Source organism: Lepisma saccharinum, chromosome 10 (assembly GCF_977018435.1).
Source record: "Lepisma saccharinum chromosome 10, izLepSacc3.1, whole genome shotgun sequence".
Lineage (NCBI taxonomy): Eukaryota > Metazoa > Arthropoda > Insecta > Zygentoma > Lepismatidae > Lepisma > Lepisma saccharinum.
Genome location: NC_139238.1, coordinates 43,999,370 through 44,137,155, shown reverse-complemented (window position 1 = coordinate 44,137,155; position 137,786 = coordinate 43,999,370). Strand labels below are relative to the sequence as shown.

The 137,786-nt window shown below is 39.2% G+C and overlaps 2 protein-coding genes across 3 annotated transcripts; one reads left to right on the top strand and one right to left on the bottom strand.

Moving 5' to 3' along the window:
* Nucleotides 1-29,813: 29,813 nt before the first annotated feature.
* On the bottom strand, nucleotides 29,814-77,637 carry bys (Bystin). The gene is made up of 7 exons (XM_083129773.1): nucleotides 77,400-77,637; nucleotides 62,872-63,066; nucleotides 58,885-59,026; nucleotides 55,455-55,604; nucleotides 48,724-48,950; nucleotides 43,219-43,427; nucleotides 29,814-30,096 (listed from the first exon to the last, which is right to left on the bottom strand). Exons 1-7 carry the CDS (start codon nucleotides 77,526-77,528, stop codon nucleotides 29,877-29,879), a joined length of 1,272 nt encoding a protein of 423 aa, XP_082985899.1. The 5' UTR covers nucleotides 77,529-77,637; the 3' UTR covers nucleotides 29,814-29,876.
* A 515-nt stretch (nucleotides 77,638-78,152) lies between these two features.
* On the top strand, nucleotides 78,153-100,652 carry LOC145994340 (succinate dehydrogenase assembly factor 2, mitochondrial-like). 2 transcript variants are annotated; one of them, XM_083130457.1, is made up of 2 exons: nucleotides 78,153-78,940; nucleotides 99,876-100,652. In XM_083130457.1, exon 1 carries the CDS (start codon nucleotides 78,478-78,480, stop codon nucleotides 78,916-78,918), a length of 441 nt encoding a protein of 146 aa, XP_082986583.1. In that variant the 5' UTR covers nucleotides 78,153-78,477; the 3' UTR covers nucleotides 78,919-78,940; nucleotides 99,876-100,652. The 2 variants fall into 2 exon arrangements, with proteins under 2 accessions (XP_082986583.1, XP_082986582.1); XM_083130456.1 differs by having other exon boundaries at nucleotides 78,156-78,944.
* Nucleotides 100,653-137,786: the final 37,134 nt, after the last annotated feature.

Below are 137,786 nucleotides of genomic sequence, written 5' to 3'. Positions count from 1 at the left end.
AAGGTTATTGCAAGATAATATATCTTGAAGTTGATTAGGTACATTTTAGTTTGAAATTCTTATACAATTAACAATTTTTGTAGATTACTATATCCCGTAACATTTGTGACTTGTGTTTGTAGATTTATTTTGAGTTTGATTATGTACCTTCGAGATATATTATCTTGCAATAACCTTTACTCTGCAAAGGACACTAAATAAATGTGATTATCAATGTGGATTTAAATGTAACAGATCAACTACAGATCAAATTTTTCACATCAGACAGACACTTGAAAAAAAGTGGGAATATAATCAAAATGTCCATCAGCTATTCATTGATTTCAAAAAAGCATATGATTCGGTCAAAAGAGATAAATTATATAATATATTAGTAGAGTTTGGAATACCTAAGAAGCTTGTTAGTATGATAAAAATATGCACCAGTGAAACAGTAAAATTCGTGTGGGTATTAATGTGTCTGACAAATTTACAATTCATGATGGGTTAAACAAGGAGATGCTTTATCTCCACTGCTCTTTAATTTTGCCTTAGAATATGCTGTTACGAAGGTAACTAAAGAAGGACTAAAATTAAATGGTGTGACTCAGTTGTTAGCATATGCAGATGATGTAGACTTATTAGGGGATGATGTAAATACAATTAAGAATAATGCTAAAATATTTTTCAAAACTGCTAAAGAGATAGGTTTGGAAGTTAACAAAGAGAAAATTAAATATATGCTTACATGCCGAAACCAAGTGTTAGGTAAAAATCAAAATCTAATTATTGATAACAACTCGTTTGAACCAGTTTCCAAATTCAAATACTTAGGAGTAATATTAACAAATGAAAATTATATGAAAGAGGAAATAAAAAGTAGGCTTAATTCAGGAAATGCATGTTACTTCTCTCTTCATAAACTTTTGTCTTCTCGTTTAATATCTAAGACAAAACAGTAATTTTGCCTGTAGCATTATTATATATGGGTGTGAAACTTGGTCCCTTACATTGAAAGAGGAACATAAATTGAGAGTATTTGAAAATAAGATCCTTATGAAAATCTTTGGACCTAAAAGGGATGAGGAGACAGGTGAGTGGAGAAGGTTACATAATTTAGAACTACATAATTTGTATTCATGTCCAGATATTATTAGATTAATTAAATCAAGAAGACTTAGGTGGGCAGGCCATGTGGCACGAATGGGAGAGGATAGAGGAGTTTATAGGATTCTTGTTGGGAAACTTGATGGTAAGAGACCTGTAGGAAGGCCAAGACAAAGATGGAGGGACAACGTTGAGATGGACCTAAAGGAAATCGGTAGGGATGGAAAAGAGTATATAGATCTTGCTCAAGATAGGAACAGATGGAAGACCTGTGTTGCTGCAGCCATGAACCTTCGGGTTTAAGAAGGCTAGAGAGTTAGTTAGTTAGTTTCAATTAAATATTTTAAATACTCTTATATACAGTTTAATTGAATTGAATTAGAAATTTTGGATACATTGAAATCTCACAGATCCTTTATATTGTTAATATATGTGTGTGGGTTTTGGTGGGTGGGTGGTGAGATTCAGTAATATGTAATGTTGAAATAGGGAAAACTTCTGCTTGTACCCTTGAATTTTTTGAAAGTTCACCTTGAAAACCAGGATTTATACTTGAATTTTATCATGGTCCTAAAGTAGCCACCCTGCGTAACGATATTGTCTTTTGGTCAATGTTTTCTACAAGCCTGGGTTCGATTCCCAGTATAGGCCACGCATCCTGAGGAAAAGTATAGTAGTGGGCTAAAGTTTCGAAAGCACGTGGAGGAAAGCCGCATGTAGCAGCAGAGAAGGGGGGAAATCGAGTGGGCAGAGCGAAGCAGTACACACTGCTGTTAAGGCTGGTAACGACAGTCGCTTTCCCCCCTCTATGCAATCCCGTTCCTCCCATGTGTTCATTGATGGTGCCGTCTTGCGACACTACTTGCGCAGGGACTTGTTTTTGTTTGCTTGCTCCAGAGATAACCAGGACAGAGTATAGTTGTTCGGATCCCACTTTAAACTAAAGGTCCAGTTCTGATTAGTTTATTGGTGCATAAAGTGGACTTAAAACAAACTTAATTGATGACATATCAAGGTGCTTTCAACTTTTCTAAGTTCATCTGTACCATTGTTAGAGTGGTTTGACACACTGATGAATACAAAAGACTGTACATTATTAGTTCTCTTCTCATTTGGGCAGCACACAAATGGAAAATCAGGTGAGTCGTTGGCTGCTAGTACAATGTTCTGAAAGCAGTTTATAGCCTGATGTTCTATTGTATGTGGGCATTCCATCACGATTTTCCTCATATTGTACGCTGCTCATAGAGGAAGTAAGTGTTCACTGAAGACCATTGTGTCGCTGACTGGGGGAAGGTAATGTGTTGTATATCTATATACATTGGAATATTACTGTTCATACGAGGTGTATTCGGAAAGTAAGTACCGAAAGGGTGTAAAAAATAAAGTATAATAGTTTCGCATCTTTTTTATTTGCATTGCATTCTACAGACCTTAAACTACTTTTCTACGTAGTTTCCACCATTGTTCAAGCATTTGTCGTAGCGTGGCACTAGTTTTTTGTATCCCATCATCATAGAATGTTCATGCCTGTGACGAAAGCCATTCATGCACTGCTGCTTCGACGTCGTCATCCTCGTTTAAATGCTGACCAGCAAGAAACTTCTTCTTAAGATGAAGAAAGAGATGGTAGTCACTTGGTGCCAACTTAGGGCTGTTGGCAGATGAATAATTGTTCCCAGCCAAATGACGTGATGAAATGTTGAGTTTGTTGGGCCGTATGCGGATGAGCATTGTCGTGAAGCAACAAAATGCCTTCGCTAAGCATTCTGCGTCTATTGTTTTGAATTGCACGACGCAGTCGGATTATTGTGTCACAGCAAAAAAATAAAGCCTTTTCACTTTAAAGTAAAATTATATATTAATTAACCAAAGACAGTTTATTCCTCGTTCAACCATTCATTCTAGCCCCCAATTAAAAGACTAATGATTATGCTACCTTCGCATTATTGCATCTTTCTTGGTGGTCTGTCCTCTAGGCAAGAATTCAACCATTCTTGCATTGAGAAAACAAATCACAAACCTGACTTCACAGTCAGCGGGCCAATTTATTTTCTTGAACATTTCCAACCTTCAGAAAACTACGAAGAAAAAGCATGACCTGCTCCAACGTGTGCCTGGGGCTAACGGATGAATGGCGTCAGCGAGAACTCACACGGTCGCGACTGCATCGCTACAGCGGCAATATTTGCAAACTGTACTTACTTTACGAATAGATTTATAATTATTAGGACCTCTCTGTTAACTATCGTGATGTATATAATTATAGTGTTTGTTCAAAGATCTTATGTTGTAGATCCAACTAATCACTTCAAGAGGTGTTCAGAATGTTACGACTAATTGATATGATTTGGTTTATTTTCCTTCACTCTACCACTTTTCGCTAATTGCGAAGATAGAATGTTATGAGTGTTGTGCGATGCAAATACATACATTAACTAGATAAATTGCATTTATTAAGAAACTCGAAACAACTTAACACTTTACATTATAACGAAATTATGTTTTACATCCCATCTTTTTTGCACAGACTATTCCATAGCAACAGTAGTTTGCTTCTTCTTCCTCTAGGAGGCAGCACTACATTCCTCCCAGAGTTACAAAAAATAAAGAATTAACAAAGGTAACCTTGATCAACCTACCAGGCACATGGGGAGTCAATGTGGATCTTGGTCGCGGAGCAGCGGCAGCATCTTGGGTCTAATGTCCACCGACGTCTGGTTATGGGGTAGTAGTTTTGGAGTCCGAATTTCGATCTCCGCAGCACCTTCATGTCAGGGTTGACTATCATCATAGGCTTCTGGACTGTTTTGTTGTCAGTATGTTCTATCAACTATCCAACGTGAATGTACCACTCGTTGAGTTCCATCGGTAAAGCACACTTTGTAAATGTGAGTTCCAATCAACCTTTCTACAATCTCTGCCTGCTTGAAGTTAGGCGACAAGCACTTTGGCGATTAAACCTATACGGTTTCGGCAGGTGAAAATGTCCTGTAATGTTTCCTGTTTTCTCCTAGGTTTCAAGACAGAAGGAGCCTCTGTTCCTCAAAAACAGCAGCTACTCTGCTAACTTGGCATCGAACTGTAAAGAAGTCAGATGTGGATATTTGTGCAAACCCTTCAACATGCCAGTCTTAACCGTGCATACGTATCTCTCTGCAAGTCCGTTGCTAGGACTATGGTACAACGGTATTGTGATGTGTTCAATCCCGAACTGCTGGCAAAAGGAATGGAACGTGAGGCTGCTGAATGCTGGACCATTGTCTGAAACTATTGTCTGTGGAATTCAGTGTCGAGCATGACTGAAGAAGTCAACGTATGGTCTCCGGTGTATCTAAGGACGATACTGGCCAGACATCTACCCAGTGACTGTAAGCATCCACAAGCAATAGGAACTTCCTCCCAGCCAAGAAGAAATGGTCCCCGTGTATTCTTTGGCAAATCTCGCTTTCGAAATCCTATTATCTGGACCTTTCTTGACCTTCGGACTTGAGGATTGACAACTTTCCTCATCAACAGGTCTTTCCTTGTTAAATGGTAATCCGGAAAGCGTATGCGTCGCAGGTGCAGTATCTTCACTTGACAGCACGTGCATGTTGTTCTGTATCCGCTTCGATACATCAGCACCAGCAGGGTTGGAATGTTTTAAACAAAAGTGTTTTAAACATTTAAATCACATGGCTTTGTTTTTTTCACAAATGTTTAAAACACATTTTGATGTTTGATAGTTTGTGGTTATTTGCATGTTTTGTAACTTTGCCTTTTCATTCAAGCCATGTCATTTTGTTTATTGTGCATAGAAATCTGTCAGTGGCTGAAAATGTACATTGAATTAACAAAGAAACGCATCGTGATGAATAACCTTGGGCCACGTTTAAAACACCTGGCTGTTTTTTTTTTTACAAGTGTTTAAAATATTTTTAAAATTGCATACTATGTGGATGGAAGTTTTGTTTCTCACTTAACATACTGCACATAGTTGTTAAATGTTAATATTTTGTTGCATTCACGATAAAATGTATTAAAAAAAAAAACAATTAGCTACCACGTGGAATGAGTGCAGCCTGGCACTATGGATTAGTTGAAGCTTCTCGAACAGCCTACATGCAAGATTTAAGACCAACATAAATATGTATTTTAAGAAGTTAAAATAGGAACACAGTCCATCCTTGGATGATTAACAGATTCCTAATTAATCATTATTTTTAGAAAATAATTCATATTTAGTGCTTGTGCGACTTACTCACGTTGAATAAGGTAGTATACAATAAAATGTAGATACTTAAAGGTACTTAAATGACAGTGAGTATTGAGTATACTTTTAGAAAATAAGTCATCTTGGCATTATGTTTTAAACATTTTATTTGTTTGACATTTTTTTCTTGTTTAAAACATTAAAAACATGTTTAAAACAAAAAAGAACTGTTTGTTTTGTTTCTTTAAAAGAAATGCCAAGCTGGGCCACCAGTGCTAGAAGGAAGAGGTAAAGATTTGTTCAGATTTCAACACAGAGTGTTGAAGTTGCTCAGTCTCTGTAGGTATTACTACCATAGAACTTGCTGACTCTGAGTGTAACAATAACGTCCTCCAATCTGGAGTAACAACCAGGAGTGGATAATTTATATGTTCCTTGTACAAAATGACAGGAAGTGAGTAAATCGATCCAGTGTGTGTAAGTTCCAGTTCAGCCTGTCCTTCAACTGAAAGAGCATGTTTCCCTACACCATATATTTTGATTTTGGAGCGGTTTATATGTTGGGTTAATAGAAGAACTACAGTTTATTCCAAGAAGTTTATTGTGCTTCTCACTCGAATGAACACAAGTGCTACAAAAAAATATTAGAGAACCAAAACAGTTGAACATCGATAATGCAGCTTCGCACAGACTACAACCCATGTAGTGTATCAAGTCTTGATCTCTCGTTTATACACTTTACATGTTTATTGACAAAAACACCCTACATATAACCCCCTTTTTTCAATGAATAATAAAGTGTATATCATCATAATTACTCACTCATCATATTCATTAAGTTACAATTCCTTGTTAACTTTATACCTGTTTGTGGTTTTGTTAATGTATCTGCAATCATGTCTTCTGGATCACAGTACTTAAATGGTACTTCACCCACGTACAAAATTATATTTTACATCAATATGTTTAGTTCTTAAATTAACCCTTTCATTTTTAATTAATTTGATACAACTTTGATTATCTTCATTTATGATAATTGGATAATCACATTTTTTATCCATATCATTTAACACATATTTTATCCATTTTGCTTCCTTACTTGCTTCTGCAATTGCCACATACTCAGCTTCAGTGGAAGATAATGAAACATAACATTGTTTTCTACAAGCACAGCTTATCATACCTCCCTTATACATAAATACATAACCACTGTTTGATTTTCTAGTTGATACATCACGAGCCCAATCAGCATCTGTGTAACCTAACAAATAATCATTTTCAAATTCAAATTTGTTTCCTAATTTAAACTTATATGATTGAGTTCCCTTTAAATAATGAAAAATTCTTTTTACTTCAATCCAATCAGCTTTAGTAGAACAACGGACCTTCTGACTCAAAATTGACACACTTGCCGATATGTCTGGTCTAGTATTTATACTTATGTACAATAATGCTCCAATAGCTTGTCTGTGTTGCTCATTACTTGATAATGGTTCAGAAGTTTCTGCATATTTAATGTATCCAGGATCCATTGGAATTTTTGATGATTTTGCATCTTCCAATCCAAATTGTTTGATTAACTTCCCTATGTAATTACTTTGATGAAGAGCAAAAATTCCATCCTTACTTCTCTCAACTTGAATTCCCAGATAACAACTAATATCACCAAGACAATTAATCTGAAATTTCTTTGACATTAACATTGCTATATCATTAATCAAATCAACATTTGCACATGCAATCACAAGATCATCTACATACATTAGAATACAGATCATATTCCCATCAACTGATTTTGTATAAAGACATGGATCTGCCTCACCTCTTTTGAAATTATTGTTAACCAAAAAATCATCAATTTTATTATACCATGATCTTGCGGCTTGTTTTAACCCATATATGCTTTTCTTCAATCTGCATACATATTATTCTTTCCCAGGTTGATGATATCCCTCTGGTTGTTTCATGTAGTATATTTCTTCATCTTAATCAGCATACAAAAATGCTCTTTTTACATCAAAATGCTTGACTGCCATATTCATTTGTCCTGCAACTGTTAAAAGAACTCTGAATGTTGCTTGTTTTACAAATGGTGCAAACACTTGATCGTAATCATCACCATAGATTTGTGAATATCCTTGAGCAACTAGTCTGGCTTTGTAACAAGTAACTTTTCCTTGTGCATCTTCTTTAATGGTATACACCCATTTACTACCAATTACATTTCTTCCATTTACTGGTTGAACTAGTTCCCAAGTTTTATTTTCTTTTAATGAGTTCATTTCTTCATTCATTGCTGTCTCCCATTTATCATTATCAGGTCCTCTAACTGTCTCTTGAAAAGATGTTGGTAACTTTCTTTTCCACAATGACCTTTTGTAGGTATCTAGCTGGTAATTGTCCTTTTGTTGTACGAACAGATTTTCTGATAACTTCTGGTGTCCTTTTATTTACTTTGATATCTGTATGTTCATCAGTTTTTGAATCAAATTTGTTCTGAATCACACTTAAATTCCTTTTTACCAAAATGCGAGTGCATTTCTAGTTCCTCTTCAAGAATGTCCATGGATAATTCACAATCAGTATTTTGATTAGAATTCCCACAGTCATCAGATTTTTGGATAGGTTTCAAAGTTGAAATTACACGACTTGAGTTTTCAATAAATTTACAGTCTCTGCTTATGTAAATCTTATCTGATGTCATATCTAGTAACCTATATCCTTCATATCCAACTAAGACAAGTTTCTTTCCTTTAATGAACATCTTGTGTCGATGACTTACAATCGTAGCATATGCAACACTGCCAAACACTTTCACATGACCCATGTATGGTTGCTTTCCGTACCATTTTTCATATGGATTAGTCTCCAATATATTTGTGGGTAACTTGTTCGGTACGTAATTTGCTGTATTTATAGCTTCACCCCAATACTTCTTGTGCATGCCAGCATCAATTATCATGCAACGAGCCATTTCAACTGAACTTCTGTTCTTCCTTTCTGCAACGTCGTTCTGTTGTGGGGTATATGGTACTGTAGTTTGATGTTCTATTCCTTCCCTTTTGAAGAAATCTTTCAATTGTAATGACATATACTCTCCTCCATTATCAGTTCTGATTACTTTAGGTTTTCTTTTAAATTTGTTTTTCACATACTGTACAAATTCCTGTAACTTATCTTCAAGTTCACTCCTTTCTTTGGGTCATTGGGAACCAATTCCTGAATGAAACTGCTTGGAATAGAGTTACGGTAGATCCTGTGTCAAGATCTCATTTTATAAACTTGCCATTAAAAAGTAAATGATTTAACATTGGATTAGCCTATTTGACAAAGGGTAATTAGATGTAGGTGACCTGGTTTTAGAAGCAATATCAGGCAGAGCGTGTCCTTGGTGACCGGCCAATGGCAGGAGTGCAAAGTTGTACAGTTAGGAAACTGTGGCGCGCAAGTTAAACGCAGTGTTCTATATTTTTTTTGCGCACAAGAAGTCTTCATAAAACTCGCCACTTTAAGGTTCATCATAAGATGGGGCACAACATTTTGAACCTGACTGTCCAAGTCCCATGAATTTCCGTCACCTACAGCCTGAGTTTTCGTTTCTAGAAAAAAACATTGGAAACAACACGTCTCTACACACATGCAATAACCCTTTAGTTTTCCATCTGTGTTCAGTCTGTTTTTTTCTTTTTCATTGCCACTGTGTTGACCCACTGAGTTGTGTCTTGGTAAAGCTATGGGTGTTTTGTAACAAGGTTGGTGCAAGATAATTTTGCTCGTACGACACGAAGAACAGTTGTGAGAGGATTCAATGCAGCCCTTATTGATTTGATTTATTTTACTTCACTTTTCTGCCACTTATGGCTAATCGCAAAGATGAGGATGGGTGATGATATGATGAAGTTGATGAAGGGACACTTACAAATGCCTATACCCGGGCCAGGATTCGAAAACCCGGGACCCCTGGCATCGTAGCACGCTGTGCAATACAGCCCATATGTTTGATAGTTGTGCAATAGTGTGTGTCCCACGAGTGTTATTTAATAATGTTGCACCGGCCCCCATGGTGGAGTGATTAGCATATCACGCTACGAAGGCCTGGGCATGGATGTTTATGAATGTTCATTCATCAATTTCATTATATCATCACTCATTCCCATCTTCGCAATTAGCCAAAAGTGACAGGTGCCAAAACTAGGGGGGCAAAGACAGTATATTTTCCTTTGTAGATTTAGCATAGTGTAGGGCCAAAAGTGGCGAAAATGGGGGGGGGGGGCATCTGCCCCCCTAATCGCTGCCACTGGTTAGGACAACTGTAAGCATCATATTTCATTCTGTGACTCCTCGGAGTAGACAAACTATAAATATGTTGTTGTGGTTGTTTGTCCCCTTGCACTGTTCATCTTTGGAAATTGGGTCAAGGAGCGTGAAACTGTTGACTCTTGCTTTACATTTTCTGATTGTATTAACAATCTGGTTTCTTTCTGTTAAAATTTAATTTTGTAATGTCAGTTCTTTACATCACTGAAAGTCCAGTGAATGTTCTGAAAGCAACTTCCTTCTAGTAACTTCAGATCGAAAACCTAACACAATCTTTTCAACCAAAGCATCGTCCAGATTATTGCCGTAGTTACATTTTGTGGCTTGTTGCTTCAGCCTTATGAAATAATCAGAAACTGTTTCACCCTCCTCTTACACACAACGTCGAAACTTAAAATGTTCAAGAAACTTGTTAATTACAGGTTTATAGTGTGACAAAAGGTTATCCTTTTTGCGAGAATATGATAGATTCTGCACAAGATCTGGTGCGACAACATTCTTCAAGACTTTAAATGCCCTTGCACCTATGAAAGCGATGAGTATAGGAACTCTTTGATCATCAGTGACTTTTTTTGAGCAATGCTCAACTGCTCGAAACAACAAATAATCAGTGGTCAGAAGTAGCGAGCTACTTGTAGCGTCGCTACTGTAGCTAGCTACAAAATTTGTAGCTGTAGCTGTAGCGACGCTACATTTTGAAAATTGTAGTTGTAGCGGTAGCGAAGCTACAAAATTCCTGTAGTTGTAGCAAAAATTTCGCTACAGCTACATTTTTTCTCGGCATTTTGAGGTGAATTTTGAATGTGGCAACAGCGTCAGAAAAAATTGACAATAACCCTTAATTTTGCAGGAGGTTCATAAAGACAGTCTATTACATGGAGATACAGATTATCTAGATTGTAGATTATAGATATCTGCGTAATTTATTTAATTAGTATCTGAATTCTTCAGATATCCAGATAACTAACTAACATATATGAATATATTCCTGCTAAGAGCTACATTTTTTTAGCTGCATCGCTATTTTGCCTCGTTTGCTGCACCACTGGAAAAGTGCCTCGTTTGCGTCACCCCCGGAACAAATCCTGTGGATATTCATGGTGTAAGAGACACCACAACGTCATTAATTGCTGTGTAAGACACAACTTGCAGTGCAAAAACGAGCAATGGAATATCCACTGCACTGATAAGGGAATAGTGCCAGCAATAAATGGCTCAGTACGTTAACAGCATTGATCATCGTCAGTATATAGGATCTCACCAGCAAGAAATTATTGTTACAAGAATGATAGAGTTTCTGGAATTATAATTATTTTCGCGATAGTATTTGTTCACAAATTTTAAAATTAAAATACGTTTAGAACACTCTGGTTTATACGACAGTTTCCTCAATAATTTTATCATATTGCAAAAAGTATGTACGAGTTATTGACTTTCCTGCAGAAACGACAATCTTCTTTAGTTAATATACATAGTTTTCAAATTTATGTATTTCTCCTACTTTTGCGTCACTTTTCTGTAACTTTTGCTAATCATGACATCATCATCCTTCGCTGTTTCCTGCCTCTGGCTGGGTCGGCATAGAAGTCGAGCGCCTCCATTTTTTCCTGGTCTTTCACAACTCCTCTCTTTCCAAGGTGTTCCAATCTTGTCTCCTAACACACTTCACTATCTGCTCTTTCCACCGACATCTTGGTCTCCCTCTTGGCCTTATTCCCACTCCTTGTGCATTGTAAGCTCTTACTGGTAGTCTTTCTGCATCCATCCTCTTCATGTGTCCGAACCATCTCATCTGTGCCTGATCTATTCTGTCCTGAAGCTTCACTACACCAACTGTCTGTCGGATCTCCTCATTTATTATTCTATTACTTCTAGTCTTCCTCAAAATACTCCTTAGAAATTTAATCTCCACTGCCTGCATCTTTTCTTTGTCTCTCTATGTCATTGTCCAAGTCTCTGCTCCATACGTAATTATTGGCACATAGTATGTTACATATTACCTTCTTGCATTTCATAGGTACTTCCCTATTCCATATTATTCTTTGAACGCTTTGATATAGTCCACCACCATTCATTTGTCCTCTTCTGTTTACCTCCTCATCTATTCTTCCACTTCTCTCAATCATGACAACGAGGATGAATGGTTTATTTAGTTATTCTCTTATCTATAGTCGCTTTCTGCCACTTTCGGCTAATTGTGAGAACGAGGAAGAATGATGAATGATGAGCAGTGTGGGGAATGGAGGAGCAGGAGGATCTCATCCTCCCAACTTGGCATCTTTCCTACTTTTTGTTCTGAGTCCATTTTAAGCAGGATCGAGACTGGATCCTAACCACTATGTGCCTCTGCTGCATCAAACCTGGGTCCCTTTTGTAGTCAACGGGCTCCAGGTACTTTTCATTCAAAATGCTGACTTCATATCAGTCTATAAAAAATGAAATATTTATTCTGAAGAAAAATATGTTGTTGTGAACATAAATATGTAATCCTAACAAATTTTATTTGTGTATAGTTGTAATAATTAATTTGGGTAACACCCTAATTGCAATATTCATATATCAAATTTGAATTGATATGCCACTTGCATAGGTATGGTATTCTCAAAAACTATTGTAAAAATAAGTAACTGAAGTAACATTGCTATCAAAATTATCGAATGACTGAAATCATGATAATAAATAACAGAATCTATTTACCAGTAGTAGGGGATTTTTTTAATACCCATATCGTTGTTTTCATTTTTTTTTATGCAGAAGTAGCGCAAAAAGTAGCGAAGTAGCGAGTAGCGAACAGGAGTAGCGTAGCGAGCTACTTTTTGGTAAATGTAGCTGTAGCTGTAGCGAAGCTACATTTTGGAAGAGTAGCTGTAGCTGTAGCGAAGCTACTTTTAAAATGTAGCGTTCCGAACACTGCAAATAATCCTCAATATCTTCCGAATCTTCATCGAAAGCAGAAAATGTCATGTTTGTAAACATATTTATGATTGTAGAACAAAACTTGGAGCCTAATAACTATGGAAAGTAAGTGTGCACTTCTAATTATGCTTGATCTGCATCGGATCAAAATGTATTCATGAACGTATCAAATCCTTTGTACGTCGTGCGACCATAACTTGTTCACATTAAAAGAAATCTTGATAGATATATATATACCCACCACACTATTTTGAAAGACTATACAATGTAGACGGTTAATCCTTTCTGTGTTATGTCAAATTGTGTGAAACCGACACATTTATCACGATTACAACAGCCTGTTGAATGATAGGGACAGGCAGAATATGCTTTCAGGAGCTTTCAGACCAAAGCGGCAAACAACTTTTATTCGGACCCTTACACATACAAATATTCAGCCTCCAAGAGACATATTAGTCAGAGGATGAAGCCATGTAAGGATGTATGCTGAAGCCGTGTGAGGCTGATGCCAAGTTGGAGTTCGGAGTCTGAGGCCCTGGGAGGCTGAGGCTGAGGCCGTGTGAGGCCAAGGCCAAGTTTGAGTTTGGAGGCCGAGGCCCTGAGAAGCCAGAGGCCAACCTTGAGCTTGGAGGCTGAGGCCATGCGAGGCCAAGGCTGAGATTGAGTTCAGAGGCTGAGGCCCTGTGAGGCTGAAGGCAGAGTTAGAAGTCAAGAGACTGAAGCTGGAGGCCGAAGTCAAATGGCCATGATACATATTTCCCCCCTCCTGTTCTCTAAGTACAGGCAGGAAGTTAGTCGCCATGGCAACCCGAGGAGATACAGTTCAAGCTGAGAGAGCCGCATTCAAAGGATTTGATATCATCGCATTAGTGGGCTTCGATCTTGGCGGAGTCCATGCAGGAAGGTGGAGGTTTTTTCTTTCTCTCTTTAAGGTACTCGATCTTATAGTTTGCCTTGGCTGGAAGAAAGCATCATGAGTTAAATTTGAGAAGCATGCTAACCGAAGTGAGCTATAACACACTGATATCCCTAAACCCTAAGTTTTTCGATGTAGCAACATAAATTCTCTATCCATTCCTATTCCTTCAGGTCCATCTTCATCTTCGCCTCATATCATTGAAGAAGCAGAGGGAAAAGTTTCAAATAGTTCGACTGTGTAATTATATAGGCCATAGGTCCAACCATTAGTTTCCTAGGCTTAGATCACAGATGTAGTTCTCAAGAGCTGTCTAGTGGACACAATGGTTTGATGTAAGCCCATTTATACCTAGATAAACTGGGTCTACAGTTCAAAGTGAGATGCAAATTATGCAATTGGCAGGCAGGGTGGTTAGCACAGCACACTGTGACACCAGGGGCCCCAGGTTCGAATCCCAGCCTGGGCATGGATGTTCTTTGTGGGTTCATCATATCATCACTCATCCTAATCTTCAAGATTAGCCAAAAGTGGCAGAAAAGAGAAGTAAAATAAATTAGATCAACCAATCAGTCAATCATCTTGGCCACCTACCATTGAATAATAATAATAATTATTATTATTATTATTGAAGTAGGGTTACAATTAAGCTTACAATTTTCTTTACATTGATTCTGAACTACAAAAACAGCTTTTTGCCCTACATGAATTAATATACAGTTATGCTATTTGTTTATAAGTATACATAAAATGGAATATTATAAATGTATATAATTGAAAAATATAAGAAATAGAATAAACATTTTTGCAGCTACGTTATATGAAGGAGGCAATGCGGTAGATGAGGCACAGTGTCAGTATTCATAGATTAATGTCCTAATCTCTTGTTTAAATTTGGCCAAATTTCTCTCCTTTCTGCAATTTAGAGGCAGTTGATTCCACGCTTTACTTGCCAGAGATGACAGGGATTTTGATACTTATCTTGCCTTGTTACATTTTGGTACTCGGATACTATTGGTGTTGTTGGATCGCAGATTGGGATAATGTATGTTACTAGATATCATTACTTTGTCCTTTAATAAGTGGTGGGGCATGTTAATTGCCTGGTGAATTTTTAGTAGAAATGCATATTTTCGTCTGGATTCCAGAGTGGGTAATTGGAGCTCTTCTCTGCTTGCACGTGAGGTTGTGTGTGCTGTATTTCTTATGCTACGAATAGCCCAATTTTGCATTTTCTCTAGTTTCGTGGTGTTATTTCTATTAATCCCATAAAGTACGGAGGAACAGTATTCAAGTAACGGCCTAATAAATGCTTTGTAGAACGCTAATTTGTGGGAAAGGTGTACATATTTGCAGACACATTTAAACTGCTTGATTCTAGGTGCTGCGCAGGCTCACATTTTTTTACATGTTGTGAAAAGGATAAACTCTTATCTAGGTGCATACCGAGATATTTTAGAGATTCACATGGTTTTATATTGGAATTTCCTATTTTAATCTTGTCAATTATCGTATTGTTATTGTTTTCACTGGATAGTATTAATACTTGCGTCTTAGACTCGTTCACTTTCAACATGTTAGATTGATACCACTCAAGAACTTCGGGCATATATTTCTCAATATTTGCAATTACTTTTTCTAATTTGCTTGACGCGCAGTACAGGAGACAGTCATCTGCATACAAATATAATTCAAACCCAAATTCCCTGTCTGCGATGTCATTCACAAACATGTTAAACAGTTTAGGACCTAGAATAGATCCCTGTGGTACACCGAGAGATACATTTAAACTGTTTGAAATCGAGTTGCCTACTTTTGTATCGATACTCCTATTCCATAAATAACTTTCGATCCAGTTGCATGCAAGGGCAGAGAAATTAAATTGCTGATGTAATTTCTGTATTAATAAATTTGTTTGAATACTGTCGAATGCTTTACTGATGTCTAGAGAAATAATGCCAATGTATTGCTTTCCTCTACGATCTAATATATTTTGCCAGTTATGTAACAGTTCATGCACGAGTAATTCTGTTGAGCGATTTTTTCTAAAAGCAAACTGTCTGTCTGTCAGTAGATTGTTAGAATGTAAGTATTGTTCTAATTAAATTGTTCAGGGGATGACCTTAGAATGTACCCAAACGTTAACATTCCATTCACTAATACACCCGGTAACTGCTTCTTGCAGGACAACGAGGCTCTGATGCCTGGACCCACAGCCACTATAATCTGTTGTCTAGTGTTTGTCCTTACGTGTGCTGAGTGCCTTCTTACAGCTTTAGCTCTTAACTACGGTGTGGAGATGTTTTCCTCAAAGACAGCATAGTTTTAGTTGGTGTTAGTAGCCTGTGGCAGTATTAGTCTTCTTCCTCTTCCAGGACTACAAAAATTGATGATTCCATCGGTGGTATGGTCTTCCATTTACCTTTTGGCCTGTAATTTAATAATTTTCGAGGCAAAGAGCTATCTGACATCCTCAGAACATGTTGATTCCACTTTAACTGATATTTAAAATTTCTTCCACCATTGCTTCACCTTCTATTTGTTTCAGGTTTCTTCACTTCTGTTTTTGTCTTGTAAGGTTATTGCACTCAAAGACTGCAAAAATTTTATTTGTGAAAAGTGTATTCTAGTTTTATCATGTTGACGAAGAGTCCAACATTCCCTATCATATACTACAGTCTTGGTTTCAGCAATTAATTTAGAAAGTTTCTAGGGCTTTCCCGATGGCGTAGTGGTAATGGTGTCACCTTGTAATCAAGGGGTTCCGGGTTTGATAGCCGGTGGAGGCTCATAGTGGTTTGGATCCCACTTTAAACTGTAGGTCCAGTCCCAATTAGCCTTACTGTGCATAAAGTGGACTTAAAACACCAACTCAACCAACCAACCAACCTTCTTAGTCAAGCACCGTATTTTGTCTTCTGACGTCAAGCTTAATACTTTTGTAGGCCAAATGCAATGCTGAGAGATTTAAACCTAACAAGCCTAACCAATCACGAAATCATTCCGTGCTTATGTCAGAAGATGAAATACGGTGCTTGACCAAGTAGGCTTGAGTCGAGTGCAATGGGTGATACCCTTACAGGGGCTGTAAGTCCAGTCAGCAGTTTGTTTGATCACAGACAAGAACTCACTCGACAAAGATTTTTAAGCCCAGTTTATGACCAGATAAGCTCATCTGTACTTAACGTACAATTTAAAGAGATTGATGTGGTTTACATCATTTTTCTGCCACTTTTGGCTATTTGTGACGATAAATATGGTGAAATTGATAAAGGGACACTCACAAAGAATGCCCAGGGTGGGATTCGAACCAGCAACCCCTGGCGACAATTTCAAGTGAGACCAAATGTGTCTCCACCGGAGATTAAACCCGAGACCCCTTGGTTACTCGCCCTATCAGTGGCGTCTCGTCCTTTGGGGCTTCCGGGGCTTAGCCCCTAAAGAAAAACGGACGTATTGATGTAATTTTCAATCACCATAATACATAACTATCACACAATCTTTTAAAAGGCGATTTTTACCGACGTAAGTTCATCGTCAGCTGCAATGGATACGACAGCGCTCCTATCGGCATTGATATCAGTTATCATCTCGGGGCTCGTCACAGAGGAAGGCGTGGTCTACGCTACATGCTACAGTGAAGGTCAGGTGCTAGCAGAGAGCGAAGGGGGAGGCAGTGATTTATCCACACACCCCCCCAAGCAGAAAAGTGGAACACCCCCCCTACAGGGGGGGGGTGTAAATATGGATGTTTATATCAACAATAGAATGACAATACTTCAACATTAACAGAAAGGAATCATTTGTAGCTGAAGAAGCGTAGTCCAATGGACCTTTCGATTAACTAAAACCGAAGTATCAAGGAAGGAGGGTGGAATGTGCAGCATGGCCATTTCCTGGAAACACTAGCTCCCTTGACAAGGCTTCGGTCAGCTCTAGGGAAGCAAAATGTCAAACTGACCTCTCGCCCTCCTTCCAGGGATCACATTCCGCGCACAGTGTTGACAGTTCAGCGTTTGAATACCTTATATATTTCTTAAATACGTTACAGATTTGTAAATTCAATTATTCAACCCCTGAGTCAATGAAATTGACATTTTGTTGCATTTTCCTTTCGATTCTTGCATGTGAAAAATGTACAATAAAAGTAAGGGAAGAAATTCAAAGATACAGGTTCAACTCCTTGTAGTGAATTCTGTTACTATGGTTAGCAACACTATTTTCTGTAACTTGGCGAGATGAATGATTTTGGAGTGGTACAGAAAAGAACAGTCAAATGCCTTTGGCCTTAGGTCAGTCTCATGGTCTCAGTGTAGCATCTCCGTTCGTGTGTTGTCATTCTGTTTAGTGTATAACAATGTCTGAAACTTTACTGCAAAACTGTCTGAAGAAGATAGAGAAAATGAAAAACCAGACAGAAAGAAACCGAAAGTGCAGTGGCGGCTGCTTAATACGTGCTGCCGTGCTATAGCACATTGCTAAATTTGTTAAAAAAAAAGCAAATCTCACAGATGAAAGAAGTTTAATGAAGCCCTAAAGTGAAATGAAACTTCTCATGTTAAGAGCCTCAACATTTACCAGCAGCGCCATATATTTCCCTCGTGCTGTTGGGGCTATAAGGAATACCGTACCGTGCTAGAATCTCAACAGCACATTTTCGCCCCTTTTCCATCACTCCACGCATGAATACTGTACACCCCCACTCCTTGATTCGTACGGGGGATAGGGTCTCGGCTCGAGAAAAATCGTCTGCTAGCGTGCTACAGGAAGACACAGCACGGTAAGTGTGCCATCTCAGGATAAGAAGAAAGTCTACAACAACCTATTGCCTCTGTCAGAACAACGTTTTTTAATGTCATTTTCAAACGTTCTGTACGTTATCAGTGTAGACTTATGTAATGTTTGTAACATGTCGTATACATTAGCAGCACCTGCAAAAAGTTGGAACGCGAATTGACACTACCCCTTAGCCTTTTATCTATTTCGGTGGTAAGTTGTAAGGCTTGCAACTCTGAAACTATAGTCCGTGCCTTTCTTGCTTCCGAAAGTGGATTCAGCTATGTAATTTATGTTTAGGAAATTTTAATTTTATATTTTATCTAAATTACCTGTTTTTAAATGCTAGAAATATATTTCCTTCTGTTTATGTAGCACTTCAATCATCAAGAAACAAACTTACAGAGTACCGTCATTTTTCCCCGGCTTCCAGACCCGAAAATTTTCCACGCGGTTCATTGTGTTAAAATCGCGTGCTGTGTGAAGTGGTGGTCATTGTTGTGAAGGATTAGCTTTTTGTTGTTGTTAGAAGTGAAAGTGAGTGTGTGTTAGTGTACCATGAATTCGGTGGATTCTTTGTTGCAGCGACCTTTTTCTTCAACAACACTTGAAGAAAAGTTGGAAATAAAAGCGCTAGGATGGCCGTTGCCAGATTTGGATCTATCGCAAAATGCAAAGGGAGGTAAGAACGCTACATATAGAAGGCGATTTAATAGAAAACTGTACGATAGTGAACTATGGCTTTGTGGGTGTCAAATTCGAAATGCATTATTCTGTTTTCCTTGCATACTTTTTCGAAGTAATGATTCGTGGTCTAAAGGAGGGGTAAAAGATCTATGACATTTAAGTGAATATATGAGAAAGCATAGTGAAAGCAAAAAGCACATGAATAATGAGTTAAATTTTATCTCTCTCGGAACTGTCAACATAGCAACGCAGTTAAGCCACGCTTATCTAGAATCGCATAATGAACAAGTTGAAAAAAATCGCTACGTCTTGTCAAAAATCATAGACTGCATCAAGTTCTGTGAAGCTTTTGAGTTCGCTCTGCGTGGCCACGATGAAACAGATTCCTCCGCAAACCCTGGGGCATTTTTATGGCTCGTTAATTTTGTCAGTAGTTTAGACAACGCTGTTAAAGAACATCTTGACAACAGCACTGTATTTAAAAGCACTCGATCTCGCCATCGAAGTTCCGGGTTGGAGTCTTGGCCTGGGTATGGGTATTCTTTGTAATATTGTACTTTGTAATAATGAAATTAATGAAGGAGCATTCACAAAGAATACCCATACCTGGGCCGAGACACCAAACCGGAACTTTGATGGCGAGATGGAAAGTCGACCACTTAACATTCGTGGGTGGGGGTGGGGAGGGGGGTAGGGGTAATTATAAGTACATGAAAAACAGCATCAGTTGTAGCATGCATCTTTGAAAAGTCACGAGCCGCTGCTGCGAAAGTGGTGAGTAGAAAATCAGTGACACTATATGTAGGTATAATTTCTTCCAACCGTTATTCATAAACTACCAATATAAAATTTACTGACAGAGTATTCGATATAAAATGGCAAGTATTTCATGAAGAACCTAAGTGATTCATTCACGTCTATAGTTGACGACCATTTTTGTGGCTCCAAGAGTTTTTACCTTTGTAAAAGAAATTATATACTATTAGAAAGAGAGTTGTAAAATGGGGAGGGTCCACGTGTGGTGCTTGCCTGGGCGCTAAGTACAAATGGGGTGCCGAACAAGCAAAACAGGTAAAAATAGAAAAGCATTAACGTCTTGGTGCCCTGTGAAATTAATGGCACCGTATTAAATTAAAGTTATTGTCAGTTTGCAAAGATATAGCTTTAGTAAAAAATGTCTTTCTCTTTGTATCTAGTCGGTTCCCTAACATAATGACCTGTTTAATTTTATTTAACTTTTCAGAGGAAGCAAAGGAAGTGTAAGCCCATAGCTAGAGGGTGCAGGGGGCAACTGCCCCCTTGAGAGCCTGCTTTGCCCCCCTGTGAAAAATACAGAACACCTGGAATTCTCACTAATCTTTACAATTACTCTAGCAACATACCAAAGACACTTATTGATTTTGTGATTTATGAAGGTGTGGGGGGATTCAGTATAATGTCGTATCAGGATTGGGGGGGGGGGGGCAAAAATTTCCTTTTTAGTAATAGTGATTCATGTGGTAGAGGGAGTGGATATTTGATTTTTGTTACTTAGCGTTGCTTTTCTGCCACTTATAGCTAATCGCAACAATGAATGATGACGTGAAATTGATGAAGAGACACTCATAATCAGTGCCGCAACCACAGGGTGGCAGGGGGCATTGTCCCCCCCCCCCCCTACCATCCCGACCAGTCCATTCTAGGGGAAGCAAACATTGAAATAAAAAAAAAACAAGACTAGGAGAATCTAAGAAAAGTAGGACAATTGGATACTCATGATGGAATTAGTTTTTACGAGTTCCTTGCATTTTTCTTCGATACGGCCAAGGGCACTTGCAAGGGGCAATTGCCCCCCTTTCGATTTCAAATTTTATACAAATAAAAATACATTTCGTAAAATTTTCTTGCTCGCTTCGCTCGCAATACCTTCTATTCCAAGTTGAGAGCCATAGCTATGGGGCGGTGGGAGTCGGCCCTGAGAGCCAAACGATTTATGTGGAAAAAAAAAAATAAACAGAATGCCATGGCGCCCCATAAAATTATTTGCAACCTATTAAAACAATTTCTTTCTATGAAACTTAATATGAAATATTAATGATGACATTGTAATCCAAGAAGTCATTGTACAATAAAGGTATTCCTATTTGTTTGGCAGGTTTGATTGATTGATTCATTTGGTGTTTTAAGTCCACTTTATGCACAGTAAGGCTAATTGGGACTGGACCTACAGTTTATAGTTGGATCCGAACCACTATGTGCCTCCACCGGGTATTGAACCCGGGACCCCTTGATTACAAGGCGACGACGCTACCACTGCGCCATCAGGGAGGTCCTATTGTTTGGCAGGTGTCAAAACATGTATTCAACTATAATATAATACAATTCACACAATATTTTGCAAAATCATAACCAGTAGGCAAACATTGTCTGTAGTGATGCAAGAGTCTCCCCTTTGAAGGAAATAGAGTCCGTGGTGGACTAAGGGACCCATGTTTTAGCAAGTACAAAAAAAATGTATTACAATTTTTTACACAATTCATCAAAGTGTAGATAATATGTAACCATTATTATTTAATTAATTCAATTTTTCTTGCATAACACAACACAATGGTGTTGTTGGATTCTCGTTAGATTCCTTTGTGCGGAAAAATCTTGCATACTGGAAACTAGAGGAAATCATTATGAAGCATGATTTATAAAGGGCTCCCTTAATCAGTTCTGCAGAGAGGCCCATTAATCGTCTATTAACATTATCAACCTGTAAATATCAAGTAGATACAGTCCCTATTAGCCTATTTATGTTAAACGTTATATTCTTCGGCAATCTGGAAAGGTCATTATCGAAAAAATGCCATTTGATGTTGCTCGAAGTTGTTTTTTTGTCCGTTACAGTTTCAAGATATCATCCCATTTCTGTTACTTATCTCTTTTAGGGGAGGGGTCAAGTACCTCTGTGTACCCTGCTATATCTGCCAATGCAACACAATATATTAAAAATTTGCCCCCTCTAGGATTGACTTTGCCCCGACCCCCTACAAAGAATTCCTGGCTACAGGCCTGAGTGCAAGGAATTAAATATAAAATAAATGTAATTTACATTAAGTCCCAAATTTATATCTGACCATATAGGTGCACCAGTGAGGGCATGACGGCACTTGCATTAATACAAAAAGACAAATCACAATCACACTCTTTCAATCCAGACTGGTACAACATAAAACCGTGGTTGACAGCTAGCGAGATCAAGAAAACTCTCTTTTGTTTTAATTGCCTTTTGTTTGGTGGTGATGCTTCATGGAAAGTTCATGGTATAAGTGATCTCAAACATCTTTCTGAAAGAATTAAGTCACATGAAACTAGTTCTTCGCACATTGGAAACTCGTTAAAATTGAGTTTGTTTGGAAAGGTTGATGTTTGAACACAAATCGATGAAGGATATAGACTGTCAATTACGAGGCACAATGAATTAGTCCGGAAAAATAGGCATATGTTAAATAGAATTATCGATTGCTTAAAATTCTGTGGTCGACATGAACTTGCTCTACGAGGACATAACGAAAGAGAACAATCTTTAAACAGAGGCATCTTCCTAGATTTAGTAAATGAGATTGCAAAGCTAGATAACAGTTTGCATGAACATTTAGAGGAATCCAAAGTAAATAAATACCTATCAGCCATGATACAAAATGAGTTGTTAGACTGTATGTACCAGGTTTACAGTGAGGCCCTCCAGGAGGATGTAAACAAAGCTATGTTTGTGTCTGTACAAGCTGATGAAACCAGCGACATTTCCAATAAGACACAATTGGTTATTGTGATTCGTTTTCAGTGCTTGCAAGTAGTAGAGCATTTTCATGGTTTCGTGCAACTGACGGACAGATCTACATCAGGGATATCCCAATGTATATTAGATGCATTAGAGCAGTACAAACTAAAAGATAAATTAGTTTCTCAAACGTATGATGGTGGATCTGCATTCCGAGGGGTACGGCTTGGAGTCCAGAAACTTGTAAGAGATGTTTAGCCGTGTGCTTATTTTGTGCATTGTTATGCACAACAAATCAATCTCATAATGCAACAAGTATGCTCTACCATCACAGCTATCAGAATTTTCTTTGCCAATTTATCTGCATTTTCTTCGTTCTTCTCTTCATTTAGTAAGAGAACAGATTTACTGCAGGAGGTATGTCATCGACTGTTACCGCGAACATGCCAAACAAGATGGAATTTCCCGAGTAGGGTAGTGTCGTCTGTTTTCCAGTGCAAGGAAGCCCTGATAGTGTGTTTGGAAATTATTCAGCAAGATGGCTCATGGGATTGTGTCAATTAGGGAAGCAACTGGACTAATACATTTCCTCGAAGACGAGGAATTCATTTTTTTCTTGGGTGTCTAACAGGATAATGCCCTTCGTCGAAATATTTTACAATATTTTACAGAAGAAAATTACAACAATGGTACATGTAAAGAAACATCTTCGCAAATTTGTTGCTGACATCAGTGATATTAGGAATGAACTGGCTAACTCTTCAGATGATAGTTCTGTTCCGTGTAACATCTCGAAGAAAATAGAAATCAGTGTTAACAAAAGAGCATGCGCTATTGAGTGCTGCGATATAATTATTCATCAAGGCGAAGAGAGATTTGGGGCAACTGAACATTTGGAGTGTTTCAATTTAGTTGACCCTGCAAAATTCAATGACTGGAGGAAGTCTGATTTTCTCGATGATTCGTGCAAGAATTGTACCAAATATTATCCCTTCATAGAAGAGGGAAAACTAAAGAGTGAACTTCGTGTTCATTATTGTAGTGAAGAGTTAAAAAACCTAAACTCTATCAGTACATTGCATTCGTTTTTCATTGAAAATGATTTAGAGGATACCTTTTCAGAAACAGTAAAAATGACAAACAGAGTTTTAATAACTCCTGTGGCAACCGCTGAATCTGAACGATGTTTCAGCACATTGAAGCGTATTAAAACCTGCTTAAGAAATGCAATAGGACAAGACAGACTCAATGCCTTGGCAGTGCTTACAATAGAGAAAGAATACATTGCAAACATAGAGGGCTTCAATGAAAAAATAATTACAAAATTTGCTGAGCAGAAGAACAGGAGAGGACAGTTCTTGTTTAAATGAGAAAGGTCGGTAACGCGTCTGACTACCATGCTAAAGGTCCCGGGTTCAATCCCCGGCCGGTTCAAATCCGGGAACTTTTCTAACGATGGAAGCGGCCCCGGCGCCCACCCAGCGTCGAATAACATGGGTACCTGGGGGAAACCCTGGGGGGTTAAGGCGGTCAGGGGCGTGATGCTGATCACATCAACCCCATTTACGACCGGATCAAGAAAGTGTGGGGCGTTACCCCCACACCACCTATACGCCTTCATGGCGTGGTGCTAAGCACAGGGGAGCACTTTACCTTTACCTTTATGTTTCACAGCAATACCTGTTTCTTTTGTAATTCATGTGAATTGTCATTATATTTTAAATTCTTTAAAAAATAAGCCCCGGCCAAATTTGAGGCCACAAGATGCCACTGCGCCTTATAGTTCAGTGGTTTTGACACTTGGTTATGTATTGGTAAGACCCTTGCTAGCCACCATCCCTCAGTTGAAGAAAAGAGACTTGTTGAAATGGAAGCACGGAATACATTCACAGAGGTAGCTGAAAGACGAGCGCACCGGAAGTTGAGTACTTTTCAATCAAGATCATTTCCTGTTTTCGGCATCGTCTGTGCATCATTTCTCTTCGCTGAAGCTAGTCACAAAAATAGCTCTGGCATTTTCATTCTTTGCATACGCTCTCCGCCACATCCTGCACTATTGTCTTTTATTTTGTCTCTCTTCCTGAACATCCATCTCTTCCTGGTTCACCAGTCTCATACACAGGCCGAAATCTCAGGAGCCTACACACGTCCCATAGCCGGAGCCCAAAGCATGACCGCACAGCCACAGTGGGGGACAAATGATTAAATTATCTAAAATACTATCTTCTGAAAAATTTGACCTACAGTTTGATTCTACTCTTGCTGGATGGCGTAACAGTTAATATATCTATGATCAGTTCCCAGGGTTGTGCATTACAATACTATACTAATACTTGATAGCTGTGGTGGTTTAGTCAACCTCTGCGGTGGAGTGGTTAGCACAGCATGCTGTAATGCCAGGGGTCCTGGGTTCAAATCCTGGTTCGGACGTGGATGTTTGTTCCAATGATAATGCAGAGAAAATAGAGGAAAAGGGGGATACTACTGCTTAGGGGTATTACTTTTATTACAAATGTAAAAAAAAAGTAGACATTCTGGCTGACTGCCATGCAGAAGATCCGGATTCGAATCTTGGGGTGGGTGATCTACGGTCGGAATTTTTCTGGTCTTATCCCTGCATAAAGCAGCTCTGTAACTCACCCAGCCTAAAAATAAATGGGTCCTGGGGGGTAAAGGCAGCCGGAGTTTAGTTGTGATCACATCACCTCCAATCCAAAGCGGCCAAGATCAAGAATATGTTGGGCCCTACCCCCATATCCCCTGAATGTGCCTTCATGGCCCGGTGCTATATGCATGGGGAACTTTACCTACTATACAACATACGGTAGCTGCAAACACACACACACACACACTTTTAAATCTGCTTCAATAAAGTTTGTTCATAGTTGTGTTTTCCCATCATTATTGTGGATGTTTCAAGTTTAAATATCCTCCATGTATTAACCTTTTGGCACCCAAGGCCATTTTCACATGTAAGCCTCTCGGTACCGAGCCGATTTTGAGCAAAATGCAGAGTTTTAATTAAATGAGTGTAGATCGGAGACTAATTGCCCTAGAGAGATGAGTGATATACCGTTGTACGCGGAATGAACCAGAGATTCAGACTATATGAAATTTATGCAAATTCGGCATATATGTGGCAGTGGGAAGGGGGCTAACTCTCAAAATTCCAAAATTTCAGGGAAAAAAAATTGGTTCCCCCACCCTCCCCCCAAGGAAAAAGTACATGACAGTGTCAACATGCACATGGAAATGATCGCTGACATGGAAGGAACACAAAAATATTTGCATTATTATCATATGACCAATGTAACTTGAGTTGTACCCCCAAAAGGAATGGTCGGCATGCCACTGATTCAAGCTTCAAAATGCAGCGGTACCTTGAAATGACTTTAGCTCAGAGACTATTTGCCCTGGAGATATGAACGATATACCGTTGTACGCAGAATGAATCACAGATTCAGACGATATATAATTTATGCACATTCGGCGTATATATAGAGGGGGAAAGGGGGGAAATCCCCTGAAAATACTTTTTCTTTTAAAAAATGGGGTTTCGCCCCTCCCCCCGAAAAAAAGGATATGAAAAGTTCAAAATGCACATTGAAATTATCGCTGGAATGTAAGAAGCAGAACAAAATTTGCATCATTGTCGTATGACCAATGTAACTTGAGTTGTACCCCCAAACGGAATGGTGAGCACGCCACTGATTCAAGCTTCAAAATGGAGCGGTACCTTGAAATGACTATAGCTCAGAAAGTAAATGCCCTAGAGATATGAAAGATATACCGTTGTACGCAGAATGAATCACAGATTCAGACGTTATATAATTTATGCATATTCGGCGTATATATGGAGGGGGAAAGGGGGGAAATCCCCAAAAAAAAAGGTCAAAATGCACAAAATGCAAAATTTATGCAAATTTGGCGTATATATGGAGGGGGAAGGGAGAAAACCCCCAAAAATTATTTTAAAAAATTGTCACTTCACCCAAAAAATGTCCTCACACTTGGGCACAAAACGACACCTACGCACAACATTCATGGACGAAAAGCTAGAACGCAGTGAAAAATGAGCGGCGATTTTTGCAGCTGCTTGAATTTCTATTTTTAGACAATGCAGGGTAACCCTTGTTGCAACTTGTGCTAAAAAAAAAAGTTTCCTTCAGTGTGCTTCGAAATTCCATTCTCACAACACAGATTCAACAACCAGTCTTCCCCCTGCGTGCACCCTCACGGAAAACTTTCATTTTGACATCGGATACTGATAAACAAGTTTGCTTCGAATGCAGTTAACAGACGGGAGTGAAAAGCATTGCTTTAGAACAACAAAGCCCATCTTCCTTTATCGGCAAAAATTTGACGTTGAAAAGAGCCGCAAAAGAGAAGTACCTTTTCCCACCTTTTCCACTCCATTTTCATGAAGACAAAAAAAAATGCAAAAAACCATTTCTGTTAAATACATGTGAACAATATAAAAAAATAAAATCGAAATTCTAGCCAAAAATAGAAAAGTTAAAACGTAAAAACTACGACCTTGACACAGCATCTCGATCGAGACACTTGGGACAGTGAGGGTTACATTTGGGTATCTCGTTCGAGATGCTTGGGCAGCAAAAGGTTAACCATGCCAAAATTATAAGGCTGATATATTTAATTGTCTTGACTGATTTCATCCAAATGGAATACCGTATCAATCCTCCAAAATATCTGGTTGCTATGAAACTTACAGTTCCCATGGACAAAAGATCAGTGGCCCCCATTTGGATCCCAACATACATATTGATCTGTGGTTTGTATGCTCAGCTGGAAAATAAAAATATATATGTAAAAGTGTGGATATTTGTAAATGCTCCGCCCTAGGTTACTTTTTGGCCGGTAGCCGGGGTAGCCAACGGTTGTTTTCCCTCAACAGCATTTCTGTTTGAAAAGTAACAATAGGGCCTTGCCACGGTGGTTGGGGGCGGGCAGTTTGTTGGAGGTATATAATATACTGTGTTCCAACTTGTTAGGTGCTCTCAGATGCTCCGACACAGGGCCAGATGGATACACAGAGAGTGAGCACCACATGTATATAGGGACCTCTGCATGATAAACTGCAAGGGCAGGTTAGCACTATGCTAAATAAAGTGCTCGTAGCTCAGATAAGATTAATGAGAGGATGGCGTAGGGACTCTTGCGCTATAAACTGTGAGAGCAAGTTAGCGCTATGCTACATAGTGTGCTCGTAGAGTGAAGTCCTGTTACGTGCATTTCTCTGTTTTGGGGCAAAAGGCAACCGAGAGCAGTTGTTAATGGATTGTAATGTAAATATGTATATACATAGTAGGGGAGGTATGTAAAATAAATTGTGTACATAACAGAGATCTGCCGTGAGACATTATTCTTTACAAGAATATGCACTATATTGTTAAAAAAAAATAATTTTAAGCCACAGCTTAAGAAATGCCCTAAAATATTTAAGTCTCTTTTCATAATGTACAAAAATATAGTTAAGACAGATATTTGAAAGTGGCATCAGAATTTGGAGCTACCTCAGTATACAAAAAATCAATTTTTCATCCACCATCTTGAAATGCGTTCTTGACTTAATTCCTGTTGTTCCCTGTGGAACATAGGACATCAACAAAGCATCTCCACCTGGTCCTACTGACGGCAATTCTATTCACTGCATTCCAGCTCTTTCCTTCCTCCAAGTCCTCAGCGTGAACAGATCTTCGCCACGTCTGTCTAGGCCACCCTCTTTTCCTTCTTCCCTGCGGGTTCCAGTCTAGTGCCTCTCTCTCAACAGCCTCATTTTCCTTCCTCAACGTATGCCCTATCCAATTCCATTTTTGCCGCTTTATTTGTATGGACACCTCGGTTTCTCCGAAGTTCTTGGTTTTGAATCTCTTCTGACCAAAAGATATTCAAAATTTTTCTCAGACAGCAATTGATGAAGGTATGTAGTTCAGAGGTGATCGTTTTTGTTATCTTCCATGTCTCAGACCCACATAACAATACAGACTTAACATTACTTCGAAAAATACGAAGTTTGGTCTTCATAGATATCTTCTTGTTTTTCCATTTGGTGAAATGCTTTCAACAAATGCAAATGCAAAATAAAATCATTCCCTGGGTGTATCTATTCAAGACATGAATTTCAGCTTAAAAACTCTAAATTTGCTACAGATATCGTGGTCTCAAAATTGGTGACTTTCCTCCACCCTTCCTAATTCACACATTATATTACAGAGTTTTTATTAAAAACTTAGAGCTCTAGTAATATCCTAACGTAGCCGAGACTTTGTTTTCTTAATCTACGAAAATCGAACCTCAAATATTTGCATAACTTAAAGCTCTTGCAAGGCATGTTAAATCAGTCTGTCGTCCACCATCTTTAAACATGGTGACAATTTTTTCTCAAATACAATATGACACCAATCCTTTAAGTTATCTTGTATCTCTTAAGAATTGCAACTCAAAAGCTTTACATTTATGGCAAAATGTATGTTTGCGATTTTACCACCACTCACTCCTCTTCTAAACTACGAAATATAATTTTAAAAATTTTACTGCAAAATTGCAGACAAACGAATTATTATCTACAATGACTGAATCTAATTCCTTATACTTCAAAAATGCATTGCCAACAGTTTTGGGGAAAAGGAGAGCAATGGTATTTCACTCACATGTAATACCATTGCAGGCTGTCAAGTTTTCTAGATGCAGAAACATGTTATGATGGTCACTAAATAGATGACTTGTCTTTCTTTGCCCCACCCATGCTCCTCCTAAATCGTTCATTATGTTTCGATAATTTTATTGTGAATTTACAGTGCAGGTTTTTTTGGGATATCAACCAGGTGATTTCCGGAGAGGCTTCTGGGCTTTCGAGAGTTGTCACTCTCATCGTCAGGGATTGAAGTGCAGACGTTGGAGAGACTACACCTGATTGGCCCGCCACCTACACTGGACTCCTCCCCCATTAAATACATAAAAACTTACTTCCGACATGCACTTCAATCCCTGATGAGAGTGACATTAGCTCTCAGAAACCTACCCGTAAATCACCTGGTTCATATCCTGAGAAAACCTCTTCATCAAACTTTTTATTCGTTTTTGTAATGCAGGTTTTATCAATCATTAGCTTCAGTTCACATACTATAGGGCAACATGAAAATTATACTCAAACACCTGGTAACAATTTTTGTTTTATTTTTACATTTGTATACATTATAAAAAAATTCAAATACACCTTACTCTGCCATTGGTTCCTGTGCCACCTCGATATCCCGACACTTAGCATGCTGGAGTTCTCGCCTTATATCTGGAGTGACCTTCGGGTGACCCTGGTACCTCAAAAGTTCAAGCAATGCTTCCTTTTGTTCTGAGCTGACATCCTGCTTGTAACGCTGCACAAAGGTGAGGAGTGCTTGGTGCCACAGCACTGGCAACTCTCTCTGGTCCCTTTTAAACCTGAAAATTAATGGTTTTTCAATATAACAATATAATGAAAATGGGACAGATAAATCTGTACTCTCAGTATCAGCCAATATAGGCATATCGGTTTCATTAAAATTGCTGATAATTTTATACAATTCATATACATTGGTTTTCTAAAGTAACACCTACTGCAGTCGCTTGATCAAGTAACAACGTACCAAGTTCATTTCTTCATAGAACATTGTATACAGTTTTATATAGGATCAGTAGTATTTTGGTATTGGCAGAAATTTAGTGTGTCTGCATACTATTTTACCATTGAAGATGCACTTAGCTCAAGAGGACAACTCGAAACTCGAAAGAGAAGTAGGGTGAAAACAAGTGTGAAACTATGGTGTTGGTTGTAGAAGGCATTTCACTTTTGTGTGTTGCAGTTTCTTATTATTGCTTGCTTTTTTGTTTGTGATTTCTGTTACAACTCGTAAGAACAGGGTGGCTATTCTAGGACCATGATAAAGTTCAAGTATAATTCCCAGTTTTCAAGGTGAACTTTCCCAAAATTCAAGGGTAAAAACATATGTTTTCTCTATTTCAACCTTATATATTACCGCCTCTAATCACTCACACACAGACACACAAATATTTTAACAATATAAAGGGTCTGTGCGATTCTAATGTATCCAACCTTCTAATTCAATTAAACGGTATATATATTTAAAATATTTTATTTAAGATGAAGAGCTTACCTTTGCCATTTCACATACTCAGGCTCGAATACATCAACAAACACAAGTCACAAATGTTAAGGAATATACTAATCTACAAAAAAATGTTAATTGTATGAGAATTTCAAACTCAAATTTAACTAAACAACTTCAAGATATATTTCAAAAATCTTCCGCCTGTCGGTTAGATTGTTCTGCAAAGGACATTAACAAAGTAAACGGACTGAGAGAATTCTGTTTTATTTTCCATGCAATTTCTTTTCCTTTCTCGATAAAAATAAAAATAAAAGCTAAACTGAAAAACTTGCCTTGGGGCATTTATAAATATGTATAAATTCTTTGGGATTTGTATTAAGAAAAGTTGCATTTTTTCACATCTATGGAGAAAAATTCACGCAGAATTCCCGGTGAGTAGCCACCCTGAAGAAGCACTTTTGGAGGGGGTATGAAAATAATTGGAAAAACAAAAGATGAAGAAAGTAATTAATGAAAGTCCAAAATGGGCAGAATTTTAAAACTTGGTACTGCCACACAGGAAACCCATGTCCTTGAATGAATCACCTCAGGGGTCACCCAGCCTCTAATCAATGGATAACTGCAGAGCGGTGTAAAGGTGGGAGGAGTGTGGTGCTGATCACACCCTCCACTATGATCTGACATAGACAATGCATGGGGCCCTTATGTGCCTACATGGCACAGGTACCTTTTCTTACATAATTCAATTTTTGCTCTGAAAGAAAAAAGTTGTAATCACGCGACTTACATTTTTATTATACATAAATTATGTTTGTAAACATAAAATGCCTGTAATTACACACTCAATCAGCGAAAACTTAGATGACAGAATTTCATGCAGTAATTTATAATGTAAAATTTGCTAAATGTGTACATTGCTCACCAATATAGATACACTATGAAGAAATGAAAATGTACTTGCACCATGGAGCTCCTCCACTGTGCCAATATTTCAAACACAAGGCATGAACAATGTTGTTTGGTCACACACAAATCTTGCAATATGTGGTTAAACAATGCCCAATGTGCATTGAAAAAAAGGCATGGTTTTTCAAAATTCTGGTGAAGAGCTCCCAATTGCAAATAATATATATATTCTTAGTACAACTCCAAGCTCTGAGGGAGATTTTATATCAAGTTGACACATGTTGTGTGCCCTGCTATGTCGCTATAGTGTGAAATCTTGCTATGAGCTCCAACTACAAATCATGTAACAAAAATAATAATAGTTGATATTATTATTGTAAGATTAAACCATTCCTGAGTAGGGATGGACAATATCGGAAATTTGATATCATGACACATCGTCAAAAAAATATCAGATGATACGATATGATATTTTTTTCCATATTGTGATATCGGCGATATATTATCTCCATGATATATATATACCACCAAATATCATGACAATATATTGCCGACACGATATATATTGTCAAATATTGTGACGATATGTATATACATTGTTGTTTTAAACTCGTGCATTGGAAGTTACACTGGGAAAACACGTTCTGCAGAGAACAGATGTATAAAAGCAGTTAAATATTCTTTTTAAATAGTATGACAATGTAACTATGTATTGCCAAAATATTGTGACAATATATCAACTAAAATTAAAACGTCATAAAAGAGAGTTTTTCTTGCGAGCAATATAATTCATTTCTGTAATGCATTGTAAATTACCAGAGAGAGAAGTAATACCAACTATGTATTTCAGACTGTTAGTGCTAAGCAGTTTAGTCTTAAATGCATGAACAATTGTTTGGATGAAAAGAAGTATGCACAATTGAGAGATTGATATCACTTTTGCTGTTGGTTTGTTATGAGAGATGAATTGATTATGTAATGCATTTAAATAATATATTATATATATGTGTATTAAAGAAACTTTGAATACATACACAATTTAGTGTTAACATGTTGCATATGTATTTTCTAATTTTTTACGTCACTCCATGTTGCATATGTGTAAAACATATGTTGTACCTGAAAGTTATACATGTCATATGTACTAAAATAATTATGTTCGTCATGCATTTTCTGTATTTCAAAAATACAGTTTGTATGCTTCTAATGTGAAATTGAATGTGTTGAAATATATTTAAAATAATTTGTTTAACACAAATGCTTTAGCACCAACTTCTCCTCATTTTGCATGATTTACAAGCATAATAACGTAGTAATAAATAAAAGTTGTTCAAAACATTGATCAAGATTAGTGTGTAAGAATTCCGCTTCAATTATACAGGGTCCGTTCTGAAAGTATCCGAACTGTCCGCAGCGTGGCGAGAGAATCGGTCGAGGGTTCGGGTAAGCTGCGCCAGGTGGCAGTGGGGACCTTAACCTTCAAAACAAGGCCTCCCTCAGTTGCCTGCGAGCAGTGGTTGAGGTGCAATTGCTCGTGTTGTGTACACGGAAAAAATGTCGCGTTGAGAATTTGCAGTTGGTGGAAATGGAGCGCACTTTGGAACAGCGCTACGCTGTGAAATTTTGTGTTAAATTGAAAAAAAAAAAAAACTTTATGGATACTTTAACCATGCTACGGGAGGCAAGTATGACCCCAAAAGCAAGAGACAAAGTTCAGAATGGCACACCCCCATGTCCCCTCGTCAAAAGAAGGCCTGAATGTCAAAATCAAAGGTGAAGACAATGCTATTTGTCTTTTTCGATGCGAAGGGGGTCGTGCACAAAGAGTTTGTACCTGCTGGGACCACCGTGAATGAAGCTTACTACAAAACAGTGCTTCAGCATCTCTGACAGAGTGTCCAGCGCGTCCGGTCTGACATCGCCGACAGGTGGGTGCTTCACCACGACAACGTGCCGGCTCACACAGCGCTGTTGGTAGGTGAGTTTTTGGCCAACGTACGCGTGGCAGTGCTGCCTCATCCCCCTTACTGCCTGGACTTGGCACCGGCTGACTTCTTTTTGTTTCCCAAGGTCAAAAGGGTGCTCAAGGGGAAGCGTTTTGCGTCAATTGAAGAGGTTCAAGCTGCCATGACTGCAGCATTAAAGAGGGTGTCAGTCAAGGACTTCCAGGACTGCTGTGAACAGTGGAAAAGTCGCTATACTCGCTGTATTGAGGCTGAAGGTGCCTACATTGAAGAATATTGACAGCAGTTGTAATTGTCATCAATAAATTGTTTGCAAATAAATAAGTTCGGATACTTTCAGAACGGACCCTGTATGCATCAATTTACCAAGAGTTTTGCTTTCAAATATTCAAAATTACATAAGAATTATAAAATACCTATTATGTAATGACAAAACTCAGTTTTGACACAAAATAAAAATAAACTTTGAATTCTTCAGAATTTCCAGCATAATTAGACTCTGTTAAAGTATAGCATGGTGTTTTTGCAGAATCCGTGAAAGACCAAAACACTAGAAAGCGGTATATAAATAAACTGATGCTTTCTGATGCTACTGGTATCGGCAAATACTGGCACATTGGCATTACTTTCAGCTCAGAAAAAAAAAAAAAAAACACGTGTTGGATGGGGGAAATGCACTGTGTAGAACAGCCACAAGCAACACATACTGACAATCTGTCATTCAGATGATGGCATGATATTGCTGCTCAGAAGCGATCCAATGTCCTGAAGGAGAAGAAACTTAACCATTTCTTTAAACTATTAAGTTCAATACTGGTTAACTTTATTTTCCTATCATCGTTACTACTGTAATGAGCACTGTAAGAGGAATGGCCAAAAATATCCGGATTCTGGAAAACAGAAAATTCAGATTCGGAAACTTTACTACTGTATCCGTATTTCAGAGGCCAGATTTAGGATTTCTTTTTGTCTGCACAAACACTAACCATTATCTTTGAAAGCTGACACTTTGTTAGAGTAATTTAAGTCTAGAGACTTGTGAATACTCTCCTGTGCTTATGAGCAATATTTGGAGGAGTTTGGCACAACATCGTCCATTGTTCAATTATTACGCAAGCTCTTGTGGGATGATGGAGGAGAGGTGGTTTCTACTCTCACTACTCGCAATACAATATGAGGTGGAAAGTTGGGGGAGGGGGAGCATCAAAAATCCACCTCGATCGGGGAATTATTTAACAAGCTTAAAAATGAAAGTTTAATTACATTTACTTTTATTTCGGCAGCTGCTTTATGGCATTTGGCCTGAAGAAATGTTGCTACATGGAATTTTATTTAGTATATGTATTATTGTGCAAAAAAATTAGAGAGCTTACTTCTCTGATATATGTAGTGACAACACTAGTAAAAATAGCAGAAACCAAGTGTGGAAAAACTAGAGGGAAGAATTTCTTTTGGAGAGGCACGGATTAGTTACTATAAAACTATATCATTCACTTTCTTTTCTAGTCTATTTGGGGCTAGGACTTGCTAACAGCAGGATGTCCATCCCTCTGGTGTTACCACACAGCTCATAAACATCACAGTATTCTCGATTAAATTTAAAGAGTACCAATTTTACCTGCGTGTGGGAAAGGCAGGCAAGGGGGGGGGGGGGGCACCAAATTGCTATTAACAAATGTCCTAGTGAAATGGAAATTGGTTGAATCACATGTACGCAAGTCGTCCTCCCCCAATGTTGGAGGGGTTAACGCTGCCACGTTTATAATCATGTTCAAGTTCAATTCTCTGTGAAAAAAATATGATTTCTCGTACTCGTATATTTAATATATTCAACAGTAGGTACGGTCCGGTAATAAAGCAGACTTGAAACAAAGATACATACATAGCTATAAGCAAGAATTAAACACACATTTAGGAGGAAAATAAATATTCAATATTATGGAATAAGACAATGAGAAACAGTACACAGTTGTAATGAATCATGCCTTCAGATAAATCCCAACAAAATCATTTTTTTCCCTTTCAACCTCTACAAGTTTTCACTTCAGCCTATTTTATGTCATTTCTGTTTTAATAATTCATTATATAATCACATATAATCTTAATGTTTGTACATATGACATATGAGAGCGTTTATCGCTGTTGTTTAAAAATCACTCCATAAAATGCTGAAAAAAACTTTAAATATTATAGTGTATATTGTATATTAAATTTGTATGTTTGCCATTCGGTTATCGCCGTGCAGTCGATAGTGAATTTACCAACAATTGTGTGCGACAAACTCAACGCTATTTTCTCTTGATAGACTATGAAATATGCTAGTACGTAGCAATAAAATTCTAAATATGCCTTATCCTGCAAAGTTTAAGAAATATGCATGCACAACAAAATTCACTCAAAATATGCACTTACATATGCGCTATCATATGCATCTCAAAAGACTCTTTGCAAATTCGTCGGAAAGAAAAAAGTATTTTCCGTAAGTTTTTGCATGCTACATGAAACACGCATTTCACATATAAATCCGGGCTCTACTGATGAGGAATCAAAAGCAACATCAAACAATGTGGGCATGTTTGGCTGAAACAAAGAACAGCTGTAGCTTCACAATGCTGTTGTCACAACACTAAATCTCATTGCTTTTCAGTTACCTAACACTAAATCTCATTGCTTTTCAGTTACCTAACTGCTACTCTTTTTTCAGTATGGAAATGGACTTGGCTGCGAACACATCAAGGAGATTTAACTTGAAATCCAGATTTCAAACATCCAGATTTGGCCATCCCTGGTAAGTACAATATTCATAGCAATACTGTATAAATTATTTTCCACATACTATAGATTCTTCTAAAATGTATATATATATTTTTTTAATTTTCTCATGGCATGTAATCAATTTTTTTTTTTTTTATAGCTAGTTTCAGGCCCTGGTCACCTCGAATTATCGAGACTACTGTAATATATACCGTGCGTCCATTTCGATCTTCAGCCGAGAGATCGGGAGAAGCATGGTGGGCGGCGCTGACGGAGATGCCGACATTTGCATCCTGTAATGACCGCTCATTTTTATGGACATATGCATACATTCATATAAATATTGCAAAACGAGCGCTAACCTGTGTTATAATTCATCATCTGTAATTCATCCAAGTTCTGCCCTTATATACACAAAAAAATACGCTTTAGAAATGATGTTAAGAGCCACAGATAATAAAACATTTTAATCATAGTTTTGACCAGTAACATCCTGCTTAAGTTTATATCCTTGAAAGAGTTTTGTGTCGATCGTTTGGAGGTTTCGAATGTGCAACACTGTATCAAGATTATGCTGCAGACAAAACCGTTAAAAGTCAATGGTTTTCGTGAGCTTCCTTCCAATCCGAAATCTCCGAGCTCAAGTTTTTTGTTCCTTCGTGACTAGACAGAGCTGTGAATATAGTGGCGAGCAGATGTAAACCAAGAGCGTGTTAATTTCGTACTGTGCGCAAGAGTGATATCCTTGGTTACTTGCCGTTACTTGTTTGTGTTATTGCAGTGTGTATGTGTGTTGTGTCAGTGAGATGATTAGAATGCCAGCCGCAAGGTTCACGTTAGAACAAAGAATTCTTATGTATGACACTTACGTGAAAACAGACTCGTGTCGAGACGTGTGTAGGCAATTTGTACAGAAATTCCTAGGCGTTTCACCTCCACATACAGATACGGTTAGACATCTTGTCCTTAAATTACGAGAAACTGGATCGTTAAATTTTAAAACACCTAAGCAAAAACGACGGATTCTAACCGAAGCAAAACTCGATGAAATTGGTGCAGCGTTAGAATGTTCTCCAAACAAACCTCTACGCCGTGAAATGGACGTGTCAAAATCATCAGCACATACAGCTACTAAGCTACTAAAATTAAAATCATACCCTTATAACACAGGTTAGTGCTCGTTTTGCAATATTTATACGAATGTATGCATATGTCCATAAAAATAAGCGGGCATTACAGGCTGCAAATGTCGGCATCTCCGTCAGCGCCACCCGCCACGTTTCTCCCGATCTCTCGGCTGAAGATCGAAATGAACGCACAGTATGTGTATATATATATATATATATATATATATATATATATATATATATATATATATATATATATATATATATATATATATATATATATATATATATATATATATATATATATATAATGGATAAAAGCAAGGAGGGCCAAAAGGGCTAAGTAAAAATCAAATAAGGTAAAAGGAAACACTCACCGGACAGTAAGAAAATTCAAAATTTTCGCTAATTTATAGCATCATCGGTGTGAGAAGAAACAGAAGACGGAACCGGAAGTTGGGGTCCTGCAGAGTTGCCAGGTCCCCATTGAAGAAGAAGCGGTGCGTAGAACGAAAAAAACACTGTTTCGTCACCAGGCTCGTCGTAAACTGTGAGTGTGTAGGATGAGTCGGGAGGGTGGGTGAGGGTTGGGCATTACTGGGTGGCCTTCTTCAGGCCAGGTGGAGTGGTTGCACTCATGGCCGATATATAGGCCCTCTCCCATCTTTTGCGAACAGAGGTGTTGGCTGGTTGGGGTAGGAGGTGGATGATCGCTACCCGGAAGCAGTCGTTGAAACTGATGTTGTGGTGGTTGGTGTGGACGGCGACAGTGAAGTCCAGGTTGTGGGTGGAGGAGCGGTGGTTATTGATGCGGAGGTTGAGGGCCGTTGATGTTTCCCCCAGGTAAAAATCACCACAGATGTTGCAGGTGAGGATGTAGATAAGGTTTGAGGCATGGCAGGTCCCTTTGGGATGGAGGGTAAATTTGCCAGTGGCCGTGTGCACCTGGAGGGTGTGAGAAGTGACGAGGATGGGACAGGTCTTGCACCTGGGTCGGTTGCATTTATGGGCAGGGGGGTGTTGGATGTGTGGTGAAGGAGTGTTGTGGGCCAGGATGTTTTGGAGGTTAGGGGGGCGTTTGAAAACCACCCTGGGTTTGTCGGGAAATATGTTTTTGGTTTCGGGATCACTGTGGGGGATTGGGAGAAGAGAGTGCAGTGTGTGCCTGATTTTGTTGAGGTGGGGATGATATTGGGTGATGAGTGCAGGTGGGTTGGTGGCAGCAGGTTTCTTGGTGGTAGTGGTATGTGAGGCAGCTCGTGATATTTGCTTGGTGACCAGGATGGAGGGATATCCACGGTTAACCAGGGCCTGGTGTAGGCGGAGGTTAAAATTCTGGCGGGAGGTGGGTGAAGTGTTCAGGCGCTGTCCCCTGAGGGCCAGAGAGAATGGAATTGCTTTTTTGGTGTGGAACGGGTGGGAGCTGGAGAAGTGTAGGTATTGCATGTGGTTGGTGGGTTTTATGTGGATGGAGGTAGTCAGGTGTCCTCCCTCGATGTGCACGTCCACATCCAGGAAGGTGATCTGGTTGGGGGAGTGTGTCCAGGTGAATTTTAGGGAACGGAAGTGGTTAAGTTGGTCCAGGAAGGCTGACAATGATGGTTCTCCATGTGTCCAGAGCATGAAGATGTCGTCGATGAAGCGGAGCCAGAGGAGGGGTTGGAGGGGTTGGGTAGCCAAAAACTCTTGCTCAAGTTGGCCCATGAAGAGGTTTGCATAGGATGGGGCCATTCTGGTACCCATGGCTGTACCTCGGATCTGTAGGAAATTTTGGTTTTCAAAGGTGAAGTTGTTACAAGTGAGGACAAGGTGGGCTAGGTGGGTCAGGAAGTTGGTGCTGGGGTTGTGAGGTTTTGGTCTGCTATTGAGATAGAATTCTATGGAGCGGAGGCCATGGGAGTGAGGTATGTTGGTGTAGAGGGAAGTGACATCAATGGTGGCAAGGATGGTATTTGGGGGCAATGGTGGGAGGGTGCTGATTTTCTGGAGGAAGTGGTTGGTGTCACGGAGGTAGGAGGGCAGAGCTTTCACAAGAGGCTGGAGATGGGAGTCAACAAAGGCTGAGATTCGTTCTGTAGGTGAGTTATAGCTGGACACAATGGGTCTGCCAGGGTTGCCAGGTTTGTGGATTTTGGGCAATAGATAGAAGGTGGGGGTGCGGGGATTGTCGGGTATTAACATGGCGGTGGTACGAGCTGTTAGGCCTTCAGGTGGGCCGCGGGTGTGGATGAAGTCCCGGATTTTGGTGAGGTGTTCGGCGGATAGGTCAACTGTGGTGGGTTTGTAGGTGGAGGGGTCAGCCAGCTGGCGGTTGGCTTCCGCCAGGTAGTCTTGAGAGTTCAAGACCACCGTGGTGGACCCCTTGTCAGCTGGGAGGATTTTGATGTTGTGGTTGTTGCGGAGGTCTCTGAGAGCTTTCTGTTGGGGGGGATTGAGGTTAGGTTGGTTGTGAAAGTTATTTAAGAATGAGCTGTCAGAGGTGGTGGAAATGACGGCAGTGATGTATCTTTCCAAGGGGTGGTTGGTGGGCAGGGGGGAGTGGATCTTGGGAGGAGGGGGGGCTAAATTGAAGGAGGCTCGGGTGGGTTTCACTGGTAGTAGTTTGGAGTGAGGGATTTTTGGCCCAGAAATGTTGCCATCGGAGGCTGCGAGCAAATGTGTGTATGTCAAAAAGTAGGCGGAATTGGTTGGGGGGAGTTGTGGGGGAGAAGGTGAGGCCTTTGGATAAAACAGCTATTTCATCAGTGCTCAGTTTATGGCTGGATAAATTGAGTACAGTCTGGTTGTTTTTGAGTGGGTTAGGGTCATTGGTGGTCATGGATCTGGTAGGGGTGGGTTTGTCCGTGGACTGGTTGTTTCCCAAGGTGCGATGTATGGGAGTGCAGTTTTGGTTTTCAGGGGGGGTCTGTGGTGGTGTGGGAGGGGTGGGCAATGGTAGAGGGGGGTCGGGTAATAGCGGGCATGTTGGTGTGGGACTGAAATTGGGCGGCAGTGGAAGGGGAAGGGTGCAGCCAGTCTGAAAAGCTTGACGGCAGAGATTGGAGAGTTTTTGGAGGTGTTTAGTGTTAAGATCACTGGCAATGGAATGGGCGGTGTGCCAGAAGGAGTCTATTTTGTGATGGTGGTTACCTGGGGTCAGCAACAGGATTTTGGTAAGGGATTGAATAGAAATGGACAGTTCTCGGGCGCGATTTAGCTGGGATCGGTACATGGCGTGGGTCAGTTCAATAGCGAAATTTCTCGCTAGTGGGAAAATCGTGGGTTTTATGCTTGGGGGCATGGCGGAAAACGGCAGTTTGGGTGTGAGGCTTTTGGGTGTTAGGCCTAATATCAAACATGAGTGCAGGAAGCGTGCATGGGACGTAGTTTTGGTGTAGGAAACAATAAGAGATCGCAGGCGGTTCAGTTGATAGGAGTTATACGTGAAAGGATTCATACCAAAAGTGGATAATAATGGATAAAAGCAAGGAGGGCCAAAAGGGCTAAATAAAAATCAAATAAGGTAAAAGGAAACACTCACCGGACAGTAAGAAAATTCAAAATTTTCGCTAATTTATAGCATCATCGGTGTGAGAAGAAACCGAAGACGGAACCGGAAGTTGGGGTCCTGCAGAGTTGCCAGGTCCCCATTGAAGAAGAAGCGGTGCGTAGAACGAAAAAAACACTGTTTCGTCACCAGGCTCGTCGTAAACTGTGAGTGTGTAGGATGAGTTGGGAGGGAGGGAGGGAGGGCGGGAGGGTGGGTGAGGGTTGGGCATTACTGGGTGGCCTTCTTCAGGCCAGGTGGAGTGGTTGCACTCATGGCCGATATATAGGCCCTCTCCCATCTTTTGCGAACAGAGGTGTTGGCTGGTTGGGGTAGGAGGTGGATGATCGCTACCCGGAAGCAGTCGTTGAAACTGATGTTGTGGTGGTTGGTGTGGACGGCGACAGTGAAGTCCAGGTTGTGGGTGGAGGAGCGGTGGTTATTGATGCGGAGGTTGAGGGCCGTTGATGTTTCCCCCAGGTAAAAATCACCACAGATGTTGCAGGTGAGGATGTAGATAAGGTTTGAGGCATGGCAGGTCCCTTTGGGATGGAGGGTAAATTTGCCAGTGGCCGTGTGCACCTGGAGGGTGTGAGAAGTGATGAGGATGGGACAGGTCTTGCACCTGGGTCGGTTGCATTTATGGGCAGGGGGGTGTTGGATGTGTGGTGAAGGAGTGTTGTGGACCAGGATGTTTTGGAGGTTAAGGGGGCGTTTGAAAACCACCCTGGGTTTGTCGGGAAATATGTTTTTGGTTTCGGGATCACTGTGGAGGATTGGGAGAAGAGAGTGCAGTGTGTGCCTGATTTTGTTGAGGTGGGGTTGATATTGGGTGATGAGTGCAGGTGGGTTGGTGGCAGCAGGTTTCTTGGTGGTAGTGGTATGTGAGGCAGATCACCTTCCTGGATGTGGACGTGCACATCGAGGGAGGACACCTGACTACCTCCATCCACATAAAACCCACCAACCACATGCAATACCTACACTTCTCCAGCTCCCACCCGTTCCACACCAAAAAAGCAATTCCATTCTCTCTGGCCCTCAGGGGACAGCGCCTGAACACTTCACCCACCTCCCGCCAGAATTATAACCTCCGCCTACACCAGGCCCTGGTTAACCGTGGATATCCCTCCATCCTGGTCACCAAGCAAATATCACGAGCTGCCTCACATACCACTACCACCAAGAAACCTGCTGCCACCAACCCACCTGCACTCATCACCCAATATCATCCCCACCTCAACAAAATCAGGCACACACTGCACTCTCTTCTCCCAATCCTCCACAGTGATCCCGAAACCAAAAACATATTTCCCGACAAACCCAGGGTGGTTTTCAAACGCCCCCCTAACCTCCAAAACATCCTGGCCCACAACACTCCTTCACCACACATCCAACACCCCCCTGCCCATAAATGCAACCGACCCAGGTGCAAGACCTGTCCCATCCTCGTCACTTCTCACACCCTCCAGGTGCACACGGCCACTGGCAAATTTACCCTCCATCCCAAAGGGACCTGCCATGCCTCAAACCTTATCTACATCCTCACCTGCAACATCTGTGGTGATTTTTACCTGGGGGAAACATCAACGGCCCTCAACCTCCGCATCAATAACCACCGCTCCTCCACCCACAACCTGGACTTCACTGTCGCCGTCCACACCAACCACCACAACATCAGTTTCAACGACTGCTTCCGGGTAGCGATCATCCACCTCCTACCCCAACCAGCCAACACCTCTGTTCGCAAAAGATGGGAGAGGGCCTATATATCGGCCATGAGTGCAACCACTCCACCTGGCCTGAACAAGGCCACCCAGTAATGCCCAACCCTCACCCACCCTCCCGACTCATCCTACACACTCACAGTTTACGACGAGCCTGGTGACGAAACAGTGTTTTTTTCGTTCTACGCACCGCTTCTTCTTCAATGGGGACCTGGCAACTCTGCAGGACCCCAACTTCCGGTTCCGTCTTCTGTTTCTTCTCACACCGATGATGCTATAAATTAGCGAAAATTTTGAATTTTCTTACTGTCCGGTGAGTGTTTCCTTTTACCTTATTTGATTTTTATATATATATATATATATATATATATATATATATATATATATATATATACACACACACACACACTTTGTGCATAGAAACTAAAATTATTATATTTGCTTACTTACCTCAAAAAGTGATGAACCACTGCATCAACTACTCTGTATGGCAAGGCATACTTCTTGTCGAAGAATATCCTGAGGAAAATAGAATTGGCTCCTGTGTATTCCATCTCTGCTATTTTCAGCAGAGCAGCTGAGGAGTGGAGGACAGGGATTGAGGTTTTCGCAATCACAGATCCGATGATCACTGCTTCCCTTAATGTACACGTTCCACTCTGTGTGCGATAAAAACATGAATATAATCAGACAAAATATTACAACTTACCAAAACATTACTTAAGTGACATTTTGAAATTTTCTTATTTCCACGTTGCAATTTAATGGTTGAATCCTATTAATTTCAAAGACTCCCTTCATTCTCTAAGGGTACGGCATCTAGAGAGCAGATAGTACTGCGTCACTGCTTTGATTGTTCCTGGGTGGCGGTAGTTGAAATTTTTTCCATTTGGTGGAGCTGGCATGTGTATCCTGGTTTACATCGTCTGCTTCCTGTTGTCAGGTGGTGCTGCCGGGTGGTGGTTGGGGGACTGGGACGTGCTGCTCAATGCGGTGCAATTCCTGTTCCCTGCGTGGCTTGAGGGGGGTCAGGTATGCGCACCGCATCTTTTCTTTTTCTGGTCAGGGATCTTTTTGAGGATGGGGTGCTAAGTTGGGAGTCCTTGTCCATTGTCCAGGTTAAGTGATTGATACATACACCAGCTCCGCGAATGGGAGAAATTGCAACTACCGCCACCAGGGAACAAACAAAGCAGTGACGCAGTACCCTATCTGCTCCAGACGCTGTACCCTTAGTGAATGGAGACTAAGGGTCTTCTAACCATTAAATTGCAATGCGGAAATACGAAATTTCAAAATTTCACGTGTCATTTTAAACTGTGTTTACTGCATACATCATGAACTACCAAACCATTCTATGAAAAATTGTGATTCAACCGTGGATGAAACCTGGATATTGGACATTCTTCTACCTAAGCTAGCAAGCCAACTTCAGCACCATTCTCACAACTTATATTTTAAGTAAGCCTGTTTTTCCTTTTCATCACTTTCCCTATGCTTTGGTTCTATCCTAAGAAGATGTAAGTGTATATTTAGATATATATATTATGCAACACAACCATAAATGATATATGCATTATTAATAAAAAAAATATGGCAATACATCAAAAATACTGATTTTACTCTAACATAATTTTATATACACTAAAAACTAGCAAAAAAAATGGTGTAAAAACCAGGGGTTTAAGTTTTCGCAATCAACAGGCATTAACCTAAACTAATTACTACACTGAGAATTTATATTCACTACAACCCAGCAAAAATGCTGCAGAAAGCTTAAAAATATGCAAAATAAAAATGAACACAGAACTTCATATCACACTAATATCAAATGCAATTCTACAGGTACTGTACTGTTATCCTCAGAAAGGTAAAAAGGTAAAGTGCTCCCCTGTGCTTAGCACCATGCCATGAAGGCGTATAGGAGGTGTGTGGGGTAACGACCCACACTTTCTTGTTCCGGTCGTGAGTTGGGGTGATGTGATCAGCATCACGCCCCTGACCTCTTTTACCCCCCAGGGTTCCCCCCCCCCCGTACCCATGTCATTCGACACTGGGTGGGTGCCGGGGCCACTTCCAACGTTAGAAAAGTTCCCGGATTTGAAATGGCCGGGGATCGAACTGAGCTCTGAGCTATCCTTAGAAAAGGTAAAACAATATGCAAAGTTGTCTATTTTTAGTGAAAACATTGCATCAAAGGCAATAATTCATATTGAAATATTTAACAGCTTTCACCCCAAACTTACAATTAGTCTATCAGCTCAGATAGATCACTTTAGATACTGTATACGTTATTATATTTTCGTGTGTGCTGTGTTTTATCTTGCTTTTTGGCAGGCAAGATGAAAATTCATGACCAAAATCACCAAAATATGATAAATAAAAGTACTTTCATTAACTTACATTTTTGTCAAAAAGCCCCCCTTGACCACCATATTTAATGGTATGTGATATAGTGGATCTTATTAATAGACTTTTAAACTGCAACTTGCATAGAAATAAGATGTCATGAATGATAAATAACTAATGAAGCAACATGGTTCAGGAATAGGAATACTCGTCATGGCCACCATTATGATGACTTCATTACTGACTAATGAGAGCTTAAAAAATTGGGGTCTTGGGTTTTACATTCAGAAATTAATGTACGATGCCCTCCTCAAAGGGTATGTTCTCCGCCAGAAGTGAAATAAGCTACCACTTTACCTTTAATTTCAACTGTACAGAGGTTGTTCCGCCTACGTTTGGCCAATTTCGTTCCTCCCACCCTGCACTCAGAATGAACTCACCCAACCTTGGTCAGGCATGTTTGTCAGTGTAGTGTGTGAGCTGTAAAAGTGTGGTTGTGTTTTCTCACTGGGCCAAAAATCCCGCCAAAACTGAGCCGCTTTTTGGGAGGAGTGCGTTGTATAACTTTCCAAGTGTTTGCATTTTCTCGCTTGGCCGAAAATGCTGCCAAAACAGTTGCTTTTGGGAAGGTTTTGTTGTAGCCTTTTATGACGCAAAGTTCAGTGTGTCGAGGTTCAGGAAGTAGTGTAAGAGCAAGAATTGTGACGTTAGTTTGACTTTATTCAAGAATGTGATCGGCAAGTATAAGGATTGCATGGCCCCAGCGTTCGGTTCTCCAGCAAAGGGGACGAGAACACGGCCGTGCACACAAGCAAACCACCAGTATGCAGGCGAAACTTCGCAGAATGGGCATGCAAGAGAATCCACCGACCCAAAGACAGATGGAAAATCATCTAAATATGTCTTTGGAAACTGTTAACAGCACCTTGCACTTGCATACTGGTTGTGGCTTGTGTGCACGGCCGTGTTCTCGTCCCCTTTGTTGGAGAACCGAACGCTGGGGCCATGCAATCCTTATACTTGCCGATCACATTCTTGAATAAAGTCAAACTAACATCACAATTCTTGCTCTTACACTACTTCCTGATCATTGACACACTGAACTTTGCGTCATAAAAGGCTACAACATAACCTTCCCAAAAGCAACTGTTTTGGCAACATTTTCGGCCAAGCGAGAAAATGCAAACACTTGGAAAGTTATACAACGCACTCCTCCCAAAAAGCGGCTCAGTTTTGGCTGTATTTTTGGCCCAGTGACAAAACACAACCACTCTTTTACAGCTCACACACTACACTGACAAACATGCCTGACCAAGGTTGGGTGAGTTCATTCTGAGTGCAGGGGGGGAGGAACGAAATTGGCCAAACGTAGACGGAACAACCTCTGTATTAGTAGGATTATTTTCCTGTAGTTTACGGTTATTACAAGCATAAGAAAACAGTTTTTCCTTATGATGTTTCAGGAGAACACACGCTCCCTTCATCAGACATTTATTTTCATTTTAACTAAAGATACAGTTATAACAACAGTTAGTAATTTTTTAAACAAAAAGAATCCGTTATATAATGGATGTTGCCAATGTTACATTGTTGTAATAGCAACTTAACTGTGAAAAGAAGCAGTCTGTTTTATTTTTATTTCAGATAAAAAAAACATTCTTTTTTATTTAAAATTATGAATCCCAAATATCATCAGGCAATTCAAAGTCATCATTGTTTTCACAAAGTCTCTTGATGTTTTCTGTTATATTAAATTTTAATGATGGTGGCTTACTCCATTTGTGAAAAAGAAAACTCCATACTGGATCTATGTTACCATTTTCTTTATTTAATTTATTCCAGTGTTCTTCTGCAATGAACGAAGCTTCCCATACATTCAACTCTATGTTTCCCGTCAATCTTTTTAAAATCCTTCTCTTTTTAATGAAATGCTTCTCTTCGATGATGTGAGCTGCCAAACCTTTTCTTAGGTTTAGATTTATAATGTCCAAATCATGTTCGTGCCATTTTCCTTGGTGTTTGTCCTACATAATCATTTGGACAGGAACAACTTATATTATATATTCCTGTGGTTTCCACATCTGGTAGAGTGTTTCTCATTTTGAATTCATTAAATGTACATTCCAAACTTCTTGGTGATCTAAAAACAATTTTGAAATTAAATCTTCTAAAAATTTTGGCAATTTTATGCGAGAATCCCTTGTGGAATGGAATGCACACAAATTTATTTTCAACAGATTTTTCATCTTTGTCTGTATTTCTCTTTTCCTTTAGTTTTCTTGCGAGTTGTCTTTTGATTTGGTTTATTCTGTTAGTGTGAAAGCCATTTTCTTTTGCTATATTAAAAAACTTTCTTCTTCATTTTTGATATCCTTATTATTAGAACATAAGTCTTTGTGCTCTCAGGAAAAAAAATTAAAAATATATTATCCATTGTTGTAGGTGAATGTTCTGAATTGGCATGGATGTATTTTTCCCCTGCTAATTTTTTCCTGTGGACTGATCTTTGAATTGTTGTGTCAGTTGTCTTAATTTGCAGATCAAGGAAAGAAATTACATCGTTATTCATGGGTTCGCAAGTGAATTTCATGCGACGATGTGATTCATTTAACAATTTAAATACGTCCGTGATGGTGATCTCATTTTTAGCAATAATAAGCACATCATCTACATATCTGATGTAGAGAATGATATCCGCACCTATCTCATTAAGAATTAAAAAATAATTCTACCATGCAAGCAATGCGTACTATTGTACTAGTAGGGCTGTATATCAGCTAGCAAACAAACATTACATTAAATCAAATAACTTCCTTATGGTTAATGGTAGAGAAAAGATCCAGGTGTCTCTGGACAACACTCTACAATTATAAAGTCAAAACGTTTAATAGTATGTTATAATTATTAAGTAATTTACGCTTAAACATTAAAACAGGCAATGAAAAATCTAATTTTATCGTTTTTGTTAATATATTTCAGAAAACCAGTTGAGTACGTATAACATATTTTATTCTGTAAATTTTCCAATTGATTTCCTTTAATTTGGTGCAAAAATCAAGGTTATATTTCTAATCTGTGAGAAGTTATACACATTTAAAGATTCCACTACAAATTCTGACGGCAGCCATATTGATGATGTCATTCCTCCGAAACTCGGAATGGGATTCTTTGGGACTTTTTGTGACAAATACAACACAAGTAGTAGTACATATTCCAGTAAGTTTTGTTTAATTTATTTGAATGTTCAGGTTAAACTCTAATTTGACTGGACAATAGTATGAGACAACCACATGTTCCATGCGAGTTACACCACAAAGGAATGGAAAGAGACTTTCAGTATTTTTTTATTTGAAAGCCAAGCCAAGGCACAGATACTAGAAAAGAGAAAAAAGAACCATCAAAAATAACCTATGACCAGCATACTCTACATCAAACATCCATTTCATTACACAACCTGCCAAAGATAGTTTGAATCAGATGAAATATTGTGTAAAAGACCAAAATAGCAATAAAAAAAATTAAAATGTTTATATTATTTATCATAAATCAATGTTGCACAAGGCATCTGCCATATCTTAAAAAAGAATTAGTAATTTTACAACATACCTCGCACAAAGGCAAAAGAATGCCTTTCATAAATGCTCCTGGTTTGTAGAGGGCCTTCTTCAATGCTCTGTACAGATAGAAATTCAGTTGCTTATATTCAGCAATGTTATCTCGCACACATGGATAGAGAACTAAAAAGTAGAAGCGCTGGGCCATTTTCTCTTTCATGTTACTGGCAAATATCCGAGTCGCCTGGTACATTGCAGCCGAAGACCATGAAGGTGGATCTATATAAATAACAAGTTATTACTTGCCTATATGGTACATTTCATTCATGGACATAAGAATAGCATGCATGGTTGTTGTTGATTTTTTAAGTCAACTTTATACACAGAAAGGATAATCGGGACCTACAGCTTAAAGTGGGATCTAAACCACCATGTGCCTCCACTGGGCATCGAACACGAGACTCCTTGATTACAAGGTGGTGATGTATGTTACCACTATGCCATTGGGGAGGTGACAATAGCATATATTGTAATGAACCTAAGAAAACTGGGCCATTATCTGCTCTATATTTTATCATCATTCACTTTTAATTTCTAAAAAAGCACATTGACTCTCTCTCTACCAGGTATATTTTAAAAAACTTCTCGCTTGCACAATCAGTGTCAATGGAGTTGTCCACCCATGTTGTGGACTACAGTTTGCTGAATCAGTTCCAAGATGGTTGACAAAACACAAGATCTCATAGTTGCCAAGTCTTGCTTTCATTTTATATTTTTTTCATTTATCACTGTCTTATTTGTGTGTTTTCTTGACTGTTGGAACCAATGTGAAAAAGTTACCTGATTCATTATTTAAATTATTTCTTATTTTTATAATTCTAATGCATTCTCAACCATTTCTTTCAAAGTTATTATTAGCACTTCCAATTAGTTTTTAGCTTGGTTTCTATTACATAGAAACATGTCATGTAAAACCTGACTTCTCTCCTTTCAAAATACTCTATGTGATCAAAAGTATACTGACACACTGCAAAACGTTTTATGCGTTTATCATAGAGGGCAACACAGTACTGCCATCTACCGCATAGAACACATAGTCAGCGAACTCAGTAGTCTGTAGACAGTGTGAGACAGCAGTATGGGATGGTCTGAGGAACTCAAGACTTTCAACGTGATCAGTTGGTTGGGTGCCACTTGTGTAGGAAGTCTGTGTGTGAGATTTTCACCCTCTTAACCCTTAGTTTGCCGCCGTAACACATATGTTACAAAAAAAGTATGTCCCTTGTAACCGCTGTAAAACACATGTTACAAACAGCTTTAGATACAATTATCGAGGGTTTGCCACACTTATATTTGTAAATTGAGGTTGAAACACTGACAGTTCGTTCGGGAACATGTTTTGCAATCATGTTTCGAAAATTCCAAATCCCCCCACCCCCTCCTTTCTCGGAATATGTCACGTGTTTGGGCTCACCCAAACACGTGTTCGCTCTTCAGTTGACAGACACAATAAATGCTTGGTATTTACGATGCTGTTTTCCTCCAAGCATCCAACGCTGTGATTTAGTACTGATAAGGCACACATTCTTCTTTGTGTTTAGACCTGGTGATCGAGCTGAAGTAGTGGCGGGGATTAGGGGATAGGGGAAGGAGAGAGGGGATTGGATGAGGTTTGGCATTGTCAGCTTTCTGTCGCCTCTATGTTAGAAATGCAATGAAGCTTGACGATAGCCAGAGGCCAAAAGCATGAGTCTAAAGCGTGCGTCTATCCAGAAGTATAGACAAAAGAAAGGATTGCAAAGGCTCCGTCCCTCCTCTGTTAGGACTAACAAACGCCTCACCATAAACACTTCGTATCATATAACAGCTCATCGATTTCCCTAACGCACAAACGTTTCCTTCCGGACATATTTCCACAAAGAGCCGAGTCAAAAGGGAGAAATAGATTCACAGTAGCTACACAAGATGCAAGTGCGAACGAAAAAAGCAAAAGTTCGGGTTTTCTCCCCAAAGCAGCTGGAGAAGAGGGGGCAAACTCCACATTTTTATGATTTTTTCATTGAAATTGGGGGGATGCAGCCCCCGCCCGTAACCCCCCCCAACGGTTGGGGCATCCAAATTTTACATGGTTGCATGCACTGATGTTCTGCCTGCAAAACAAAAGTTATCCGAAGTAGATTGGTCCCATTGTGTCAATTATAACAATTTTATGAATAATATGCAAATTGGCTAAATTTCGCTAGAGTTTTACGTTTTGCCTTATTATTCAAATTGTATTGCACCCACGAACATGAATCAAGTTTCATTCTGTTGTGGAAGGTCCATTCTTTTTAAAAAAAAGCAAAAGTTCCGGTTTTCTCCCCAAAATAGCTGGAGAAGAGGGGGCAAACTCCATATTTTTATGATTTTTTCATTGAAATTGGGGGGATGCAGCCCCCGCCCGTAAGCCCCCCACGGTTGGGGCATCCAAATTTTACATGGTTGCATGCACTGATGTTCTGCCTGCAAAACAAAAGTTATCCAAAGTAGATTGGTCCCATAGTGTCAGTTATAACAATTTTATGAATAATATGCAAATTGGCTAAAGTCGCTAGAGTTTTACATTTTGCCTTATTATTCAAATTGTATTGCACCCACGAACATGAATCAAGTTTCATTCTGTTGCGGAAGGTCCATTCTTTGAAAAAAAAGCAAAAGTTCCGGTTTTCTCCCCAAAGTAGCTGGAGAAGAGGGGGCAAACTCCAAATTTTTATTTTTTTTTCATTGAAATTCGGGGGATGCAGCCCCCGCCCGTAACCCCCCCACGGTTGGGGCATCCAAATTTTACATGGTTGCATGCACCGATGTATTGCCTGCAAAACAAAAGTTATCCGAAGTAGATTGGTCCCATAGTGCCAGAGTTGTTACGATTTTTCTCCATTATGTATACGAATTCAAATTTCCCGCTCAAAGCCTCGGCGACACTGGGCTTACTTTCGTCAGACCGTGCGGCGTACTAAGGGTTAAACATCCCTGTGTCCACCGTTTCTGATGTTATAGTGAAGGGATGGATGTGTACAACCCAAAAATCGTGCAGGCCAACCTCCAATGTTGACCTCCAGAGACCATCGAGTGTTGAAGAGGGTCGTACAGCATTATCTTCAATCATCCATCGCCACCATCACACAGGAATTCCGAACTGCATGAGGATCTACTCCAAGCACGATTACTGTTTGGTGCAAGGTGCTGCAACTTGGTTTCCATGGCCGAGCAGCTGCCCATAAGTCAAACATCACACAGACAAATGCCAAACGCCGCCTCGTGTGGCGCAAGGAGCGTCGAAACTGGACCATAGAACAGTGGAAAACCGTTGTGTGGAGTGATGAATCACAGTACACAATGTGGCGATCCGATGGTAGGGTGTGGGTGTGGCGAATGCCTGGTGAACGACATTTACCAACCTGTGTAGTCCCGACAGTGAAATTCGGAGGTGGTGGGGTTACAATGTGGTCATGTTTCTCCTGGAGGGGGCTTGGCCCCCTTGTTGCTTTACATGGCAATGTCATGGCACAAGCTTACGTTGACATTTTAACAGCTTTCATGCTGCCTACTGTCGAAGACCAGTTCGGAGATGACCATTGTGTCTTTCAACACGACCGAGCACCCGTCCATACTGCAGGGCTTGTGGGGGAGTGGTTTGACAACAAGAACGTCCTACTAATAGACTGGCCTGCACAGAGTCCTGATTTGAATCCTATAGAACATCTCTGGGAATTTTTGGAATGCCGACTTCATGCTAGACCACACCGATCCACATCAATACCACTTCTCATTTTGGCACTCTGCAAGGAATCGGCTGCCATTCCTCAGGAAACCTTCCAGCACCTGATTGAAAGTATGCCTGTGAGAGTGAACGCTGTCATCAAGGCTAAGGGTGGGCCAACATTGTATTGACTGCCAGTGTTCCCGATGGAGGGTTGCCCAAACTTGTACTTCTGATCACATAGAGTATACCTAAAATGTTCCAAAGTTCTTTCTTTTAGTTTGAATTTACACCTACATTCTAAACTATATATTTTTGAACTGAATAAAAAATATATATTTTTTTTTTAATATTTTGAGATGGCATTCATAATTTTTCTTCCAAGTTTGGGTCTCTTTCATTTCTTTTTTATACATTATTCTCGCAATATCTTTCAGAAATCTCTTATAACTTTTTCTGAATTGAATTCCTTTTCTTTACTTAAAAAAAATTCCTGCATCTATGAGATCTTGGGATTTGTCAACAACAAACAATTAAGCAATTCAGCAAACTATGAGACGATTCGGACACATGAAGAGGAAGGATGCAGAAAGACTACCAGTAAGAGCTTACAGTGCACAAGGAGTGAGAATAAGGCCAAAGGGGAGACCAAGATGTCGGTGGAAAGAGCAGATAGCGGAGAGTTTTAGGAGAAGAGGACAAGATTGGAACACCTTGGAGAGAGAGGAGTGCTGGCAGACCAGGAAAACATGGAGAGGCTTGACTTCTATGCCTACCCAGCCAGAGGCAGGAAACAGCAAAGGATGATGATGATGAAATCCACAACACAACCCACATCTATTGGGTCTGATGTTGCAAAAGAGAAGGTGGTGAAACATTACCTCTTACAAAATAATATGATGTGCTGTCTTGAAATTAAATAGTTGAAAATAATGCATTTTCCAGTACAAGGCATAGTCAGCAAATGCAAGAAACACAGATTTCATCAGGACTCTTAACCTGGTCTATGGTATACCATTGCTCTACTGATTACATTCATCAATTTATCACAGTTTTTCTTCAAAATATTCAAGAATTCCATTGGTATAATGTAGCTGTTGTGGTCCAACTGGAAGGGCATCTGATTGTCATGTGAGGGACCTGAGTTTGATTCCCGGAGTGGATCATCAAGGTCGGAATTTTTCCAATCTTGTTCAAGCATAAAGCTGCACTGGGGATTCACCCAGCCTCTAATAAATATGTAAGGGGGGGGGGGGGGGTAAAGACAGCCGGAACATGGTGCATATACAACACATACCTTACAGAGGAGAATGTAAAAAATAAATGGAGTAGGAAATAAAGTGACTGCTCCTGGGGGCATTCGATCAGCAATCCAGCCAATAGGCAGCGCTGCTGCAGTCATGTGAGACTGCTCATTTCCCATCATCCATAGTGGTAGTGTGACTGCACTTGAGATCAGCTGAGCTTCAGGCCTGCTTCCGCTGTGCTCAGAACTGAAACGTCTAGATTTTCTTTAAAAATGCCTGATCATCTTATTCCAGTTATTCTTTACCTTATTCTCTGTAAGCTGTGTGTGATATGTAGACGTATTCTCCAAAATGGATGTACTACACACATCACAATTTTGTTTCATAACTGCTGTCACAACCATTTAAGTTACCCCTTGCAATGGAAAATGCAATGTCACCGAATAGGTCAAAACAAAGTGACTATTTGTTTGGACTCAATACTGCTAAGTTGTATGCTGTTTGACATCACCACTAATGTTGTCCATTTAACCTTTAGACGGTCGAGCAGGTTTACAAAAGCAACCCCGTTCTGGTCCAGGCTTCTCGGTGGGAATTTTAAATTCGAACAATCTTTGGAAGAAAATTGTTATAACTCTGGCACTATGGGAGCAATCTACTTCGGATAACTTTTGTTTTTCAGCTAAAACATCAGTGCATCCAACCGTGTACAATTCACAATGCCCGACCGAGGAAGGGGGACTTGGGGGGTACAACCCCCGAATTTCAATGGAAAAAACATAAAAATCTGGAGTTTGCGCCCTTTTTTTCCTGCTATTTTGGGGAGAGGGTGCGAACTTTAGTATTATTTTCAAAGAATGGACATTTCCAAAGAGAATAAAACATGCTACATGTTCCTGGGTGCCATACAAGCTGAATAATAAGCCAAAATGTGAAACTCTGTTTTTTACGAAAAATATGTAGTTTGCATATTGCTTAGAAAATTGTTATAACTCGGGCACTATGGGAGCAGCAACCGTGTACAATTCAGAATGCCTGGAGTTTGCCCCCTCTTCCCCTGCTATTTTGGAGAGAAGGCACAAACCTTAGTATTCTTTTCAAAGAATGGACATTTCTCAAGAGAATGAAACATGTTTCATGTTCCTGGGTGCCATACAAGTTGAATAATGAGCCAAAATGTGAAACTGTTCGGAAATGTGGCATGGATATGTTGCGGAGAGGGGGAAGGGGGAGAATGTGAATTTCCCAGGCTTGCTCCAGACCTGTGTCAGAGTTTCCACCCAAACATAAGAGTATGAAGGTCCAAAAAGCACATCCATTTCGTAATCAGCACCATGATACCATATGGTATCATCGGGCCAGTACGACCTTACTTTTGATGATACCATATGATATCATCGGGCCAGTAAAGGTTAAGCACAATACTGGTGCAAAAGTAATGAAAAATTGATTTGCTTTGCTTTATTTTACTTTGCATTTCTGCCACTTTTGACTAATTGCGAAGATGAGGATGAGTGATATGTAATTGATGAAGGGACATTCACAAAGAACACTCATGCCAGGATTCGAATCAGGGACGTCTGGCATCGTAGCTTGCTGTGCGATGAAAAGATAGAAGAGAAGTATCACCTCTTGAACACAATGTATGAATAACATCACTTTATGTACACTTTTGCATCGTCAGTGTAGGAGAAAATGAAAAAAAAGCATGCAAAATGGCAGTGCAGACAGATCAAGAGCATTAAACAAAATAAACACACACAATACCTGCAGCAAAATGTACAATATGCTCACCTGTTACATACAAAATCTGCTCCCAGTTTCTCAAATTAGGAACTATCTTGAAAGCCTTAGGGATTTTTCCACTTCTGTATTTAGACAGAACCTGTCGGACTCCTTCATACATTTCCTTGACACGAGGATCCAATTCCTGTATTTGCAGACCTGATGGGAGAAGATGGCATTGAGAGATTCTGGCACAGATTAACAAGTTAATAAAGAAAATATTACAATCAAGCCATTACTTGTACTAATATACTAAATGAAATAATGTACGGCTTACTTGCAATCCTATTAAGGTAATAAATAATGTGCTAATTAAGGATAAGCACCCAGATACATTATCCTCAAAAAAATTGGAACTGCAAACACGTCATGTTGGTGAATGGATAAAAGTTTACTGTAGTGAATGTATCGAATTAATGTGACTATTTAACAAAATAACAAAATTTGAAGGTGTCACAACTTGTGGCCATGCTCTATCATTCATGCATTAACACACATACCATTAGCCCCATCTAGTTCGCTGCACTTTTTGACACTCGGTGTAGTGCATTGTATTCCAATGTCAGGGTGGTGCAAGGAAATGACGTTCAACCAAGTAGACGGAAAGCGATGTTCAAGTTCAGAAGATTCAACAAACGCAAGTCTGCTGCTTTAAACGTTCATTTGATTAGTTAGCACGCACCATGTGTTCATACACCACACATACACCGACCCAGAACATAGTGCAAACAGTGTAGCACCATGTAACCAAGTAGATACTTTGGTGCAAAGAAAGAAAAGGTCTATCGCAACAGGCCATGGACTATCATGGAATTCCAACACAGCATTCAGCGGGCAATTGACTCTGATTCCTGATGTGTTGGTGGCTATCTTGTGTAACATGAAGAGGCCTGTGCAGGTATGCATTGATGCTAAAGGGGACCACTTCCAACACTCGCTCTGAATTCACCATTCTCATACACCAAGGTATATCCGTAACAAATTTCATTACATTATGACTAATAGTCCAGGGCCAAAAGTGAGTGAAACACTCTGTACATGAAAATAATATTAAAATGTAAGATGTCGGTGGAACATTGTCAACAGTATGTTCTTGCTATAACAGTTTCCCTCCTTTGTTCAGAACACAAAGTCAGTATGTCCATATACACCATCGAATGTGAACTACTGCTTTTAGCTGAGCTCTTTTACATGTAATAATGAAAACAAAAATTATTTTCCCAATGTGCTTCAATTAGAGGGTCCTATAGAAAACACCTAATTTTCAAAATTTTCAGATTATGGAAACAATTTCTGGAATTTCAATAGTAACAATGTAATTTGAATATGTCATACTTTTATATGTATACTAATGAACAAAAAAAGGCAGAACTGAAATTTCGTGTGTAGTTTTCAAGCGACACATAAATTGCTGCCAAATGGTGCTACGATATATGAGGGGTTCAGAGCACAGGTGGCATAACTCCATTGAAGGCAGTTTTGAAAAAAAAAAAGGTGCATCCTCAGGTAGTTGGGGTTTTTGCTCATTTCGTTACAGCATCTCAGTAGCAAACTGTTCGCATCATGGTATGTCTTATGGTTGGAGCACCTAAACAATTTGCACTTTGTATGTACAGATGAAGACCATTATGCAACACCTTGTTAACTGTTGAGCATGGGATGTTCAGCTCTTGTGATGCTCTGCAAACTGACTTTGATGGGCTTCTCTTGAGGGCCTCCCTGATCACCTCCACAGTTTCATCAGATGTGCGTTTTCTGCCAGAACCTGACTGTCAGTTAACACTTCCAGTGGCTAGGAACTTGTCATGCCAAACCTTAATTGTCTTTACGTCTGGTGGCTTTCGTTCAAACGCATGTCTCAAATGTCTTTAGACTGAAACTGGCTTTTTTGGTTGCTTTACAGCCACACATCATGTCCAGTAGTTTCCTCACAATTGTAATTTGAAATCAGGGAGGTTTCATGTGGACACCCTGTATATAAAACATGTCATTCTTCTTGGCTGTTGTTGCAAAGTCTTTCTTGTAGAGTTTCTCGTCTCACTGATGTTAGATTTTCACAAAGTCTACCTGGACTGTGCATATGAAATTCATTTCATGAAGTGCTGTTCTTTTGCATCAATATGACATACTTTTAAGAAGGAGTAGATGATGCATACTCAGCCTTTTGCCTTCACACCCTTCTCTTATACTTATGATATACACAGATATTATGTTTTTCACTTTTGTCTCTGTATATCCTGCTAAGTGTGTATACAGTGCTGCCATTAGGAAATGCAAGGCTTGGAAAGTGAAAATATGGAACCTTTGGTCATTGGTATGTAATGATTATCGATATTTTATCTTAAAAGCCCTGTTTCAAGTTCTGCAGAATGTTATACTTCCAAGGAATTAATTGATATTGATTTATGAAGTATGTTTATTAATGGTGGGACAATGAATCAACACAGACAACATACTTTCATCTGGTTGATATTTTGAACAAGAACTACTGGTGTCCTAAATGTACTTTCACACTCAAAGGTGTATATGGACATACTGACTTTGTGCTCTGAACAAAGGAGGGACGCTGTTATAGCAAGAACATAATGTTGTCAATGTTCCACCGACATCTTGCATTTTAGTATTATTTTCATGTACAGAGTGTTTCACTCACTCTTGGCCCTGGACTATTAGTCATAATGTAATGAAATTTGCTAGGGATATACCTTGGTGTATGAGAAGCATGGTGACGTCAGAGTGAGTGTTGGAAGTGGTTGTCTTTAGCATCAATGCATGCCTGCACAGGCCTCTTCATGTTACAGAAGATAGCCACCAACACATCAGGAGTCACAGCGTCAATTTCTTGCTGAATGCCGTCTTGCAGTTTCTTGATAGTCCGTGACTTGTTGCGATAGACCTTTCCTTTCAGCATGCCCTATAGGCAGAACTCCGGTGGGGGTAAGATCTGACACGATGTTCAAAGAACAACACAATTTCTGGCATGCGGCATTGGAAGTGTGGAAAGTGGCACCATCCTGCTGATAATAGCCATTATGAAGTTCCTCGTCATCCAACTGGCGAAGAACTCAGACTGAAAGCACACGTCCATATGATTGGCATTTAATGGCAGAATCACCCAGATGCATGTGGATGCCCACACAAGGACTAGAGAGACTGTGGCACCATCTCCAATGAAGTAACAATGCTTCTCACACACCAAGGTATGTCATTAGCAAATTTCATTACATTATGACCAATAGTTTGATTATTATAAACAAAAATCAGGGACCGAGAGCAAGTGAAACACCCTGTATAATGGTTGTGATAACATGATTAATATTTATTTATTACTATATTCATTACTTAATCAAGCTTGACCTGATTAAAAAAAAAATGTGAAAGTCACTAATCTCGAAACAGTAACTGCAAGAGTGTAACAGTCTACAACCAGTGTACTTACTTCCAGCATCTGAAAATTGTGTGTGCAGTTCAGTCTGCTTTTCTGTAATCTTTTCCATGATAATGTCTGCCAAGGTACGTTGTGGTACTGGATTTTTGGACATAAACATTTCCAATGCTCTTGCCTCCTCTTCATTAACATCCTTAAATAAAGAACAACAACAACATACCATAAGTGGGGGTCACAATGAACACAAATTACCCTTTGTAATTGAAGCAAAATATATGGTGTGGTATGGGATCAATGTTTTGTCTACTGAGTATTAAGACTGAGGGACTTGAAAGAGAAATGTTTACTCAAATATGAGAAAATGTAAAAGGTGGTCAAAATATACGGTATTCACAATTGTGTGGCACTATGTAAAACTTCATGTTTAGCGACTGTCAATGAAAAATATTTATTCCCAATCGCTTTAATATTTATTCTAGGGATGGGACAGATTAATCGGTACTTTATTTGTAAAATTACCGATTATTTTACCAATCTAATGTATCTAAAAACATCTTATAATTAGTGCAGAATTCTGCCATGGATACATGCCATACTTCGTTAAAAAAAAGTAAATGTCTAAATAATCAACATCTTTTTCACTGGAGTCACCTAGAAACACACATTTATTAAGGAGGGCAATGAACCATTCAGGACTTCCAGGAACATTTGGAATTTTATATCAGATTGGTAGAATATCAGTTATCGGTAAATTTTATAACAGTACTTCATCTGTATCGGCCAAAATTTCATACCTGCCCATCGCAAATTTATTCTAGATCATATTTTTCTAATTGTGCACATTGCTTATTACATCGTATCTAAAGATATCTGTTTGGCAGTTGCATGAAGAGAAATAGATCATTTTTATTATGTAAACATCTAAAGATGCAATCAGGTTTCTACATGTACATTTACGTGACATTTCCCCAAAATGTGATGAAATTGACCATACACAAAAACTGCACAGAAAAATGAACTGTAAGTTGATTAGAATGAACTACATTGCTTGTTGTATTTATACTTCAATACAGTGTGCTACTCATGTATGGGGAATAAAAGATACAGTTGATAATAATTAGATGTAAATATTGTAAATGTTCACTCAATGAGTTCCTAAGCAGATGGTGACAGAGCCCACTGAAAATAATAGAATCTATATGAGTAAGTTTCGCAGAAAAAGTAACTCGCTTACGTCTAATTACAATAGGTTACATTAAAATTTTTGGTAACAAAATGAGTACGAAAGCTGATTTTACATTATACAGGGTTGAGCAAAATTCATAATAGGATATAATTCACATAATATGGCAGTGCTGTATGTGCTTAGGTGGGAAATCAACATGAGTTACATTGACGTAACAAAGGTAAAGCTGCCACACATTCACTCTTGGCCATATGTGGAGGTGATGTGCCACCATCTGATGACATCTGCATTTATTGCACCCCCCCCCCCCCTATGGTACTCATATATTGGAGGCTGGGTGAACCCCAGAGCATCTCAACGTAGGGGCATTACTGGAACAAATACCCTCTGAAATCACCGACGTGGCAATCAGATGAGCACACTCGACCACCATGACTCTATATATTGAGGAAATTGTGATATTAGCATCATGGACAGAGGAGCATCACATATTTGACATAGAAACTTAATTTTAAAATAATGAGTCACTCCATTGCCATTTTGGGTTAAAACATCACAGAAAGTCTGCAACCACTGGATGATCATAAGATGGAGGGAACAGGTCTGTGATATTGTATCGAACGTATGACAGTTGTTAAGTTTCCTCCAGAAGACCAGAACCAGCGCACATCCCATTGTTGAAGCCCAAAACTTGCACTTTAAAACCGCACGGCCACCGTGCAGGGCATTTCAAGAACACATATGATTTTATTGTGTTGAAGTATTGTGAAGTACGGTTTCTGCGAGTTTTCAGGGTTTTTTTTGTTATAAGTTTGCATTTGCATGTATTTAAATTTCGATTAACGTAAAAGGTCTGCCATCACAGTGGTGGCATTTACATGCCCCTGTAGCCAGGGGAAGTGTATAATTCAGTAGAACCTCACTCTATACCATGCACTGAAGCTTCAATATGCTTATTTGCCCCTTATTATTAATTGTGATCTATAAACAAACAAACAAAAAAAAAGGTCGGATCAGCCATCTGCAAACTACATATAACAACATTCCATATTGTACTTACACTTTATTTTTTTTGCACTCGCACAGAATAGTTACACCTCAGTAGATATGTCCAACTTCTCAATGTAGCCTCCCTTCAGCTATATAACTTGCTCCAGCGGTGTGGCAACTTCTCCAGGCCCTCCTGGAACCACTTTCTTGGAGTATGTCACACCCACATCCAGACAGCAGCTTGGAAGTCGTCGACGTCTGCCAAATGATGTTCAATGGCTCCCTTTATGCTTCCACTGCATGGATTAGGCCTTGGTCTCCAGTTCATAGAAATGGAGCCAAGTGTCATCGCCACTCACAAGTTTGGACACGAGACCTTCTGGATCCTGGTGGTGACATTGCAGGAGATCATGACTCACATCCTCACGCTGTCGTCTCTGTGCTGCACTTAGAGCTTTGGGAACCACCTGGCAGACACCGTCCCCAGTTTAAGGTGTTTGTGCACATTGCGATGCAGGGTGATTCTGACGAGTCCCGTAGCTGCTTCCATTTCCGAGAATGTTATGCCCCCCTTCTCCTGAATAGCCGTTCCACTTCTGAGATGGTCACTGGCGTCATCACTGTCAGTGTCCTTGTGGAACTGGTTCCCTTCTCTGTTGTGCGGCCCTGTTTCCAGCCATCCACCTAGTTCTACACAATTTTTCGTGACAGTGCATGCTCTCCACACACTGCTATCAATTATTTCTCTTGTAGTCTACGGTTATTACAAGTATAAAAACACAGTTTTTCGTTGTGACGTTTCAGGAGAACACATGCTCCCTTCATCAGACATTTATTTTTAGTTTGACTAAAGATACAGTTACGGTGTCTGTCAGGTGGTTTCCCAAAGCTCTAAATGCAGCACAAAGACGACGGCGTGAGGATGCGAGTCGCGATCTCCTGCAACGTCACAACCAGGATCCAGAAGATCTCGTGTACAACGAAAAACTGTGTTTCTATGCTTGTATAACCGTAGACTACAACAGAAATAATTCTAGAATGCAAGCAATACGTGCATACAAGAAAAACTGCTATCAATTGCCTGTGAATCTCTGCTGTGGCTACACCCTCCTTCCACAGAAACCCCGTCATCCAGCACTGTTGCTGCTGATCGCTCTCCATGCTGTCCCCACATTGTACTAACAGCTGTTGGCGAAATACGCTGTGGCTCACAGGTATTACACCCCTCTACCTTGTGCTGACACCTGGGAGCAGACCTATGTACTACCCATTAGCGACCATTATGACAAGTCAAATGGTGGACTGTGGATAGTGGGAATTTGGAAAGTGTAAATCAATATGGAATGCCACTCGTAGAAGAAGATAGTCCCTGAAGCCTTGACTTCTATGTAGTCAAAACATGTGAAATATATGCATAAATCTACACTATGAATAATTTCCTGCATTTCCAAACATTATATTTGTTCAAGTGGATATTTTGGAAATTTTGTCAGGCCCAACGTGAACTGCTGATCCAGAATCAGCAGGTATCATTTGCAAAATATAGTGATAGTCAATGGTCCCATGACTTCTGTAGTGTGATTTTCATGACTTAAAACAAGTGAAAGCAAGATGACGGGCCTGCACAAACGGATAAAAATTACCAAATAATTACAGAAACCAAACTTTGAATATTTGCCACATAAAATATATCTGCATTAATCAATGAAAACTAGAAACATGGTTTAAAACATGTACTCTGAACAGAAAATATATGGAGGAAATCCTTGCTTGGCTACATATAAAGGAAAAAATACACAATCCCATAAAAATCTTGAGTTCTACTCAATAAGAAACACACTGATAAAAATATTACAACTTACAACATCTTCATAGTAAGCTTCTTCTGTGTCATCTTCAGATTTCTCCTCTTCATCTGAGTCTATGGACAGGCCACCCAATTTAGGGGCCTGCAGATTGGGAGGTTTCTTACCCTGCACCCCAACATCTTCTTCCAATTCCTGTTGCTGCTCATGCGCCTGACGCAAAATTTGCTGTGACAACCGAGCATCTACAAACTGAAAAGAAGAAAGAAAATACAATAAATATGCCATGTATAAATTAAAATTCATACATGCTCAAAAAATTTTAAACTTTATACATTAATATACATCCTTGAAATCAAATATTAATAAATAAATTATGGAATTTGGCAGTGGTTCCCAAAGCATGCACTGTGCCACCCTGGTTGGTTTTCAGGGGCACCGCGAAATGTTCCAATATTTTCAGTGAAATGATATGATTGACCCAAATATGTGCTTATTTAGTACTTTTTACACACAAAAAGTTTCTGAATTTGACATATGTGTTTATTTTTTAACTTCAGGCAAGCATCACTAACTGAGCGTTGCACGTGTTAGATAGTCCTACATTCTGACTTGGGCATCGTGGAAATGTCTTGCAACACTAAGGGTGCCGTGAAATGAAAAAGTTTGGGAAACCCTGGTTATATCATTCAATAAAAAAAAACTGCTATCTTTCAACAATAGTAATCGCAAGTAAAAGCTACTTTGGGATCTAAATTTATCTTGTAGTAGCATACTGCTTTTAAGCATTAAAGGGGAGTATATATATGCATCTTGTTCTGAATATATATTATGAATAGTGAAATTTTTAATTATATTGAAACATATAATAGTTTAATATTAACATTTGTTTCATTTTTTGTGACATCAACGGCGCAAACTTGTTTTAAATTCATTTTATGCTCAGATAGTCTCCGAATCTTTACGTCTAGGGTTACCAGATATCCGGTTCTTGCCAGACATGTCCTGCATTTTAGCTTTATGTGTGGCATGCATGAGGAATTTGAAAAATATCATAAATGTCCTGCATTTTGAATGTCACATAATATTAATTAGGAAAATACATGTTTCAGTTAAATAAATGGAAATCATGCAAGTTACAAGTCTATGGACTGCACTCCCAAACTCAATAGTGAAATTTATATGATTCTGTCATTGTCCACAAAGAAAATAAAGGTTGTTGCTAGAACATTAAGGCCACAGGTGATGATGTCACTGTTCAGTTCCTCAGTGGATTTTTTTGCCTTAGGGTTTATACTGATGGAACAAAGTGTTTCCCATTCTTATTCAATATTTTGCTTGGAAAGCAGGGGGTACAGAGATCAAATGAATTAGAAACTACCCTGGATGAAACTTCTGAAACCATTTCAAGTGACGGTAATTGCTGAATATTTATTTGCTACTCCAGGTCATAATGAGAGAGTACTTTCATGACCATTAACACAACGGAGCCAAGGGAGAAATATTTTTTTTAAAAAGTCTGTAAAAATTTTGGTACTGGTGTTCAGTATAATTTCAAAGAGTTTGACTGTTCAGTCTCTCGTAAATATATTTTGACTAAACATGAAATTTTGATAAAAATTGGCTCTTCTGAGAAGTATAAATTAAAACATGTAGTAAGAAATTCATTGTTTATAGAGAAACCACAAGCAAAAAAAAAAAACCTGTGGAGACCCACGACTCCTGTGCACCACATGGACGGTGGGGGGGGGGGGGAGAGTGGAGCATGCTTCCTTATGGCCGGAGTTGCACGGAAGAAGGGGGAGGTGCTGTGACCGATTACTGTGGGCCACGTATAACAAGTTGCACGTAAGACGAAAGGATGTTTGTTTTGATAAGAGTTTGATATCAAGGAACAGAAATTGTGCGTAGGAAGAGTGTTTGGTTTCAGTGAGCATGTTTAGTTACATGTGCTGAGCCATGATCCTAGCAAAGCAAAACAACTAGGACAATGGATTGCATAGTGTCGAAATAGGAGCTGTAGCCAGACGGGTAAGAAACTGAATGCCATTGGAGAACATTGCATGGCATGATTATGTTAAGACCAATCACAGTCTTCGAGTTGTAATGGGGCGAGTGGTGAAAAAATTGCACTAATAAGTTCATTAGTCATCCGAAAAAACGTAAGAAGATACATTGTTATGTGTAATTCATGTTGTAAAATTTGTGTCACTTATTTACTTAGGAGAGGCATGTTGTGCATGAGAACACGGAGAAATCATATGCACTGAACTCCAACTGCATGTGCTACTTTTTACAGCCTGGATAAAGTGATGACCTAAACACTAGAGAAATGGTTATCAACCTTCGGGATACGTGCCTTGGTAAATTCTTTATTCAAAAGTCAATGACTGGATCCCAAGAATTTTCCTCGAAATACCTTTCCAGTATTTAACATTTTATACATGAATTAACATGTACCCTTGAAACTAAATACTGATAAATGAATTCTGGCATGACAACAAAATTAATACATTGTCATAACAACATTTGAAAATGGTTAGGCTAAGTTCAGAGTTCCACATATGTGCAATAGTTATAATAATTTAATCATATGATTGCTCAAAATTTATTCATATAATGCAATTAAATGACTGAAATTACTATTTAAACTAATTTTATTAAATATGATGTTTAAAAAAGCCAATTTGCATATCATGACAAAATTATCAAATTGTGCAATATTTTGAATTCATATTCATAACAGTTATTTTTGACTGACAAAATGAAAAAGAAATATCTTCTATCATATGTGTTCTTTCAGACAAGCAAGATAAGTTACATTCAAATTTATAATTAAATTTATTGAACTTGTGTACTGTGTGGCTGCCTTAGCCGAGACCATGGACGGAAGTGCGCATGTGCCAACCGGACGTGTTGAGTGGCTAAATAGGGGTGACGGCACTTTGGCCAGGACGTGGGTACCTTGAAAATCGTCTGCTGTGGAAACAACAATGAAGTTTCAGCACAGTAATATCGACGCCAAAATACATAGAGAGGTGTTAATTATGTAAGGGTTCAGAACTAAATTAAAGCCATCCAAATACTATATCAGCAAACAGAACATATTAGGACAGTATTCATCACGTCACATTAGTAGATAAAGTTGTTTGTAAACCAGTAGCTTTGTTTTAGATCATTCAATTAAATTGATATCCTTAGTAAATATTATAATTAGCACAAATGTATACAGCATTAATCAGGATAGTATTCACTAATAATAGTGTTATTGTATATAGTATTATAAATATAAATGTAGTAACTGAATGGTTTGTGACATTTTCTAGTATAACGAGGGTGTTTTGTAGAATGTCCAACAGGGGACCAAAACGTTCCAATTTTCTTTATTTCACTTCAAAATGGTTTCTTGTGAATTGAAAGAGCCATCCCAAATCACAAACCCAACACAGCAAGCGGTAATAAACACAAGCGAAATACTACAGTAGTTTGGCTAGTGCTTGCTTCTCCCTGCTTCCCCTCTCGCGTTTGGAATCGTCCTTTCGAGGTAGTTTCGTCTTCCTTGGCCAGACTGTACATTTGCATTGGCATCAAGGTTTATATACAAAGGTCAACTCTTTAAAATTGTTCAATGTATAATATGATGTCATTCTTGGTATTTTGTATCAACATTCAAAAAATGGTAATTGTAATCATTAGATAAGTATATTGTGATATACATTGTAAAATAGCTGTAACAGAACAAATATGTATATTTACTACACAAACATTCAAGCTGTTAAGCACTTATTGACAAAAATATAAAACAAAAACAATTGAAGATAACACATTCTAAAAAATCGAGCTTGAACTAGTTACTCTGATAGTAGTTGTCTGTGACTTTAAAGGAATCTCATGATGGAACAAAGATAAGTACAGATAGATATAGCAATATGGCATTGATACATATTTGTACAATTATTGTTGCTTTTAAAGCATTAAACTTGGCAATTTGATAATAACTTGGATGCTTAAGCTATATAGAAGCCTTTTATGAATCTTTAGTGAACTTTGATTATGATATAATCTTTAAAAAAGATTGGAAAGTTGTGGAATGGCACTCCCATGTATAAAATATGTCATGTTGAATTTGAAGCAGTGAATATGTATCTGCTTTCATCTTCCTGAACAAGCAAGCTTATAAATGCTACAAGTCCTCAAATGAATGCTTTGAGGAAAGTTATATAAAGTGACAAACATATGTTCAACATTTGGATGTGATTTAGCCAGATGCTGAGTTTTGAAAACTGAAGATCAGGATTGTAGAAGGCTTGGATGAGGAAATTGGCATGTTGAGTAGGCTCGGTGGTGGAATGGATGCATGCTAAATTATAAAAATGGGGACTTACTCTATCTCAAAAAGAGATAATAATATAAATATTTTCTTCTTATAAATAACACTTATATGTTATAAATGTTCTTCTTTATAAATGCATAATTTGATTCTGTTGTAATTTTTGTTATTTCTAGTTTGTTTTTTTATCAATATAATAATTATAAAAATACTTATAATTGTTTGAGAATAAAACTATTTATCAGCATATGTAAATCGAAATTTCCTTTTCAATATAGAACCATAGCTTTCTACTGTGCTAATACTGAGTTTGAATTGAGACTCTCATATATACTGGATTAATCACAAAGAGTAATAATAGTTCGATTAAGTGTGGGCATGTTGACAAATACAAAAATAAGCAGTTGCACACAGTGGTGTGGATCCCACTTTAAACTGTAGGTCCAGTCTTCACTGTGCATAAAATGGACTTAAAAAAGAAAAACTCACAACTCAAATATGCCATTAGGATTATGTTATTTGTCTAGCACTTTCAGCAGAACCTGTCACTGTATAGTTGATATGAGGGGCTGGTACCGAGCTGCAGTCTGTCGGTTGAGAAACAGTACACTAGAAGAGTACCTTACAACGTTCACTGATCAATTTTGAACTAACATTTCTCCATGCGCTGGCTGTTTCAAACAAAAGCAGTCACTTTCTTAACGGGCAAAACACAGGCTCTTTACATGATGATGAAGGCAAATTACAGCCAATATATGCACCAAGAAACTTGATAAAGCCAAAAGAACGTTGTGTTTAAATCTTAAATCATTGTACATGTCAATACTTTATTACATCAACAAATTAGAGATCCAAACATATTGTAGGGCCTCCGGTTGGGCTCTCTTCTAAAGTTTAAATATAGCTCATTGGGGGTGAAGTCTTCACTGCACATACGTGAACAACAAACCGAGACGACACGATGCATGGTATTGAGAAAACAGCCCAATTCGGGTGACATGTGCAGCTGTAGTGACATGTGTCACTTCAGTTCGAAAGGTTCAACTTGGGTTCACTTCCAAGCAAAACGTGCCACTTGCAGTTTGTCGCCTGTCACGTGTTGCTTGTCACATCGATGTGAAATCTCCCTAAAAGTTTATCATTCTTTTATCAATTCGATAAATACCCATGGAGACTCTACAGCTGTTTTTTAACCAAGTTCGTTTTTATTTCGAGCAAAAACTTTTTTACACTTTAGTAACTTTTGCCGCATGCTGAATGTTCATGTAGAGCATGATTTTTTGTTTCATGTCTGCAAAATATCCACATAGACCAGTGTAAGTTTCATGTCTCTATCACTTTTTGTACAAAAGTTACGCACATTCAAAGTTTTGGCTGTATGACTTTTCAGACACCCTGTTGAAGATATGGCAAATATGTGTATTCAGTAAATGTAAAATTATTTAGATAATTCCAAAATATGACATTATGAAACTCTAAACTGAGACTGCAATTGGTAAAAAGCAATTTTTTTAAGGCAGCTTTTTTATCGAAAAAAAGTCCATTCACAAAAGCTGGCTTTTTTGTAACTCTATGATTTTGTGAAGCTTTTCTTGCATAATGCAAGCAGTTCTATAGACGTATAATTATAATTTTACATTTTAGGAATAAAAATGACCATTTAGAATATCCCGACTATTCAGGATTGATGGCATTTTTTCTTCTAACCCTGAAACTGACTTTAGGAATCTCGCACACCCCTAAGGCAATGAAAGCTAATCTTAATCAAAACACAAAACAATAACACCATAGCCATGTAGGAGTATATTTATAATCCTACGAGCACCAAACCTGTCTTGCCTAACTAACTCATGTAAGCACGTAAGTGTGCGCTTATGGCCATGTATATAATTCAATTCATATAGAAAATAAATGTGTACCTTTACGATATCGGAACTGCACAACTGGAGCTTGGGCATGGCAATGAAAACCAAATATAATATTACAGTATTCGAGAAATCTTTTAATAAAACATTGGAATCATTGCCATAATGAAACTTTATTCACTGCTCATCACCTTCTCTATCACCAGACTGAGCAACTATAAAAAATGCTATAGTGGCCTGAAACACGTGTATACGTCAGGAATTCAAACCATTATAAAATATAAAAAAGAAAACACTGTGCTTTGAATAATATAACTACCAACAAACTTTGTTTTAATCATACCTCACAAATACAAACCTGGTAGTTGATACTTAGCAAATATCGACAACGACACGATAGAACAATAAATTCAGGGTTATTACCTAATAGCATGAGATATCATGGGGGCTGTTGACAGTGACGTGCACTGAGGAGTAGCTAGTCTAGCAGAGATAGATCAATCAATCTCACATCTCGAATTATATTCAAATCACAATATCTATTGTCTTGTTAAAGCCACCACAGCTCATATGCAACACCTTTTTTTCCACGCTCTTCTCATCCATTGTGTTCTCCGCGGGCAAAGCTGGCTGGATACCCTAGCTCGCTCTTCTTCCGCCAGACCAATTTCCAGGTAGAAACGGGCGCCCGAAAGAAAAGGAAGATTTCTACCTCTAACTCCCTTGCCCCCTCTCCCCGCTGCAATGGTTGAAAGCCCGTGCTTTCAGGTCCCCAAGTCTATCTCCTATAGGACAGATAGGGGATTGGTTTCTCATAATAGATTTTTTTGTAAATCCACTAAAGAACTCAGGGTAAAATTTTCTGCAGTTCTCTGTATTTACACAACATTTTACACGTTGTACAATATGAATGTATAATATGGGATGTAGTTTTATTATTTATGAAATGGGAACGTGTTATGTGCAGACAATAATGTTAAGCTTTCTTTCTTTTTTTTCAAGTATGGAATATATAATGATTAAATTACAAATATGTGCTCGGGCTCTCTCTCTCTCGTTTTAGTAGTGTTTTATTTAAATATACTACTCTTGGCCTCTAACAGTCATAAATACGGATGTATTTATTTGGGCAAGAGAACGTGCGTTCATATTGTTGTTGGATTGGTTTATTTTACTTCGCTTTTCTGCCACATTTGGTTATCGCGAAAATGAGGATGAGTGATGATATGTTGAAATTGATGATGGGACCTCATATGAACAATAGAGGCCAGGATTCGAACCCTTGATGAGTGCGCATTCTTGTCCTCTGTGTTGTACTCTGCAGTGAATAATGAAATAATTTGGAATGAGAAATGTATCTCAGAACTCAAAAAGCCAAATGAATATTATTGAAGAAACTACAAAAAAGTGTGTTTTGTTTCTGTGCATAAAGTAGACTTAAAACACCAAATCAACCAACCGTGGGGGAGTGGTTATCACAGCGCGATACGACACCAGGAGTTCCGGGTTCGAACCCCATCCTGGGCATGGGTGTTCTTTGTGTTTGTACCTTCGTTAATTTTATCGTATCATTTTCGCAATTAACCAAATGTGACAAAAAAGCGACGCTAAGTAACAAAAATGAAATCAAATCATTGATTGATTGCTCGATTTGGTTTATTTTACTTCCTTTTTCCGCCACTTTTGGGTAATCGCAAAGATGATACGATAAAATTGATGAAGGGACACACACAAAGAATACCCATGGCCAAGCCGAGATTCGAACCCAGGATCTCTGGCTTAGTAGTCATATCAAATCTTTTTTATTTTCAAATGGGAGTGGAGGTTACGTGCACTTTTTTTAGTACTCATTCATCATTTTGTAATCTTTTCTTGTTATTGACATTCTTTTTTTTTTAGGAATACTGGGCCCTAAAGGGGGGAGGGGTGTGACCCACACCAAGCTCCCCCCTTGAGCACGCCACTGACTGCTACCTCAAGTGTCGACGTCACCGCACGTCACTGGCTGTTGTCCTACTGTAGTGTACCTCTTCGAGAATTATGTTCACTTTTTTGTAATCAGCAGATTTCGATGATTTGCTTAATATAAAATGGGTTCCAGCATGTGGAACACACAAATAACAGTGATATTTGATTCCACTGGCCCACATAAGTAAAAAACTGCCATTTCGGTGTATTTTCGCCGTTCTTTATTAGCAAAATCAGTTTGTATGCACACTCAAATAGCGAAAGAACGCGTCGAAAAAAACTATCAGTTCCAATCATAACATAACGACGTAAAATTATAATTGCTGTTTTGGAATGTAGGGTTGGGTGCTGTAACCTGTCAAGTTAAGTCCCAATATGCGCAGATCGCTGTGGAACACTTCCTATGACATCATTCTCCCCCACCACTCTTCCACGTAGTGGTCTGGCCTTGAGAGTACCAGTGGTGCCAACTTAGCAAAATTAAGCTAAAACAAATATGACAAACTATTTTCATTGTTTAGCGTGACGGTGCCGGCTCATATTATATCAGTGGTTCATTTTATTTAATCCGGCCTTTGAAATTGCGTGCGGTGCGCGGATCGTAAACTGTAGTATTACGCATGCACGTTAAGGTTTATAACTACAGGACGAAAGACATCATTTTATGAATGCGACATTGAGCAGTGGCCTGGTTTTTTTAAGCCGAGCAAAGTGGGGGTTCTTTTGTTTATTGTACAACAATCACTACAAGAAGGCAATTTGATAACACACTTGCCTATGTTCTTTTCTAAAGCATTGAAATCTTCTTGCTCTTTACTCTTGGCTACATATTTTTGAAATACAAGCTCTTCTTTTATATCTTATTGATATCAGTATGCAAACAATATTTCACAGTTGTTTAACCCTATCTTTCTTTATCTGACGTCACAACTGCAGGCACTATTTTCACCCCCTTCTGACTCCATCATTCGTGTGGAAGAGGTTCTTGTTTTCGGAGGTGTTTCTCTGCTGTTGGAGTGGTGTGTTTGCGTGTTAGAACAATGGTGAGTGCGCGAGGCGAATTATGCGAATGTTGTCTCTGAAAATCAAATCATGGCAGGTCAACAAAATCCACAATCTGCTCTGGAAAGCCCCTTAGAGGACAGGCCAGATAAATTGTTTACAATTTTGCAACATATTTGTGAAATCAGGAGGAGTTACATAAAAATAAATACATAAACATTCAAATTCAGTTAAAAATACTCAGACAATTCCATTCCGCTCCCTCCAGGCTGCAAAAATTCTGCGAACCAACGTCGCCGCGGAGAAGGGAGTGGGGAAATGTGGTGTGAGGTGCGCAACAGCTATTTGCAGCATCTTGATTTTAAACTTGTCAAGTTATATATTCACTTGCGCGAAGCCTTCGGCCTGTTCTGCTTGACGCTAAGGTAACAATCTAAGGCAACAGATGGATGTACTTTACTTCATAATAACACATTTCCGCGAGCTAAAAACAACTGATAACCTTCATAAACAACATAATCTTCATAAAGGATGCGAAATATTGCACTTTCTCGAGGGGGTACAAAAGGGTCATGAGTACCAGCACTGCTTCTTTTAAAATCTTAAACAATGAATATTTTTATGGTACCATTTTGGTATGGGGAAAACACCTTTCACTCCTTCATTTAGTCTTGTTTGACATTGGTAGCTACTTACCTATTATGCATTGCCAAACATTCTTTAAGGTGGAATTTTGATTTTGTCACGAAAATAATTTTAATTTGTCACATTACGAGTATTTATTGTTCTTCCTTTTTTCGCTTTCGTAAGGCACAATATGGCGGGCACAGTGTGACGTATCTTGGATCAGTGAGTATGCAGTGTTTCCAATCTTCGTAACCGAAAAATACCTGAATAGCCCCAGAAACCATTGACGGATAGCCCCAAAAACCATTTACGGATAGCCCCACGAACCATTTCCGGCAAGGTTAGGTTAGGTTCAGTTAGGCAAGCATAGTTAAAATTTTGTTCGTAAAACAAGTTAAAATTTTGTTCGTAAAACAATGTGAAACAGCTAAAAAAAAAAATCACTTCACTTCTTGCAAAACAATGGCATGGTTGGAAACACTGACAGCGGGTTACGTCATCAAACATACGGAACATCCGGTCCACGTACAGGAAGAACAGCAATTGTGCATCAGAGATATATTTCTCTTAAAAAATACATGATTTCCTGGTCAAATAGATTCAACGATGAAAGAAAATACCTCCACGAACTTTCAAAATGCTACAGAAACTCATTTCCGTAAGTAGTTTCGGAGCGAATTGACAATTAAGAGAAAGTCTCCAATTTTGTTAATTTTCAGTATACTAACTAATTTTGGCCTCCTTAACACGAATCTGTTGTAAAAAACCGGGGGTTACGTCTGGAAATTTGAAAAAAAGCCTATTGAATTTTTTTATATACAGCGTGTAACAAAAGTCCGGGGACACTTTAAAAAATTTATTATAGCCAAACAAGTAGCATTACAAAGTAATGTACATCATTTTAAAGAGTAAAGTTGTAAGTTTTTTCTCATTGCAGGTGTTACATGTAGTTCCATATATCGTCGCTAGGTGGTGTCATAATAGAGTTGGGACTTTCTGGAGCTGGTCTTTGTATTTAGGATATAACGTTTGCACTAACTGTAGTCGATCCGGTTTCATGTTTAATTTTGTACGCAAAACACGCCACATAGTCATTGTTGACATTTCCAACTCATGTGAAGCTCTGCATATAGATTTTCTCGGACTCCTTGTGAAAGCTTCTCTCACTCGCTCAATGTCATTTTCACTCACACCTGGCCGACCACTTCTCTTCTTGACACACAAACACCCAGTTTCAACAAACCTTACATGCTAATTGTAGATTGCCTTCCTGGTTGGTGTTGCTTTGCCGTACTTCTTCCTAAATTTTCGTTGGACATCCGTTGCACTTTTGTTTTGTCAAATTCTAGCATGCAGAAAGCCTTCTCAGCTCCAGAGCCATCTTGATTATGACACCACCTAGTGATGATATATGGAACTACATGTAACACACAATCAGAATAAAACTTACGGTAACATTATTGTATGAGGGAAGCGGATTCCTTCAAATTTACAGGAGAAAGTACTAACTAACTAACTAACTCCCTAGCCTTCTTAAACCCGAAGGTTCATGGCTGCAGCAACACAGGCCTTCCATCTTTCACTATCTTGAGCAAGTTCTATATACTCTTTTTCATCCCTACCTATTTCCCTTAGGTCCATCTCAACGTTGTCCCTCCATCTTCGTCTTGGTCTTCCTACAGGTCTCTTGCCATCAGGTTTCCCAAGAAGAATCCTGTAAACTCCTCTTTCTTCTCCCATTCGTGCCACATGGAAATATACTTACGGAAATAATTTTCTTTAGCGTTTTGGAAGTTCCTGAATGTAGATTTGATCCATTTTAATGTGAATGCGTGTTGTTTTCGGCACGAGAGTGCAATGTTCTGTGTGCTAAGATGATGCAACCCCGTAGCCAGTGTTTCAGCCTCGCCGTGTTTTCACAAGAACATGACGTGTCGAGTATTTTCAATTTTTTTTTTAACTATGCTTGCCTAACCTAACTTAACCTCACCTAACCTTACGGAAAATTGTTTTTAGGGCTAACGTGAATGGTTTTTTAGGCTAACGTCAATGGTTTTTGGGGGTAACGTCAATGGTTTGTGGGGCTAACGTCAATAGTTTGTGAGGCTAACATCAATGGTTTGCGACATATTAGCATAATTTCAAATCCGGGCACAAAAGTAGGTATTTTCCGGTGAATGAGGTTGCAACACTGCATAAATCGACAAAACACTCTCAGAACGCCCCCGAAATCAGTACGCTATCACGGCCATAATGTGTTACAGATTCGAAACAACAAGTAACAGTAAGTACTCGTAAATCTAAGAAATAGACATTGATATGCATTATTTCACTTTACGAAATGCTCCACATTCGAAAATAACACGTTAGCAATGTAAAGAAGTCCGAAATATATGATTCGTAGGTGTTTCCGTAATACGATAATAGTACCAAACTTACAACTTTACTCTTTGAAATGATGTACTTTGTCACTTTGTAATGCTACTCGTTTGGCTACAATAATTTTTTAAAAGTGTTTCCGGACTTTTGGTACATGCTGTATAGGTGTACATGCGTAGTTTTACGAACGAAATGTTATAACTATGCTTGCCTAACCTAACTGAACATAACCTTTCGTGAATGGTTTGTGGGCCAATGATCACTTTCAATAAGGAATTCCTAGTTTTGTAGCACATAACCGACGAACAAAGTTTCACAGAACATGCCATTTTTCCTGAAATCAGCGGTGGAGTATATGAGTAGTTTTACGAACAAAATATTATAACTATGCTTGCCTAACCTAACTAAACCTAATCTAACCTTACCTGAAATGGCTATCTGTGAATGTTTTGTGGGCCAATGATCATTTTCAATAAGCAATTCCTAGTTTTGTCGCACGTAACCACCGAATAATGTTTCATCACTATGGAACACGCCATATGGAGAATTATGGCGGTAAATAACGTTATTTTACAACTTCTACATGTAAATGTACAATTTTAACATGCGACCCCCACATCTCCAGACACTTCACCAGGAGTGCATAAGAAATTTTTCGATGATGAAGCACATATTTAGGGGTGAAATGAGCTAATGGAACCTAACCTAACATCGTAGGTATACCTCGTTCCCGTGAATGGTAAGTGACAGAAAGTGTAAAAAGAAAAACTGGTAAATGTCTGTTATATCGGAGACACATTTCTAACACATATTTTCAGTTTCAAATAGTTCATACTTACCAATTCTGTATTGCGGAACCTATTTCAAGGTGCCATTATGCTTTTTACACGAAAATAACTTCGATTTTTCACATTACGAGTAATTCTTTTGGGTCATTTCTTCCGTTGCGGAACATAGAATATTTCACGCACAGCTGTGGATCATCACGCGTCGTGCTTGTGTTTTGTCGATTTGGAGTGGGCATGCAGTGTTGCAACCTTCTTAACCGAAAAATACCTACTTTCGTGTTCATTATGTCATCACAAACCATTGACGGATAGCTCCAAAAACCATTCCCGATAGCCCCAAAAACCATTGACGGATAGCCCCGAAAACCATTCACGATAGCCCCAAAAACCATTCACGAAAGCCCCAAAAACCATTCACGTTAGCCCCACGAACCATTTCCGGCAAGGTTAGGTTAGGTTAGGTAAGCATAGTTAAAAAAATAAAAATAAAAAAATTCTGGTAAAAAAAGGCACGTTTGGAAACACTTCTTCCTCCCGCGAGACCGCGTGACTTTCGACACTCGCGCCATCTGCAGGTTCATAATGGAAACAACGACATAATGTTGTCGCTTCGCACAAAAGGCTACTTTATTACATCAAAAGTGCTTATTTTCTGTTGTGTAGCATTCCATAGTGACAAAATACCTCCACGAAGTTTGATAAATGCAACAGAAACTCATTTCCATAAGTAGTTTCTCCTGTAAATTTGAAGAAAAGTGTCTCCGATATAACAGACATTTACCGAAAAACTTACTTACCCTAAGAGATGCAGGAGCGCCGACTGTCTGCTACCGTAAGAGATGCCAGAGCACCGGCATTCTGCTAGGACGGTTTTGAACGATGCACTGAATTGTCACTGGGGATAAACGTATTTTACACTATCTAGAAGTTTTTGGGGAATTTTTGGAACCTGTTCTTCTTTAACACGCATTCACAACGCGGACACAAATACGAGCACGCAGTGTTGTTAACTCCCTTCGGTTACCACCAAAAAGGCAAGGAGGACGTAAACTAGACTCTAGCCCTTACCGTAGTTTCATTACCTGTTTTTGATCGGCCGAACACCTCTCACTCGTTTATTTCGTCACCTTTTCCATTCGTATTTAACTATTGTGCATTGCGAAAGATTGTTTAAGGTGGGATTTTGCTTTTCTGACGAAAATAACGTCAATAATAGCACCACGAACCATACACGGATAGCCCCCAAAACCCTTCACGATAGCCCCAAAAACCATTAATAAATAGCCCCACGAACCATTCACACCAAGGTTAGGCTAGGTTAGGCAAACATAGTAATATCGTGAAAAACACATGATTCACAGCTTTAGCAGATTCTACGATGACAGAAAATATCTCCACGAAGTATCCAATTGCTAGAAAAACTCATTCGAGTAAGTAGTTTCACGAGAAATTTACCGTACTTTCTTGTGTAAAAATGAAGAAATCCGTTATTCCGATCAACAACTGTTACCGTAGTTTCTCCTGTAAAATTAAAGAAATGTGTTTTCCCTATATCAAAATGTTACCAATTTTATTATGTGGGCAAGTTTTTCCACTATAATTAAACCAATTGAAATTTGAACTTACTTGTTCATCCTCGTCCTTTGGTTCTCGTATCTTAATACGAACAGTTGGTTTTGCATACATATCTTGCTCGATCTGATTGTGGAGAGAGCAGGATCTCTTGCTACTTTTCATTTTCTTTGTTTTGCCCATATTTGCGTCCTTCACTACTTATCGGGTGCACATAAACATACCAAAAAATATCCTCACGTGTATCACTTGGTTTGGTCGTCACTTCAACAGCAGAGGCAGGTAAATCAAAAAGTATGTGGGTCTCACTTATCACACACCGTATTGAGCACTTCCGTCTACTGACGTCATGATAAAACGTCCACTTGTTAGCGTAGACATGTTAATTTTATGACTCTTAGCATAGATAATACCTTTTGATTAAACTACCAAAAAATACAGTGTATTTATTCCAAGAGCCCTGAACCTTTGGAGTTTAAGCCTGAACCTAACAACAAAACCCGCGTTGACGTCAATAGACGAAGGTGCTAAATATCGTGTGTTATAAGTGAAAGCCCACAAATTTAAGCAAAGGTCTTGGTAAATATCCCCCGCCGTACGATAAACTGCAGAAAATTCAATTCTATTCTAATATTTTTAAAATACATAAAGTAACTAATAACAACATGCCACAACTAAAAATAAATTGAATAAAAACTATATAACGCGATTTTATGTAAAATTATGCACATTGACTATTAACAAACGATTACGTGTAGGTACAGTGGGACTAATCGTATAAACCCCAAACCATTCGACCTAAATCTGTGATACTATTGTAGGAAGGTCATTTATTGTTCTTTCTCTGAGACCATAATAATAATATATCATCAGCTATTCACAAAATGCATTGTTAATGCTTGTATAATGCATGATATATTAGTTGCATCACAGACAAAGAACGGAATTGTCTGTGGTTGCATGGGGCAATTCCATTCATTTCTGGTGAAATACGACTCTATGATACGACGTCGTCGCCAACATCAAGTGGACCCGCGAAATATCCACGAGCAAAAGAGATTATTTTGTGTTATTTGACTGGTGGTACCATAACACGGAGGAAACTTCGAAACTTTTAACACCAAGCAACACAATGATGCGCTTCAGAACTTTATACGGCGTATGCCGTAAAAGGAAGAGTTATTTTAGAGGTCTTCAACCATCATTTAATAGAGAAATCAACAAAAGTAGCCTGGAACAACAGATACCACCATACGAGGACAAAATTGACGAACCAGTGAAACTAAAGAAAGCTCGACTATTATATCAGTCACGCAAGAGAGGAATGCTTGAAAATGACATTCTTTTGGGAACCTTTGCTGCGAAATACCTTGAGACAATGTCCCCCGAATTGTTACAACAATATGACAGGTTAATCAACCTTCCTTCGAATGACTGGGACATCTACTATTGGGCAACCGGTGTAAAGCCTACCCCTGAGGAATTTGATAATGATGTCATGAAGCTTCTTAAAAACCACGTACAAAACAGAGAAAAAGAAGGGCGTGCCAGCCAACCTGATATTAGTGCATAACTTTCAATTTGCATTCTGTCAAGTAGGTCAGTAATAACATTAATAGGTACCAGTCTGTTATAGGGAAAACACATTTCACTCGTCCATTTCGTCTTTTCTTTTTTTTTTTTTTTTTACATTCGTACTTACTTATTGTGCATTGCGAAACGTTATTTATGGTGGGATTTTGCTTTTTTTGGTAACATTATCGTATGAGGGAAACGGATTCCTTCAAATTTATAGGAGAAAGTACTTACGGAAATCATTTTCTTTAGCGTTGTGGAAGTTCCTGAATGTAGATTTGATCCATTTTAATGTGAATGTGTGTTGTTTTCTGCAAAAATCTCCGTCCGACACGCTGTTTCTGCTCCCGGCATTTGCTTTCTGCACGAGAGTGCAATGTTCCATGTGTTAAGATGATGCAACCCCGTAGCCAGTGTTTCAGCCTCACCGTGTTTTCACTAGAACATGACGTGTTGAGTAATTTTAATTTTTTTTTTTTAACTATGTTTGCCTAACCTAACTTAAGCTAACCTAACCTTACGGAAAATGGTTTTTGGGGCTAACGTGAACGGTTTTTGGGGCTAACGTCAATGGTTTGTTGGGCTAACATCAATGGTTTGTGAGGCTAATGTCAATGGTTTGCGACGTATTAGCATAATTTCAAATCCGGGCACGAAAGTAGATATTTTCCGGTGAACGAGGTTGCAACACTGCATAAATCGACAAAACACTCTCAGAACGCCCCCTAAACCAGTACGCTATCACGGCCATAATGTGTTACAGATTCGAAACAACAAGTAACAGTAAGTACTCGTAAATAGAAGAAATAGACATTATGTTAGTTAGAAATGCATTATTTCACCTTAAGAAATGTTCCGCATTCGAAAATAACACGTTAGCAATGTAAAGAAGTCCGAAATATATGATTCGTAGGTGTTTCCCTCATATGATAATAGTACCAAAAATCCTACTTTCGTGTTATAGATTTTTTTTTTTTACGGGTTCTAAAACCCCACGAACCATTCACGGCAAGGTTAGGTTAGGTTAGGCAAAGATAGTTAAAATTGTCATGTTCTGGGAAAACAATGGCGTCGTTGGAAACACTGACCGGGGGTTACGTCCTCAAATGCACGGAACATTTGGTTCACGTAGTCGAAAGTAATGGAGGCAAGAGCTTTTGTGCATGGCAGAGACATTAATGTCGAAAAATACATGTTTTACCGGCCCAATAAATTGAATAAAGGGAGAAAACGCTTCCATAACCTTTCAAAAGTGTACAGAACCTCAGTTCCTTAAGTACTTTCTCCTGTAAAATTGAAGAAATGTGTTTTCCCCATTGATGTGATGTTAAGATTGTAGAATGTAAATTTATTTAGATTGTATTGCATTTACCTGGAAATAGGTCTACAAATTGTTCATTGAATGCCCCACATACTGCAAGTTACCTTTGATTGCTTTTTATACCAGTCAACAAACCAAAACAGAATTTACATAAAATTGCAGTGTAGTGAAGTGACCTATAGTGTGAAATGATCCACAAACCCTTACAACATTTGCAATATCTTGGATAGAATTTCTATAAACAAACTTTTAATGTAAAAACTACCAGATGGTCAAAGTGTAAAGCTCATATTCCATCTTGGTGTCTTGCAAAGAATTGAATGAACAAACTATTGATCAAGAATTTTGGTTATAGGGTATCCGGTTCTCAACACTGACTGTCAACTTGCATGGTTGTCTCATTATGAGTGAGTCTGCTCTACATACGAAATTGCTGTAGAGATACATGCGTATTCTGCAGGGAAATAAGTTATTATTACGTACTGCATCTGTCTTTGCAAACAATTTTTCTGTTGCATCTACCTTTTTATACATGAAGTGACCATTGTAATCTGAAGAACAGATTAGTTCTATCTTGGGCCCAAGTTCCAATTGTTTCCGATTTCATCATGGGGTATGACTTGAGATGACCGGACCTCTCTCCGATTTTCTTCATATTTGACATAGTCACTAATTGAGGCCTCCTAATCACGAATCTGAAGTTAAAATTTGTCGGAAATGTCTAGAAATTGCGAACCATTGACACTAGCCTCACGAACCATTGGTGCTAGCACCACGAACCATTGGTGCTAGCACCACGAACCATTGGTGCTAGCCCCACGAACCATTGGCACATGGTTAGGTTAGGCAAACATAGTTAAAATTTCGTGTCGTGGTAGTATCGGGATCTAGAAATTGCAAATAATTGCGAACCATTGACGCTTGCCCCACGAACCATTGGCACGTGGTTAGGTTAGTTTCGGTTAGGTTAGGCAAACAGTTAAAATTTGGTGTCGTGGTAGTGGTAGCTTGTGAAACAAAAAATTTCGCGAAAATTGACACTTTCCATTCTGAAAACTAACGCCTTATTTTAGCATATTTTGCAATTTCTAGACATTTCCGACAAATTTTAACTTCAGATTCGTGATTAGGAGGCCTCAATTAGTGAGTATGCCAAATATGAAGAAAATCGGAGAGGGGTCCGGTCATCTCAAGTCGTTCCCTGCTGCCATGTATAGCAGTCGGCTCACGAGAAGATCCGTTCATTTGCAGATTTTTGGGGCAGTAGAAAGTAGAGTTGGAAGTGGTCGGAAAAAAACCGGCTTTCTTTGGACGTGGCTTTTTCAGTTGGCCTTTTTTTTCGGCTTTTTTCACAAAAGTGTGTCAAATCAATGAAAATACAGAAGTTGGCAGTATTTTTCCTGTCGTATGGTTTCCATTTATCTCCCTAGTGTAAAATAGACACTAATTTCTAAATATAAAATACAATTTACAACATGAAATTCATAGCTAGACATGAACAGTGTTTTCAAAAGAGCTGGCTATTTTGAATGGGCGGTTTTTTCCGAGTACCATCTTCATATTTTGGAGGGCTTATTAGATGTATCTATATAGTATAAACGGTACTACTTTACTATACCAGATACACCTATCAATGATTTATTTTGCAATTTTTTACATTGCTAACGTACTATTCTACAGTGCGGAACATTTCTTTAGATGAAATAATGAATTTCTAACGAAAATAATGTATATTTCTTACATTCATGAGTACTTACTGTTGTTCGTTATTTCCCACAAACCATCCACGGGTAGCCCCAAAAGCCATTGACGTTAGCCCAAAAATTCACGATAGCCCCACGAACCATTACAGGGACGAGGTATGCCTACTAGGTTAGGTTAGGTTCCATTAGCACTCCTTTCGTTCAGTTTAGCATATACGGACAACATCGGCTGTTATAGTGGAGCCCAAGTTAAGAGTTCAGTATGGGCCCTTATGGGCTTTTACTTTTGAGATCACCACCCCTAAACAAGTGTGTTTCTGTCAGAAACAAAAGTCGTTATCATTCGAAGAGAAAATAATAAATAAGCAAAAACCAGAGGAAATATAAGGCTTTGATGGTTTACACCTTCTTTTGCAATTCGGACCATCAAAAAAAGAAGTTTTCCTTTCTTGTGTTTACCGCGATTTGGGGAGTTAAAACTAACAGCCGTCCGACGGTTGCCACTTGCAGCAAACACGTGTTGGGAAGAGGGAAGGGGGCGGGGAATGGCCAGGCAAAAGTTCGTTAATAGGCAGCTCCTGTCGGGGGTCAAGTGGTTTGTTGTTTGCGTACGCGCTTTCTCATTTTGGGTATTTCTTGAAGGAATTTATTATTATAATTATTCTACAACAGGAAAATGGCAAGGGGTGGTATTATCAAGCATAAAAGTGTCCAGAGTCTTACAAGTAAAGAGAGACAAATTGTAATAAATATAAATATACTTCAAGCAGAAAAATCCCGGTAAAAGTGTTAGTTGGACTGCAAGCGAAAATGGTGAAACGACTGGAATTTCGTTCAAAACTGTTTACAAAATTAATAGCGAAGCGATTAAAGGTCCTCTTGCAACACCAAACGAGCAGAAAAAACGTCAAGAGGTACGCAAAATCCAACGACTTCGAATATAACTTTAATACGAGGCGATGTGCGGCGAAACTTCCCAGGCACATTGTATATAATACATTGCCGGATTTTTCGGGAGGAGGTTCACTTGCCCCTCCCAAAATGATGACTAAGTATTATGAAAAGTATTGAGAGCGTTATATTAAAAGATATAAAAAAAATGATCGAGCCATTTTTCCTAGATAGTTAAAAGAATGTCAGTCTCCTTTCTGTATTTATCCTTCATATGAGTAAAAATACAATAGAACTCCTTTTATTTCACACCTCTACTAATAATTGATTGATTGAGTTTTAAGTCCAATTTTATGCGCAGATAGGTTAGTTGGGACTGGACCTACAGTTTTATGTGAGATACGAAGTACTATGTGCCTCCAGCAGGTATCGAACCCTGGATCACTTGATTATAATGCGACGACGGAAATTCTGCTAATGCTATCCCCTTAGAATCGAAGGACCCTGGGTTCAGTTTCCTGGTGGAGGTACATTCTACGATGAATTATACATTGAAGGCACAGTTCCGATTAGTTCATCTGACCACAAATTACACCTAGAACGAACCCTTGCAATTATATTGATGTGAATGACGTGACGTGTCGAATGGGCATATATGCTGGTCATAACTCCTCCTTGGATAAGTATTCCTAAAAGAAGAGGGTCAACAGCAGGAGAAGATGGCATATGAGGACCAGCTACTAAAAAGTATACGTACTACCCCCTCCCCCTTCGAAAACACTGGGCACAACACTGATATAAGGGCACTCTTTGATGTGTCGAATAAGTTGCAAATCTGCACATTATATTTCCAATATTACGTAATACTTACAGCATATTCTGTGCACGTCCCAGAAAAAAATAATCTAGACCCGCCTATGACTGTCGAGCTGCTGCTGTGCAAAACGAATAGAGGGACAAAACAATAAAGACACAACAAGACTTTCTGTGCGGCCTTACGAGTTGCTTGCGAGCACTTACAGGTCGGGGGGAGAGATTTGCTTCGGTGCATGCCGGTAATGAACACGGTTTTGTCTTAAACGAGACAGTGTGCCGAGAAATGTGAAACAGGCCTCTCCGATGGCACAGTGGTAACGTCCTGGTTTGATACCCTTTGGAGGCATATAGTGGTTCGGATCCCAGTTTAAACTGTAGGTCCAGTCCCGATTAGCCTTTCTGTGCAAAAAGTGGACTTAAAGGGAAAAAACACGGCCAACGTACACGATGAAATGGACAGCAAGACGTATGACAAGTATATTCGGGAAGAGTTATTTGCAAATCTCCCTCCATGGACCGTCATTACTCTGTACCACAGCTGCATGAAAGAACAGCTTCCCATCAAATCATGGCGAAAGGATTTGTATTCTTGTATTGAACAGTACCCGTTCCGTTAATCACTAACTTTTGTTGCGGCGTGTACTACAGCAGAAGTTCGATGCATGCCGGAGTCTTCTTCCACTGCGCACCATGCGGCAACACTGTCCCCATAAGCCCCATACTGAACTCTTAAGTTGGGCTCACCAATAGCAGCAGCAATGCACGTATTGTGCTCTCCTGCAGAAAGCAAATTGCGGCAGCAGCAATAGCGTGTCGGAAATAGATTTCCTTAGAAAACCACATGCATTTGCATTAAAATGGATCAAAACTACATTCCCGAACATCAACAACACTACAGAAAATGATTTGCGTAAGTACTTTCTCCTGTAAATTTGAAGAAATCCATCTCTGGTATAGTAAAGTGTTACTGTATAAACATATTCACATATCTAGAGTAGTTTTGTATGTGTTTTTAAAATAACCTAATAGTATGATATGATTTTCAATGTTTGAATTTGTTATTCGAACATGTACATAAGCAAAAAAGAAAATACTGCTCTACCTAATATAGTATCAAATCTCTTTACATTAAATTTTGTGTTCAGTAAAATATATATTTGTATTCTGGCTTTCCAGTACGTTGTGTATAATTTGGTTAAATGTCCGCTAAACCTGTTCATGCATCAACTTGGGATGTATTTTGGCTGCTTGGTGCAGTGGTTCTCAACCTTTGTGAGACCACAGCCCAATAAATTTATTTCTTACAAGTCAATGCTCTGATCCCAACTATTTCACTCATAAATAATTACATTTCTGATCTTTAAACTTTATATGGAAATTAATATTATTATATCAAGTATGGCATAATCATAGTTCAATTATGTATAGACTTGCTGTCAAGTATAAAATTAGATAAAAAAATTAGACGTCAAATCCTGGCTACAACGGACTTTTTTGCACCACGGAGGTTGAAAAACACTGGCACTAAAACTGAAGTATAAGACTGGCCGCAAAACTGGACTGGACCTACAGTTTGTAATGAGATCTGAAGCACTCTACCTCCACTGAGGATGAACCTCAGACTTCTTCTTATTGCAAGGCAACAGCATTACTTTATTCCACTTCAGAGGGTCATTCATGATTATGAAAGGAACCTGTATCAAAAAGCCGGCCTTTTTTCAAAAACAGTACTTGCAATTTATTATCTGTGATTTAAAGAATAAATTAAATCTTAATCTCTGATGAAGTAGCTAACAATCTAGTCAAGTATAGAGAACATTCAGACCGAAGCAACACATGATGGTGGGTGGTGTGGGGGGTTGAAGTCACATTGAAGTGACGTGGACCCCTTCAGTCTGTAAACCAGCATCTACCAAGCATGCACAAAGACCGAGGCTACATGATGCGTGCCGATGAAGGAGCTTTCAGACTAAAGTCGCAGATGAGAAGCGACATATTCTCCTTCAGTATAAAGCAAAACGTTCACCGTGCATGCAAGAACAACAGACCGAAGCAGCACGATGCATGCCATTCAGAAAACAGAGTAATCCGAGCAACATGCAAGTGACATGTTTACCATGTTGTCGCATAAAGGTTGAATGAATTACTGAGGGTCTGCTTCCAAGTGACACATGTCACTTGTTGCTTCAGCCTGAAAGTTCCCTGAGAAAATGGTACAGGCCATGTGTCAAGTGACACTTGCAGCTTATGTTGCTTCGGTTCGAAAGGTTGCATTTACTTCTAATGGTCGCATTTACTTCTAATGGTCGCATTTACTTCCATTTCAAAGCTCCGTTAAACAGGATATATACACACATTCACATAATATGTATACTTATGCAAATGTGTTGAGAACAGTAAAGATTTTTAGTTGTCCCAAAACATCGAATATTTTGATATTAACATTTGTTTCATATTTTTATGACATCAACATTTAAATTGAGACACATACATGTAAAAGCTTGCTTTAAGTCCATTTCATGGTCTGATGTGCTCATCAAGACTACATGTTTAGTTTTAACCCTAGCTTACCCATGCCATACGAGAAACTTACATACCTGGAGGTGGCCAATATTTTTTTTATCACTAAAATTCAAGAAAACATTTTATTTTTGAATCATTGCTTTCTTTGCTGATTATGTGCAGTTGTTCATTAATCATAATAATTACAAAGATTACTAACATTAATCTATCTTTTTATATATATAAAAATGGATGTGGGTGTTTATGTATGTTTGTACCGGCATAACTCTTGAACGCCTGGAGCAATTTCAATCAAACTAGGTACACACATCACTTGCAATCTGGAAAGAATACTTTGGGGGTAAGACACCCCTAGGGGTGGGGTGAGAAGGGGTGACGTAAAAATAATCGAAAACGACCGATATTAAATTCCACACAAACAGACATCCGTGACTCTATGCAACTCCGCACAACGATAGTGTTTCTCCAGTTGTCTAACATTCAGGCTGAGATTGTGTTGCGAAAATGCACGATGTTAGTGTGGAATCCATAGTTTTCAGAGTCGCTCCCAATGCCGTTCAAAACCAAGTTCACCTGTCGGCATAAGGGTAAGTGGGGGGTGAAAAATAAAATGCCACAAATTACCTAGATTAGTGTCGAATCCATAGTTTTCGGAGTCGCTAAGCTAACTGGTGACATTCACGATCACATTTAAAATTAGTTACAATTTACACTATAGTCAGAATTAATTATTTTCCTGTTGAATACAAGATTGGGATAAGTTAATACCTGGGCAATGCCGGGTAATCAGCAAGTAAAAAATAATAACCAATTATTGGATAAGTGTCTCATATATTTTATCGTTCCCTAAAACTCACAAAATTCACAATATTTGTTTATTAATGCTTTTTTAGTTAGTAGAAGTGCGGTTGTTTATTAAATATAATAAATACCATCATTACAAACCAATTGTACACTGTCACTGGCATCAGTGTCTCGGATGAGACACATTCAAAGATTGCACACGAAGTGCATTTTGCCTCCTAATTACATGTGTTTTTATGAACAAAAGTAATAAATGAATATTGGAACATCCTAGGACACAATGTAATTTATTTTCAAACAGTTAAAGAATCTCTGGTAGCATCATTGCCTTGTAATCAAGGGGTCCCGTGTTCGATACCCGGTGGAGGCACATAGTGGTCGGATTCCACTTTAAACTGTAGGTCCAGTCCTGATTAGCCTTACTGTGCATAAAGTGGACTTAAAACACCAAATCAATCAAGTTGAAAAATCTAAAAAAATAGAGCTGGTGGGCCTGCAAGAAACCCCCTCCTCCTCTCGGTAAGCTAGGGTTAAAATTGTATCTGAATCACTATGCAATATGTGTCCACTGGCATTGGCCAATATCTGTCTCTTGGCTGCTACATCATTTAAATTTCTTTTAGCCAGTTTTAAAATATGTAACTACAAACTTGTAAACTCATAACAGTAACTTCAAGTGAAATAGATTTGCTCTAATTGGTAAAAAGCCAAATTTCCATATTTTTTTTTATATATATATATAAAAGCCGGCTTTTTTGCAACTCTAGTAGAAAGTCTTGTGCTGCGGTTAGTGTCCCTTTGGAAGTGCGTAGGAGTTATTTTGTCAATCACACAGTGTGTGTGACTGCGGCAACAGGTTGCTGTTTTTTTCCAGTGTCCAGAATACTTTTGTATTGCTTATCCTGTGCATTATTTAGACTGTATTTGACAGAATTTCATTAAAGTTTCAATCTCCGCGAAATGTCTCAAATTTGTTTATTTTGTTATTTTTCACATTCGTACTTACGTATTCTGCATTGCTAAGGATTTTTTAAGGTGGGATTTTGCTTTTTTCACTAAAACAATTTCAATTTTCCACATATCGAGTAATTATTGTTCGTTCGTTTTTCGCTTGCAATCTTGACTAGCGTTTTCTATCATCAGTGGGTATGCAGTGTTTCCAACCTTCTTCACTGAAAAATACCTCGACGAAGAAACACGCGTTAAGTGCTTACTGGTGTTTTGGTGGGCTTATACAAGGTAGTCCAGAAAGGATGCCCGATTACGATTGGCTACTGCAAAGCCAACCCTGGTCGGCGCACGCTGGCGGCAGTGAAATGTGTGCACGAATAGTGGGAGAATCAGTTGCGATGGAGAACTGGAATGTGCAAGACTGTGTTCGCACAGTGGAGCTGTTGAAAGCAAGTCCGTTGTAGCAACCCAGCGAGCTTTCTGCCGACGGCCAACGCAGAGACGCACCGGACAGCCACACCAATCGGCGCTGGATAGCGAAGTGGCACGAGGAGGTTTCAGTATGAAACAGCACATCTTCTGGCCGATACGACCCGTAAGGACACAGGAAAACATCGACCATGTATGGACCGACATCCAGAGAAGTCCACGAAGATCAGTGCGCCGCAGATCGCAAGCACGGCATGTGACGTATGGCAGTTTGCATTGTATCGCATTTTACACTTGGATTTGCATACGCAAGCGTATAAGGTGCAGGTAGTGTAAGCAATGATCCCAGCCGACAAAGTGACATGTTTCTCAACATGTGGGCATTTTCGACAACCTCCTGATGTCTGACGAGGTGCACTTTTTTTGCTGTCTGGGTCGGTCAAGAAACAAAATTGCCGTTTCTGGGGTGATTGCATCAGCGTGAGTTGCACAGTCCACAGTTAACTGTGTGGTGTGGGATCAGTACATCAGGAATCATCGGACCATACTTCTTTCGAGATGCTACTGGTGCAACGTGTACTGTCAATTCAGAGCGCTATGTGACCATGCTCTAAGACTTTCTCGTGCCGGCACTCCAACGCCTTCCTGAGATCACATGGTTCCAACAGGATGGTGCAACGGCACACACAGCCCAGGTTTCCATGGCCAAATTGCATGACCTCTTTCTGGGCCACCTCATCTCCTGATGTGGCGACGTGGCTTGGCCAGCCCATTCGCTGGATCTGACTGCAGCCAATTTTTTCTTGTGGGGATGCTTGAAGTCCCGGGTCTACGAAACCCATTCAGCAACGATCCAGGAACTGGAGGTTAACATCCACCATGAAATCGCTGCTATTCCTGTTGCTATGGTGGAGAATACATTACGGCGTAGCTTCGTGGCTGTGCTGCATGAGTGCTCCGACAATGGTGGTGCCCACCTGAGTGTGATATTCAAAAAAGTGATGAGTGATGTGACATTCAACACCTGATTGACATATCTTGCATCAAACTCCCATGTCTGTGTCACGCCTCTGTCTTTGTAGCTTGCAATTATTTGCATAAATAAAGTGATGATCACCAATTAATATCATTCTATCTGGATCACCCTTTAGATCACACACACCTGTAAAATAATTTTACACTGTTTCTGTATAACCAATAATAGGCCTCATTATAGGCAAATGTCTGAATATTCTAATATTTATTCACTATGCCCATAATATTATACGGTTGTGAAATTTGGTCTCTTACTTTAAAAGAATAACATAAATTGACGTTCTGCCTCGGAGTTGTTTCTTCCAGGCCTAAAGTCGGGAAATCGTTTTCGTAAGTCGTCACTAAAAACACATTTGCATTTCTGCATGGTTCAGTTTGCTGATCGGCAGAACTTCACTTCTCCACTGCAGTGTAACAACTGAGAGTACAGAAGTTAAAAATTACTGTTTATTTTTGAAATCTGATGTCCCAGGTTCAAATCCTGGCCTGGCCATTTGTGAGTGACCGACCATTCATCAATGTCATCATATCATCACTCATCCCCATCTTCGCAAATTAGCCAAAAGTGGCACAAAAAGCGAAGTAAAATAAAGCAAATCAAAGTAAGTCACTTCAAATTGCATATTCTTACCTATTGTTAGAAACTTGCTGCTCACCACGAGCCATGGTAGATGTTACAGATGCTTTGAAATCAAAACCTCTTGTGGCACTGCAGTGTAAAGGCGAGGTTTCGAGAGTCCCCATATTAGAGAACGTAACTCAGTTGGTGGCAGTTTTTGCTGTAAGAGAATACACGTGATTAATTAGGTAGAGCAGTGGTTCCCAAAGTGTGTACCCTGGCACCCTGGGCCGCCATGTATAGCTTACAGGGGCACCGTGAAATGTTCCAATATTTTCAGTGAAATGATATGATTGTTCCAAATATGTGCTTATTTAGTACTTTTTACACATAAAATGTTTCCGAATTTGAAATATATTACTTTTTTTTTACTTAAGGCAAGCAAACTAACTACAGTAACTGAGCATCGCAAGTGTTAAATAGGCCTACATTCTGACTTGGGTGGCGCAAGGAAAATCTTGAAACACTAAGGGCGCCGTGAAACAAAAAAGTTTGGGAACCCCTGAGGTAGAGCCTTAATACTAAGTGGGCAGTGTAGACACAATTAGACACAAAAGTAACATGTAACAATAACAAGAATTATTATAAGAAAAGTACGAGGGTCACTATTTATATTTTGAGCCTAACAATGAAAAAACAGGAATTTGGCATTGAAAACTGCTTTATTGTTTTTCGAAGTATTCTCCTTTATGGTCAATACACTTTTGCATTCGTTAGAACTATTTTGTCAAAGCAGTTTTTCCAATCTTCTTGATTCGCAATTTATTCTTGACATTCGGGAACAAGAAGACGTAATTGGGTGCCAAATCAGGACTGTACGGCGGATGACCCATCAATTCGATTTTTTGACTGTTCATAAAGTCTGTTGTTAGACGAGATGTGTGACAGCTGGCATTGTCTTGATGAAGAATGATCCGACGGCGTTTGTTTGTTTTCCGTATTTGACGGAAGACCTCTGGCAAACAAATTGTTGTGTACCATTCAGAGTTGACCGTTCTATGTTCCTCTAAAGGCACAGTTGCCACATGACCAGTTTTCCCGAAAAAACAGGCGACCATTTGTTTCGATGTGCTTCGAGCGTGAACAACTTTTGTTGGATTGGGTTCATCTTGAAACACCCATACAGTCGACTGCTGTTTACGTTCCAGCTCATATGCATATATCCATGATTCGTCACCTGTTACAATCTTATATACGTCTTTTGAAGCACCACGATTGTATTTATTGAGCATTTGTTTGCACCAATTGACGCGAGCATCTTTTTGAGTTTTTGTCAAATTGTGTGGGATCCAACGAGAACATACCTTTCTCACAGCTAAATGATCATGTAATATTTTATATATGCTGGTGGAACTAATCCCTATGGTTGTCTCAATCTCACAGTATGTCACATGACGATCTTGCAGTATTAGGTTTTGCACAGCATCAATGTTTTCTTGAACAACAACTGATTTTGGACGACCTTCGCGAATCTCGTCGGTGAGCGAATGGCGGCCACACTTAAATTCGTTATACCAGCGTTTCACAGTGGCAAAGGATGGGGCTTCATCGCCAAATGTGGAAGTAAGTTGATCGATGCACTCTTGTCTTGATAATCCACGTCAAAAATCGTAAAAAATCATCGCACGAAAATGTTCACGAGTTCATTCCATTTTATTGTTGTCGCGCAATCTGCAAGGCAACATAAACAACACAAATGAAGCTATTGACAAAACATTTGAAGTACGTTATGGTCAATAATGCCAGACGATTCGGTGCAAACGTCAAATCGCACCTAACTTCAATCAGTGTTGCCAAGCCTCAAAATATAAATAGTGACCCTCGTAGTTGTTGATATATGATGATTTTCCCTGGCCCAAATGTGTTAGAGGTAAGGGAGCTGCTTGGAAAGAAACCACAGGATTAACGATACTTAAAGAGTTGTATGCGTAGATCCTTGTCCATCTTTTAAGTGCCTGGAGACAGCCTCGACTTGGCTAGGTGGATAGTCATCATGGGTCGGGGACTCGACAGGGCCTCCAGCTGCACTTCAGATCTGCTGGTCGACTTCCACGCTTCCTGTCTTTTTGCAGGGATTGACCTTCGTCAGGGTTACTTTGGTTGCCTCGTGTCAATCTCAGGAAGTTCCATATTTGGGGATTCTTCTTATGGTCATGGCTGATACACTTCCATCATTGTTTTGACCTAACTCAAATAAGGGTTTAGGGGCCACGAAGATACTGAAGACATCGTTTCAGCCAACTTGGAACATGCGAAAACTTGCACAAGTATACCAGGGAGAATGCCTTCCGAGAATGTTTCGTACTTTTCATTGATTTTTTATTTTATTATTATTATTATTATTATTTTAATTGGAGGACAAGCATTACATATCCTCAAAGAAAAGTATTTTGTCGTACTTCCCTCCAAATTTGATTTATCCAGCATCCATAGGGTTAATGCTAGATGTGAAATCTGTTTTTTTTTCTGTAAGCTGTCAACACTGCTCTCATATACATTGTTCCCCCCTCCCCCCAAGAAGTGTCATCCCATTTTCAATGAAACTTGTAGGAATGTACCACTGCTACCTACTACATTTTTCATTCACTTTGATCTATTGTGCTTGCCACAGGGACACACTGAATACCAATGTCTGCTAAAAGCCCTGTCATTCCGAAAAAATAATCATCTCTCTATAACAATTAGTGCTCGAGCTATTATAATTTTTTTATTTATTTTTACGTCGCTGCAAAGTTTTCAAAACCATCCTCGTGATGAAACGCATCTACTAGAGGTTAAATCATGTGGTCTGTGCTTTTTAACAAAGCAAGCTGTTGTTTGTGTCTTTTTTACAAACTGAGGTACAAAGCAAAGAAGAACGCTGCATCTCCAATAGCTCTCACCTGTACAGACTGACCGTTGAAGTTAGGGTTCTTATGTCTTTGGCCTGTGCAAATTGTGTGCTTACTCTCTGCCATCCACATGCCAATTCACTATCTCCTATGTGCACATGGTATTACCACAGATTAACAAGATCGCTTACTTCCTATCTCTCCTTTGTAATCTGTGCATATACCGAAAATGGCATGTGGAGCCACCCTATGGCGCCTTCGAAACTTAAAGCGTTGTCATAGCAACCTCTCCGCCAATCACATCTTACTCTTGGCAGTGACAGTTGAATGCATCTCAGCGCAATGATCCGCTCACCCCACCCTTCCATTCCTGCTTTTATTTTCTGCAAATAATTCGGGACATATCTGCTAAGGTCATATTAATTATTTTATTTAAGTGCATAAAAATGTTCTACAAGGATAAATACCATTGTTCAGTTAATGCATGTTACGTTTGAATGATTTCTACATACGAGTATAAGTTACGATATATACCGAATTAGTAGCCCAGAAGCACAACATAGGAAAATAATTTCAAGTTCCTGAAATTCCAGCACGTAAATCATTCCGTTGTGCATGAAAAATGGTCCGTGTATTATCTGTGGTAATAAGTATTTTTATTTCGTATTCTCCCTATTATGCGTTTGCTTTACTGACATTTTGGGCAAATCGCGAATGTATCTTGTGTAAACTCTACGGCGATTACTTTGTTCGTAGATCAATGCGTTTTACCCCTCACTTGATGTTGTTTGTTATTTAGAGATGCATTTTTCCACTTTTAGGCTAATCGCGATGATCCTATGAAAAATTGATGACACAAAGAAAGGTCTAACAGGGATTCGAACTCAGGCAGGACCCCTGCATTAACTGAACAATGGTATTTATCCTTGTAGAACATTTTTATGCACTTAAATAAAATAAATACTATGACCTTACGAGATATGTCCGAATTATTAGCAGAAAATAAAAGCAGGAATGGAAGGGTAGGGTGAGCGGATCATTGCGCTACCCAAAGTGTTCTAAAGGGAGTTCGAGCTATGTTGCAACATTTCCCAAATTGTATCTTTATCTTCATAACAATTGCTGTATAGTTTAACGTGGGTGGCAATCTGCAGGATACAGCACACTTAATATCAGCATCTGTTTATGGTGCCGTCACTGAGTGTCTAGTATTATAGGGGGATCGGGTGTAATTGTGTACCATATTCAATCGCAAGATGTAGACACTTCTGATTTACCAACGTAGAAAATTCCATTCATCTGTCTATGGCCTCATAAAACGAAAGACAAATGCATTCACTTTCTCTGCAATCGATATCAGTGGAGTACCCTGAGAGGGGGGAGATATGATGCTGAAAATGCCAGGGAAACAAAAGACAGGATTCGAAGGTTTTGTCTCAGGAAATAAGAATAAAACATAAAACGTTTTATTAAAAACTACTGATGGAACATTAGTGCTATTCATCTAACAAAACCATTACAAATCGGCTGTGGGCTTGTAGGTATGAAATATACTGAAATAAAAGATATAGTATACATATAGTCAGTATTTGTTTTCCAAACTTAAAATGTGATGTAATATATTAGCGGAACTTTCATCACACAGTTTTTTTCTTATGGGCTTGAGTCCACCTTGGTTCATTCTCTGGGTTTTCAGCCTGTGTATTGGACTGGTGGCAACCCACCATCCTAAGAAAATTGGGGACCTACAAGTGAGTAGCGTAACCCAGTCTGGGATATCTCCTATAACAGCTGAGGGTTCGATGTGCTGACCGCACGTCACCCCATTACTGGTTGAAGATCTCCACACCTCTAGGTAGGGTTGTGGGAGGCAGACTGGAGGAGATAGGCCAAAGTCCTTCCAGTGTTGTAAAGCAGTGGATCTCAACATTTGTCAGTCAGGGACCCACCTTGAGGGATATTACACTTCATGGGACCCATAAGATGGGAACCAGCGGAATTACTTTGTAGGGGTGTGCACCCAGTTTATAATCATATATTTGCTCTTTTACAACAACATGACCTGAATTTAAATTGTTAAAACAATATATCTAAGTAATTTAATGTAATAGGTTTTTAAGACCCAGTTAACAAAGTTTCGAGCCCAACTTCCCGACCCACCAAATGTCCCCTCAGGAACCAGGAGTGGGTCGCACCCTATAGGTTGAGAAACGATTCTGTAGAACCATGGGTTATGTTATGCTGTACATAAAAGTAAATATTTTACACTACAGTTAATTTCTATCACAACTTACATTCAGTGTTCTGTAGATGAAATAATATTTTGGAAAATACAACATAGAAAAAAGTTCAGTGTCATCTACCATGAGAGAATAGAATAAAATAATAGCTATGAGTGACACAGCTCATTGGAGAAGTTATCAAACAAAATAATTTCTGGAATAAAATTGTAATTGTTTTAATTCTATCAGTCTATTTCTCTGTAAAAACTACTATGATGATGATAATGAATAGTCATAGGAAAATAGAGTAAGAAAAGGTCACACCTTACACAAGTTAACCTAGAATGCCTATATAGCAACCACCTCATCTCGAAGTTGTATATGAAGATGCATAGTGGTTCGGATCCCACTTTAAACTGTAGGTCCAGTCCCGATTGGCCTTACTGTGAATAAAGTGGACTTAAAACACCAAATCCATCCATCAATCGAAGTTGTATAAAATTTCACTTTTCTGGTTTGCATGATAGTAATTTCAACCCATTTCTAAAAACGTGTGGATGTTTGTATGATATATTAACTAATCACTGCATGCTTATTCATTTAGTATTTGTCAAACATACCTAATTTATAATCTAGAATGGGAGTAGGAATATGTCATACAAGCGAGTTTTGTTCGAAGTTACTTACTGGAACCACTCTACATATTGACTACAATTCCATCATATGGCATTGCATATTTCATAGTTACACAAAAATCTGGACTCGAAATATGAATGTCTTAGAATACAAGACAAAGCAGTCATGGAGTATGTAGGATCAAGCTAGATATGCACTCTCCCAGTCCCCCACTCCTTAACGCACACACAATAGGATTATAAATACAAAACTGAAAGATCTTATCCTGCACAGACATGTATTTTATATATTCATATACTTAATACAGTACTGAACATGATACAATCTATGCATTCAGAATAAATATTGCACATGAATTTTAAAGTTAACTGAAAAAGAAAAGAAATGTGCAAATTTCCAGCTGATGACAAAGAAACCAACAGTTTTTTTTTGCAATTTAGAGAGATTTCACACCAAAGTGACATGTGACATATGTCACTTGGAGATGAACCAATGAACAGCAACGTTTCACCTATAGTGGATGACATATTGACAAAATCCCTGCTATTCATTATCAGCTTCTAAATAATGTCACACATGTTTCTAGTCAGTCTAAAAGAAAGTGATAATCATTCTTTCAAGCTTCACACTATCAGGTCGATCATTGGTGCATGAAGTTTCTCATACCATCCCTTCCATCAAGAAGTAAATTTAACTTCGCTTCGTATCGAACATAGGTGTCTCACTCATGATCATTTGCTGCAAGGGCTAGACCATCCAATGTGCCATGTCTAAATGTTAAGTGATTGGCTTATTCCTATCTAATGTGTAGATTATACTTTCCTCAAACTTTTGATCTTACCAATTATTGACCAGGTTGGGAGATAATGACAGAACTTTATCAAATTTCATTACCTTTTTGTGAAGAGCAGGGCTCTTATACTGTCTGAGGAAGTTCGTAGTTTTGTGTATGTCCTTTGCAAGTCTTTATAACATTCAACTTTTCTCAAGGGGCTCTTCACACCCACTTTTTAACTCAGGTATGGGTTCGATACCTGATGGAGACCCATAGTGTTTCGGATCCCACTTTAAACTGTTGGTTCAACCCAATTAGCCTTTATGTGCATAAAGTAGACCTAAAAGAACAGTTCAAACTCAAGTAACGATATTAGATAAGAGGTTTCTTCCTCACAAACCTTGAATGGCCCAATATGGCCATATATGCCTAAAAGTCCGAAAATTCATTTCAAGCATCTTACTTCCAATTACATATATAAATCATATTGTTAGCATTAAACATATGGAATATAGAGTAAAAGACTATAAGAAATCCTTAAAACACTGCATCAATTATTTTCCACTGTATTGAATATTATCGTAATATTTCTTAATGAAATTCCATGAGACAAACCATTGATAGTCATACTGATAGGATTCTTGGTCGGACACTCACTATGGTGACATGTTATACTTCACCAAGAATGAATTTACATGTTGAAATACTCCAGAAGAAGAAAACAGTTTCAGAGTAAGTACATTACTCTTAATGATTTAGTACTCATACTGTGAAAATGTAAAACATTATATTCTATTGCTAATAACAAATGTAAGGGAAAATAAACAAACATATTGTTATTCAGGTATACATATATTTATTGAATCACTAGTAATTAATATATTTTGCATAAGGTATGATGATCTCATTGAAGTCCTACAGACTTTCACTGGAATAGAAGTTACTGAAATTATTGAAGCATCATTAACACACTCAACAAACATTTCCATAATAGGTTCACATATGTACAGTCTCAAACAGAAAAATGTGTGCATTTTATTTCATTTAATCAAACTGTTCAAATATTTTACAGGACTGTTTAGCTGAAAATCATATCATCGTTTTTCATCCACCCTGCTTGGAATATTTAGTGAAACATTAAATACATTTGTTTCTAACATCCTCAAGCCATGTATTGTGTTGTTAAGTGTTATGTACTTTAAGCAAAATTTATCTCTAAAGCATATATCTTTTAATCAAGAAAAGGGAAAATACCATTTCTTATGCATGAGCCATAACTGATGACAATGTTATTCCATAAGAAATGCAATATACTTACTTGGTTCTACATCTGGGTATGCATCATGCACTAACTTATTTCTATTAGAATTCATAAACATTTTCTCTGAAAAATTGTCTCGACAAACTCTGTAACTTTTGTATGTTTTGTGCCTCAAGTCCTTTCGCCATATTTTCTCGAACCATATCTCAGCTCTACAAGAAAAATAAAAGATGAAAAATTATTTTAGAAACATATAACTATGCAAGACAAAGCATTCTGCATTTTATGTCACTCAAGAAAGATAAATTCCATTAAGCAAGAGTTGTTTGTGAGCTAAGGTCAAAGCTTGTCATCTTCAAGAAAAGTTACTGAAAATGAATATGCATTAGATCACTATCTGTATCTGTTGAATAAAGTAGTGTCAAATGTATAAGGGTCCATTCTATGATAGCTCCTTCAACTATTGCGGAAAATCTTATGTGCTTGTCACCATTCAATTGATTTATTTTTACTTAATTCTCACATTATTTCTCATCGCAACTAATTCTTATGTTACCATACAATGTGTGGAAATGCAAATAAAAAATATTATAGATATTGCACTAAACTTCCTAACATATGAAGCAAAGATTTACCACATTATTTTTTAGAAAGAGTAACTGAACCTACAACTGGCTAACAATGCAATTTTTGTCATTGAATGGATTGCTTCCAAGAAAAATGTTATGACACAACATATTTGTGAAGAAGATTAACTACAGATATAATTAGATGATTCCATTAACACAATTTATTATTATTAATAATAGGAGTAACATCAATAATTCTGTAGTGTTGGACTAAAGCACATAGATTAAAATGTGATTTGAAACACAAAATCTTCCTTCCGTGGCACCAGTGAGAAAGGAAGGTTACTGTGCTTTACAGTAACACATGTGTAAATGTTGGTAAAATATTTTAGGTATTTTAAATATATATAAAAGGTTCAAATTTCGTGTGACAATGATTGCTAAAATTCTACGATAATTAGTATTCCTGCTTAGAGAATTTTATAACAAATCATAGAACGATAGGAACCGTTACCTTAGGTTTCATCACTTTAATATTTACGCGCTTTTATTCATCTTCTGTACATGTTCACAAAGTTTTATATGCTACAAGAAATAAACTTCATGCAGTAGCGAATAGGAGCACGATAACTTGCAACTTTCTGCATTATAACATGCACAAATGAGCTTTTCTGAACTTCAAACAAACTTCAAGTTATTCCCATTATTCTCGTTGGCTTCCTATCCTCCTATGTTACTTATAAATAGCATTAAGTTACAAAATCGAACCTTTACCCTTTCAGACTTTGTTTTAACACATGACCTTTTATTTAAATTAAGCAAAATACAGAATACGAAGACATGCTAGGAATTATTCTCCGTGGAAACTAACTTCATGTAAATGATTTTTACATAAAGAGCGAGCAGAATTCATAAATAACTAACCTTTCAGGATTTGACGCAACACGAAAAAAAGACAGCTCTGGGTTCCTCTTCTGACAGTTCGTACAATAAAAATCTGCACAATAAGCCATGTTGTTCTATTTATTTTCTTGTTGTTCTATCCTTATAGTCAGTCAGTTCACGTCCATCTCAGATCATATGGAACGATGTTACGTCACAGGTTTCGTCATGTAGAAGTAGTGACTTTAAAAGTACGATTTTTCTTATACATGTTTAAGAAGAAAAAGGCATTTAATAAAATATAAAATCATGTTCAATTGATTATTATTGATTAATAGAGACTTAAACTAAATTTTTAACGAGAAATTTAGGATTTGGCATCGATAGTCGCGCCGACTGGTGGCGACTTTGTTCATGCAGAGGCAAATGAATTCTGAAATTTACCTTATTTGGCTTTTTGCCGCCGGTGCAACGGGCCTGGTATTACTGTATCTCAGTTTTTGGTCTTCAAAACACATCTTAAGTACTATCTTTTTTTTTTTTACTGTCAAACTACTTTACCAAGCATTTAAAATAGACCTAATTCAAAAATTTGAGAGCAGACATAATTAGAAATACAGTTATAGTTTAGGATGTGATTACCTCTATAAGTTAATGTAAAATAATGGAAATTTTCTTTCTTTTCAGGTTTCTTTTTATCGACCAGTGTGTTACGTTAACTCTTTTCCTTGCTTCATTATTATTTATGATTAAATGAAGGATATGTTGCATATTATTTACCGTGTAGAATGATAGTGTGGTGAAAGTGAAGACATTTAATGAAGTAGCCATCTGATATGCCATGTGCGAACATTCGTGGACTAACCAACTGTTAGCAAAGAAATATTTTGGCATAAAGAAAGAGTGAAATCGTAGATGAAATAGTGTTTTTCTTCACTAAGTGATCTTTTCATTGTTGTTTGTATTTAGGAATGAACTGTATCGCAGTGGAAAATTATTTTAGTAGAATTTTGAAACAAATGTAATATCTTATATTATAAAACTTACTTTGCTTGTTTTGCATTTTGGGTGCATAGCATAAAAAAGTAATAGTGTAATATTATCAGTTCATCTGTGCCAGACAAGTTTGCCTTTTTTCTTAAAATGTTCAGATAAAGTTATCATTGTATTTTGCCTCTCACATTGCATTGGCATTTTTTCTCAATTCTTAATCAATTTTTGTGAAGAGTAATTGGCATCATCTTTTTTATGATTTGATACATCTTTAACATGTGTAAGCAAAACAAAACAGAGTCAATTTCATAGCTTTCAGCTAAATTTATGGGAGAATTTATAATAGCAAACAGCCTAGTGAAAGCAATGTTTGTACTATGATGTTTTGAAGTGTAGTAACAAAAGTATTCGTGCAAAAGGAAGTTTGTAACTTTCACCATTTTTTGTAAATAAAGGAGCACTAAAAATATATGTTAGTGAAGTTTTTGGTAATGGTGCAACCAGCAGTGGTGTCAGTTTAATTTAAAATGAAAATATTTATTGGACTGCTGCTTTTGTTTGACTTCTGTTATTACGAGGGTAAATCAAAAAGTAAGTTACACTCCCCTGCATGAAAAACAAAATACATTAAAAAGAAAAAATATTGGACAAAAACGTATGAACATTTAACGTTTTTCGACATAGTTACCAAGGTATTCCAAGCAACTTTTCATATTATGTGATCAGTTTTTCGATTCCTTCTCTGTAAAAATTTCGTCCAATTTCTTTCAACCACTTTGAGACTTGATTCCTGCATTTCCTCATTTAATACAAAATGCTCACCCCCTAGGTCTTGTTTGAGATAACTGACAAGGTGGTTGTCGCAGAGTGCCAAATCGGTAGCTGTTGGGACTGGGGGGGGGGGGGTGAAATCACACTTCCCTCTTGAATTTTCTGCAGTAACTCCTGCATGATACCCGATCTATGGGGAGTAGCATTATGAAGAACAACAACCCCATCACACAATCGTCCAGGCCTTCGATGGCTTTTCTCAGCTTCTTTAATGTCTCACAGTATGATGCAGCATTGATTGTTGTTTCTTGGGACACAAACTCACTGCAAACGCCTTCGGAATCGAAGAAGAGCATCAGCATGATCTTTCGAATCATTGAACAGGTTTTGGCTTTTTTGGTGGTGATGGCTAATTCTTGTTTCCTCCATTCCTTTGATGCCCTTGTTCTCTTGGAAGTGTAATGGTGTACCCAAGAGTCATCTCCTGTGATAATCTTGCTCAAGAACTACACACCATCCATGGAGTAACACTGAAGAAATAACAGTGCAGCCTCAATACAATGAATTTTTGTGCTCGTTGGTTAACAAGCATGGCACCCAATGAGAGCACTGTTTACGATAACCCAGTGGATCGTGAATCAGCATAGATGCACTACCATAGGATATATTCTGTTCACTTGTAATCTCTTTAATCTTCATGTGGCAGTTGGCAAGAATGATTGCATTTACATGCTCTGTGTTATTGATAGTGTTCACAGTTGCAGGTTGCTAAACGTGCAGTTTGTCGTTCACGTTCTTTTGTCCCTCTTTGAACATCTGGCACCATTTTGCAATCATGGGCTGTGATATCTCATTTTCACCATACACCTCAACAATTTGGTGATGGATTTCACTCCAATTTTGCCTTTGTGCCCACAAAAGTTGGGATGATGGAGGGCACCTCAATGTTGGATGCCACCTCAATATGACATGCCATACTTGCATAGTGACTACTTCTATACTAAACTAGAGTCGTTTTCACGTTCAGAAGACACAATGGGCTCTTATGGGCAATGCTTTTCTTATGGGAAATACGAGTGCACTGTTGTCAAATTTCTGGATTTACAAATTTAGCTTAAGTAAAATCGGTACCTGCAGTTTTGCAGGAAATTTTGTAGGGAATACGATGGTGAACACAAAAAACTGGTAACTTGCTTACATAATTTTAGATAAATTAAAAACGCAAATTTTCTGTGAAAACACAATTTTTACAATGTTTTCATTCCTAACGTTGAAACATGCCGTAAAATTGAAGCTTTCATTATGAAAAAAATTGACACTGTTTTTTAATTGTCATAGGTGACGGTGGTACTCAGAATTTATCAATACTTTAAAGCATATTTGCATTAAAAAATATTCAAATAAAGTATATGGAGATTTTTTATATTCGTGCAGTAGAAACTGTCGTCGCTGGACATTTTTTGTTCTGTAATTCCAAGTAAAAACTTCCAGCGACAAAGTTGTGGAGAAAATAATGAAATTATTTTTTATAACCACTCAAAGGTTCCCAGAAATATTACTTCCATGCATTTGGAGTTTCTTTTTAACCCGAACTGCGTGCGAAGTAAGGAGAAGTTGTCTGGCCATCTTGAGCTGACTCACCTCAGCATTCCGGCTAATCACCACCAAGTTTTCCAGTTGTTATTTTATTTCCATTCAGTAAAAATATGAACTTCATGCAGTTTGTTGTAATAGAATTGAAATTACTTAAATTTAATAATTGACAATTATTTCAAATGCTGCTGTTGTGAGCAACATTAGTGCTGTCGTAAATACACGTTGTTTTCGTTTACATTACTGTCGACATTAATGTCCAACGTACACATAAATTCATAGACACCATATTAACCTTTAAAAGGCTTTCCAACACGTGACAAAATATGGGGCTTCAAGATAGAAATATGACATGCCTTGCTTGAGTCATTCACATCTTATCAGTTCACGTGGGCCTTAACTCATTTGTTTGTTTGGGTTGCAACTTGAATTTAACCCATGTGCCAGGGTCCCCTTACTTGAGTGAGATATCTGCTTTGGTCTGTTTAGACTTTTTCCCTCTCCCGAAAAAGTGTTTTCAGTTGTGTGAGCTCTCAGTGATTTTTACTTTTTTAAGTTATTACTGAAGTGTCATATTCGTGCATTACACTTGCGTGTGTAGTGATTGCAATGGATCATAGTAAAAAGGGTAACTGTAACGTTCATAGTATAATATTAATGTTAATAATTACATATAATTATCATTATATATACAAAATATGTAACACCTTCATTGTGAAGGAAGGTCATCATTTCCCGGCGACAGGAGCTAACGCTGTATTGGCAACACTGTGCGGTTTCTCCATAAGCGCCGTTGTCTCTTCTGAACGTGAAAACGACTCTAGCTGCAGCACGGCTGCTTTGGGTGCAGGGAGAAAACATTATGGACAGTGTTGCCACCAAGCTTGATTACTTTATCTCCTTTAGTACAGAAACACGGTTCAGGTGTAACTTCTTCTTTTATTTTTCCCTTGTATGTGTGTGTATATATATATTGTGGAACGATTCAATGGAGACTCTGTAAAAAGGTAAAATCTCTCTCCAGACATCAGTGTTCGGTCAAGCGATAATACACTGCACAACATAATAGTCCACAAATAGCGGAAGCACATGGCGTCAGGAGGCTCTGCATACTTCGTTACTACCAGGTTCAAACCCATCATTGACTGGCTAATACGGAAGAGCTGAGCATGCAGCTAGGAAGTATTTGCCAGCAACTTAAAAGAGCTAGGCACTAGAATTCGGGCGTTAGTCAGATCTCAGAATTCAGTAGAAGCTCTAAGAGAATCCAGCTACCAGGTGAAGACCTCCTGCAGTTTCAGGTCTCAAGCCCGGCTCGGGAAACCGAAACGCAGCTTTCACCAAAAGCAAACACACAGTTCATATGCGAGTTGACCAGCCTCAGTACCATGTTTGTAAGTCACAGCCATAGGTCACGCCGCTTGAATAGCCTTCACAAAGGCTATCTCTCCGAGACCAGCGTGTGCTTCGTCGCCAGCCACGGCAAGAAGACGTGGGTCGTCAAACTAAGGACTCCGTGCTCTGTCGCCTGACGTCTACATTTAACCGCTTGGCCGAGAGGTAAGATGTACATCGTTGATATCCCTTGAATCTTTCCATTCCCTGCCAGGAGCCTGTCAGCGAGATTGTATGGGGAACATAAGGCATAACCTTGCTCTACCATCTGACACCGAAGCGTTCACAATCACAATCCCCGTAATTTATGCTTATGAGACCAGTGAACGCATCATGGTGGAGGTGCGGGGCAATATATATATATATATATATAGGATAAATGGAAGGGCTAAATATAAAGTGAGAGGAAACACTCAGCAGATGCAGAAAAAACAAATTTTCATGATGATTTGTCACATCATCGGGAGTAGAAAAAAGGTTCATGGAGTGAGTGACATCAACAGTGTGATAGCATGGCCTGCAGGGTTGCCAGTTCCAGAAAGAAAAAGTAGACAGCTTCACACACTAAAAATCATGTTGTTCCCTCACCAGACTGTCGAAAACTGTGAGTGGTGAAAGGTGTAGGGGGAGGTAAAGGGTGTTGCTGAAGGTGAAGGGTGGTTGTGGGTGCACATTACTGAGTGGCCTTGTTCAAGCCAGGGGGTGTGGTTGCACTCACGGTTGATGTATAAGCCCTCTCCCATCTTTTGAGTACTGAGGTGTTGGTGCATTTGATCAAGGAGTGGACGATCGCTACCTGGAAGCAGTCATTGAAGGGAATATTGTGGTGATTGGTTTGAATGGCAACAGCAGGGAATATTGTGGTGATTGGTGTGAATGGCAACAGCAAAGTCCAGGTTTTGGGTGGAGGAGCGGTGGTTGTTGATGCCGAGGTTCAGGGCTGTGGATGTTTCCCCCAGGTAGAAGCTTCCACAGATATTGCAGGTGAGGATATAAATGAGGCTAGAGCAGTAGCAGGTTCCTTTGGGATAGAGTGTGAATTTGTTGGTGACAGTGTGGATCTGGAGGGTGCGGGAAGTGACAAATATGGGGCAGGTTTTGCACCTTTGGCAGGGGTGAGTAGATTGTGAGTAGGTGGATTGTGGTGGACCAGGATGTTTTGGAGATTGGGAGGGCGTTTGAAAACCACTCTGGGCTTGTCGCGGAAGATGTTTCTGGTGTCAGGATCACTGTGCAAGATGGGAGGGAGGGAACGTAAAGTGTGTGTGATTTTGTTGAGGTGGGGGTGATATTGGGTGACAAGTGCAGGAGGATTGGTGGCATGTTTCTTGTTGGAGGTGTATGAAGCAGCTCGGGATATTTGTTTCGTAACCAGGGTGGAAGTATATTCACGGTTGGTCAAGGCTTGGTGTAGGTGGAGGTTATAGTTCTGTTGGTAGGTGGGTGAGGCATTGACCTCTGAGGACCAAGGAGAATGGGATGCCTTTCTTGGTGTGGAACGGATGGGAGCTGGAGAAGTGTAGGTATCATATGGTTGGTAGGTTTGATGTGGATAAAGGTTTCCACATGTCCTTCCTTCATGTGCACATCCACATCCAGGAAGGTGATTTGGTTGGTGGAGTGGGTCCACGTGAACTTGATTGAGCTGAAGTGGTTTAGTTGGTCTAGGAAGGCGATCAGGGACGGTTCTCCATGTGTTCAGAGCATGAAGATGTCATCGATGAAATGGAGCCAGAGGAGAGGTTTGAGGGATTGGGTCTCCAGGAACTCTTGTTCAAGTTTGCCCATGAAAAGGTTGGCATAGGATGGGGCTATTCTGGTACCCATGGCTGTGCCTCGGATTTGAAGATAGTGGTTGTCCTGGAAGATGAAGTTTTTGCATGTGAGGACAAGGTGAGCAACATGGGTCAGGAAATTAGTGCTGGGGGTAGTGGGGTGTTGGTCTGTTGTTGAGGAATGATTCTATGGAGCAGAGGCCATGGGAGTGAGGTATGTTGGTGTAGAGAGAAGTAACATTGTTGGTGGCAAGGATGGTGTTAGCAGGTAATGGTAGGAGAGTGTTGATTTTCTGAAGGAAGTGGTTGGTGTCCCGGAGGTAGGAGGGCAGGGCTTTAACAAGAGAGTGTAGGTGGAAGTCGACAAAGCCTGAGATTCTTTCAGAAGGTGAGTTATAACTGGACATGATGGATCTACCAGGGTTGCCAGGTTTATGGATTTTGGGCAGTAGGTAAAAAATGGGGGTGCGGGGGTTGTCAGGAATGAGCATTGATATGGTGGAAGCTCTGAGACCCTCAGGGGGCCTCGGGTGTGAATAAAGTTCTGAATTCTGTTGAGGTGTGTGGCTGAAAGGTCAACCGTGGTGGTTTGTAGGTGGAGTCGTCGGCCAGCTGGCGAGTGGCTTCCGCCAGGTAATCTTGAGAGTTCAAGACCACCGTGGTGGACCCCTTGTCAGCTGGGAGGATTTTGATGTGTGCCAGAACCGCCACAAATGAACATCCTGCTCCACTACAATCTGCCTACTCCCAATCTACTTGTCCCCACCCACAAATGCAACTGCTCAAGGTGCAATACATGCCCCACACTGTCACCGGCAAATTCACCCTCTATCCCAAAGGAACCTGCTACAGCTCTAACCTCATTTATATCCTCCCCTGCAATATCAGTGGAAGCTTCTACCTGAGGGAAACATCCGCAGCCCTGAACCTCCGCATCAACAACCACCCAAAACCTGGACTTTGCTGTTGCCATTCACACCAATCACCACAATATTCCCTTCAATGACTGCTTCCAGGTAGTGATCGTCCAGTACTTGATCAAATCCACCAACACTTTAGTACACAACAGATGGTAGAGGGCTTATATATCAACCATGAGTGCAACCACACCCCCTGGCTTGAACAAGGCCACTCAGTAATGTGCACCCACAACCACCCCTCACCTTCAGCAACACCCTTTACCTCCACCTACACCTTTCACCACTCACAGTTTTCGACAGTCTGGTGAGGGAACAACATGATTTTTTAGTGTGTGAAACTGTCTACTTTTTCTTCTGGACCTGGCAACCCTGCAAACCATGCTATCACACTGTTGATGTCACTCACTCCATGAACCTTTTTTCTAGTCCCGATGATGTGACAAATCGTCACGAAAATTTGAAGTTTTTCTGCCACGAAAATTTGAAGTTTTTCTGCGTCTGGTGAGTGTTTGCTCTCTCCTCTTTCATATATAAAGTGAAAGAGTATATATATATATGTAACAGGGTGTCTACCAGTCAAGATTGGGCCTCCCTGATGGCTCAGTGGTAGCGTCATCGCCTTGTAATCAAGGTGTCCCGGGTTCGATACCTGGTGAAGGCACATTGTGGTTTGGATCCCACTTGAAACTGTAGGTCCAGTCCCGATTAGCCTCAACTGTGAATAAAGTGGACTTAAAACACCAATCAAAAACCAGTCAAGAAAGTCAAGGAATTATGCTTGTGGTCAAGAATTTTTGCTATTTTATAAACTTTAATGAATTTACATTGTTATATACCTGTACTGGGATTTGATAAAATTGAATTTTTGGAAATCTAAAATTGTATTAAGTTGTGGCTAATATTTGTTCAGTTTGTTTCTTAAGAATTCCATTCTTGTATGTGTGAAGTTTTGTAAAAAATGAAGTAATCTGGCCATTCGACATTCAAGATGAAGTCTGAAGCATTCATTTTTTCATGATGAAGTCTGAAGCATTCATTTTTACATGCATTAATAACTGAAGCAAGTGTAAATCTCTTGTTAAAGTATAGCTTCAGTTTTAATCTTTAAAAAAAAACTTGTGGTGGGAGTTTTTCATTGATGATAATATATATTTTCTAAATTTTCATCTATACCTAAGTAGGAGACAATTAAATAAATGTTAAGAACAATTTAAAAAGTGGTGAAGAAAAAGGAAATAAAGGTAAAGAAATAGTCAAGAATTTTGGATTTGCAATTTTTGGTAGACACCCTGTATAATCACTTTTGCCTTACCCTGGAACTAGATTAGTGGGATCTACTATCAATTTCTTAATGATTGACACCTTCAATGTTAATGTGACCATGCAGATAAATACTCATGTATTATACCTTGTAATTGTTTCAATGATCTTTCAGTTCTTTATAAGTATGTTTTTTTCTCAATCTAGCATGTGTCCAGAATATAACGAAATTGACAAAACATGCATTTTTGAACCTCTTCTTATATTAGGATGAGTCGATACTGACATATTGGCATGGGAAAGTATCGATAAGTAGTGGCAATTGGGTGCCAAAATGGGTTGGGCAAGGACATTTTACTTTCTCTTTAACCACTTAAGTGTGGAATTTTCTGGAAGTAAAATACTAGTATTTGCATGCCTTCTTCTGTTATACAATATTTTTTTATAGAATTGCTTTCATATTCCACAACAAATGTATATAATACAATAATACACAAATATAATTAAATAATGCATAGCATGCACTTCAGGTGTATGCAAATTAAATCTTTGTGGTGTGGAAGTCTTTGAAACAAGTGCAACTCAAACTTTGTTTTTGAGCCTTATTTCGGTTTTTCATTACACATGAATTACACCACACAAGAGCAGACAATTTTCTTTTTACATCTTAACTTACATTCTCCTTCTTCTTTTGTAATGTTTTTGTTTTTACTACAGCTAGCACAATCTCATCCAACATGAATAAATGTTATGTTCTCAAAATCTGGGCAAATACAGGGTGACAAGAAATAACCCGTACAAAGTTTGGCGTAGCCTGCCAAGAATGTGGTGTACCGTAGCCAAATAATTGTTGTGTTATTGGATTCTCCATAGTCTTTTGTAACTGTACCTGTTGTTTCGGCTTCATAATGATTACTTTCTTTGTGTTTGAGAATGTCAACCAAACGCAGTGCAATTTTGGAACTGTGGCGTCAAGGAAAGCGTCAATGTGAAATTGTTTGTGTGCTGGGTGTTCCAAAAATGACAGTCTCAGGCGCAGTTCGGCGATTCAAGCAGATCGGCCATGAAGGCGACCGTCCCAGAAGAGGAAGAAAGCCTACCGTCAACACGTCCCAGAACCGCAAGATCATCAAAAAGAGAGTTCAGCGAAATCCCAGGGTCTCCATGAGAGTCACCCATGAGATCGGGATCAACCGCGAATCGGTGCGGCAAATGGTGAAAAGAACCTCAACCTCAAGGCGTACAAGCTCCAAAAAGTTCAGCTTCTCACGGACGAAAACAAGTGCCTGTGACTCAAAAGATGCCTCCCTCTGAAGCGCCGGGCCTCAGGTCAGCGATGGGAGCGCATTCTCTTCACAGACGAGAAGCTGTTCATCATGGAGCAGGTGCACAACCACCAAAACGACAGGACCTGGTCTGCAGAGGCTCCCGGTACCTCAGCCATCGTCGAACACCGCCAAAATCCGCAGTCGGTCATGGTGTGGGACGGAATTTGCGCAAACGGCAAGACGCCCCTGTTTTTCGTGGATCAAGGGGTCAAAATCAACCAAGAAGTGTACCACGCAACATTCTCGAGAACGTCGTCCTTCCGTGGGCCCAACAGCACTTCGGCGATACGCAAGGGACATTCCAGCAAGACTCCGCTCTGGCCCACAGGGCGAAAATGACGCAAGGGTGGTGCAGAACCCATTTTCCGAACTTCATCGCATCGACGGAATGGCCGCCCTACGTGCCGGATCTCAACCCAATGGACTACAGTGTCTGGTCGATTTTGGAGGCCAGGGTATGTGCTAAACACCACCACAGTTTGGAGTCGCTGAAGCAATTGCTGCATCATGAGTGGAACAGATTGTCGCCCGGGGACCTGCGGCCCATCGCCCAAAATTTCAAAGCCCGTTTGGATCTCTGTATCGCCACCCAGGGAGGCCACTTCGAAACCGGCTGAACATCTTGTTCCGAAGGTCCCATGTCATTGTTCTTCAGTGTTGGTTTGCTCAGTTGTTTCGGTTTAATAAATTTATGATCACAAACATTAGTACGGGTTATTTCTTGTCACCCTGTATATACACCACCTTCAGTTGAATCTTGTGGAAGCAAACAAAAGGTGTATATATTTGCCTTCCACACTGCATAGTGTGGGGTCAAATATGGCAAAAAATAGCGGTCATCTAGCCCCTTAACGCCACCGCTGTGGTTGGAATTTATTTACTGATACCTGTGGATACTTCTCTGGCACTTTGGGCACAGAGTGTACAAAAATGCCATGCATCATTTTTGCGGAGTCTAATTATGCTGAAAATTATGTACAATTTGAAGTTTTCATTTAGTTTGCACCAGTTTTGTGGGAAAAATAGATTTGGTGTTTACATACCAGGTGCTAGTCATATCGTCTCCCTTGTGGCCAAGAAAGAGACCCCAAAACCTCAACATCCCCTGTGTGGTTTCATGGCACAGTGCAATACACAACAGAAAGCTCTGCCTTTATATTTGAAGCGTTCACCTATTTTTGATAATTCCATACTCCAAAGTTTATTCATTTTGCGGCCAGGTCACAGTGTGGGGTCAAAAATGTCAAAAAAAGTAGGGGGGGGTATCTGCTCCCTAATCGCCACTGCTGGTTGAAATTTATTTACTGATACTGATACAGTGGCGGCGATTGGGTTCCAAAACTGGGAGGGGCGCAAAGGTGCCAAAACTTTAGTGGGGGGGGGGCATAAACTATATTTCCCTTTGTAGATAAGTTTTAGCATAGTGTGGGGTCAACTGACCCTGCCTTATCTCCACCACTGCCTGTCGATACTTCTCTGGCATTTTTGGCTTTTCACAGTGTGTGCAAAAATGTCATGCAACATTTTTGCCGAGTCTAATTATGCTGAAAATGATGTACAATTTGAAGTTTTCATTTAGTTTGCACCAGTCTTGTGGGAAAAGTAGATTTGGTGTTTACATACCAGCTGCTAGTCATATCATCTCCATTGTGACCAAGAAAGAGATCCCCAAATCTTAACATCTCCTATGTGCTTTCATGGCACAGTGCAATGTGCAACAGATAACTAGCTCTTTTTTTACCTTTGATAGTCTGATAGTCAGTGGTCAATGTAGCATGCTATGATTCCAGAGGCCCCAGATTTGAAATCTCATTACGTCATTGTGCTTGGCCCATCATGCATTTCCTCATGATATATTAACAATAATACACAAATGAAATAACAAAAAAAGAGGAAGAAGGAGGGGGGATTATAATATAAATCTGTTTATTATTTTAGTTAGACATGAGAAAAGTTGTCTGCTGTCATGTGGTGTCGTCGTCGTTAACCCAAGGGGGGCTAGCCATGCAAAATAAAATAACCAAAATAGAGAGAGAGAGTCAGTCTTGGATACTGTCTTGAAAATTCAAGATGAGTCTGAGACTTATCTTGGTAGCATTCCTAGCTGGGGTGATCAAACGTCCAGGATGTGAGGAGTAGTGAGTAATAAAAAACATGTGGCAACCATGTGAGTTACTCCACTTGGCTACTCCAAGTGTCACTGAAAAGTAAAAAGTATAAAGAGATATCCGTGTGCCTGGCACACATTACAGTCTCCATCATGAACGTAGCATCCTATGTGGTGTGCCTGTAAATTGTCCATGTTTTGTTCATGCAGAAAGTGCATAATGTGCTGCTACTCTAATTTTTGTGTGTGGACTATGTATCTGGTAGACATTTTAGTGTCTAAATGGTGTGTATTTACCAGGAATTATACACGATTTCTGCGTGGATTTTCTCCATAAATGTCCAGTTCAATTCTAATGTATATCCTTACCTCATCCCTCTTCCTGCTGAAACCATGGGGGTGTCGCAGTTGACTGTTGAATATGTACTCGTATATGTTTCCACATCTTTTCCTTCTGTTCATCAATGCTGGAAAAGACTGGACTGAATATTCGACACCCTTGAAAAACCAGTCGAGGACCAATAGAAGAATAAGTACCTCCTCCCCACTCTCCCCTGTCCTGTTTAGTGATAATGGTGGTTGGGGGGGGGGAGCAGTGGCAAGAGGCTTGGCAACTCAGAACCAGCCTTCCTTTGTCAGTGTGCACTACTCCCCAATATTTATGGTTGTGGTTTTCCCACTGATTTGGGAAATTAAGGACATTTAAAGTAGTCGAGAAAAGTGTTGATTATGTAATTCAAATATTGAGCATTTGTAACACAACCCAGTCTGAATGTCACATGTAACAGTAAAAATATTACAGTTTTTGTACCACGTATAGGCAAGAAGAATCTTATCTTTTCTGTTATTACAATTGACAAATTTACAATATTTTGTTCTAAATGACACCAATCATTCCATTCATTCCAAACGTCTATGGTTGTATCTTGCTAACTAAAATTCAGCAATAATTCTTGGCTTTCATGGGTTTAGATCCAAGTTTTTGGCCATGGTTACTATTTATGGTGACCTTGAATGTTCTTTGCACTGTTGTAATATATGTTTCCTTATATACAATATTAAGTTTTTCTCTTTAATGTAGCTCTGTTGATTTTACAATTGCATCCATGATCCTATATTTATAGAGAAATATTGCATTGTTACAAAGTCTATATAATGTCCAAATGGTTGAGATTAGGCTCGAGTCCATCTGTGCCAGTCATATGGACATTATGTAGATATTTGCAACAATGCAATAGGGCCTCCCCAATAGCGAGTGGTAGCTTCGTTGCCTTGTAATCAAGTGGCCCCAGGTTCGATACCCAGTAGAGGCACATGATGTTTCGAATCCCTTTAAACTGTAGTTCCAGTCCCGATTAGCCTTACTGTGCTGTGCATAAAGGGGACTCAATCAAGCAACAATGCAATATCCAATATTACAATACAAGAATACCAAGAATCGCTTTTTCCTTCAACAATCAATCATAGATATTCATAGTCTTGTCACCATGGTGCATACTGAGCTAAACTTACCCAAAAGTTCATCATTCTGTGAACAAAATCAAGAAGATAAGAATAAAAGAGTCTATTATTGGTGGCATAAGGTGAAGAAAATGGAGAACTTTGGTAAGTTGTAACAAAGAATAAATACTTGCCTAAATATGTACATTATGTGGGGCTGGAGGGATTGTAACTGTGCATCATTCAAGTTTTAGATTCTCTGTCCATTGAGAATATAAATATTCTCTCCAAATTGTAAACATAATGAGATAATATGGCTGTGGTCCATTTTGGCTGCAATCATTTCCTACATGCTATCATCTGGTAACCTACACACAATCAGTATTGATAAAGAGAACAGCTTTGGTTTACCTTCAAATTTTTGCAGCTTTAAATATACACTGCTCCACAAAACTTAAGGAACACCAAGGGATTATGAGAGCAATAGAGTATAAGAGAATATTGTAAATCCTAAGAATAGCATTACGATAAAATATCTTTTCCGCACATCATCGTCCCAAGTTTGTTTATTTAAGATTTTCCATGCTGCACTGGAGTAGGCAGAAGGGAGAGGGGTTGATGAAGCTACAACCCTGTCCGAAATTTTGAGAAAACAACATTTTGCGTTCATATGCTCGCAATTTCTGTGAAGCATTTGGTCTAGAGTTCTTGTTTGCGGATGACAATGCTCACCTGCACCGTGCATGTATTGTGTCAGAATTCCTGGAAACAGAAGACATCACCCATATTGAGTGACCTGCATGCTAGTGTGACTCTATCGACCATGTTTGGTATGCTCTTGATCAGGGTTTATGAATACCAATAAGATACAGATGCAACATGCAACGAAAATGACCAGCAACATTGCAGAATGGTGTATAGGGTGAACCCTTGGTGTTCCTTAAGTTTTGTGGAGCAGTGTATTTTGTCAAACTTTAGAGCACACTTATGAAAAACTGACAAATTGGACTTAGAATGTGTGCATTCCCAGTGGTGGTGGTGAGCACTGCATTTTAGAAACTGGTACTGGAATAAGGCACCCACCCAACACCTATACTCTGTGCCCAGAATCTGTGGAGCTCAAAGTGGCTGAGAAATCGAGTGAGCAGAGCGAAGCAGTACACACTGCTGCGAATGCTGGCAACTGCAGTTACTTTCCCCCAACATGGAATCCCATTCCCTCTCACATGTTCATTGGTGGAACCATTTCATGTCACTACTTGCACAGAGACTTGTTTTCGTTTGCCTGCTCGAGAGATACCCAGGACAGAGTATAAGTTTGCACACTCTCAGATGGGCGTAACTGCGGCTCAAATTTGGTGACTGGACTTTGTTTTCCATGTCATAACAAATAGCATCCACGATTGTTTGCTAAATAACTGTGACATTTGCGAAATTTCAAACATTACTCTTAATTTCTTTGCTCCTCATGTGCAAGTAGGTTAGCAAAAGTGCCTCTTACTCCCCTTACTCAAGTACTCCTCTTGCATTTTGCCAAGTTATGCATATGGTGGCTCAGACTCTATTTTCAACTGTAGATACTGTTCCACTTAACCTATCTATGCCTAACACCATGCATCTCGTCTCAATAGTGTATGGTGCCACGGAAACTATTGCAAATATCTAGGCAACAGTAAAAGCAAAAACACACGAAGATTCATGTGAATGCTCTGGAAGGAATTGTAAGAATACGTAATTTTTCAGATTTTGGAATATCATAATGGTTTTCTAAAGGAGAGGAAAATTCTAAAACAGCTGCCCTGGTGTTGGCCAAAGATCCAGCTGAGCCTTATGATTTGAGATGCTGGGGAATATGCCACCTTCAACCCCCTCCTTCAGCACTACTCTTTTTACAGCCAACTTCCACCATGGAGGTAAGTTTCCACACTAAGGGAATATATCTACTGTGATTCTGTTTGTATGCTGAACAGTTTCTTCTGACATTTTTTCGAACTGTAATTTCAAAATTACCCAGTTTGATCTTCACGGGGAATTTTTACCCTTGGTATGTATACCTGAAACCAGTTGTATGCTGGTCGAAAGCACCTTGTGCCGTGCGACGCAAAGTATTGCTCAGCAAATTACCCATGACTCTTTTCATTAATTTTTCTTTGCATCGTATGTTTTTAAGGAATTTGTTATTGCTTATGCTGGTGCTGAAGTTGTCAGCAGCTTGTTTGACATTTTGTTTCAATTCTTGAAGCTTGCATTGTGTAAAACAAATATAATAAACATGATGGTGAACAATTTGCTTGGTAATACTTATGCATCTCACTATACACTTTCCTCAGGACTGCCTCCTCACCTCCTGGATCATTGGTCATGGACGAGGTTCCATGTAAAACACTGGTCCCTCTGCAGCCTAGTACTGTCAAGAAAGCGAAATAAATATATTTCAAGAGTAAAATCAAGTAATTAATTCTTGGGGCTTTGATGCAGTAAATGAAAATATAAAAAATGGGTTCTCCACACACATCCGTTTTTCAGAATTCTGGTAAAAATTTAATAATTTTCATATTCTCCAGTTCTCGAGATAATCGTGACCAAAGTTACCCTGTAAGCTTACATTGGTTTGATGAGGAAAATAGGGTATAATTTACTTGGTAATACTTCTGAATCCAATTGTACACACACCTTTGCTAGCACACCTGGCTTAAAATTTTACAATTTAACTTTTAATTGTTTTTTTGGTATGCTCGTGGTAAAAGTCTGATTATTTCAAATCATCTGATCTATCCAAGAATAGTTCAGGAAAACTTTGAAGAAACAATCTGTAAAACTGTAAGCATTTTCGAAACACATATGTCAAATTTACAAGCATAATAAATATTATTCGTTAAACTTTGAAGAAATGCAAAACTCTTATTTTCATACAGTATGTAACATTGTTATTTGTACACATAGAATTTCCGAGGAAAAAATGTCATATCTACTAGTAAATATAATCATTTTCATATGTACCTGGAAATTAATGTTAATGAAGGTTTCACCAACAAATGTCAATAAAAATGTATGTTCAAAGTGTATAAACAGAGCATATAATTTGTGTGAAAAGAGAAAAACACGCTATTTCATGCAACATTGTTATTCGTACAGGCAAGAGTTTCAATCTTCCTCGCATACAGCGCCACCGCTATTCGGGTGATATCGTGCAGTTTGCAACTTCGTAACAAGTTTGAACATGTAGGCACACTCCCCGTCAAGCGGAATGCTGGTTTAGGTATTGTAGTAGGCCTATCGTCTTATCTATCAGCATGTTCGAAATGGGCAAGATGAAGGAACTTAGTTCCGATCTGAAGGATGTTATTATAAATTTGGCCCTTAGAGGTTATTCATTAAGAAAAATTGGACAAACAGTCAATGAATCACACTCCACAGTTCAGTACATAGTAAACAAATTTAGAGAGGAAGGTGCAACACAGAATGCACCCAGAAAACCAAAAGAGAGACGGTTGAATAAACGTTGATGAACGCTTTATTTTAAAAAGAGTGCGAGAAAACCCCTGACTAAGTGTTCCTCATTTACGACCATTAGTAGAAAATGATGCTGGCAAGATGATGTCCGATCAAACTGTCCGACGTGCCTTGTGGAAGCATAGATATCATGGCAGAACACCACGAAAGAGGCCGTATGTAAATTAGGTGAATCACAGGAATAGACTTTCATTCGCGAAAGAGCACATCCACAAGGACCAGGAATTTTGGTATAGTGTCATATGGCCAGACAAGTCCAATATTAATATATACGGGCCAGATGGGATAAATAGGGTCTGGAGAAAATCAAATACAGACAATGATCACATTAACACAGTTCCAACAGTTAAACACGGTGGTGGGTCATGAATGATTTGGGGCTGTATATCTTCCAAAGGTGTTGGTACCATCCAGTTTATTGATGGTATCATTAAAGAACAAGGTAAAGCAGAGTGCCCAAAAAATGGACATGCTACCTATCTACAGATTCCGACAGGACAATGACAGTAAGCATAAGGCACGAGTTAACATGAATTGGCTAATATGGAATGTGCCCAAACTACTACAAACATCAGCTCAAAGTCCAGACTTAAATCCCATCGAGCATTTATGGGCAATTTTGAAGAGGCGAGTCCATAAAGCAGGTGTCAAGTCCAAACAAGAGTTGAAAACTGTTGTGCAAGCAGAGTGGAATAAAATAAGCTCTGAAACATGTCGGAAACTGGTTAATTCTATGAAGAACAGGTGTCAAGCAGTAATTAAAGCCAAAGGATACGCATCAAAGTATTAGAACTGTCAGTCAATTTGCGCTGAATATACTTTTTTCTTTTATATTATTAAGTGTACGAATAGAAAAGTTGTACAAAAAATGGCATGTTTCTCTTTCAGTTTTATTTAATTTAATATTGTCATTGGTTGTATAGAATTTGGGTAAGATTTTATGTTCCTAATGATATTAGTTATTGAATTGTAAAGAAACAATTTCAATAGAGTGTATTTCCTTTCAAATATTAAAGCATTATCTTTGAAAATCCGTGTGTACAAATAAGAATGTTACATACTGTAACTGTAAAGTACTTAGTAATTTCATGTTTTACACAGATTTCATCAATAGAACATGTAAGCACACATGAATATTTCATCACACAATAGAGTTTTTATAACATATCTACTCACCAGTGCATTTTTCACCTAAGTGCAGTTTCTGACTAACAGCCATAAGTACACATTTTACCAATGACAGTTATCCAAATGTAAAACCTATTTTTTTCTAGGAAATTGAATATTAAAATTTTCTCAAAGTAAGATTTAGCACATTTGTGATTTTGACATTGGTGTAAACCCTGGACATTTTTATGTTTCCCATTGGTGTCACTATTCGTTATAGAGAAGTTCCACTGAATTTATATGTTTCTTATTCAATGTAGCTTTTCTGTAATTTAAGCACCTGTTATTCTAACATTCTTGTCACCAATAGAGATCAGCTCCTCTCACGACCGGATCAAGAAAGTGTGGGGCGTTACCCCCGCACCCCCTATACGTGTTCATGGCATGGTGTTAAGCACAGGGGAACACTTTACATTTTTTCTTTGGTGTTTTAAGTCCACTTTATGCACAGTAAAGCTAATTGGGACTTGACTTACAGTTTAAAGTGGGATCCAAACCACTATGTGCCTCCACCGGGAATCAAACTTGGGACCTCTTTATTACAAGCTGACGACGATCAACAATAGATAATGCAAGCTGGCTTTCACAGCAATTACTTTATGCGATACACAGTTTCAATCAATACAAATTTGTCTTAGGAACAATAGTAGGATATTAATGTTTCAACACTTGAAAGAAATGGTAATCCATTGCTTTATGGTACCAAGAAAGGAAGCACATTTTGGATTTCGATTTTGCCTTAAAATTAATGTCATGTAAACCTAGTTGGGTAATCCATTGTTTTAATAACAGAAAATATAGCATATTTTGTATAGCAATTTTGCATTACAATAATCAATGTCATGTAAGGCTACCGGTACTCATAGGCGTAGCTACGGGGTGTGCCGGGTGTGCCTAGGCACACCCTAATGGGCTGCTTTATCAAAGAGAATTAAAGACAGATATTTCAATAAGAGAGAAAATAAGCGGCAGTTTGTAAGAAGTTGAAAATGTCATTACTTGGTACAAACGTGTGCATTATCGCTGATGAAACGAGTGTCTATAGTTTTTCGATATTTTGATGTCATTGGAGAAAGAAGATATTTACTGCATTCTACTCTGTACTACAGCGCTTTTCTTCTATACCTGTCACAAGCTGCACGTGTGAGGGAGAGCTTTCTCCAAGCTTAAACAAGTTAAAACTAAATTAAGAGCAACTCAGAAGCAGGATAGATTGGAAGCCCTGCTCTTGCTATTTGTGGAACAGAAAAAAAGCTTAGTCTATTGATGTAAATGAAGTTATTGATGAATTTAAGAACATTGTACCTTTTGACAGACGTCTCATGTTATAGATGACGTGTATTTTGATGTATTTGTTTGTAACAATTATGAACATTTTGTGTGTCTGTAATTTCTATGCAATTTGATTTTTTTTGTACTACATATATTCAGAAATTTTCAACACTGTCATTTAGTGAATTTATATTCCTTTACAAACATCAGTGCAGCTAAAGAGCCAAGTTATTGTGTTGCAAAATATGCTATTAAAAAGGTACAAGACCATTTTTTTTCTTTGTGCACACCCAAATATAAAGTTCTAGCTACGCCTATGCCGGTACTGCATTTTATTTAGCAAAGTGAATCACTGCTTAATGAAAATTTTCATTTTTTACAACTGCAGGGTGAATAAAAATCATGATTTTTATTTAAAAAATCATCAAAAATGATTTTAAAATTTAAATCATATTTTTTTAAATTTAAACCTATTTCTTAAAAAAATCGCTTATAATTTCTTGTATTGTTTTTGGCACCATGCATATAATTATGTCTTTCTTTTATAGAAAGGCTTTTTCTGGTAAATATTTGAACAGTTTGATTAAAGCAAGTAAAAAATTATATGAAATATACATTTTTCTGTTTCTAATACTCTATATATGAACCTTCTATGGAAATGTTTGTTGAGTGCATTAATGAAACTATAATACTACTGTAATTTCAGTAGGTTTTATTCCAGTGAAAATAAAACATTCTGGATTTACTATATACTTGTAACTTAAAATATTTTTATAGTCTTTGTAGCTGAATTTTGGCATTTTTTTAAATTAAAATTTTGCAAAATTTCAGCTTTCATGTTTAATTATAATGACACTATTTACATTTTAATGATTAGTATTTTAATATATATTATTCTACACTAAATATTTGCTATTTTTCCCTATAAAAATGATTGAATTATAAATCAAGATAAACATAAGTGTGTTTACAGTTTACATATAACGTAATACATTTCCTTTCATATGAGTTTCACCCCATCAGTACATATATTTGTTTCTTTTAATGTCTTAGAGCCTAATAAACATCATTAAATAATTATGAGATTAATGTACTTTCACCAAAAGTGATTCTGATATGTACTAACTCCTTATGTGCATTATTCTTTAAATCATTTCTCTAAAGTGATTTAAACAAGTGATTTAGTGATTTTTTAAAAAGAAAATCACCTGATTTCAATCAATCCACCTTGAGTCCATATTTAATTCCATATGTATTTACGTATCTAACACTTTTTAGTACACTCGTGTCCAAAAATAAGGTGACAAATGAAAAATGCAAGAGAACAACAAAATAATGTATAGAACGGGGTTGTGGGTGATAGAGGAGACAGAAAACAATAAAGAAGAGAGAGGATGCACCAAATGAACAGAAAAGAAAGTGCATTTAAGGAAAAAAACCTGTATTACTGGATTGGGTACAAAACTCATACAAAGGAATACAACGATTTAATTCCATCCTGCGCATTCTGGTGAGCAGGCACTGCCCCTTAATAAGGAATATGGTCACCACGAACAGCAATACATGCTGCACAACGGTTTTCCATGCTGTTCATGAGGGTGTCAATAAGTTCCTGGGGCAAGGCATCCCATTCTTCCAAGAGACCACATCGAAGCTCGTTGAGGGTTTGTGGAGGGATAGGACGTGCTGCAAGCTGCCTCCCCAATGCATCCCACACATGTTCGATCGGATTTAGGTCGGGTGAACGTGCGGGCCATGGAATCCGTCGAATATCCTCACCTTCCAGGAACTCATCCACAACTTGAGCACGATATGGAATGGGCATTATCGTCCATGAACAAGAATTCTGGGCCAACAGCCCTTCGGAAAAGTCTCACTATTGGTTCCAGAATGTCATCCCTGTACCTCTGGGCAGTGAGTGTGCTGCGGTTTAGCACATACAGGGGCGTACGTTCACCACTCATTATCCCTCCTAAGACCATGATGCCACCACCGCGGTATTGGTCAACCTCGTGGATGCGAGATCGATGAAAACGCGTCCCAGGCTCTCGCCATACACACATTCGCCGCGAGTCACTGTGGAGACTGAAGCGCAATTCATCTGTGAAGAGCACAGATGACCACTGTTCTTGGGTCCATTGTCCGTGTTCGCGACACCACATGTATCGCTCGCGTCGGTGATAGGGGGTGAGGGGAATGCACACCACTGGTCGTCTTGCAAAGAGTCCTGCCGCATTGAGTCGTCTGTACACAGTTTGACGCGACATTGAGGCTCCAGTCGCAGCATACAGGTCCTGGGAGAGCTGAGTTGCAGTCCTGTTTCTATAGCGACGGGCCGTAACTGTCAAATATCGGTCATCGGCTGGTGTTGTCTGTCGTGGCTTCCCTTGCCCTGGTCGTCTTGTTATGGTTCCTGTCCTCTGGAACTAGTTCCACATTCTTGAGACCACTTGGCATGACACATTCAACCACCCTGCCACGTCGGCCTGTGACTGCCCTGCTTCCATTCGACTGATTGCTCGCCATTGCATTGCATCGTCCAGACGTTGGTGATGAGCCATCATGCTCGTTCGCCCACCTACAGCTGTCTATTGACGAGGTTTCTGCCGTCTGCAAATTGCTCACCTGCGGCGCAGCTGTTCCCTTTCCACAATTGTGCAATGACATCACGCACTATCCTTCCCTGGAGTGTTTCGATAGAAGTGTTGCAACGTGTTGCATATTTCCCGAAACTGTTGTCCATTTTCATGCACGTATTTGCGACTTTTCCCACTTTTTACCTTTGTCACCTTAATTTTGGACACCAGTGTATATACAAATCCATTCCCTGCTTATTATTATTATTATTGCAATGAATGAATTGAATACATGCCTTATTTTTTTTACAAAAAATAATATAAGTTTTTGATTAGAATTTCGTAAAAGTTTAAATAAATAAATGAGCATACATTAGTAGGTTAAATTAGGCATATTGAAAACAGAACTAATATGGAGTTACTATTATTTGAATAGAATAATGAATAAATATAAAGCAATCTTTTAAGGTAGGTAAGTAGTTGTGTCTGTATAAAAGGTAATGTTTTAGGTTTAAATCTTCTCTATGTTTGCATATTTAATAGCAACATTGTTAATAGATGAATGGGAGTCATTGGCCTCTTGAAACTTGCAGTTTCTTAAAGAAAAATTTACTTCAATAAATTTGAATAAAAATCTTTAAATTATTTATTTAGAAATTTTACATGTTGATTATATCTTGTTTATGTATAGTACTTGATGGGAAATGACTAAGTTGAATAAAAATAATGTATGTCTTTTCAAGTATTTGAGAATTTTGTATTTCATAAAGAATGAAATGAAATTCATGCTCCTGTACTTCACTGTTTATATAGTGTCTTGTCCAGGGGCAGCTCAAGATAGAATTTTCACCCAGGCAAGGTTGATTTTTGTGCCCTTCATACTTTCAACCCACCTCCCCACATCTTTCTACCCTGATTCCTTTCTACCTTTCCACCATGGTATATATTTACAGTTTTAATGATGAAAAATAATAGCTTTATTTTTAAAATACTTTTAAATGTTACTGGTAAGGAACACGTTTATTGTAGGTATGTGTTTATTTACTACCTACATAATGACATCAAAATAACAGTAATCTCAGCTCAAATTGCTACATGATTTTCCAACATACTTATCTTATGCAGTGGTAACTTCAATTAATTCTTGTGAACAATAAATTCAACTCTATTAAGAACAAATAGCCACATACCCGGTGGAGGCACATTAATAGTTTGGATCCCACTTTAACCTGGTACTATAGGTCCAGTACCGATTAGCATTCATGTGCATCAAGTGGACTTAAAAAATAATCTCAGACAAATAAATAAATAAATAACAACGGTTATGTAATCAGAAATAAGGTTATAGTGCTAATCAAAACGAAGCCCTGGTTTGGTCCTCCTTGAGTGTGGCACTCCAGCCAGTCATCCAGTTGCCCGGCTTTAAAAACACCACTGGTCTTCTTGAAATCATTGAAATACCCTCTCCTTGTTTGTACATAATCAGAGTGACATAAGAAGGGCTGAGGGGGAATTCCCCTTCTGGTTTTGTATTCCCTGCTGGAAATTTCTACTGTTTTCAGTAGACAGAATCTACTGTTATACCCATTAGTGCCCAGTGCCCACATTTGTTGGCGCCTGTTGGCAGTTATTGATCATGCCCACAAACTATGTAAATAAAAATTGATCGTGAAATTGTTGGTATTATCAGTTACGAGTTGGCAACAGTGATCTGCAGTAGCGTTATCAAATTGAACGTTGCATTCGTTTTGGCGCGAGCTATTGTTGAAGTACGTTGTAGTTGATAAGTCTACGAGCATGGCGAGTTCCAGAAGGTAAGTTACTTTCTCATTGTTTTTAAACAGGTCTACCTATTATTTGTTAGGGTCATTTTAAACTACTATGATGTATGTTTACTATTATAAAGTAAAAGGTTCTTTGAACTTCATAGCATAGTAACAATAAGGGTTTAATTTTTACTGCCCACTTTTGTTGGCACTGGGCACAAGAGGGTGGGTGAACTTCTACAGCAGTTTTCGTAGCTATTTTTTTTTAACATTGAGCCGTAGACCTATGTTTCACATGAATTGTAGTTTACACAAAAAACATTGGTTGCAAAAGGAACATAGAATATTTACTACATCGCATTTATAAATTATATACCAAAACGATTGAAGTTTATGAGTTTTCTTCATTGCGGAAACGGATTTCCTTTGTATAGGGGCTATCCACCGGAAGGAAGTGCCTTCGCGCGGACGCCATACTTGTAGCACAACAACTTCCGGTTCGTAGGCTCACAACATGCCGCTAAAGGGAGCTGAGATTGTGTCATGTATGAAAGGAACGAATGAGTATGTACAAGGAGGATGTAAACTACGATCAGGGCTAAATAATCTTTCATGGATCTCTCTTCATCCATTTCCTCGAGATCTAGGCGCCAAATTATTGCAATTCAAGCTGTCAGGCGTGAAAATTGGAAGACCATTAGATGGAGTAGACTGCGCAGTAATGACAACGGAACGAAAAAAAAAACACATTCCGATCCAGACTTCGGAAAAAATGATAGTTTAAAAGTAGTTTATTCCTTGCATTTTTTTGTACTAAATGTCCGAAATTTATTGAAATTAGCAGTTTTTATTCCAGAAATGCAAAATAAATCATCACCCGAGGGTGAAATTGTGTGTATAATTATTATTATTTTTTTTAAATATTTTCCGCTCCTATAATCTCCCGATTTAGTCGGGAAATAACATTATTTTTCCCGTTTTGAACGTCAGGACTTTAAAAATACCTCGTCCTGTTTCCTTCCCAACCAAAAATTTTGCGTCCCGCACCACTTGCACTTCATTAAAAGTAGAAGAGAAATCATTCAAATCTCGATTTTCTCTCTGTTTTAGTGATATGAGCAAAAATATTACTTTTCCTTTCAAAAGATGCTCGGTCATGGCCAGATAGGTTACACGTTAAGTTCTTGAAGTACACACGAACTGTATTAAATTTTTGTGTAACCAGATTTTTTTTGTGTGTGTAACCAGAGGAAATATTTTTTTTGTGTAGCCAGAAAATTAAGTGCGGGTACTATTATTAATTTTCGTCTTTTGCAATGGAAATCTTTTCAACATTGATAGATAGAGTGCCTCCCCGATGGCGCAGTGGTAGCCTCGTCGCCTTGTAATCAAGGGGTTCCGGGTTCGATTCCCGGTGGAGGCATATTGTGGTTCGGATCCCAATTTAAACTGTAGGTCCAGTCCCGATTAGCCTTACTGTGCACAAAGTGGACTTAAAACACCAACTCAATCAATCAAATCAACATTGAGGGAGAAGAGGTCCTAGGTTTGAACACCATGGTGAGGCAATGGTGTGTCATTGTGTTTGTCCCATCATTAATTTTTCCAGTTTATTATTCATCTTCATCGTCATGTTTAACACAAATAGCAGAAAATTGACTTAAAATAACAATGAGCGTTTCGTATTTCTGCGTTCAAACGAGAACGAAATCAGCAAGTGTGCATTATCGCATCCCTCTGACTCGTCCTGACTGAAGAAAGAAGAAAAGAAGCTCCTTTTCCCGTTTTTTATATGTTCGTACATCTCGCACTTTTTCACTTAAAACATAAATGTATGCATTTAAGCGCTCTCGCTCTGTAGGAAAAATTACTTTCTATTTAATATGTAGGCTACAAATATCGCCAATGAAACGACGATCAGCAAATGGATCTCATCTTGGAATAATGCCGTATTACTTCCTAGTTGCTCATCCAATTGATATGCAAAGGCCTCTACTTTGCCCTGATATCTCTTATTCTCCTCGTCGTCAAGTGCTTTGATATGATCCATTTCATCCGGTATACAAAACGAGAAGAAATGCCACAAGTACGCGCTTGAATTGCCCGGCCGCCGTGAACCGGAAGTTGTTGTGCTACAGTTCGACAATCGATTGTGCCGTTCGATATGTTTTTGTTTACTCGTGGATAGCCCCTATATGTTTTGTTATATAGCCATCGGATTTTTTTCTAAATGGAAGGGCATAAAAGGTAGGCTTGGAAATACTGTCATTTATTGCCTCCTTGCCGTTCCTTCTTTTCAAGTTGAGTGAAATTTTGTTTATATCTAATGGTATTAGATATATACAAGCATATATTTCATTTATTTTTATTTCCAGGCTAAATGTTGAAGAAATCGCAGCTCTTCTTGAAGAGGATGACGTACTTCATGCGGATGTGTATATTCAACCACCTGAAAATGCATTGGCCAGCGATGAGGATAGCGCTTCTGAAGAAGATTTTGATATCACACATTTATCTGGTAATCAGCTTCGAGGTGGAACCATACCAGGGGGCTCAACAGGTAATGCTATTCCTGAACTTGGAGTAGGTGGTTCTGTTGTTACGGAACTGGTCAACAAAATGCCACCTGAAACTACATATTGCCTGTACATGGACAATTTCTTTTCGTCCCTCAGATTGTTTGACTCCTTACTTCAAAAAGGGCATGATGCAGTTGGTACAATCGAGTAAATCGAGTTGAAAAGGTGCCTCTCATTAATTCCAAAGTGTTCAAGAAGGAAATCCGTGGTTCGTACAACCAGGTCACGGGCACAAAATCTGCAATAACTTTGGTGCAATACAATGACAACAACGTTGTAACTGTAGCATCGACGAGCTGTGGGGTGCATCCATTGGGGAAAAGTAAAATATGCTGTCGAGCAGAAAAGAAGCACATTTTTATAGATCAGCCAGCTTGCATTGCGAGGTACAACACTTACATGGGTGGAATAGACCAAATGGATCAGAACATACCTACTTACCGCATCACAATTCGAAACCGAAAATGGTACTGGCAACTCATTGATTATTTTTTAAATGTTACAATGAATAATGCTTGGCAGCTGTACAGATTAACACCCATTGGACACCAGCAGGGTCTAGATCTTCTCGCATTCACCCGCTTTGTAGTTCAGAATTATTTGGCTAGGTACACACAAGAGCGTCCAAGGCAGTCACGAGTATCCACAACTGGGAAGATACGAGTTGACGATAATATTCGACTAGATGGTGTTCTTCACATCTTAGAAAAAAAAAAAAAAAAATACGATGTGGAGAGTGCAAGAAGAATACTTGGAAACAGTTCAGAAAGTGCAACGTGGGATGTCACATCAAATGTTTTGAACGGTTTCACAGTCACAAATAAACTTTTGAAAAATCGAAGAGATACTTTTCTAAATCCAGAAATTTGCATTATAAATTTATTTGAAGCTCATGTAGACGAAATATTTTGGGAGTAATTTACTAAGAAAAAAATCTACCATTATATATACAAGGAGATATTATGTAAATTCTAGTATACTTCAGTGCATAAAATGTTGAACAGACCAACTGTACTTTCATAAATTTAGATCCTTTGCATTATAAATTACTTTAAAGCTCTTGTAGAAGAGTGACTTATTATAATTGCTCTATCATAATAAATATCAGGAGATCCATTAGTGTCCAGTGCTCACATTTGTGGGCAAATAAACACCCCACCGATTAGTGCCCAGTGCCCACATTTGTGGGCCCCCCTCCACTCTTTAACAAGTAAAGATATCATATCGAAACTGAAGTTAAGGATAATATCTGACCCTCAATAGCCTTATATTCAAGTATGAAACAGATATCTGGAAAAAAAATATTCTGGGCACTAATGGGTTAACTGTACTCTACTGTGTGTGTCTGAAATTTACTGTACATGTACAGTAGAAGAAATACAAGTGAAATATTCTCTTCAGTAATACATGTAATATTGTATACAGTGCAGGGGTGGTCCGTGAATTTTACAGCAAGGGAAGCACATGCCGTAAGAAATTGAAACAAGCGTTATTATTATTATCTGTCCTTTATGAATTCTTCTATCACTAGATTGTAGAATCCATCTTCATTTTAATTTCAGTTTTGAGCTTCTTCTCAATTGCTGCCCTTGGGTATTTCTGTGGTAACTGTTAATTCGGCAAAGTGCTGAAAATGACAGTAGCACTAATTGTTGAAAACAATTAACACACGTAACTTGAAAGAAAACAGAACATGACGAAGCGGGTTTCTTATAATAAAACAAAAGTTATTGCACTCCCTTCCAGATATCAGAGGAATTAGCGACACTTATTGCTCTTCTGAGACAATCGAAGACAAAATGTTGACCATTAACTTAATTTCAATGGACAGAAAGCGTCTTCAGAAAAAAACATTTCTCGCGTTTTTCGTATCCATTAGTTCTGATCTCCAGTTTCCACTGTTGACCTTCTTGCAAGTCTATTCACCCTCTTCATTTGAAGATAGGCTCTCTCGGATGGCATAGTGGTGACACCATCGGATTGTAATGAAGGGGTTTCGAGTTCGATACCCGGTGGAGATACATAGTGATTTGTGTCTGTTTGAAAATCTGAACATACTAGATGTTTCAAAACACCTTAGGCCCATAGCTAGAGGGGAGGCAGGGGGGGCAACTGCCCCCCCCTGAGAGCCTACTTTGCACCCCCTGTGAAAAATTCAGAACACATTTCTACCTGGAATTCTCACTAATCTTTACAATTATATCCTGTATTACTCTAGTAACATAACAAAGACATTGACTGATTTTGTGATTTATGAAGTTGTGTGGGATTCCGTATAACGTCATATCAGGATGGGGGAATAAAATCCCTTCCAGATTCAGACTTCGGGAAATATTTCTCGCAATTTTCAGTATCTAGAACAGTTGTGACATTTTGAGTAGTCTTGTATTAAAGGTGCCTAATGTGTTCGGATGTTTTTCTTGGATGTGTTGCTATGAACTTGGAACTGCATAATTTCTTTTTCTTTCCCAAGTCTACCTTTTGGTAATAGCGATTCATGTGACAGAAAGAGGGAGTGGATATTTGATTTTTGTTACTTAGCGTTGCTTTTATGCCACATCTAGCTAATCGTAACAATGAGCGATGACGTGAAATTGATGAAGAGACACTCACAAACAGTGCTGCAACTATAGAGGGGGGGGGGGTAGAGGCATTGGACGGAAGTCCAATCTAAGGGGGGCAAACATTGAAGTAAAGAAACATGACTAGCAGAATCTAAGAATAGCAGGACAAATGGATACTCAAGATGGAATTAGTTTTCAAGTGTTCCTTGCATTTTTCTTCCAGACGGCTAAGGCACTTGCAGGGGGCACAGAGGGGCAATTGCCCCCTCGATTTCAAATTTTATACAAATAAAAGTACATTTCGTAAAATTTTCTTGCTCGCTTCGCTCGCGAGCTCAATATCTGCTATTCTTATAGTCCAAGTTCAGAGCCATAGCTGGGGGAACCAAAACGATCTAAATGAAAAAAAAAATTAAAGAGAATGCCATGTCACCCCGTGGAATTATTTGTGCTCTCTATTAAATCAATAGTGTTTTCAGTTTGCAAATATTTGGATCTAAAGATTTTCCTGCTCACTTCGATCCCAATATGATTCTTTTCTGTAATGCATTTTAAATTACCTGAGAGAGAAGTAAGGCCAGGTATATATACTTCAGATTGTTGCTGCTTAAATGCATGAACATTTGAGAGACAATTTGGCGGATGAATTGATCATGTAATGTATTTAAATAATATATATATTTTAAAGAAACTTTGAATGCGTACACAAACACAATTTAGCTTTAACATGTTGCATATGTATTTCTTATTTTACGTTGCTCCATGTTGCATATGTGTAAAATATATGTTACATGAAAGTTATACGTATCATATGTACAAAAAGAATAATGTTCGTCATGCATATTCTGTCTTTCAAAAATACAGTTTGTGTGCTTGTTTTCCATTATTAGCTAATATGAAATTGAACGTGTTGAAATAATATTTCAAATCATTTGTTCCAACACAAATGCTTTAGCACCAACTTCTGCCCCCTTTGTATGATTTACGACGATAATAACGTATTTTAATGATATTATTATTACTACCACTACCACCACTATATTAATATTATTATTATTGGCACATTTGTCCTGGTACTTGACCCCCCTCTCCAGATAAAAATTTGTGGTTTCGCCTCTGCTCACAAAGAACACTCATGACCAGGCTAGAACCTGGAACCCCTGCTTCGTAGTGTGTTGTGTAACCATCCCACCATGGAGGTCGGAGTGAAAGATATAGGACAGCTTCCTGGCTCAAATTATTATCAAACAGGATAAAAATGTGATAATGTTTCACATTTATTATTTCGGTTAGAAAGCGATAAAATTTGTAGTTTGATAGCTAGGGGTTACACTAAGCATCTTATGGAGTGTAAATATCAATTTCAAATCTTATGAATCATTTCTCTATGCAAACGCATCAAATATGATAAGCAACATAGGTGTGTGTTATGATATCCACTTTATAAAGAGAAAGTTAAGTTTTAACCCTGACTGTTTGCATGATATAGTTTCCATAGCATGTTATATATTGCTCTCAGAATTTTAACCGGCAGTATAGAAATAAATGACATTTGCCACTGCGAAGCTATCAATGCATACATTATGGACAGAAGATGCCGTACATCGAAAGAAGAATTAGACGAGCAAATAGTGACTGAGAAAAGTTGCTTGTCTTGATGTCCTGTGCACACTGTGAAAGTTGTTGGTGTTATCAGGCGGCACCCTATGAATATAGGTTCAAGATAATGACAAGTAGAAAAAAGCTGCAATTAAATAAATACGATTGAAAATCTCTCAAATTATATTCTATTTATTTTCTTATATTTGTAATATTACATTGTGTCTGTAGCAGACGTTGTCTGTTAAAGTACCTCAACCACAACCTAATTTTTTTGACAAATAATTATGTCAACTCTTCTGCTATGGAGTGGATTCTCCTAATTTTATTCATATATCTTAAGCCATTCTGTGACTGGCAGAAATTAGTATCAGTGTAAAAAAACTGATATTTGGGGTTTGTACGCTTCTGCTCAAAAAGTGGTGGCGATAAGCGGCACAGAGACCTCGTGCCGCGGAAATGGGGGTAAGGCGAAGGAGGCCCCTAATATCGTTCGGTTTCGTACCATAGTCATTAAGGAAGGTATTTTTTTTCTGTACTCCAGGGCGACGAGAAAAGACTCCCGATTCCATAATTGAGCAACCTGTACTGCTGGGCGACGAGAAAAGACGCCTGATTTCATAATTGAGCAACCTGTACTCCAGGGCGACGAGAAAAGACGCCCGATTCCATAATTGAGCAACCTGTACTCCAGGGCGACGAGAAAAGACTCCCGATTCCATAATTGAGCAACCTGTACTCCAGGGCGACGAGAAAAGACGCCCTATTCCATAATTGAGCAACCTGTACTGCTGGGCGACGAGAAAAGGCGCCCGATTCCATAATTGAGCAACCTGTCTCCAGGGCGACGAGAAAAGACGCCCTATTCCATAATTGAGCAACCTGTACTCCAGGGCGACGAGAAAAGACTCCCGATTCCATAATTGAGCAACCTGTACTGCTGGGCGACGAGTAAAGACGCCTGATTCCATAATTGAGCAACCTGTACTCCAGGGCGACGAGAAAAGACTCCCGATTCCATAATTGAGCAAGCTGTACTCCAGGGCGAGGAGAAAAGACGCCCGATTCTATAATTGAGCAAGCTGTACTTCAGGGCAACGAGAAAAGACTCCCGATTCCATAATTGAGCAACCAGGACTCCAGGGCGACGAGAAAAGACTCCCGATTCCATAATTGAGTAACCTGTACTCCAGGGCGACGAGAAAAGACGCCCGATTCCATAATTGAACAACCTGTACTCCAGGGCGAGGAGAAAAGGCGCCCGATTCCATAATTGAGCAACCTGTACTCCAGAGCGACGAGAAAAGACTCCCGATTCCATAATTGAGCAAGCTGTACTTCAGGACGACGAGAAAAGACGCCCGATTCCATAATTGAGCAAGCTGTACTCCAGGGCGACGAGAAAAGACGCCTGATTTCATAATTGAGCAAGCTGTAGTCCAGGACGACGAGAAAAGACTCCCGATTCCATAATTGAGCAACTTGTACTGCAGGGCGACGAGAAAAGACGCCCGATTCCATAATTGAGCAACCTGTACTCCAGGGCGACGAGAAAAGACGCCCGATTCCATAATTGAGCAACCTGTACTCCAGGGCGACGAGAAAAGGCGCCCGATTCCATAATTGAGCAACCTGTACTCCAGGGCGACGAGAAAAGACTCCCGATTCCATAATTGAGCAAGCTCTACTCCAGGACGACGAGAAAAGACTCCCGATTCCATAATTGAGCAACCTGTACTGCAGGGCGAGGAGAAAAGACGCCCGATTCCATAATTGAGCAACCTGTACTCCAGGGCGACGAGAAAAGGCGGCCGATTCCATAATTGAGCAACCTGTACTCCAGGGCGACGAGAAAAGGCGCCCGATTCCATAATTGAGCAACCTGTACTCCAGGGCGAGGTGAAAAGACTTCCGATTCCATAATTGAGCAACCTGTACTCCAGGGCGACGAGAAAAGGCGCCCGATTCCATAATTGAGCAACCTGTACTCCAGGGCGACGAGAAAAGGCGCCCGATTCCATAATTGAGCAACCTGTACTCCAGGGCGAGGTGAAAAGACTCCCGATTCCATAATTGAGCAACCTGTACTCCAGGGCGACGAGAAAAGGCGCCCGATTCCATAATTGAGCAACCTGTTCTCCAGGGCGACGAGAAAAGGCGCCCGATTCCATAATTGAGCAACCTGTACTCCAGGGCGAGGTGAAAAGACTCCCGATTCCATAATTGAGCAACCTGTACTCCAGGGCGACGAGAAAAGGCGCCCGATTCCATAATTGAGCAACCTGTACTCCAGGGCGACGAGAAAAGACTCCCGATTCCATAATTGAGCAAGCTGTACTCCAGGACGACGAGAAAAGACTCCCGATTCCATAATTGAGCAACCTGTACTGCAGGGCGAGGAGAAAAGACGTTCGATTCCATAATTGAGCAACCTGTACTCCAGGGCGACGAGAAAAGGCGCCCGATTCCATAATTGAGCAACCTGTACTCCAGGGCGACGAGAAAAGGCGCCCGATTCCATAATTGAGCATCCTGTACTCCAGGGCGAGGTGAAAAGACTCCCGATTCCATAATTGAGCAACCTGTACTCCAGGGCGACGAGAAAAGGCGCCCGATTCCATAATTGAGCAACCTGTACTCCAGGGCGACGAGAAAAGGCGCCCGATTCCATAATTGAGCAACCTGTACTCCAGGGCGAGGTGAAAAGACTCCCGATTCCATAATTGAGCAACCTGTACTCCAGGGCGACGAGAAAAGGCGCCCGATTCCATAATTGAGCAACCTGTACTCCAGTGCGACGAGAAAAGACTCCCGATTCCATAATTGAGCAACCTGTACTGCAGGGCGACGAGAAAAGACGCCCGATTCCATAATTGAGCAACCTGTACTCCAGGGCGACGAGAAAAGACGCCCGATTCCATAATTGAGCAAGCTGTACTCCAGGACGACGAGAAAAGACGCCCGATTCCATAATTGAGCAAGCTGTACTCCAAGGCGACGAGAAAAAAACCTGGAATCTGTAATTGAACAAGCTGTACTCAAAGAACAGGAAGAAAGACACTCGAATCCTTTATGGAACGAACTCTACTAATACATAGAACGAAATAGAATGAAGTACGTCACATGCTCTGGAATATACTTTAATTTATTTTATTTCTGCTTAATTTTGTTAGAGACCATAAGGTACGATAATAATGTAGAGTTTTATACGGTGAATAAACATTAAATTACAGTTTAATTGAAGTTTATTTAAATTAGTCTAGAACATAAATTTTATTGAAATTGACATCTAAATTGAGAAAAATCTCTGCTTCGATGTTGAGGCTATATTAGTATTTATTTTATGTTCTTAACATATCAAGTACTTTAGAAAATCTTTCATGATTTCATAATTAATCAACCTGTACTCTTTTTAATCTAAACGTATTTTTAATTGTTCCAATAAATTTTAAGTTTTTAAGATTCTTCATGGATTGGTTTCTGTTTTTGATTTATTCGTAGCTGTAATTTTCATTGGATCATCTATTTTTCGTAATATCTTTTAGAAGGTGTTTATTGTCCTTTTTCCATTTTTTAAACTTTTCTTTCTACCTATATATTTATCCGTGTAGAAAACGGATTCATATTTTATTTGATTTCTCCCATCTGTTGGCAGTATTAGAAATTATAAATGTTTTAAATGTAACAAGTGTTCTAGCTTCCTCATTTTACATGAGGGCTTTGTAATATATCAGCATGGCACCCCAAACTGCAGCCTACAACGAGAACTTGGACTGGTCAGGGAGAATACTGGAGTATATTGAGAACGCTTAAGTACTGGACGACATTAATATAAAGAAGGGGAGAACGCGGCAAAAGGGCAAGTCGTTGATGCAACGGATACAACGGGAGGAAATGAGAACATGGGCGAAAGAGATCACTATATGAAATTGGGCTGGGATGGATCTGGGAGGGAAAGCACGTGGTCCAGGGGCGTTGCAGCGTTGCAATTAGTGGAACAAAGATTAAAGGACGTAGGTAGGTAGCAAATAATTGCGGAATGTGAAACTAAGAGATCCCTCGAGTTCCAAAGAAGGGGACCGCGGGAACGGGGGCAAGTAGCGTACATCAGGAAGGTGAGCATGGTGGCATAGGTGAGGCTGGAGGAATGGGGGTCTGACTTATCGCACAACACTTGAGAAACCTTGTGTTCTAACGTCACGGGAGAAAGCTTTTTAATTTTAGGTTAATGCATACGTTGTTAGGCCAGGCTTAGTTCTCTTAGCCTAAATAATAACTTTTCATTTTATTTATGCTAATGGAACCTAACCTACCAGGTCTAACCTAACCTCGCAGACATTCCTCGTCTGACGTCAGAACACAAGGTAGCAAAACTGTTGTGCGACAAGGAAGAGTCGGAGGGATGGAGGCACAACACAGTAAAGAATGAGGAAGGAAGATATAAATGCGTACTATGCAATGGTGATGATGGGTCAGAACATTTGTTCTCATGCCAGGACACGCATTTCCTGCAGGAGGAGAAGCTACGGAACTTCAGCTGGGAAAGAGTGCTCGAATCAATTTTAGTGAAAAGGAGCATGGAACTATTGGAAAAAGTGGGGGTATTTTTACAAACAGTCAGGGAGAAAGGAAGTGCTGTACATCGACTGAAAAGAGAACAGGAATAAGTGTTATTTTAAGTGAGAACAGTCAAATCAAGCACAACTACAGTGGTAACACCTATACGGAATGTGTGGGAAAGTGTAGATTGTAGAGAAAAATCATAGTAATGTAATAAAATAGATGTAGTACACTTGGCCGGTGACTGATGAGAAATAAATACCAAATACTAAAAAAAAAAAAGCTTTATCCGACCTTAGATCACCCACTCCTTCTCGAATCTCTGCACAACGAGCATGTTGAGAGTTTTTTGCTGGAGCTGCAAAGTATCTTCCATACAGTGCCTTTCGTAGCCTAGGTATCCGCGGGGCGGCAGCTAGCGCGGCGGAAAGTAAGATCGCGTCTGCCGGCAAACTTTATGCAACACCTGGATACCTCGCACCTTGCAGCATTTCTTGCTCTCTCTTCTGTGTTAAGCGTTGGTGCCATGTTCAGTTATCTGCAGTGGCGTCGCGTGCGGTTCACATATGGGTGTTCACAATAAAATTTTTATACTGAGTGGAGATTTACTCCTCGACAGGTTGTTAGACGTGTTGGAATCGGCTCCGGATAAAACTCTTTCTGTGCTGGATATTGGGTTTGCTGGACTTTGGGCTACAAGCTTATAAGTGAAGTGAACGTGTGTGCATCAGCGAGAGCATTGTACATACGTTGTAAAAAGACGCGTTTTAAAAAAAAGCAGCAGTTTGTGTTCAGTGAGATCTTCGCTTCATCATTCCTGGCTCAGGCGTACCAACCGAAGATGCCACGCGCTCCAGCGAAAGAACTTAATGATCGCCTCGAAACCTTTGAACAAGAAGTGCGAAGCGAACTTTCTTCTTTCAAGGATGCACTTGAAAAGCGAAATAAGAGGCAACATCACCAGTGCTTCTCCTAACTCGGAAGCCATATTGAAGCTACAGGTTGAACTTACCAAGCTGGAGGCCAAAATGGAAGAAAAGTTCCTCTCCCTGCTGGCTAAAATGGAGGCCCAAGAAGTGGAGCTCGATGACATGGAGCAGTACTCGCGTAGGGAGTGCCTGCTTATCCACGGCGTTCAAGAAACCATAAAGGAAAACGTGGAGGATAAAGTGCTGGATGTGCTGAACAAGACACTGAATCTGAACGTCCGTAGCGAGGAAATTGCCCGCTGTCATCGGCTGGGCAAACAGAATCGCTCCGTGGCCGACGCCTTACAAGAGGGAAGGCGATGTATTATTGTGAAATTCTCCACTTACAAAATACGCCACCTGGTTTGGTCTTCGAAGAGGATGCTAAGGGACGCCGGGTGCCCCTATTTCATCACGGAGTCCCTCACGGCCACTCGCCAAGAGATCCTGCTAGTGGCTAAAGACAGATTTGGCCGTCGCTCTTGCTACACAGAGGATGGGCGTATCATCGTACGCACGGAGAATGGCAGGAAACATACCGTCACCCGCATGAGAGATCTGGAGCAGCTGTCATCGTAGTCTCCCCTCCTCCCCGAAGTGACCCAAGATCAAATACACAAGGACTGCATTCACCTGAACTAAATATTGTGCTTATCTAATCCGTTGCCGCATAATAATAACACGTACTCTAAATTCTTCACTATATCATATTATTATTATTGAATCTGATTTAGCAACAAAAGTGATTGCGTATGCGCTCGTTTTTTTTTTTGTTTTTTTTGCTTCATTTTTTTCGCATATATATTCAACATATTCTTTTTTTATATATACAGGGTGTTTCTAAAGGTCGTTTACAACGCTTGGGAGGTGATTCCTCACACGAAAACAAGCAAAAAGTCTAAGTTCCATTTTTACGACAGAGGCTTCGTTTCCGAGATAGGAGCCTCGCAAAAGGTGACAAAGTGAACGTCACACTTAACTGGGACGAATACTATCACAGATAGAGAGGCGGTTCCAAGGGAATCATAAAGGAATCGTATGTGCTCAGTCCGGAAGTCACTATGAAAAGTTCACTGCACGCATGCGCAATGGAGTCCTCAAAGGAATTGGGGATTTCCAGCAACAACAATGCATGGAAAAGGTATGTAACGCAGCAAGAAGGACCGTGACAATGAGAAATGCGTTCAAGACAACACATCCCGACCTCAAACATCAAAACATGACCACCGAACACAAAATCCGAAAAGTTGAGCACGGTTGCATACCCCAGTTACACGCGAGGAATGAACGAATCATGTCATGTGGCATACGAGAGACAGGAGGAGGGAAAGAAAAACACAATATCAGATGATTGCGACAACGTGTATTTTTACACGCGACAACTGCGTAATATCCCCCCCACACACACACACAACAAACAACAAATGCTACAATATCTTACGCACAGACAGTCCGTGTCACTGTACACCAACTGAAGATGTCACTTTCACCACACAAAGGGGGTGGGGAGCAATACCAAAAGTGTTCTCACTGGTATTTGCCGAGGGCAATAATCACAGACGGTTTTCAAAATGTCTGCCGTTTACTTCTACGCAGAGATGACAGCGACGAATCAAGGATTGTCGAGTACGAGCAAACAAGCCAGGTGTATCTGCTACCGTCACGGCGGCGACGTTGATGCGAGCAACGAGGTCCTCAGCTGATGTGACAGGTGTGTCGTATACGAGGGTTTTCATTTCTCCCCAGAAGAAAAAATCGAGAGGGTTGAGATCTGGCGACCTCGGTGGCCAAGGCACAGGCTCATCCCTACCAATGAACCTATTGCGAAACACGTCATGCAGGAAATGTCGTACATTACGATCGAAATGAGCTGGTGCACCATCGTGTTGGTACCACATTTCTTGCCGCAGTGCCAAAGGTACGGTCTCCAACAGTTCAGGCAGAACCTCACTAAGAAATGCATGATACGTGCGACCATTCAGGCGAACAGGGAGAATGTATGGTCCAATTAAATGATCATGTACTATCCCGCACCACACATTCACTGAAAACCTGTGCTGGTGATGGGCCACAAAAAGTGCATGTGGGTTGTCAAAGTCCCATACATGACTGTTTCTACTATTGAAGGCATCCATCCTGGTGAAAATGGCTTCATCTGTCCACAATACGTTTGCCCCGAAGTGAGGGTTTGTGTCCATCTGATGCAACAACCATTGGCAAAACTCCATACGAGGGCGAAAGTCACGAGGTAACAGTTCTTGTACTTTCTGCAGTTTAAAAGGGTGCATTCCTTCATCTGACAACACTCGCCAAACATTCACATGAGACGTGTTTCGTGCCCGAGCGAGCACTCGCGTACTGGTGCCAGGATGTTCTGCGACCGCTGTTAACACATCTTCTGCAAACTGATGTGTGCGTACACTTCGGGGTCTTCCAACTTCTTGTCGCGGTG

Excerpts from the sequence above, each read along its gene's own strand:
- bys (XM_083129773.1), bottom strand. The coding sequence starts at position 77,528 with ATGGGCAAAACAAAGAAAATGAAAAGTAGCAAGAGATCCTGCTCTCTC. Across the intron at positions 55,605-58,884 it reads ACAATTTTCAGATGCTGGAA|GTCTGCAAATACAGGAATTG; the intron begins GTAAGTACACTG and ends TTCTCCCATCAG. Across the intron at positions 48,951-55,454 it reads GCAGATTTTGTATGTAACAG|ATCCACCTTCATGGTCTTCG; the intron begins GTGAGCATATTG and ends TTATTTATATAG.
- LOC145994340 (XM_083130457.1), top strand. The coding sequence starts at position 78,478 with ATGATGCGCTTCAGAACTTTATACGGCGTATGCCGTAAAAGGAAGAGT.